Source organism: Saccopteryx leptura, chromosome 1 (assembly GCF_036850995.1).
Source record: "Saccopteryx leptura isolate mSacLep1 chromosome 1, mSacLep1_pri_phased_curated, whole genome shotgun sequence".
Lineage (NCBI taxonomy): Eukaryota > Metazoa > Chordata > Mammalia > Chiroptera > Emballonuridae > Saccopteryx > Saccopteryx leptura.
Genome location: NC_089503.1, coordinates 309,873,785 through 309,992,751, shown reverse-complemented (window position 1 = coordinate 309,992,751; position 118,967 = coordinate 309,873,785). Strand labels below are relative to the sequence as shown.

At 49.7% G+C, this 118,967-nt stretch overlaps 3 protein-coding genes and 1 pseudogene across 5 annotated transcripts; 1 reads left to right on the top strand and 3 right to left on the bottom strand.

The window, feature by feature from the left end:
• Positions 1-10,225: 10,225 nt before the first annotated feature.
• Positions 10,226-69,453, bottom strand: TRIOBP (TRIO and F-actin binding protein). 2 transcript variants are annotated; one of them, XM_066358367.1, is made up of 22 exons: positions 69,325-69,453; positions 64,539-64,678; positions 63,033-63,228; positions 61,843-62,011; positions 53,213-55,793; positions 48,950-49,064; positions 47,127-48,269; positions 42,756-42,833; positions 39,882-40,019; positions 30,132-30,188; positions 27,505-27,573; positions 27,298-27,387; positions 26,796-26,905; positions 24,590-25,115; positions 23,857-23,967; positions 17,102-17,249; positions 14,682-14,784; positions 13,936-14,095; positions 13,754-13,864; positions 12,413-12,499; positions 11,529-11,692; positions 10,226-10,985 (listed from the first exon to the last, which is right to left on the bottom strand). In XM_066358367.1, exons 1-21 carry the CDS (start codon positions 69,436-69,438, stop codon positions 11,531-11,533), a joined length of 6,408 nt encoding a protein of 2,135 aa, XP_066214464.1. In that variant the 5' UTR covers positions 69,439-69,453; the 3' UTR covers positions 10,226-10,985; positions 11,529-11,530. The 2 variants fall into 2 exon arrangements, with proteins under 2 accessions (XP_066214464.1, XP_066214465.1); XM_066358368.1 differs by lacking the exons at positions 39,882-40,019; positions 42,756-42,833; positions 47,127-48,269; ... (4 more) ...; positions 64,539-64,678; positions 69,325-69,453 and adding an exon at positions 35,045-35,218.
• Positions 69,454-78,159: 8,706 nt separating this feature from the next.
• Positions 78,160-78,248, top strand: LOC136390318 (U6 spliceosomal RNA; annotated as a pseudogene).
• A 424-nt stretch (positions 78,249-78,672) lies between these two features.
• Positions 78,673-85,366, bottom strand: NOL12 (nucleolar protein 12). Of its 2 annotated transcripts, none has more exons than XM_066358359.1 (6): positions 85,219-85,366; positions 83,835-83,940; positions 82,711-82,759; positions 82,048-82,217; positions 79,478-79,575; positions 78,673-79,046 (listed from the first exon to the last, which is right to left on the bottom strand). In XM_066358359.1, the coding sequence occupies exons 1-6, from the start codon at positions 85,299-85,301 to the stop codon at positions 78,881-78,883; spliced, it is 672 nt and encodes a 223-aa protein (XP_066214456.1). In that variant the 5' UTR covers positions 85,302-85,366; the 3' UTR covers positions 78,673-78,880. The 2 variants fall into 2 exon arrangements, with proteins under 2 accessions (XP_066214456.1, XP_066214457.1); XM_066358360.1 differs by having other exon boundaries at positions 82,048-82,190.
• Positions 85,367-91,738: 6,372 nt separating this feature from the next.
• Positions 91,739-94,810, bottom strand: LGALS1 (galectin 1). The gene is made up of 4 exons (XM_066361254.1): positions 94,674-94,810; positions 93,422-93,501; positions 92,207-92,378; positions 91,739-91,942 (listed from the first exon to the last, which is right to left on the bottom strand). Exons 1-4 carry the CDS (start codon positions 94,680-94,682, stop codon positions 91,796-91,798), a joined length of 408 nt encoding a protein of 135 aa, XP_066217351.1. The 5' UTR covers positions 94,683-94,810; the 3' UTR covers positions 91,739-91,795.
• Positions 94,811-118,967: the final 24,157 nt, after the last annotated feature.

Genomic DNA, 118,967 nt, shown 5'->3' with positions numbered 1-118,967 from the left:
TCACCAATGTTATTTCCAGGAAACTGAAGCATGGAGAGGTTAAATGATTTGCCTGGGGTCGCACAGGCAGTCAGCAGTCTATTCCCAGCCTGCGCTGCTAACCCTCAAGCTGCCTTGCCTTGCATGCTCAGCCTAGACCACAAGCATGAGTGCACATACAAGCACATAGGCTGTATGAGAGCAGGGGAGCGTGTGTAGGACACAGTGGGTGTGTGCACAGGGGCTCATGATGACGTGTGTCTACAACTCTGTTTACGTGACTTGGCTGTAGGTATGTGACGCCTGCTCCTCCTGCCTGGAGCACCCTCCTTACCTCGGTCTCCTGATTACCCCGACATATCTGTGGAGACTCAGTGGGGCGTCGCCACTTCTGCCCGCAGCCAGCCCTGGCTTCCTCGGTGGCATCATCAGTCTTCCCTGGTTGTCGTCCTGGGGGTGGGGTGGTAAGGGTGTGTCCCTTCAAGTCTGTGTCACCAGGTGTCTGGAACAGGCCTGACTAGGACATTAACAGTAATGATAACAGCTGCCACTCAGTGGGCAGGCAGGGCTGTGTGAAGGAGCGGTGCCCTCCTGACCTCACTATAAATCCACTTATTAGGCGCAGGTGAGGAGGAAATGAGGCCTCAGAGGGTAACTGGCTGGAGCAGGCACATGGCAGAGCCAGGAAGCAAACCCAAGCTTAGCTCCAGCTCTCTTGTCTCCATACCATGTTCCCTTTTGGGGCTATTTCTTTTTTTTTTTTTTTAACTTTTTTTATTCCATTTTTAGGGAGGAGAGAGAGAGAGAGAGAGAGAGAGAGAGAGAAGAAAGAGGAGGAGGAGCAGGAAGCATCAACTTCCCATATGTGCCTTGACCAGCCAAGCCCAGGGTTTCGAACCGGCAACCTCAGCATTCTAGGTTGATGCTTTATCCCATTGCGCCACCACAGGTCAGGCCCTTTTGGGGCTATTTCATTATTTTTAAAATATTTATTTCAGGATAGAGATCACATGAACCTCGGAAATAATTCAGAATGTGTGAGAATATAATGTTAAAATAAGTGTCCCTCCACCCCTGTCCCCAGCTTTCCCGTCTCCCATCGGAGGCAACTGCTGTTCCAGGTTCTCACATGTCCAGGGCCCCCTTCACACTTGATTTCCTCACTCAGGGTGTGTGCGCCTGCAAATCCTTTCAGAGAGGTTAAATCTTAAGCACATATACACACATAAGCCCATCTGTCCCCACCATAATTTCCTTCTGTTACACGAATAGTGCCACATCCCACACCCTGTTCTGTACCCTGTTGTGTTTACTTCACAATACATCTTGGCAATCTCTCCGCATCAGCATATAGAGAATGTCCTCACTGCTTTTATTTACTTTTAAAATCTGATTGATTTTAGAGGGAGAAGAAGGGAGAGAGAGAGAGAGAAACAGAAACATCAATCTGTTTCTGTATGTGCCCTGCCCAGGGATTGAACCAGCAACCTCTGCGTATAATAACGATGCTCTAACCAACAGAGCTATCCAGCCAGAGCTGTCCTCATTGCTTTTAATAAGTGCTAGGCACCACAGTGAATTTAAACACTTCCTACTTCTGGTGATTCAATGAATGCTGACATATAGACATAGATTTTCGTTGAATGAATGGGTCATGAATGAGTGAATGAAGAGGTGGGAGAGTGTATGAGGTTGGGCCCTGGGTTATGGGGGCACCCTGGGTATGGGGCTGGAAACACCTGCAAATCCTTCTTCTAAAGAAAGAGGAGACTGCCTGACCAGGTGGTGGCGCAGTGGATAGAGCATCGGACTGGGACACAGAAGACCCAGGTTCGAGACCCCGAGGTCTCCAGCTTGAACGTGGGCTCATCTGATGTGAGCAAGGCTCACCAGCTTGAGCCCAAGGTTGCTGGCTCAAGCAAGGGGTCACTTGGTCTGCTGTAGCCCACCGGTTAAGGCATATATGAAGAAGTAGTTATTGAACAACTAAGGTGCCGCAACCAAGTATTGATGCTTCTCATCTCTCTCCCTTTTCCTATCTGTCTGTCCTATCTGGCTTTCTCTCTGACTCTGTCTCTGTCACACAAAAAAAAAGAAAGAAAGAAAGAGTAGATCATGAGAATCTGCTGGAGTCCAGAGGGTCACAGCCGATGACCCCACATGCAGGTCTCTTGACAGCACCCCTTCAACTCCTCCTCCTCCATGCAGTGAGGCCACTGCTGGTGAAATGTGTCCACCATTAGTCACCTTTCAGTCTCACTGGGCCAGTGTAGCCGGCTGCCACACTCCGAGGCTGGGGCCTTGCTCTGGAGATGCCTTAGCTGAGGTCATGGGGCCAGTGGGTAGCCAAACCAGAGCTCAGGTGACAGTCTTTGGGATGCAGGCTCCTCATCTGCACTGATAGAGAAGAATCGAGGCACAGAGATGGCTGCTGGCCTCATGGAGCCATGGCCTTGTGGACCTGCAAGGGAGCTTAGAGAGTGGGGCCGACTGGATCTTGGGTGGCCAGACCTGGGGAGAGTCTGGCCAGGAAATCAAGGAAGATGGAGATCTAGACAGGGAGCAACACTGCAGGAGCTTGGGGAAGACAGTGTGGTTGGCACCTCTATGATGCATGGGTAGTCCAGAGCTTCAGGATGATGAAGGGGCAAGGGCCAGCCAATGATGCGGGTACCCCTGCCACACTCTCCCGCCTTCCTGACCCCTTAAGAGGAAACTTTTGTTCTGCTTTACTAGGGAAACTGAGGCAGGAGTGTGGAGGTGGCTCATCCAAATTAGCCCCATAGAGGTGCACCCAGATCTCTCCCCACACTGACAACCCAAGTGGAAGGCGCAAGGCACCTGGTTTCCCAGCAGTCTCTGATAAGAAGACCTGGCTCAGCTCAGGAAGCCACCTGTGCAGTGAGACCCACAATCCTGGACTCCAACTCTTTGACAGCTGCTCTGAGTACTGGCCCCTCACCTATAGTCGTTAATTTGCACCTTCCTCATTGGGCTGCTCTGGGTTAAAGGAGATAATGAATGTGAATGCTTATTGCTGGGCTTACACACAGTGAGTGCTCAACAAAAGGTGGATATTATTACTGTTAGGGCAGGTGGCCTGAATAAAGAGATTTGGATTCTGGAGCCAGATGTGCAGAGATATGAGTCACTAAATGGTTGCCCTTGATGAGTCATGTCCCCTCTTTGAGCCTCAGTTTCCTCTTCCATAAGTGGGAACAGCAATGGGAACTTGAGTAAGCATTAACAGGGATGGTGTCTATAAAGTTTGCTTGTGGCAAGAAGCTCCATCAAAGTAAGCTCCTCCTGCTTTGGGCCTGAGAGCCCACAGGGCCCTTGTAAAGTCCAGTTGGGACGCTGGGATGACAGCCTGGTCCTTTCATGTACAGGAAACTGCCTTTAGCCCCCAGCCTCCCAGGAGTAGCTGCTGGGCTTCCCAGCTGGTTTATAGGGAGACCCCGCCCTTTGACATTGGCATGTGATTGAGGCGGAAGCTGTGGCTGAGCCCTGTCCAGAGGGTGCCTGGCTGGGTAGTCATTCACTTCCTGTCACTAGATCAGTCACCTAATCAACAAACACTCATCCCACTGAGACTCCTTGTGTTCTGTGCTGGGCCCTGGGGAAACAGAAGTGAATTAGAACTCGTCCCTAGCTTCAGGGGGCTCAAAGTTTTGGGAGAGAATCATGGATGAAAAACATGGCAAGTGGAGGGGCTATGAACAAGCAGTCATCTAGCCCCATCTGGGGGATCTTGATGGCTGCCTGGAGATGGCAGATGATGAGTGATTTGAGTCCTGATGCCATCAGGAAATGGGCAGGGAGTGGGCAGGTGCATTTGGAGGAGAGCAGTGAGGACAGATGAGTTCATGGTTGGGTACCCTTGGGAGCTGCAGGTGGCTTCATGTGGAGTCCTGGAGCCCAGGGAGCCTGAAGGAGCAGGGGGTAGGGCTGGGACAGGCTGAAATTCTCATGTGCCAAGATTAAGGACAGCAAGGGGCAGGCCAGGCTTCACGAAGCAAAACAACTGCCAGCTCTTTTTAGAAAGTTCTCAGTAGTGATATGCAGATTGAATGGGAAGGGAGAAACCAGAGGCTAGGGAATGGGGAAGAGGCTGATACAGGTCATGGTTGGGGGGACCAGGGAAGAGACTGAATGAGGACATGATCAAGGGACAGGATAAACAGCTGCATCCAGGAGCAGGAAAGAGTAGCTGGCCAGGGCTTGGTGGGGAGGAGGAGTTGGGCAGCTCCCAGCGATCAGGCTGGACTCTTCCCAGACCGCCCGGTGCCCCTCCACCAGCCAGGGGTCGAGAAGGTGCAAGGGGTGAGATGTTGAGAGCTCCCTCATAGGACACTCTTTTCGAGAGAATTTTTTGTAGACCCCCTGATGGGTCTGGCTTTGTACCTGGAAACACGTCCCACCCCAAGAGAAAGGTGGGAACCTGCCAAAGTTGAAGGAAGGGGTCTGGATCCTCACAGATCACAGAATTGGGGTTTGGACCAAGTTTAACCAGATCTCCTGGGGATGGCAGAAGGCAGGGGCATCCAGCTAACTTCTAATAATGATAAAATCATAGTTCCTGTATTCCTGGCCTTGTGCCATGCATTTTACTTCCATGAGTTCATTCAATCCTCTTAACTGCCCCATAACACCCCCCACCACCACCACCACAATAATACTAGGTAACATTTGTATTGCACCTACTCAGTTCCAGGTAATCGTCTCAGCATTTTACATCTATTAGCTTTATTTATTTATTTATTTATTTATTTATTTATTTACAGAGACAGAGAGTCAGAGAGAGGGATAGATAGGGACAGACAGACAGGAACGGAGAGAGATGAGAAGCATCAATCATCAGTTTTTCATTGGGACTCCTTAGTTGTTCATCGATTGCTTTCTCATATGTGCCTTGACCGTGGGCCTTCAGCAGACCGAGTAACCCCTTGCTCGAGCCAGTGACCTTGGGTCCAAGCTGGTGAGCTTTTGCTCAAACCAGATGAGCCCGCACTCAAGCTGGCGACCTCGGGGTCTTGAACCTGGGTCCTTCTGCATCCCAGTTCGACGCTCTATCCACTGTGCCACCGCCTGGTCAGGCTATTAGCTCATTTTTGCTCTTCACAACACTTCTGTAAAGCATGCACTGCTATCCCCATTTTGCAGAAGAGGACACTGAGGCACAGAAAAGCTATAAAACCCAAATTTGCAGAGCTGGGACAAGGATACAGATGGGAGAGCTGTGTGACCCCAGCCCTGGGCTCCTATTCCTTTCTCATCCTGCCCCCCCCCACGGCGTCCGTGCCAGGTGAGGTAGGGGTGGGTGTCCAGGGCCAGAGCAGGGGCAGGGGTATAAACAAGGGCGTTTGGGAAGAAATGGAGGGGGTGTGTGTGTCTCATCATTAGTGCTTCCTAAAGGGAAGCTGCTGTGGGAGACATTTTCTCCTACCTACCTAGGGACACTAGGTCTCTGGGGCTGAGAACCGTGGGTGGTCCTGGAGTCCCTGGAGTGGTGGGGCTAGGATGACTGGATCTCTAGGCCTTAGAAAAGGAAGGTAGAGTAAAATCTGACTCACTGGTGATAAGGAAGTGACAAAGCTTCTCAGTCCTCCCCCAGCCCAAATGCCACATGGCTCCCCACTCTCTGCAGCCCAAGACAATTCAGTGGACTCTAGTGGGTCTTTCCTTCTGGCTCCTCTTGGCCATTCTCTTCTTGATACATTTACTGCCTCTGGCTACTGTTAACCCACCTTCTGCTTTTTCTTGGAGTTCTGTCCTCTTCTCCACATCCCACCCCGTCTCCCACCCCCGGACCAACTCTCAGGGCCTTCACTGATCCCCATGTGCTGATGACATCCACACTCCCATCTTCAGACCTTGTCCTGAGCCAGGGCATGCCCACCTAAAAGTCCCCAGTGGCTCACTCCCCACTGGGTTCAGAATGAAGCTAGAGCTTGGACCCATGACCCTCATCTCCCTGCAGATGTTTTTAGCTTTGGCCTGCCCCTCCAGCCTCATTTGGACCATTCTACACACTCCAAACTCTAGCCAAACCCAGCTGTTCTGTCCCTAAATGGGCTTTACTGTCCCATCACAGTGCCTTTGAATGTGATGTTCATTCAACCTGAAATAGGCTCTCCACCCTCCTCACCCAGCTAATTCCAGCTCAGCTCCAACACCTGCTCCTCCAAGAGGCCTCCCCTGACCTCCCAGGCTGGGTTTGCTGCATCCTCTGTGCGGATTGTGGCTTCCTGCAATTAACTCAAGAGGAGCAGGTTGGAGGGGAGACAGGGCCTTGATTGTGGACTTGAGACTGACTGAGATTGCCAAGATCCAGAGTTCCTGAGAAAGGTCTGCGCTGGAGAGAGGCAAATGCCAAGGATGAGATCAAGGTTATCACAGGGAGCATGTAGAAGGAGAAGACAGAACTGTTGAGGACACACTGTGGGCAACCCCAACATTAAAGGGCTGGGCAGAAGGAAAAGATTCCATGGGGGAGGCTGAGAAGGAAGGGGAGAGGGAGCCAGAGAAGCAGAAGCACAGAGAAGACGGCTCTCAGGGAACCACCCCCAGCATTCATGCCCCGCTGTTGTCCCCTCCCCTTGAATCCATTCTGGCCCTGTGACCTACTTTTGACTAATGTGATAAAAACGACGCCACAGTACTTGCAAGCTTAAGTCGTTAGAAGCTTATAATTCCAACTGCACCTCTTGAAACCCTCCTTCTCTGGGAGGTCAACTGCCATGTGAAAAGTCAGACACAGACTACTACCCTGAGACGGTCATGCTGTGAGGAAGCCCAAGCTAGCCACATGAAGTGGCCATGTAGAGAGAAATGTCCAGGAATCCTTTCACAGTCATCCCAGCTGAGGTTCTAGACATATGAGTGAAGCAGCCATCTTGAACGTCCAGCCCAACTGAGCCTTCTGATGACTCCAGCCCAGCCACCATATAAAAGCAACTGCAAAAGAGACACCAAGAAAACTGCCCATCTGAGCCCAGTCACAGGACCCTGTGTGATAATAAAAGACTTGTTCTAAGACATCACATTTGTGGTTGTTGGTTATACAGCAATAGGTAGTTGAAAGAGTTCAGAATTTAATACCTAAATGGCCCTCCGTGGTACATTATGGTCCCCACTTAATAGATGGGGAAATAAAGCCCAGAGAGGGATGTCACTCAGTGAGGTTCATGTAGCCAGTTGGTGGCGACAGCTGGAGTTTGAACCCAGGCAAGTTTGTCTGATAGCCCAGCTTATGCTTTCCATAAGACACCCTGGCTGCCAAAACGTGATTTTGGCCAAATGCCCTGTGTAACAGGTTAATGGGGCTTTCCCAGGTAGCTCACCTGGGCACCTGCTGAAACCCTATTTTTTTTTTTTTTTTGAGACAGGATTCACAGTAAAATGTGCAAATCAAGTATATTGCATGGTACATTTTTACATGTGTACACATCCCTGTGACCACTACCCAGAGATCAAGGTCTGCAACATTTCTCACACTCAACAAGTTCCCTTGTGCCCACTTCTAGTGAAGGTGCCCCTCCCCAGCCCAGAGGCACCCACTGTTCTGATGACCATCATCACAGTGACAGTTTCTCCTGGGTTTTTTTTTGTTTGTTTGTTTGTTTTTACAGAGACAGAGAGAGAGGCGGGGGGGATAGACAGGGACAGACAGACAGGAATGGAGAGATGAGAAGCATCAATCATTAGTTTTTCATTGCGCATTGCAACACCTTAATTGTTCATTGATTGCCCTCTCATATGTGCCTTGACCGCGGGCCTTCAGCAGACCGAGTAACCCCTTGCTCGAGCCAGCGACCTTGGGCTCAAGCTGGTGAGCTTGGGGTCTTGAACCTGGGTCTTCCGCGTCCCAGTCTGACGCTCTATCCACTGCACCACTGCCTGGTCAGGCAGTTTCTCCTGTTCTTGAACTTCACAATGCCCTTTGTAGCTGACTTCTTTCTCTCAACATTATGTCTGAAGATTCATCATGATGTTGTGTGTAGCAGTAATTCTTTTTCATTGCCATATTGTATGTATTCAAATGTATGAACATAACACCATTTATTCGTTCTACCACTGATGGATATACGTATTATGTTTCGACTTGAACTGCTACCAATAGGTCACTATGAATATTATTGTTCTGGTCATTTTGTGGACCTAAGCCCATAGGAGTGGAAATCTAGGTCATAGGGTAGATGTGTCTTGCTTTCTAAGAACCTGCCAGGTCACTGCCCACAGTGGTGGCACGAATACTGCCACCTCGGTGCGGGAGAACCCCAGTTCACCGCACTCTTGCAGGCTCTTGGGATTGCCAGTCCTTCTCACTGAGCTATCTAGTACATGGGAAGTGAGAATTCAAAGTGGAGCACCTTTTCATATACTGGCCTGATTTTTTAGCTTGTCGAGCTGGCCCTGTCAAGGGGTGGTAGAAAGCCAGTAAGGAGGGGGGAGCCTCAAGTTGGCTGAGGGTCATGGAGGCAGAGCATGGAACAGGGATATCCAGGAGGATTTCTGGGAGGCAACAGCACAGCGAGGGTGGATAGAGATCTGGACTCAACTCCTGATACCGAGGCTGCAAGGAGCAGACACCCCATTGTCTGAGTAGCTCTGGAATGCTCCTTATCTCATGAGACAAGTCCCAAGGCAGAGAAGCACCAAGGCTGGGTGATTTGATGGCTCAGAGGTCCCGTTCTTTCTGCCAGGTGATTGTTAGCATACTGATGAGGCAAGATGGTGGCAATGTGGGGACTTCACCCAACACTGTCCGAAGGTTGGGAAAGAGAAGCCTTCCTTCCTTGTGGCCCTTTTTAAGAGCAAGACCTCCCTGGCCGGTTGGCTCAGTGGTAGAGCGTCAGCCTGGCATGCAGAAGTTCTGGGTTCGATTCCCGGCCAGGGCACACAGGAGAAGTGCCCATTTGCTTCTCCACCCCTCCCCCTCTCCTTCCTCCACTGGAGCAAAGACAGCCTGGGCGCTGGGGATGGCTCCTCGGCCTCTGCCCCAGGTGCTAGAGTGGCTCTGGTTGCAACAGAGCAACGCCCCGGAGGGGCAGAGCGTCGCCCCCTGGTGGGCGTGCTGGGTGGATCCTGGTCAGGCGCATGCGGGAGTCTGTCTGTCTCTCCCCGTTTCTGGCTTCAGAAAAATACAGGGAAAAAAAAAAAAAAAAAAAGCAAGACCTTCCTGATGACCCCTCTGGCCCTCCACCTCCAACCAAGACTTCCCTGGCATCTCAGTGGCTGGACTGCGCCCCATGCCACTTCTAAGCCCATCACTGGCAAGGAAATCAGGCCCATTGCCCCACACCCCACAAGGCTGTTGCCCTGTGGTCTTTCCCTGAGCACACCAGGGATATTCACAGGGCATTTGCTCGTGCTTCTCCCTCACTTGGAATGCTCTTCCTCATTTTTCCAACTGGGAAAGCCCCATTTCAAAGCCACCTCCAAAAGCCCTCTTTGACCTGCAGGCTGGATCAAGGTCTCCTTGGGGTTCTCAGAGCCTTCTGAGATCCAACCCAATGTGGCCTATTTTAGTGGCCTCAGTGGGGGCAGGGCCAGTTCTTATTTACCTCTATGCACCCAATGCCTAAGGACTGATGGGAACAGCCAGGAGGGTAAAGCTGGTTCAAGTTGTCCTGCTGTCTTCATCATCTTCGCCACAACCCTGCAAATTGGACAGCCAGCCAGGGCCTGGGGCAACTCAGGAAGGGGCCCTTTTCCCAACCCCATGTGGCCATAAGCACATCCAGTCAGCCATGATGAGGCCCCCACAGCCACTGTCCCCACCCCAACCCTGCCCAGGACTGACCATGACCTCTGGGCACAACCTCAATATGGCACTGGGGCTAAAAGACACAGACCAATAGAGGCTCAGAGACGGGCTGACTTGCCCAAGGTCAGTCAGGGGCTGTTGTGGCTCCAGTTGGGCCGAGCGCCTACACCAGTGCTTCTCAGACTTTGAGGTTCATGTGAACCACTGGGGACTGTATTAAAGTGCAGGCTCAGAGTCAGAAGGTCGGGTGGGACCTGGACCTGGTGTTTCTTGCAAGTTCCTTGGGTGAGGTGGTGCTAGTCTGTAAATCCCACGCAGAGCTGCAAAGTATCACCTGGTGGAAGAACTAGATTCTCAACTCTGCCCTCAGAAGCCCACATACCACCCTCTAGGAAGGGGGGAGTATTGGAGGGCAGGGGGTTAAGAAACACCAAACTCCATGGCCCACCCTGCCCGAGCCATCCAGGACACCAGAGCTGCAAGAACATTTTATTAAGTTAAGAAGGCTGATGGATCAGGAGAGACATGCCTTCACAGGCAGCTCCAGCGGTTCCATGTCCAGCACCCCCCAGAGGAGGCAGTGGGGCCACTGAGACAGAGGCCGCTCCCTCTGTCCCTCTGTCCAGAGTCCTAGAATGTGGGACCCCCCAGGGCAGGAAGTATTAGTGGGAGGTAAGGGAGGAAGAGGGTGGTAGGCTCTTGGCTCCTTGCCTCTCCCACCAAAGTCAAACCTGCCATGGTCACTGCCAGACCCCAGGGCAGGGCCACGTGACCAGCCCAAGCAGAAGGATGGAGACAGAGGGGGAGCCAGAGCTGGGGGCACACAGCCACAAGGAATTACTTTTCAAAAAGTACAAAGTGTTTTAGAAAACAAAAAAAAGGAAAAAGTCTATATATAAAAATCTCTTCACATATAAAATCCTGAAGAAGGTGCAAGGTAAGACCCAGTGCGAGGGGTGCGCTCAGATATGCAGAGAATATGCGTGTGTGTGCCTGTGCATGTGTGTATGTGTGGTGTCTGTGTGTGCCTCCGGGTGTGTGTCTGTGCAGTGTGTGTGTCTGTGTGGTGTGTGTCTGTGAGTGCACCTGTGTGTAAGTGCATGTATGTAATTGTTGTGAGTGCACATGTGGCCCACAGAGGGTGGGGAGAAAGCTTGGCTTCTGACTTCCGTCCAGCAGAGGAGGGCCACTGGTCCCCTTGGACTGGGGGTCTGTAGCTGGGCTGGACCACAAGGACCTGGAAGATAAGAGTCAGGGAGCTGAGGGCTGGGGAAGCCTCAACCTTGGCCCTGGGACCCAGCGTGGCTTAGGCCAGGCAAGGGCGACCAGCAGGTCCTTCGAACACCCCTTGGCCCCAAAGGTTAGGTCAGATCTGCTCCTCCAGTCTCTTCCCCAAAGAGCCTGGCCCCTAGGGTAGCCTCTCCTGAGTGCCTTAAAGTCCACAAGGACCTGTCCTCCAAGTGCAGGATTGGGTGGAAGGAGTACTATTAGTGATCAATGATGTGTCCCTGTTGCCAGGTGGACACACTGGATTTGCCACCCAAGCCAGGGACACTGTCAGCCCTGAGGAGGGGTGTAGGCTTATCAGGCGGTGGCTGTGGCACAGTGTTAAGAAGTGCCACTGTGTCACGGTCCCTATTTACAGAAAGGGAAACAGAGGCCAGGAGAAGGAAGTGCCCTGTCGCAGGTGGCCCAGCAAGTCGGGCGTGAAGGAGCCTTCAGCGCCCACCTCCAGGCCAGGTGTCCTGCCAGGCCCCACTCACAGCCCTGTGGTGCCCACCTCTACTCGGCCATGCTGTTGCGCATGGCCTCCTTCTCCTGCAGGGCAGCCATGGCGAGGCGCAGGTGCTCCTTCAGCTGCTCGATCTCCCGCTCTGAGCGCGTCTTGATGTGGTTCAGCTCCACGTACACGTCCTGGTACTTTCCTGAGGTGAAGCGCTTGTCCTGGGGGCAGGCAGGGGCTATGAGGGCACAGAGCCCTCCCCACCTGGCACATGCTTTCTGTTGGCCAGCACAAAGCAGCCAGGCCCCTCCACAGTCCTCAGTGGCCCCCAGGCCTGTACTAACCCCTCCCAGCACCATCTAGTGACAGATTTCAGCATTACTTGCACCCTGCTTGGGATGAGAGCTGAGGCTTGGGGAGATGAAGCTTTTACCCAAGACCACATGGCAACCAGTGGCCAGGATGAGAACCAGGTCAGCCTAGCTCAAGGCTTGGGCCCATTCCATGAGTCTGACTTACACCCACTCCTAGAGCCACCAACACACAGTGCGTGTCAAAGACACAGGCACACGACACCAGGCAAACCACAGACTCAGACCTGGGCCCGAATCCCAGCGCTCCCCCTGCCAGCAACACGGCTTATTCCTACTGGAACATACACTCTGTAAAGGCAGGGGTTTGGGTCTTTTTCACAGATGTCTCCCCAGCACCTACCACGGTATTCAATAAATACTGGCTGAATAAATAAAAGCAAATGTGGCCTTGAGCAGGTCACTACTCTTTCTTTGCCTCAGTTTCTCTGTAGATGAGGATAATGAGATCTTCATGTGAGAGGCCCAAGAAGGGCCTGGCACACAGCAGGTGCTCACAGGATAGGGCATGCAGGTAGATCCAGAGGTTCCCCACCCACTGACACCCCATGTCAGCCAGCCAGGACCCACCTTCTGCATCATCTGCAGCTCATCCCGGAGGCAGTGCACCTCCTTCTTCAGGTACTGAAGTTCATTCTCCTTGACTCGTAGCAGCACCTGCGGTCATGGGTGTCAGGCTGACGCAGGACCAGAGGCCAGAGCTGCCCGGCCCAGAGTGTACTGCAGCCTGTATTCTTCCTGCCTCAGGCCCCTAGAATGCAGCTCACAACCTTCACAAAGAGCCACTCCACCCCAGGGACACAGTTCTCCAGCAAGCTCGCTCTTGCCCTTGTCCATACTATAGCACCAGGCCCTCAACTTGAGGGCAAAGAAGACAAAAGGAAGCCATAGTATGGCCCTACCCTGAACCAGAGAGGTTGGGACTCCGTGTGGACTACCTCATGAACCCCTCCACAAACCCGGAGAAGCAGGTATTGTTGTCTTGACTTGACCAAAGAGGAGATAGTTTCAGCCAGACTAGGGAGGTCTGAGTTTAGCCTCCGGAGCTAGACTGCTGGGTTGAAATCCCAGGTCTCATACCAACTAGCAGTGCAACCTTGGGCAGGTACTTGACCTTCCTGTGTCTCAGTTTCCTTAGCTAAAAAACGAGGACAGTAATAGCATGTACCTCACAGGACTGTTAGGGAGATTCACTGAGTTAAGAACTTTGGCTTACAGCCTGAGCAGGTGGTAGCGCAGTGGATAGTGTTGGACTGTGATGCGGGGGACCCAGGTTCAAGACCCCGAGGTCGCCAGCTTGAGCGTGGGCTCATCTGGCTTGAGCGAGGCTCATCAGCTTGAACCCCAAGGTTGCTGGCTTCAGCAAGGGGTTACTCGGTCTGCTGTAGCCCCATGGTCAAGGCACATATGAGAAAGCAATCAATGAACAACTAAGGTGTCACAACGAAAAAGTAATGATTGATGCTTCTTATCTCTCTGCGTTCCTGTCTGTTCCTATCTATCCCCCCCCCCCCTGTAAAAAATAAAGCAAAGGTCAGAAAAGAAAAAAAAAAGAACTTTGGCTTACAGAAATTCCAGGCTCAGAAAAAAGCCATATATAAATGTTTGTAAAATAAAATACCAGAGAGATCCTAAGATCATGCCTACATTTTCTCATTGCAACTTATTCCAGTAAGAAAGGTGCCAGTCCCATTTTACAGATGAGCTACTACGGCTTAGAAATGTGAGGCAAATGGCCCTGGGCACACAGCAGGTAGGTGGCAGGCCCTGATGGGAGGGCAGGACTCTGGCTGCAGTATTGCTGGGCATATAGCAGGTGTCCTTCCTAGCTGTGCTGGCATCTCCTCGCTGGGGCCCATGTCTAGGCCCTGAGGTCCCGCTGGGCTGTTTGGTATGCCGGCAGGTACTCACCTCCAGCTCACAGGAGCTCCGCTCGCTGCGTCCACAGCCACTGCCTGAGCCCTGTGTGGCGATGAAGCCGCGCAGCCGGTCAATCTCCTCAGACAGGCGGGTATGCAGCTCCTGGGGGGTAGGATGGTCAGTGGAGGGCCGCCGGGCGCCTGTGCTCCCACCCCCACTGGGGCCAGGCCCACCTGGTTGTGGCGCAGCAGATCTTGGCCCTCTTGCTGGCAGCACCTCAGCGTGTGCTCGCGCTCCTCGGCCTGCCGCGTCAGGGTGCCGATCTCCAGGCACTTCTGAGAGTACCGCTCTGACAGCACCTGCAGCTCCCGCTTCAGCGCCTCCACGTCTGACCTGCCCGGGGCGGAGGACGGAAGGATGATGTGGGCTTGCGGGCTTCTACCACACTTGGAGTCATGTCATGGCAGACTCAAACGGCTCAGGACTCCTGAGTTCCCACCCTAGTTTTGCTTTTAGCTCACCCGCAGGGCTGTGAACTGATGATGGACTCACAGCTACAGGTGCCTCCTCTGTAAGGGTTGGGTTGACAGAGCCCATCTCTCAAGCCTCTGCAGCCTCAATATTCCATAACCGTGCTCTGTGGCAGGGAGGGATAGCCACTGGTGGCAGGGGACACTGCAGCCAGCTCTAGGGGACACTAACATAGGGAAGAGGAATATAGAGGCCAAGGCCAGCTAGACAAGAAGGGGCCTGAAGAACTGTTATGTAGATGGCATGGAGGTCTGGCTAGGGCCCTGCTGCTTCTGTTCCCTGTGCCACAAGGACGACAGTGGGAATCTCAGTTAGGGGAAAACTGACATGTCCTTTGCCAATGGGTGTCAGCATAAGTCCCTGATTCGTAACTACCAGTGTAGGCCATTGGGCCCCTGGCTCAGAGGGAGCCCAGCCCACAGACCCCAGGCCCCAAGTGCCATCTTACTGGTGCTGCTTCCGGAGGCCATCTGGGCCCTGCTGGAGACTCCGTGTCTTGCTCAGCTCCCGGCTCAACTCCTCCTGGTAGGCCTTCTTCATGGCTTCAATGGCTGGAAGCAGGGCAGAAAAGCGATGGGGAGATTGGGGAGGAGGGGCAGCAACACCAAACTCCACCTCCTCTAAGACACCACACATACCGTGGAGACAGAATCAGGGAGAAGCATACGAAGAGCACTGGACCACACTGTGGCATGAACTGAGTCGCTCTGGGTAAGTTGCTCGGCCTTTCAAGCCTGTCTAGCAACAGGGGACAACAATCCCTGTCTGATGGACCTTGCTGGGGAGACGCCTCAGTTTCTGACCACGGGTACCTCTTGTTAGTGATGGCTGGGCAGGGACCCATAGTCCAATGTCCCTGCATAACCTGGAGGGTCCTTTAATAAGCCATCTTCCCCTCTTCTCTTTCTCCCTCCTCACTAAAATAAATAAAAAACAAAAACCAAGCCATCTGCCTTGCCCAGCATAGTGGCACTGTGGTGGTGCAGTGGATAAAGCATTGACGTAGAATGCTGAGGTCGCCAATTCAAAACCCCGGGCTTGCCTGGTCAAGGCACATATGGAAGTTGATGCTTCCTGCTCCTCTCTTCAACTCTTTCTCTCTCTCTCTCTTTACCCTCTCTAAAATGATTAATAACAACAACAACAACAACAACAACAAATCCTAAAACAGTACAGGTTCAGTAGTTGGTACAAATCTAGGTGACTCTGCTCAGGGGACTCAACCCCTCTGTGCCTCAGGTCCCTTATCTGGAAAGCAGGGTAGCAATAGCACCTTCTCTCATAAGTTATTGGAAGATGTATGTATAGCATTTAGAACAATGTGTAGCACGGACATTAACTTCTGGTTTATTTTTCAGACTATGAGCTCCTAATGACTGTTTGTTTTCACACTCACATGGGGTGGCTGTGAGGATTAAACAAGTTCTCATCCATCGTCTTATCCATAATTCCAAATCCAAAAGCTCTGAACACTGACAGTTTTTCATAACTCTTTTGGTGACAATTCCTGACCTGAACAAACATGAGGCTATTTGAGGTCATGATTATCCCACTTAAGGTGACCTTGAAAATTTTCATTACAAAAACCTTAGTGCTAGATTTCAGGATGAAGCCCAGATGCAGCTGGGGCATGGGGATAATTAATATATGCACCAGGTTACCTTCCTAAAATGCAAAGTGCATGGGCCCCAGGGTTCGGGATGAGGGACCATGGGCTTGAGTGTGTGAAGCACTTAGCAAGTGCCAAGTTCTAGATCATGTGATCTCTTTCTTAATTTCCATTATTCTACAATACCCTGGAGGTACATGGGATGTGCCAAGCACGTACAACAGGTATGCAGCTGACAAAGCGAAGGAGGAAGTTGCCCAACACCTTGGTTGAGCATTCCTGTTTCTGGCTTGGGAGAGCAGAGAATGGCTTTGCAGTCAGCATGCTCTGGGCTCCAACTCCAGCTTCTGCCACCTCTAAGCTGTGCCATCTGGGTCAAATCACTAACCTCTCTGAGCCCATCTCCTCATCTGTGAAATGGGTTGCAAGGACTTGGGCTGGGTAACAAGGCTTGGTAAATGCTTGCACGTTTCCCTGCTCTCCAGCCTGTATGCCCAGTGAGATGGTCTCCCTATGAGAATTGGGTCTAAGGCTGAGCAGTCTCCCCCCCAGTACATGGCACAGGCCTGGACACAGTTGGAGCTCACTGTGTACGTGGCTTAAGGTGGACCTGCCAGTAGCTACAGGTCTCGAGAGAGAGTACTCATAACCAGTGGGGGAGGCTCATTTTATTGCCTGACTTTCCCCTTTTAAGTAGGGTCCGAGGCCAGTGCTGGGGACTTTCAACTCCTGGTCTCTCTCTCTCTCTCTTTTTTAAGTGAGAGAGGGGAGATAGAGAGACAAACTCCTGCATGCACCCCTACCAGTATCTACCCAGCAACCTCCATCTGGGGCTGATGCTCTGCCCATCTGGGCCTCATGACCACAACAAAGCTATTTTTAGTGCCTGAGGCAGAGGTTCCATGGAACCATCCTTAGCACCCAGGCCAACACACTCGAGCCACTGACTGTGGAGGGGAAGACAGAGAGAGAGAGAGAGAGAGAGAGAGAGAGAGAGAGAGGGAAAGAGGAGGGAGAAGCAGATGGTTGCTTCTCCTTGTACCCTGACCAGGAATTGAACCTGAGACTTTCACAAGCTGGGTCAATGCTTTACCACTGAAAATAGCTGGCCAGGGCCACCTCCTGATCTCTTATCTCAAGTCTGGCATTGAGACCTCAGCCTTTTATTTAAAAGACTCCCAAATCCAGTGAGGAAGTTCCTCAGCTTGGAGGTTCGAGGAGCCAAGCCCTGCTGTGCCACTGCTGCCCAGGGTCCTCACCTGAGGCCGTGGCTGCCGTCTCCTCGGCCAGGAGCCACTCCTTCTCCTGCTGCAGCCTCTGCAGCTCCCGCTCATGGTGCCGCTGAAGTTCTTCCATCACCTGCTGGTGTGAGCACTCCATCTCCGCCAGACTGCGTTCCCATGCCTCCTGAGGGCGGAAGGCCTGGGGTCACAGGGCTGTCCCATTGCCTGGGATAGTGGTCCTTCTCCAGCCTGAGGTGAGAAGCCTCAGGAGCAGGCATACCCTGGTCCAGGGACCCTGGCACCACCAGCCTGCACCCATACCCCTCAGCCCTCCACTTCCCCATCTACAAACCTCACCGTCACTCTTACGCTTCAAACCCTTCTGAGGCCTGAGGCCCCCATCTTGTAGGATCAAGTCCCTACTCCCATGCCTGACCCTTGTGGCCTCATTTCTGGCCCTTCCCCACCAAGAAACCCCACAGTTATAAAAAACAACAACAACACAATTCATGGCATGTTCACACCTCTGTGCTTTAAGCTCATGTTATTTCCACTACCTGGAACATTCTCTTGCATCTTTTTCTTCCTGGGTAATTCAGAACCTGCAGCCAGCTTAAATGTCCTTTTAGCCCTGTCTCTGGAAACCTCCTGCCACCACCAAAGGCCTTGGCTTCAGCCAGACCATAAGTTTCCCAAAGACAGAAAAGATCTGGCCTGACCTGTGGTGGCGCAGTGGATAAAGTGTTTCCGGGAGTGGAATTATTTATTCCACATATATTGTCAGAAACCTATAGCTTTCATCATCTAAGTTTCCAGACTCCATTCCCCAGCAGTCCATGTGGGAAGGTCTGTCTGACAGCTGCCTGGGTCCTTTGTAAGGCTTGATCTCATAATTTATTTAAGGGTTGTTTATTTAGATTGTTTCCAGTTCTTGGAAACAATCCACCTCAGTGGTCCTGGAGGTCACAGGTTTGAAACCCTGGGCTTGCCTGATCAAGGCACATATGGGAGTTGATACTTCTTGCTCCTCCCCCCTTTCTCTCTCTCACTCTTTCTCTCCTCTCTAAAATAAATAAATAAACTTAAAAAAAAAAATCTGATCCAGCTTGGAGTCCCTGGGGTCTGGGCCAGGATCTGACCTGTGGCAGGTGCTGGGTGAGCTGAGATCAATGACTTATCAGAACAGGACCTATGGATCAGACTAGCCAGTCTTTAAAAAACTAGTAACACCCACTGCTGGGAGAGTCACTGTGATTGGGTATATGGAGGGCAGTTTGATAGCAACGACACACTTTTTTATTTTTCCTAAGTTAGAAGCAGAGAGGCAGTCAGACAGACTCTCACATGCACCCGACCGGGATCCACCCAGCATGCCCACCAGGGGGCTTTGCTCCACTGTGGCCGGAGCCATTCTAGCTGAGGTCGAGGCCATAGAGCCATCCTCAGCGCCTGGGCCAATTTTGCTCCAATGGAGCCTTGGCTGTGGGAAGGGAAGAGAAATAGAGAGAAAGGAGAGGGGGAAGGGTGGAGAAGCAGATGGGCGCTTCTCCTGTGTGCTCTGGCCAGGAATTGAACCTGGGACTTCCACATGCCGGGCTGATGCTCTACTGCTGAGCCAACCAGCCAGGGCCTCGATGCATTTTTTTTTAAATTTTATTTATTCATTTTTAGAGAGGAGAGAGAGAGAGGGAGAAAGAGGAGAGAGAGACAGAGAGAGAAGGGGGGAGGAGCTGGAAGCATCAACTCCCATATGTGCCCTGACCAGGCAAGCCCAGGGTTTCGAACCGGCGACCTCAGCATTTCCAGGTTGACGCTTTATCCACTGCGCCACCACAGGTCAGGCCCCTCGATGCATTTTTAATGATCCTATCTCTTAACCTAGCAGGTAAACTCACAGAAATGACGCCGCAGAAAGTCACATGTGTACAAAGACTCTTGGAGAAGGGCAATATTGCCAACAGCCAAGAACTGGAAACAATCTAAATAAACAACCCTTAAATAAATTATGAGATCAAGCCTTACAAAGGACCCAGGCAGCTGTCAGACAGACCTTCCCACATGGACTGCTGGGGAAAGGAGTCTGGAAACTTAGATGATGAAAGCTATAGGTTTCTGACAATATATGTGGAATAATTCCACTCCCAGAAACAAAACAGAGCCAGACATCCGGGTACAGGTGTGCAAAAACACTGAAAGGGGAGGGAAGGACCCTGCGAGGCTGAGTACTAAGCCCCAAAGATGTCCATGTTCTACTCCCTGGAATCTGTGAATGTCACCTTACACAGTGACAGAGGGGAACTGAGCTTACTAATCAGATGACCTTAAAATAGAGACCATCCTAGATTATGCACTGGTCCAGTGTAGCCATGGGGTCCGTAAATGGGGAAGAGGAGGCAGGAGAGCAGAGGGAGGGAGAAGTGACTGTAGAAGGTCAGAGTGAGGTAAAGTGAGAGGGACTTGACTTCCAAACACGCTTTGAAGATGAAGAAGCTATAAGCTATGGAAGGTGGGCAATCACGGGATGCTGGAAAAGGCAAGAAACTGGATCCTACCCAGAGCCTACAGAAGAAAACACAGCGTCTGCAGGTGCCTGGATTTTAGCCCAGCAAGACCCATGCTAACAAATAGAAAACTACACAGATGGCTCAGATGACACTTAGGTGACTCCTGGGGTCAGAGCAGGCAGGGCAACTAGAGTTTATGTTTGTTTATAATATTTTTAAAAAATATTTTAAATTACTGATTTTAGAGAGAGAAGTGGAAACATCAACTTGTTCTACCCATTCATGTATTCATTGGTTGATTCCCACATGTGCCCAACCAGGGATAAAACCCACAACCCTGGAGCTCTGGGATGATACTTTACTTGGCCAGGGCTATTTCTAACCTTTTAATTTGTTTGAATTATTTATGAAAATGTAAACTTTTTTTTTTTTAAGTAAAAGGAGGGGAGACAGACTCCTGTATGAGCCCCAACGGGATCCACCAGGCAACCCCCATCTGGGGCAGATGCGTGAATCAACTAAGCTATCCTCAGTGCCTGGGACCAATGCTCAAATGAATCGAGCCACCAGCTGCAAGAGGGGAAGGAAGAAAGAGAAAAAAGGGAGAGAAAGGGGGAAAGAAGTAGATGGTTGCTTCTCATGTGTGCGCCCTGACCGGGGATTGAATTTGGATGTCAGCATGCCGGGCTGATGCTCTATCCACTTAGCCAACTGGCCGGGGCCAACATATTTCTTATATAATTAAAAATTATTTAGCCCTGGCCAGATAGCATGGTTGGTTAGAACGTTGTCTTGAAGTGCAGAGGTTGCCGATTTGATCCTTAGTCAGGGCACATACAGGAACAGACCAATGCTCCTGTCTGTCTCTAAAATCAATAAATAAAAATTAAAAGATATATGTATTTAAGGTCATTTTAAAAACAGAAGGGGAAGAGCCAGGGAAGAAACCAAGATCCAGAGGACCAGATAAAAAATTATATTCCCCCTCATGGCATAAGGCACCTCACAGTGGTGGGGAAAACCCACAACTCTCCAGCAGCCACACCTTGAAGCCACTTTAGAGGAAGGTTAAGTGCCAGGCCACATAGGTCCAGGTATTCTAGGTAGTGAGCAAGGGTATCTGTCCTGCTGGACCCTGTGCTTGTACTCCAAGTTAGGACAATAGGACATTGCTTTTGCTGGAGTCCTAATCCTGGCTGTACTATGGAATGAACTTTGACAAGTCCCTTCCTTCTGAATTTATCAGTCTCCTCATCTCTAAAACGGGGCCCATAAAACCAACTGCCAAGGGTCCCTAAGGCAACCTAGTGCCCACCTGCAGAGATCAGAGAAACATGGGGGTGGGGTGGAGACCTGTTCTTAGAGGGTCAGATCAGGCAGGCAGAGCCAGTAGCCAATAGGGAATAAGGAGGCTGATGTCAGGAGGTGGGAACCAGCCATGGGAAGGGGCTTCTAGAAGGCCAGATTTTCTCTGATGTGCCTTCCTGTGGGCCCAAGGTGTCCATTGTCAGTTCTGACATTGATCAAAGTGGATCAAGAAATGCCCATGGGCCCAATGTAATAGGATGAAAGAGTTCCCTTTGCTAGAGGCACTGCAGCCCCAGTGAAGTCCCAGACCCCCCGCTCCTGTCCTGTGGTAGCAGCCTGATCAGCTAATTAGAAGGGTACCTGCTTGGCCTGAGATACCAGGTTGAGGGACCCCTCCCCAGCTGTCACCTCTCCAGGATCCACCGAATTTCCAGCTGCTTCCTCCAGCACTCGAGCAGGACACAGACTCCTCAGCTCCTCTTCTCTGGCGCCCTCCGCATCTTGGCCACTCCCCCTCTCCCATTTTCACTCTCCGTTTCCCCTTTTTTCTCCTCTCAATCCCCCCCCCCCCCGTTCTGCCTGCTCTCCCTACCCATCCCAACCCAGCAGACAAATGCTGGTGCCCTTGGAGTGCCCAATGGGGCCCTTGGGGATCAGGAGGCCTGGACTGCAGGCACAGGTCTGCCTACAGCTCAAAGGTCTCACCTTGTCTCTGGGTCTGTTTCCCTATCTGTAAGCTGAGAAGTCAGAGAAGTGCTTTTCAAACTTCATTTTAGTGACAAAAATCTTTTTCCAAAGTAAATCCAATGCAGGTTCTAATAGTAAAATGGACAAAGATGGAGTTGCTCTGATTACCATTGGCTGTGAATGGACCCACCCAAAAAGGCAGTCCCCTGGGAGACTGAGGGCTCCACAGTGGACAGCTTGAAGCCCTCTGGGTGGGGGTCTGAGGTGACCCCAACTGCCTCAGGCCATGGTGTTAAGCCCCACCCTGCCTGGAGATGCCCCACTCTTTCCTCTGGCCTTAACACTGGTCCCATTCCCTGTATCCGGTGACCCCCAAGCTAGCCCTCCATATCAGGCCCAACTGCCCTAGGCCCTGGTCTCCCTTCAGCTGAACCACTCAGCCAGACAGGCCCCAGGCCTTGACAGAAGCCACAGCCTTAGAGACCTCTGCCTTCCCTGGGCCCAGTCACTTCCCTCCATGTACTCCCCTACATCCTTCTTGACCGCAGTCATCATGCTAGCTCCTGACACTGGCCTTGGCCCCTCCCAAGCCCCCTCTACTCAAATACCACCTTTCTGATGTCACTGTCAGACCTCAAACCTCCTCAGGTGTGTGGGATGAGATTCCAACTCCTTGGCTCGGCAGCGGAAGTCTCCAGGACAGGCACCCCCCAGCCTTCCACCAGAGCCCATTCCCCCACCCAACCCCAGTGCTCAGCTCCATGCCGCCACCCCTCAGAAGGCTTCCCGAGAGCCCCCCACAGCAACCTCCCCCATTGAAACTTCTAGAAGGCTCCTCGGCTCAGAGCCTGGGATCTCAGCATTCTTTGTGCTTCGGGCAATGGTGTGCTGACTAGAGGCAGCCGATTATCAAATTTCTAGGAATTTTGTGATGCAGTTGTTAAACATGGCCATTATTAAAAATCATATAAACTTATAATTTACATTAAAAACAAAGCTGATACTCAAAATTCATCACTTCTTAATTATTTCACTGCATTTTATTATTAGCTATGCTGTCGAGGTTTTTGTCTTCTGTATCTGTATGGTAGACATGCTCTATAATGGTGTGCACATATCTTCCCAACTCCGAGGTTCAGGTCCTTCAGCCACAGTAGGGGTGCTTATATCATGGACATTGGTAAGCATTACAAATCAGAACTCAATTTACTGGTTTGTTGGTAGTCTAGACTTAAGTGATGAGAAAATGCTAATATAGATTAAACTTAAAAGTGCACTGTATCTGTGCCCATCACATTGTAAACAGAACAAAAATACTGAGGAAATACTCTTCAAGAAAATATTCACAATAGAAAACTATTCTCTGATTCAACCAAAAGATTGTTCATGACATTGACCAAGTAAAGTTTCAACATGTTTCTAGTCTTACTCATTACCACTAATAAAAATGGCAATCAACATTCATGTTAGAATGTCAGTTAAGCATTTGAAAAAACCAACAAAAGTATTCTGAGAAAAGTCAAGTTGCTATATGGAAGTTACAATAAATAGTTATAGTATTTTTTTATTTGTAAGTTGTGTACTAAATATCCTTTTTATCAGTATAACTTATAATCAATATATATTTATTATACATGTATATGTATATATCTATAGCATAGAGAAGTGTGTATGTGTGTACAAATGCATGTATTTTTTCTGGAGAGCTAGTTGTCCCCATGGTGACAATCAAAAGTGTCTCCAGACATGGCCAAATGTCCCCAGGGGAACAAAGTCAGTCTCAGTTGAGAACTGCTGTCCTAGTCATACCGTATGTCCCCAAGGACCATTGGAAGCTCCGAAGTCCCGAAGACCACCTTGTGAGGGCCTGGGCCTGGCAACGCATGGGCAGGATTTCCCTGTTTAGGGAGCACCTTCCAGGGGCCTGCCCATTTGGGCTCCCACCCCCTACTGGCTCTGCACTTCCCCAGGGTGGTGTGGGCAATGAGGTCCAAGTACAGGGTGTTACATGGGGGCAGTCAGCCGGACCAGAGTTCAAATCTCACCTCTGACATCCATAGGTCAGTTGACCTTGGGCAAGTCACATAACCTCTTATAGCTCAGTAGCCTTGTCTATAAAATCGGCACAGTGCCCATGTCCATCCGCCAGGGAGATTAAATGAGACAATGCATGTCAAATGCCTCCCATGGTTCTGGTACACAGGAAGGGCTTCTAAAATATTAGCTGTTTTCTGAAAACATGGCAACCAGAAACTTGCCCCCATCCCCCAAGTAACAGCTCTTCAGCCTCACCTGTGAGATGTAGCCTGGGGGGATGTGACCATCCTCCTGGGATCTGGGTGCACCCTGTGGAGCCTCCCTTTGGAGACGCCATGCCTCCAACTGGGCACGAAGAGACTGGACCTGTGAAGGGAGGAGATGAGGTCAGTGGGGGTCTAGAGCAAGAACAGAGCTGGTGAGAGGCAGTGAGCCGCTTTGGATTTGAGAAGTGGCCCTCATGGGGATGTGCAGGCAAGGAGGACATTCCAGCTGTTTTCTGGATGGCAAGGTCAATGAGCCAGAAAAGCTTTGACTCAGAGAAGATTGGACAGGGTTGAGAACAGAAAACTATGGTACAGATATTTACATTATGTAGGTGGCAGGGGAAACGTTTCAGAGCCTCAGTTTCCCATCAGTAAAACTGTGATGAGATCTACCCTATGGGATCGTGAGGCTGCTGTGAACATATAGGAGAATCTGTAGGTAAAGAATGCCCAGGACAAGACACAATAAATGGTCTCTCCTTTCTCTTCCTCTTCCCTTCTCTGTGGTTGCTGAGGACAGAACTAAGAAAAATAAAATAACAAAAAAAATATCCCAGGGTCCATGAAAGATTTCAGTTTATAAGGAGTCTGGTCGGACTATGCGGACAGGGGTGAGCTCCCTATCAATGTAGGTATGCATGCTAAATGCCATATCATGACTGTAGCAATAGAAGGGGCGTTAACGGGGTGAGGGAGCTCCCAGAGGCCAGCATGATGTCTACCTCCTTCTCCAGGGCCTCATGGCTGTCACTCGGGGCGCCCCGGCGCTCCCCACGGCTTTGGTTGAGCAGGGCAGTGAGAGGCACCCGCTTGTTCTCCCGCAGGGGCAGCTTCTCTAGCTCCTGCCACTTCTTCTCGATCTCCTCGCTGAGCCGATTCTGCTGGTCCTCTGTCAGGGGTGCGCCCAGGCCCCGGCGTGGGCCCTCACCAGCTGATGTCTCAGTGGTCCTGCTGTCCACGGCCTCAAACCACCTGCGTCTTTCCTCAGAGCGCTGGGCCAGGTCCCGTTCCAGCTCCTCCTGCTTGGCTGGGCGGTCCAGAGTGCGAGCTGGGGTGCGAGCCCGCTGTGGGGAGCCCTGAGTCAGTGGGGAGAGCTCCACGTAGTCTAGAGATGGCCGCTGTCCATCTGCCTTCCGAGGGCTGGCCCGACTGATGACCTCCGAGCCCACACGCTGCTCCCCTGCCTTCAGGGAGCCCTTCTGGGTGCTGTAGCTGTGCAGCGTGTTCTCCTTATTGGAGTCCGAGAGCCTAGGGTGCCAGCAGAGTCACGTCAGGCAGGATCTCCCACTCAGTCCTAACTGCAAGCACCTCTGGAGTGTCACCAGGTGCCAGGGCCTAGGGATGAGCCCCAGGAGAGGAAGCAGCCCAACCTGAAGGTTAGAACTAGAGCTTCCATCGTTAACACACCTGGAAGCCATCCCAACTCCACCACTTACCAGAGAGGGAGCAGGACATCTGGCTTTCCTCTGAGCCTCAGTCACTCATTTATAATACTGGACAGCACTGCCTCACAGGATAAATATGAAAACTAGGTGGGTGAACGTGTATAAAGCAACCAGGAAACCCGTTACAAACGGTGAGCAAAGCATTATTATTAAAAGTATGGTTTGCCTGGCCTGTGGTGGTGCAGTAGATAGACTGTCAGCCTGGAATGCTGGGGTCGCCAGTTTGAAACCCTGGGCTTGCCCAGTTGAGGCACATATGACAAACAACCAATGAATAACCAAAGTGAAGCAAGTATAAGTTCATACTTTTCTCCCCCATCCTTTAATCTCTGTAACAATAAATAAAATCTTTAAAAAATAGAGAGATAATGTCTTGGGTTCAAAAGGCTCATAGTGTAATAAGAGAAATGCCCATGATCACTAATGAGAAGGGAAACAGTGACCACCTGGTGGACAGGGCACAAATTGTGGAGACATAACAACTCTGGTGGTGCTCCTCTTCTTCTACAATAGCAGCTGGGTATGTGGCCACCCAGCCCAAAACTATACTTCCTAGGATTCCTTGCAGCTATGTGTGGCCATGTGCCCACATTCTGCCCAGTGAAAGTGAGAGGTGGCAGCCCTAAAAGGACTGGGTATACCCTGGCCTGGCTCCTGTCTAGGACTACAGGAAAACCTCAACAGTTTACCAAGCCAGAGGCAAAGCTGTGAGTCGAGGGCTACCCTGTTCAGAACTACAGCGGAGAGAGAAATAAACTCAGGGTTTAAGCTACTATGTTTGGGGCTTCTTTGCTACAGCAGCAGAGCCTATATACTAAGTAACAGTCCAGATGCACCTACCTCAGCTCACAAAGGGCTTCTGTGCACATTCTCATGACCCTCAGTCTGACAGATGAAGAATCTGACTCAGGCAAGAAAGCAACCAGCCTGGTTGTGGTCCACAAGACCTGCGCTTGATGCCCCTCAATACCACATTTCCATTCCTGATGCCCAACAGCCACAAGTCCCAGCCCCCATGGGTGTCTGGGGTTTATACTGTATGCAGGTTCTTCCCCCCCAGTAACTGAGTCCTCCTACCACTCTACTCACAGTGACCTCCAGGGGGAAGTGAGCTCCCCACCCAGTCTGCCTAGCCATCCCCACTCCCTAACAATGGATGAGACATAGCCCCTACAGCAAAGACAATCAGCCACCTAGCAGGGTCCTTTGACTCACTGGCATCTTCTGCAAAGAGCTGAGACCTTATCACACCCTTTTGGATGTGGAGGACATAGAGGGATGGTAGTCAAACCCTAAATCCTCAATATATTTCTGGAGGACTGCCAAGAATGATCAAGAATGATCACTGCCTTCTCCCCATTCTGCTGCTTGAGAAACTGAGGCCCAGAAGGCACAGCCAGAGGGCCCCCAGGTGATGGCCAGAACAGTACTCAGGTATGCAAGTGAGTGCCTCCCCAGAACCCCAGTCCAACCCAGCACGTACTTAGTGACATCTGGGGCTGAAGTGGGACGCACGGTCTTCCTCAGAGCCTCGATCCAGTTCCTTCGGATCCCCGAGGTCATGGCCGACAAGGTATAGACAGCATCCTTGGTCTGAAAGTTCCCCACACAGATAGTTTGCCACATGGCCAGCCTCACTGCTCCCTTCCCACTATGGACCCCAGAGTAGTCTTTCCATCCTAAGAAGGTGTCCAACGTCTTGAGCCTGGAGGTGAGCAGAGGATGCAATACCTCCCCTCCACTAGCCTATCCTTGAAAGAGCCCCACTGGCTCCAACATCTCTCTAATATCTGAACCACCCCTACCAATCATACCCGGGGTCTCCCCAGATATGCTGTATTGGCAACAGAGCTTCTGACTGGCTCTGATTACAGGGTATCTGGGTAAATGTGTGACAGGAGCCAGTCTCTGATAGAGAGCCATGCTTCACACCTCCTCTGGGGGGCCCTCTAATTATGCCACCCGCCAGCCTCACGCAGCCTCACGTGGATCTGGAAGCCGTAGTTGCGCTGTACTGCATACTCAGTGACATCAGTGCAGGAGCGCAGGTCAATCTCGCCATCTAGCTCATCTGCCTGCAGCAAGAAGGCCACAATGGTCCACATACTCCAGTGACCCCACCCAAGCCCCCAAGCCCCTTTCAGGGGTCCCCCAGCACTTGATGGGGAAAAGGAGCCCTCCACCTGTCTCACCTCCTCAGCGGTGGAGTCTCTGTAGTACTTGAGGCTTGAATCTGTCAGCACAAACCAATGCTTCTTCCACTGTGAGGGAGAGGTGGTGGTGAGTGTGGTGGGGTGGGGGGGATGGAAGATTATGAGTGTGCCCCCTTGTGGGCTCCCTGAGTGCTACCAGATAACCATTCTGCTCACAGTAGAGGCCTGGCACCCTTATCTACCTTACATAAGGGTGGGAGCAGGGGACAGAGCAGAGTCAGAAAATTCACATTTGAAGCCTGGCCCTCCGTTTCCTCTCTGAGCTACAGGAGCAACATCTGTGAAATGGGTCACCTTCTTCTCAGTAACCACAACCTCCCTTTCCTTTTAGGAGCCCTTCTCTGATTTGTAAACACTTCCATACCTGTCCTGATCCTTTCCACCTTCATCGCTAAGGCTCCTACAACCAAATCCCCACAGTGCAGACCAGGAAGGGGTCATGACCTGTGTGAGGTCATCTGCCTACCAAGCCAGGGACCAGAACTTCCCAAGTCTTTTTGCATATGGCCCTCTGCATCTCCTCAGTTGCCAAGGACAGGTCTCTCAGAGGACAGGACTGAAAAGTGCCCCAGGGGCAGGTGTCCAAAAGCTGGTCATACTCTGTTTCTCCATCTAGGTGCTGGTTACATGCGTGCTCACCTTGTGAAATGCATTACCTGAACATGTATGATTTGGGTACCTTTTTGTAGTGCCTTTCTCTGCTCCAGCCAGAGTTAAGTTGGTGGAACACATTGGAAAGGAAAGGGGTAGGGACACCAGAACAGCCTGATATTAAATGCCAAGCTCAGCCCTCCTCTGGCTGCTGGCCATTCATTGAATGCTACTCAAAGCCCGGCCACTGCCAGGGTCAGTGCATGTCACCCCGTCCCTGGCATTTCCCGGGGCTCCCACACATCACCAAGCTCTATCAACATTGTTTGTTATTTCAAGTATTTAGTCTTCTTTTCCTCAAGAAGATGGTAAGTTTTCAAGGATGTGCCAGGATGACATTTTCTACTTCTTTCCACAGTGCCTCACCTTAGCATTCAACAGACCTAGGGTAACATTATTTTATCCCTTGCCAGCTGTGTGTTTTTAGTTAAGTGTCTTGACCTCTCTGAGCTTCAGCTGTCTGACTTGTAGAATTAATAAAGAGTCCCTAAGCCTTTCTATGAGGTTAAAAGTTCCTAACCATCTTGTATGTCCCTCATAGCACTTGGCATAGGATTGGGCACCACATTGTTGGCAGCTGCTCTAAAAGGCTGGCCCCACTTAGAACCACCCTCCTCTTACTGATTGGCCTGAGTTGCTTCAGGACCTCAACTGTCCCTCTGTAAGTGGGGCAGAGGTTCTGTACCAAATGATGTCCTTGGCCCATCCAGACCTAGTCTATGACTATCTGAGATGGGAGCTCTGTGGGTCTCACGTGCCCCAAGTTCCAGGCCTGGGTCTGCCCAAGGTACTGCTAGGCTTGAAAGAGATCGAAGCCCTGTGGGCCTGTCTCTGTCTGTGCATCAAGGGGCTGGGCTGGCTGAACTCCCAGGGCCCTTCCAACTTGGACATTCCAAAACCTCGTGAAAGAGAATGAGTAACGGCCAGTTCTGGGTGGGGCCCATAATCTCTGCCGTCCAGAGACCCTGGGTGGAGAGGCCAAGATGGGTCACTGGCAAGGTGCCAGGCCTTGTGTGAGGCTGGAGTGCAGCCACCAGAGAACCGGCAAGCAGTCAGCGACTACAGAAGGCAGTGAGCTGGAGGGAACATAAAGCATGTGGGTCAGAAACACAATGCGATTCCCTTTGGCTCCAAGCCCTCCTGGCATGCGGGCTGCACACAGACCCAAGCCACGAGCACATGCAGGATAGGGGCAGGGAGACGTCCCCGCCTAAGGTGGATAGGCAGAAAGCCAGCTCCAGCTCCTGCTTCAGCCTGGCAGCTGAAAGGGCAAAGCCAGTAAGAGACCACTGTCCCTCCTGGTTCTAAGGATAGACACATTAAAGGGAAGGGTTACTACTGAGGCCCTAGCAGGCACTGGGGGCTATGCAGGACCCTTTACATGCTCAACATTCATGACTGTTATCCACTCTGGAAGAAATCACCATTATCCATTATGCGCATTTCACAGATGTGACCACCGAGACCAGAGGAAGCTGTGAATTGACCAATGGGGCCCCAGACTGGTGAGACTTTAAGAAATGTGCTGAGCCCCACCCCCAGGAGTAGGGGGAGTCTGCTGCATGACTGAGTTTTTGGAAATTTGTGCATGTTTTAGGCCAGATGATCTCTGTGAGCCTTTCCATCCCAGACCCTTGGATACCCAGCAGGGTCATCAAGAGGTGGGAGGAGCAAGGGGCTCTTGGTGAGATGAGGGGATGGGGTACAGAGGTTGAGGAGCCAGGAGGTCCCCCTCCCTGGTGACTCTTAACTCACTGCCCAAACACTCCCACAGTCCAAGGCTGGACACCAAACACCCTGCCCTCAGAGGTCCCACTTCTGGCCCCCACCCTGGACCCCCTCCACCCAGAGACCAGGGTCTCAAAAAGGCTGGACAGGCAAGTGAAAGCAGCTCAGCTCCCTGGGCTGCCCCCTGCAGCAAGCCACCTTCCTCCTCTCCACTTCAGCCCTCCTACCTCTCCAGGCTCGTCCAAGATCGACATCCATCCCTTCTTGAAGTTGAGCAGATCGGGCTATGGAGAGATGAGGAGGCAGATGAGTCAGGCCTAGTGGAGAACCCGAAGGGGCTGGAAAGGAGAGGGTGTAGTACCTGTCCTGGCCCTGAGTCCCGTAAGACTAAGGACCTGGGAAGCCAGGAGGCGGGCTGAGGGTCCAGGTAACCCCCCAAAATCCAGGCAGGCTCCCCAGCCACTAATGCAGCTTTGGCACTTTTCCCCAGCATCCGGCAATCTCTGATTGCCAAGAAGGTGCACCAGGCAACTGGGGCATCCACCAGATGTGCAAGCTCCCCTCCCACCAGCCTATTTTCTCACCTAAGGGAGGGAGAGAAGGGGGCCAAGAGAATGCTGCCTCTGGAGAGATCCTTAGAGAGCTCTGAGAACAGGCCAGACCAGCAGGGTGAGTGAACCGTCCAGTTCCTCTCACTGAGAAGGCCCAGGCGGCCCTCCAGGAAAATGCCTTAATGATGTCACCTTCCCCAAACCCAATGATCCTCCTGTGGTCCGACCAGTCCTGCCCTTCCCTTGTCTCCTAAAGACCCTGAAAGATGGAACCGAGCACAGGTTGGGGTCAGAAATCCTCTGGCCCCGCTAAATCTCTGGATGGGCTAGTCCTAGCAAGCCCTACCTGCCTGGTGCTACCCAGGGGGGCACGGCCCTGGGGTCTGGGAGCTCCCAGCTGCAGCATGGTCCAAAGGGGCCTATGAGCTATGTACTCCCACCGAGGTCTAGATAAAGAAGCTGCTCATTCTCGCATTTTCTCTGGCCGTGTCCACCTGGTGGGTGCCAAATACCATACTTTTCCTGCCTGCTGGGGAGACTTCTCGCATCAAAGTCTTTCTCAGTCCCTCTGCAGAGTCTCAGCTCCTGCCCACTGGGAGGAGAGCAGGGCTGGCAGACAAGGAAGAGGCGTCCACCTGTTGCCATGGCTCTGAGCCCACCTATCAGTGGCTGCATCACAGCCTCACCAGGCTAAGGTGTCTGGTTGCGTGAAGGGAGCGGGTGGCACGGCTCAGTGGGGTGGGCCACAAGAACGGCAGCTGGAAACCTGGAAACCAGAGCCACCTGACCTGGCCACCTCCCCTGACCTGCCTTCCTTCTAGGCAGTCCACTCTCCTGTTCCTCAGCTGGATGAAGTGGCCTCAGAGGAGCTTGGGACAGGAACCTGGCCATTCAGAGTCACCCATAGCCATGGCCGTCAGACCAGGGACCCTGGATCTCAGCAGCCTGGCAGCCCCACCCCTGCATACCTGTCTGAGGGAAGGAACACAGGCTCTGCTCAGACCTGAGAAACTCTGGGTGGTGTTCACCTTATCTGCTTTTTTCCCCGCCCTGCTTCCCAACAGGAGTCCCAAACTAAGATTGAGTGAAGACTAGTAGCCCTGCTCAAGGCCACCAAGTTCCTTGGGCTCATGGGTTCACCTACATTCAGTGTGGGATATCCCATGGCCCCAGGACTAGGCATGCTATGGCCAGACCCCAGGGAAAAACCTGCTGAATAAATATCCACCCTCCTCTACCCAGTCTAAATTTCTGTGCTTTGGAGACAGTCCCCACCACCACCCCTCGGCCCTGGGGAGCTAGGCTTTCTGGGATGGCTCATAGTAAATCAGCCATTAACTTCTGCTGAGGAAGGACTCCCCAGCAAGAATGACAGACTGGGACCCCAATGGCTGCCTGGAAAGTAGGGTAATAGTGACCTTCCTAAGTCATATCCCCTCCCTGAGCCCATCTGCTTAATGTTGTAAATGGTGGGGGATCCTGCCCTCCCTCAAGTTTTACAAAGACTGAATGTGCTACCTGTGGAAAGCCCAGTGACCCCGTAGAAGCCAGTACAAACATGTCACACACCACATCAGGCATGGGATAACACAATGACCTTATGGAGAAGAGGTCCTGTGGTCACCTGGGAACCCACACCCCCATGGTCACAAGGTCTGATAAGCTAAATCTCTCACACTGCACACTCAGTTTCCCAGGCCCCAGCCAACCTCCCTCCACCTTCAGGAAGTTCACTTTTCTCCTTCATCCTTAAAGACTACCAACAGGCTCGCACAGTCCACCCGCCTTCCTTTGGCTACAGGTGTGCACTGCCTGCCACCCACCTGGACCTTTGACATGGCCTCTTCTAAGCACTCTCTGGCACAGGGACCCATTCAAAAAGGCCTAGTGTTATACATCTACTTAAAACCTCCGGGATGGCTCCAGGTGGCTTCAAAGCAAAATCAATCCAGCTCCCTTAGGATGGTGCAAAAGCCTCAGCCCCACCCTTTTAGCCTAGCCTCTCCCATGCTTTGAGGACCCCGTGTTCATGTCTCCACAACCTCACTGATTCCCAACACATCAGGACTTTAGGCCCTCCACACATGCCTACTTCCTCTGCTTGAACACCAGGTAAACTCGTACGCATGGTTTATGACCCAGCTTAACTGCCTCCTCTGTGGCCCATGTCCCAGTACACACCACATACCACCCTAGCTGCCCTCCCCTGATCCCCCGGAGAAGCCTCTGTTATACCCATGATTATCTTGAAGACATTTACTTGTCCCTCACAGGCTTGACTAGAAGCACCTCACAGGCAGCAACATGTGCCATTTACCCCCTAGGACCTGAGAATATTTGTGGAATCTCCCCCCTACCGCCCTTCTTTTTTCTTTTTCAGTATCATGCACTGTTCTAGACCAGGTAGTCTGCTGTGAACGAAAGGCGTGCCCCTGGCATGGTGGGAGTCAGGAGAGAGACAGACAAGTGAACAGGTATATAATTTGATGCCAGGCAGTGGCTAGGGAATGAAGCTCCAGGACAAGGCTGGACGGGGCTCAGGCAAAAGGAGGTGGAGCAAATCCTAACTCCAGGCCTGCTTCCAGAAGCCTCTAAGCATTTAGCTACTTACAGCACCTTTACCATTTGATCTGTACAGACCCCTGAGGTTAGGAAGATTGGGCCAGAAGAGGACAGGGTATGAGGAAGGTATAAGAAAGACATCAGCCTGGAGCAGGCGCAGGTCTGCAGGTAGCTAGGATGAAACCAGTAAACTGTCAGTAGTGATTGTCAGCCTTTTCTCTGCTTCAAAATCTTTCATGATTCTCCAGTAACTTTGACCAAAGCCTAAGCCACTCTTCCTGGCCCTTTTCTCCCAGGCCCTTTTTCCATGTTTCACCATTCCCCAAAAGTGACCACCAGCCTTTGTACACACTGTTCCCTTCCCAGCCCATCTCCACCTGACAGAGTCCTATAATTACAGGAAGGCTTCTCCCACCAGCAGGGATGTGCTGTCCCTCCTCCCAATGCCCCACATGCTGCTTTCCAGCAGCCTCACCCTTGTTGAGCATGTGCTTCCCCAGGAGAGGCAACTGTGTACATTTCTTATCTCTCCTAGAGAGAACACTGGGATAGCCTTTGGATACCAGCTCTGGCTCAGTCAGGGCTCAGCTATGTCACCTTTCTACACCTCACTGTCTTCATCTGTTAGATGGGGAGTTGCCGTCAACCTTAGAAGATCAACTGGTAATGTGAAAACACCCAGTTCAGGGCCTGGTAGGTACCCAGTGGGCAATGTGACCACCCTTCCCCTGGCCTGGGGGGATGGGGGCAGGGCACTGACTCAGCTCCTCCCTCACATCCCTCTTTGCTCTCTGACAGGGCAGGGGAGGCTGCTGACGACAGGAAGGGCCAGCAGGGAGGTGGCAGGATGTGCGGAGGCCGAGGAAGTCCAGGCAGCCGCCAGGTCATCATACTCACAGGGGCAGAGGACTCTCTCCCCACCCACCTTCGCGCCCCCCAGCAGCCTAGCCCACTTCACTTGCTTGTGGGAAAAGGACAGATGCATGCACATACACACCGTGCTTAACACCCCTCTCCTCACAAGCTTTCAAAGCCTCCCTAAGGCACCATTCAGAAACCAAAAGCAGCCCTTCCCTTCCCTTCCCTTCCCTTCCCTTCCAGAACACCACAGGGTCAGACTGACCTGGAAAGGTTACCCCTTCCCTTACAAACAGGATAACCTGGGAACACTCACCAAAGCCTCTCCCCAAGCCTCAGTTTATCTGACTGTGAAATGGGAATAATAGTGAACTCAGCTGTGAGGCATAATATGATAATTAAGGCCCAGGTATTGATAGAATCAGGGTAGGGCTCAACTCCAAGAGAAAGATAAATCTCGGCCACCGTGTACCCCACCCCCAATCGCGGGCTTGCCCCACCCAAGGCCCAGCGTTGCCGCAAAGGGGCAAGCCCAGGAGAACAAGGTATCTTGCTATTTCAGAAATCCCAGGATGGGGTCCCAGGCATGGTGGGGCGCTGCGACCCCTTCTCACCTACCCAACTTCCCTTCACACGAGTGAACAGTCTTCTCAGGTTCGGGTCAACGAGACCCATCTGAACCAGGAGGCACCTCTCTTCAGCCCCGGGAGAGACCCACCTCCCCCCACCCCCTCCCCGCCAGACTCAAGCCAAGCCTATCTCCGCCCCTTCCAAGGTCCGGAGCCCGGGGAGACCCTGCGGATCTCGTAACTTGGAGAATCAGGTCAGGTTTTCACTAAGGGAGCTGGATGGGAGGTAGGAAAGGGGCACCCCGAGTCAGTCCGTGACTGGTCCCGCAAAAGTGAGGAAGGGGGGGGTGCCCATGACGGGGCGTTCCCATATCGTTGGGGTCGCCTGGGCTCCTGGCCCGAAGAGGTGAGGAGGCTGGGGAAAGGTGAGGCAGACCGGCCGGCCAGCCCTGCAGCTGGGGTCTCCTAGTCTTCGGTGGAGACCTCCTCTCGCCTCCGGGAAGTGAGCAAGGGGGCTGCCCAGGAGGGGAGTGGCTAGGCTCGGGCGGTGGTTCTCATCCTGGCCTGGAGCGCGGAGTGGCTGCCCCGGGGGGCACTCACCGTCATGGCGGCGCCCTGGCGAGGCGGGAGCAGGAGGTAGGAAAGTGGAAAGGGTTCTCGGACGGGGCTCAACGGCGCGGGAATCCCGCCACCGCCGCCCCTCTCGGCCGCCCGCCGCCGCTCCTCCGGCCCTTCCCTTCCCCGGCACTGCTCTGGCCCCTTCCATCCGCCCATAAAACTTTTTTTTTTTTTTTCAAACTTCCTGGGAGGACCCGGGTGGGCCAATGAGCGGCGGGAAAGCTGGGACAAACAGCGACTGGGGCCGCGGACTGGCCAATGGGGCCGCGGGACAGGCGCGCGAGCCTAGTGAGCGGATGGGGGCGGGGAGAAAGGAGGGCGGGCCGCACTTCGGTCGCGGGTGCGTGGGGCGGAAGGAAAGGTCCACCTTGCAGGTGACTTCGTCCTGCCACCTCGCAGGAGTCGTCCCCACGTGCCCTCCGCTACAGCTCCCCTCCCCAGCCGTGAGCCGCTGGACACCCGCGTTTGATGGCAATGTGGGCAAAACACCCGTTACTAACAATTCAGCGGGTTTCACTCCCGGAGCCCCCCTTGTTATCTGCTTGGTCGTCACTAAATACTTGACAGGAAGGTGTCCTTGTCCCAATTTTACTAATGAGAAAACAAGCCCAGAGAAGTGAGCCAACTTGCTCAGAGTCACACAGTAAGAGGAGACCGCACTCCTAGCATGTATATAGTTTTTATACAAAATGGGCCTTCCCTACGTGCCCCCTCCTGTAAACGTGCCTTTCTGGGCTTAAGAACCTCATTTTCAGTTCTCGGGGATGGGTGTACACCTGTTTGTCATGTTTCCAGAGCACTTGGCAGTTAAGAGGTCTTTTGCTGGCAAGAGCTCATCTAAGTCCTCAGAGGAGAGAACTTTGGTGGAATTTGTTGCTAAATGCATGTAATAGCTTGTGTGGCATTGTGTTACAAACCTTGTGTTACCATAAGCAACGTACTTAACATCTCTGTGCCTCAACTTCACCCTCTGTTAAATGGGGTAATGCTCTTGTCTTATGGAGTTCCTATAAGACAGTGATTTTCAACCTTTCTCATCTCATAGTACATATAAACTAATTACTAAAATTCTGCGGTTCACCAAAAAATCATTTTTGCTAATAAAAAAAAATTGGTGCAATTTTGATTCATTCAAAGCTGACAGTTATTGTTGTGTTGGCTGTTGTCATTTTTTTCTTTTTAAGTTAAAGGAGGGGAAATAGTGAGACAGACTCTCACATGTGCCTCGACGGGAATCCACCTAGCAACCCTGTCATGGGCCAATGCTCAAGTACCAATCTATTTTTAGCACCTAAGGCTGACGCTGGGACCAGCTGAGCTATCTTCAGCACCCAGGCCAACGCTCAAACCAATTGAGCCACTGGCTGTGAGAGTGGAAGAGGAAGAGAAGCAGATGGTCACTTCTCATGTGTGCCCTGACCAGAGATCGAACCCAGGATGCCTGCACACTGGGCCAACACTCTACCAATAAGCCAACCAGCCAGGGCCAAGAATTTTTAAAACACTGCAGTACCTGACTATTTAGTGAGAGGCACTGACCTCTCCTCCCTTAGATTGTCAACAACAACAACAAAAATGACAACATGCCCTGGCCATCTGGCTCAGTAGACAGAGTGTTGGCCCAACATGTGGACACCCCGGTTCGATCTCCGGTCAGGTCACATAATAGAATCAACCATCTGCTTCTCCCCTGGCCCACTCCCCCTTCTCTCCCTCTTCTCCTCTTGTAGCTAGTGGCTCAATTGGTTCATGCATTGGCCCCAAGGATAGCTAGGCTGGTCCAAGCATTGGCCCCAGACATGGCTTGCTGAGTGGATCTTGGTTGAGGTGCGTGCAAGAATCTGTCTCTCTATCTCCCTCCTCTCACTTAAAAAAAAAAAAATTATTGCAGCATACCAGTATGCCATGGCACACTGGTTGAAAATTGCTGCTATAAGGATTGTGTTCATTTAAGTAAAGTACTCAGAACACCCTCTTTATCCCTACTTAGCTATCCTTTAGTAGAAGGGCAGGGGAGCTTGGAATAATTGCCATTTCAATTATTCTGCCATCTCATTTTGGGGATAAAAAATTATAGCTATTATAATTACTATCATCATTTCACAGATAAAGAAAAGGAGGCCCAGGGAGTTCAAGTTCTTTCCCAGTATTTCCCACTGAGAGTTTCTCCTCCACCCTAAGAAATGAGGCCAAGGGTAAGCCCATCTTCCTCTAGACACTAGCGTTTTGGCACCCCAATGCTGAGTTTTCCTACCCTACCCCTGCACCTCAGTCAGGCATTTCAATGTTGGGAGAATGAGTGAGCAAACAGAAGAACTCATCTATCACCAGTGCCTTGCCCAGGGGTCTGGGCATCTGACAGCCTCCTTACAGATTTCCTGGCCTCTGGGACTCCACTTCTAATATCATCAACCCAGTGATCAGACCACTCCCCTTCTCAAAGTTCTTCAACATTTCCCCCCTGCTAATAGATAAACTACATTCTTGTTCCAAGCAGTCTGTGCCCATCATAGTCTGGCCCCTGCCTGATGCCCTCCAACATTATACATGTACATTTTACAGGTGAAGGTACATAACTGGACTGCTGAGAATTCCCAAAAGAAGCCAGGTCCTTTGTACCTTGGATGGGACTGCACATGTTCTCTGGCATGTCTGGAACACTTCCTTTTCTGTCCTCTGTGTGCCTACCCCAGCCCAAACACACACACATATGCCCCTCTCTCTCCCTCCCCTTCCTCCAAATGTTTGTTTGCCTGGAAAATTCCTCCTCACTCTTCAAGCCCTAGTCCAAAGGAAACCAAAGTGCCCCCAGGACAGAGCTACTATCACCTTGCCTAATGCTCCCCACATTGGCTTCCCGCCCAGTGCTCCCTGCATCTCTATGTTCCCCAACTAACGTGATAACTACACTGTGTCTAACCAGTCACACGTCAGTATTCTCACCAAATTGTGAGCTCCTTGTGGGCATGGATGGAGTGTTTTTTTTATCTCCATCTCAGAGCCTCAACCCACAGTAGGTCCTTAGCAAACACTGGTCAAATGAACGAATGCACAAATGAAGGAATGACTACCTAACAACAACTTGCCCTGGTAGGACAGAGATGGCACAGGCTCAGAGACCCAGGAGTGAGTTATTAAACAGGGCCACCAAATTTTGGGATTAGTCACTCTTAAACTCTTACTCTATTGAGGATAATGTAAGGTTCAGAAAAGGGAGATAATGGCCCAAAGTCACACAAGTTAGTGCAGAGACACAGCTCAAGACCAGGTGTCCTGGCTCTTGATCTTAGACTAATCTGACTGTCCAGCCAAGAGACGTTTGAAGCTGCTCTAAGTAACTGTCTGGGGGGCTCCACTGACAGTTCTATACCTCAGCTCCTGATTCTCCTCCTTCCCAGATGAGAGAACCGCTGCAAGCTCACCAAACCTCAGTCGCCACATCTGTTTAACGGGAAAAATCTGTGGAGACTCTTCGACCTGCTGGAAGGGCTCAGGGAGATCCAAATGCAAGAGGTGGGGGTGGGGCACAAGGCCAGCCAGAACAGCATTTAAATCTCTGCTCTGAAGGCTTGTTGATCTAGAACAGTGATTTTTCTTCTCTGAGCTTCATTTCCTTGTCTGTTAAGTGGACAATGCGAACCATCCCTGGTATGCTGGTGGTAAGGCTTAAAGCAATCAGGCATGCCATGCACTGAACACAGCCGAACACATAGTAGGTACCCAATAAATGCTGGTTATCATCAGCATCATCTTTATCCCAGAGTCCTTTCCTCATTTCTCTCCACTTGGGACTTAACCTGCCTCTTCCTGCCAGACCTGCTTTGAGTTGATAAGATAGTCTGATAAGGTAATTCCTGCTGTGGCTTGTACCACCCTGCCCAGATAACCATGCCTTTCTCAATACCCTCTTGCCTTAATTTCCAAAAGGCAGCAGAAAGGAAATTATGAAGTGGATTGGAAAGTTAGTATTTGGACATGCCTGCCCCCCATCACATCTCTGTGCATCCTGATCTCACTGAGCCCTTCCTGCAGCCCTGACTGTCTCCATAGATTTTCCCCATTAGACAGATGTGGCAAATGAGGCTCAGTGAGCTCCGCAGCAGTCTTCCTCTCATCTAGGCATGAGGATAATCAATAGGCTGGCTTCTCTAAAGCCCAGTTTTCTTAACACAGGCAAGTCAACTCACCTCCCTGAGCCTTAGTCCCTTCATTTGTAAAAAGGGTATACTGCCTCTAATGTGCCCAGACTAGTGCTGGACCCAGAGCCAGCAAGAGGATGAGAGTCAGCCTGTCGCTGAGAAAAGAGAACTCACGAGCTAGCCCCTTCTCTCTGGCTGCAAAGAGGGCAGGAGGGAGCAAGTCAAAGCTGCCTCGCCTCCCTGCCCTTGAGGAAACCCTGAACCAGAGGCCTGTTTACAGCCTCTCTGGGTAGGGGATGGGTTACGTAATGCCAGATGTTTGTGAAACTGGCGCGGGCCCAGGACTGAGACACACTTTGCAATACCAGAGCCCCTCATAGGGCCCTCCTTCCTCTCCCCTCCCCCCAACCTGGCTCTCCCTGGCTTGGTTGCTGACTGGGAGCTTTCAGCGGTGTAGATTGTTCCCGTTCCATCACCCCTCACCCTGGAAGTGGGCAGTCCCACTCATTTGCAGAGACCATGGGAAGCTCAGGACCCTGCTTTTGTCTCCTTTCCCATGTGGGGGCTGCAAATACCCCCCCCCCCCAGCCTGTACTCTCTTCTTTGACTAACGCCAACCTCCTCCCTTTCCTCCCCCGCTCACCACCCTCACCCGTCCCATGCCACTGGAGCCAGCCTACCCTTCGCCACCTGAGGACCCCCAGGGACAGCAGGAACGGATTGAACAGCGTGGGACGGTCCCCGGGCATCCGCCATGAGGTCACCAGTCGGCCCTTGACGGGGCTCCCAGCCTTGCCCTCCGCTGGCCTCTTGTCTTCCTGTCAAACAGGTCCAGTGTTGGCCCCCAGGTCCCTTTGGTGGGACGGGGAAGTGCCTGACTATAGCCTCCCCTGCCCATTCGGCCCTGCCCACCTCAAAGGCCCAGTGTTCCCATGTATCTCCTCTCCCAGAGCTGCAGAGAACAGAGCTTGTTACCTTGTTCACACATTACAAGGTGTTTGCTTGACAGGGCTCCTGAGGCCTAGCACCCCGGGGGGCATACACCTGGCCAACCTTAAGTTGAGCCCCAGGTGGCCAGCAGGGGGATCACAGGCCACAGCTGTGTGCTCAGCCTGAGCAGGGTTTTCAAGGTTACTTTGCATTAGGTTCCATATTAAGAGATTTTAACATATAATTACCTACACTGCTCACAAAAATTAGGGGACCAGGGAACATGCAGATACTCCCATTACTTTTAGCCTTTTGTATAGTGCATTTTCACCAATGAAATAAAAGTTGGTTTTGCATCTCATTTGCATAATCAAACAACCTTCTTTGACTTATTGTTTGCTTTTCTGATGTTTAATAAAAAAATCCAAATGCTTCTTTTTTTTTTTTTTTTTTGGTATTTATCTGAAGCTGGAAACGGGGAGGCAGTCAGACTCCCGCATGCACCCAACCGGAATCCACCCGGCATGCCCACCAGGGGGCGATGCTCTGCCCATCTGGGGCATTGCTCTGTTGCGACCAGAGCCATTCTAGCGCCTGAGGCAGAGGCCATGGAGCCATCCCCAGCGCCCGGCCATCTTTGCTCCAATGGAGCCTTGGCTGTGGGAGAGGAAGAGAGAGACAGAGAGGAAGGAGAGGGGGAGGGGTGGAGAAGCAGATGGGTGCTTCTCCTGTGTGCCCTGGCCGGGAATCGAACCTGGGACTTCCACACGCCAGGCCGATGCTCTACCATTGAGCCAAACTTCTTTTTTTTTATCATTTCATATTCATTTTAAAATGTCCCTTAATTTTTGTAAGCAGTATATTTCTTACTTCTCTTTCTATATCTATAGATGTGGGAACTCTGGACCATCTTCTCCATGGCAACAGCCACCTGGAGCCACAGGTCACACAGGCCTCCCCCAATCCTAAGTCCCCCATTTTCCTATTCTCCTCACCCTTGTGAAAAGAATGAATAACAGGCTCCTACAGTCACCTGTCTTCCTATCCCTGGCAGAACCCCCACATGCGACCCCCTTGGAGGAAAAAGGTCCCAGCGAAGCAAAAGCATTTGCCCAGAGTCACAGAGCAGGTGAAGTAGGACAGAGAGCACAGGTGTCCCAACTCGCTGGAACCCAGAGACCCACTGGAGGCAGGGAGAGCGTGAAGCATCAAAGCACAGGTCCAGGAGGTCTTTGGGGAAGGGCTGCCCCAAAAGCCACCACGTCCTCCACCACAGCCCTGACCATTATTAGACTGTGATCTCTTTGCTGGCACACTGATTCACCTCTGCCCACACCCAATCATGCATAAGGTGCTGACTAAATGTATGTGAATGAATGGATGAATGAATGAATGAGGCTGTTACCAATTCTGTCCAATCCAGGCTACTCGGGGATGGATTGAGAGATTTTCGGTGTTGCTAGGATGAGCCCATTTTGTGGAGACTAGAGTGGGACCCTGTATTGCTATTTCCTCTTTGTTCACAAAACTCTGGCCCCAGGAAGTATGAAGAAATAACCCAAAAAGAGGAAGTGCAAAGTTACCAGAGCCCCTATGAAAGCTGGAAGTGCCTTTAATGAGCAATCTTCACCCCGTCCCATTTCACAGATGGAAAGACTGACCCACCAAGCACTTGGAACGCTGCTGCTACTGCTGTGCAAGGCCATGGAGGGAATCAAGGCAGGGCCAGGAAGCAGCACAGGGGAGCAGAAAGTGCTGGGTTAGGGTCCTGGTTCTAGTTTGAGTTCAGCCTCCAACTGTGTGATCTGGGACAACATCCTAGTCCCTTGTTTCATCTTCACAGTGAGGGGTTAGGTAGAATCCCCCCAGCTCTGGCTAGCAGCAGGGCCAGAGTCAAGGCTCCAGGCTGCCAGACAGACACCCTGGGCATACCTGGCTTCTCAGGAAGCGTCATGTGGGGCAGCAGAACAGCAAGATGAGGAAAGCATAGCCCCAAGGAGCCTTCTTCTCCCCCCTCCCACTGCCCTAGTCTCTGAGCTCTGACCTCACCTCTCTGGAGGCTGAGGGTGAGGCGAACAGTCTGTTTGGCAGGTCAGGGGAAGGGATGGGACAAAGCAATGCACTCCAGCTGCAGCCAGGCCTCAGAGCAGCCTCAGTAGTCCCACCCCCTGCACACATCTCTCCTGCCTAAGATCCTGGAGATGCTGGTTGGCACTGCCTCAGCTCCCATCAGTGCTTCTCTGGCTCCATCTCTTTGAAGCTTTATCCTTTCTTCCAGCCTGGCCAGCCCTCTAAAACCAGAAGGACCTTGCCTACAGAGACCACTGGGGCCAAACTGCTATTTTCCCAGAGGAGGCATTCTAGCAAGTTAAAAGCAGATCCCTGGGCCCTAAGCCCAGGATTGTCCAACCACTCAGGTCCCCAAGCCAGAAGGTAGCTCTACTACCCAGCTCCACCAGAACCCCTCTTCTCAAGGCTCCACCATACTCACAGATGACCCCACTGCAGAGCCCACCTTGGTCTGGATGACCCCAGAGCTCATCTGAGGACCTCAGCCCACCTCCAGTCTGATTTCCTACCCCAGCCCCTCCCTTCCCATGTGCCCACACCGAAGACCCAACTACCGAGTCTGCCTGATTCTGGTCAGTCGGTGAGTCTTGGCCTCCTCTTGATTCTGACTCCGCAGGCTCCTCTGATTGGAACTGGAAATAATAAAGGACATAACTTAGTCCAGGTTATTTCTCAGTTTCCATCCATCTGTCCATCTAATTATCCATCTATCCATCCAACATCCATCTAGCTCTGACATCAATAGGCCCATATATCCATCCAACCATCCAACATCCATCCTACATTATCCACTCACTCGTCTAGCCAATATCCATAATTCCATTTATACATCCATCCTCTAGTCATCTACCCATCCATCCTACATCCATTCATCCATCTTCCTGTCCTTCCAACATTCATTCACCATCTATCATCCATATTCCACAATATTTACCCATCCATGCAACATCCACCTATCCATCCATCCATATTCTACCCAACATTCACCCATCTATCCATCCATTCATCACCCCTTCTGTCATCTAAGCAACATCCATCTACCCAACATCCATAATCCATTCATCACCTATCTATCTATCCACCCCATCCATCATCCAGCCAGCATTTACTTACTTATCCAGCATATATCCCCTATCCACCACCCATTCACACATCCATCATCAATCATTTATCTATAATATACCCACTGACACCCATCTTTCATCTGTTTTTTGCATGCACTTAACATCCATGTATTCACTGATCAACCATCCACTGAGCTGAGCTCCTCCACAGTGTCAGGCCCTGTGACAGGGGCCAGAGGTACAGAGATAAAGTAGGCACAGCTCCTGCCCCCATAGAACTCATGTTTCTTAGGGGAAACAATAACTGAGTATGACCAGATGGAGGGTAGCAGTACCACCAAGCCCAGAAGGGAGACATCGCCAACCTGGGGAAAGTGTCTCAGAACAGGGCACCTGATCTAAGACTTAAACAATGAACAGGCATTTAGTGAGTGAAGAGGGAAAGGGAGAGCATCCTGGGCCATGGGAACAGCATGCAAAGGCAGGGAGATGTGCTCATAAAGCTCTGCAGCTAACTCAGCACAACTAGAGGGAAAATCTGAGGTGGAAAGAAGGCCAGGAGGCCTTGAATGCCATGCCAAAGGTTTTTATAGAGAGCGAGCAGCTGGAGCCCCAGCAGGTGAATGCTTCTGTTATCATCTGTGGAAATGCTTTTAAGCATGTGGTGCTTAACCTTCCAGGGATCCCTGAACCTCGCTGTGGAGTAACTAGCTGAAGAATCTCTCTGCCATCCCTCTCCCCTTAGACCTGGCATTCCAGGGTCCACTGAGACACAGCATCAAGCCCTCCCTGAGCCGCCTGTGGCCCACTGCCTCCCCAACAAGCCTGATAGCAATTTCTTATGTGGGAATCCCAAATCCCCCCTTTGGCCTGAGGGCAGAACCAAGCTGGCTTATCTGTGCATCTCTGATATCTGTGCATTGAGTTGATAAGAAGAAAAATGGAGGCCCTGGCCGATTGGCTCAGTGGTAGAGCATAGATCCAGTGTGTGGAAGTCCTGGGTTTCATTCCTGGTCAGGACACATAAGAAAAGTGACCATCTGCTTCTCCCCACCCCCCTTTTCTTTCTCTTCCCCTTCTGCAACCATAGCTTCATTGATTCAAGAGCATTAACTTGGGACACTGAGGATAGCTCCATGGAGCCTCTGCCTCAGGCACTAAAAAAATAGCTAAGTCGTAAGCATTGGCCCCAGATGGGGGTTGCCAGGTGGATCTCGGTCAGGGTGCACAGGGAGTCTGTCTCAAAATACAGCCGGACCGTTGGTGGTACAGTGAATAGAGCATCAACCTGGGACACTGAGGTTCCCAATTGTTGGGCGGATAAAATGTATTATGCTCACTTTGTTAAAGATAACACGAGGAGGCCGTCGCCCAGGTGATATTAATGTGTGTTGGGGTGGGCTAAAGGCAGGCAGAATCCTTGTAGCTTGGGGCTTGGTTTTGGGATTAAGCCTTTCCTACCCTTTTTGCTGTGGGGTACAATCCAATCATGCCTCAGAAAGTGACTTTGTATTAGAGACTTCCCTATTTTGTATATTGGATTAAGAGTTTGGATTTCTACACTATAAAATGGGGACGAAGCGGGAACTTGCGCTCTTGGTTCCTGAGATTATCATTAGAAGAGAGAGCAGAGGAGAGCAGAGAAAGGCCACGTGGAGGAGGCCAGGAGAAGCAGCCAAGATGGCAGAGTGCTGAATGAGATGCCAGTTTGTGTAGAGTTTGTTTCTGGGATAAGGAAGGAGATGGGGAACAGAGGTGAATAAGTCTGGTGAGCTAGAAACCTTTGATTCTAGGAAACTCGGATAAGTCAGTGGCTTTGTGAGCACTGAATGTGACTGGGTTTTGGAGCCCAGTGTGTATTTTTACTTGCCCGCCGGGTGCAAGCTAGAATTAAAGACTATGGCCCCTCAGATTTTGGCTCCGCTGTTTCTTTACCAACTGTCCGAATCCAATGCGAACCTGCATGTGAATGGCCACGATGCTGACTACTGGCTTTACACCAATTCAAAACCCCAAGGTCACTCGCTTGAGTGTGGACTTCTCAGCTTGAGCATGAGCTTGCCAGCTTGAGAGCAAGATTCATCGACATGACCCTAGGTCGCTTGCTGGAAGCCCAAGGTCACTGGCTTGAGCCCAAGGTCACTAGCTTCAGCAAGGGGTCATTGGCTCAGCTTGAGCCCCTTGGTCAAGGCATGTATGAGAAGCAATCAATGAATAACTAAAGTGAAACAACTATGAGTTGATGACCTTAATCTCTCTCTCTCCCTTCCTGTCTCTTTTTCTCTCAAAAGAAATCAATTTTTAAAAAGTCACAAATACAGGGAAAGGGTCTCCCTAGTCCTGCTGTGGGATCTGAGGCCTCACAACATGGTGGTTAAAAGCTCAGTTTTTAGAGCCTATACTGTGATCTCTTTTCTCATGACTTTTACAGGTGTTACTGCTGGCAAATGGCTAACTGGTCTGAGCCTCATACATGGCAGAGCATGTAAGGTGCACAGCCCACCACAAACCCTCCTGTCATCCTTGGGGGAGGAAGCACTGAACTGTACATCAAGGAGAGGAGGAGGGTCAGATGAAGGATAAGGAGCCTCTCATCACCACAGTGGTACCTGTATTAGGGCATTGGTCCTATTTTACAAGGGAAGACTGGGGCCAGGAGAGGCTAGTTATCCAAAACCACGTGCTGTGTTCCAGGGAGCTGAGGGAGGCTGCAGGGCTCTGGCCTCCAGGACCCTCCCCACCCATCACCTTCAGATAAATGCTCTAGGCAGCAACCGAGTACCACTGACCCTGTGACCCTACCCCAGGCCAAGAAGGCAGGGAAGGGACTTGGTGAGCACCTGCTATGTGCCAGGAATTGAGCCTACTTTGTACCCGGGTCTTCGTTTAAGCAGCCTGTCTCAGCAGCCAGCTCAACCCAATGAGCATATGCAAGCTCTTCACTGTGCCTGAAAGGGGTTGTAAAGACCAGAGGGGGTAGACTGACCAGGTGCAGTGGATAAAGCGTTGGACTGGGATGTGGAGGACCCAGGATCGAGACCCTGAGGTCACCAGCTTGAGCGCAGGCTCATCTGGTTTGAGCAAAGCTCACCAGCTTGAGCCCAAGGTTGCTGGCTCGAGCAAGGGGTCACTCAGTCTGCTGTAGCCCCCCGGTCAAGGCACATATTAGAAATCAATCAATGAACAACTAAGGAACCGCAATGAAGAATTGATGTTTCTCATCTTCCTTTCTGTCTGTCTGTCCCTCTCTCTGACTCTGTCTCTGCCACAAAAAAACAAAAACAAACAAAAACACACACACACACACACACACAAAACCAGAGGAGATAAGCAAGGCTGTCCTGGACTGTGAGGAACCTGGAATACAGCAGGGGAAGGGGACCCGACCACACTGGCTGCAGTCTCAGCCGAAGTCAGGTAGGAGTCACCACAGAAACACAAACCAGGTGTTGTGGGCCTGGGAGAGGAGAAGGCCCTGGCCAGAGCATCTTGTATGAGGCCTCAGGGTGATCTGCACTGAGCATACCTGGGGTCCACCCCTGCCCCAGGCCTTACTAGCTATGTAATCTTGACAAGTGGTTTAACCTCTCTGTCTCAGTTTCCTTATTTGTAAATTAACGGTGCCTTTCTCATAAGGTTGCTGTGGAAATTAAATGAGGATGACCCATAAGACATTCAGACCACGGCTTAACACAATAAATTCTCACATTATTGCTGATGTCCATTTTGGCGATTGGGAAAGGTTTTGGTCAGGATGGAGAATTAGGGCTGAGCTTTGGAGGGTGTGGAGGCGGCCTTTCTCTGGCTAATTGTCAGGGTGATTTTCAGGCTGCCGCTCAGAAGCTCAGAAGTGAGACTTACCTCCCACTGTGGTGAGCCGGGGCCCTCTGCAGGACTCCTACTCCCCCGCTGGCCCTTCTCCAGACCAGCTATGGCTGAGGTCTCTGGTCCACTTGTCACTTTGGTCTTTGGCCACTGGGTGGAGATGCAGGCAGGGCTGGGTGGCTGGGCCAAAGTCTGGGGCCACTGCCCGGAGCTGTGTCCATTGACTAGGGTGGCTTCTGCCCAGCCTTCAGGCTGGCTGTGTCGCTCTCGATCAAGAGCATCCTTTGTGCCTGGAGAACCAAGATCTGGCCCTGGAGCTGTGACTGGGCCACCCCAGTGTACAGCTGGATCCTTTCGGAGCAGCTGAGCCTGCAGGAGCTCCAGGAGGCCTTCCCAATTTATCCTTGGAAGATGGCAAGAGAGCGTTGGCTCCTCTGTGCGGGTCCAGGTCCCCTCTCTGGGTACCCCAAGAAGGCTCAGCAGATCCCTCCAGTCAAGCTCGAGTTGCCTCTCAGGGCCGTGCAGGTGTGGGCATGCTCCCTCAGTTCCCCGGCCCATAACAGTGGGTGTCTCAGGCCTCCAGGAATTTGAGAACTCTGCTGGGCCTTCCCTGGCGTTCTCCGGGAGGTTCATAGGCTGGTGAGGACCGAACAGCTCCTGTAGGCTGCCCCAGCCCTTCTGAGCTGGCCTGTCAGGGGGCTTCTGCAACCCATTACTGGGGGGCTCCTCCCAGGCCTCTGACTGCCCCCTGTGGCATGGAGGGCCACCCAGCTTCCCCCAGCTCTCCTCAGACTCCCTGAGAGGACCACTCCATGTTCCCTCTAGGGTTCTGGCAGCCCCCCGGCAGGGATCCCCAAGTCCTTGCCGGCCTCCTAGGCCTGGGCCATCCTCCTGACTGCTCCAGCCTCTTTCTGGGTGTCTGTGAGGGCCCCGGGACCCTGGCAGCTCCTCAGGACTCTGCCACCCACCCAGAGGCTGTCTTGGGCCCACCCAGCCACTCTCCAGAGGTTTCTCTTTTCGCTGCTCTCTCTCAGAGGTCCTGGCTGATGTCCTTGGGGGTGGTGAGGACCCCCGGGGCCGCCGGTCCCCCTCAGGCCGCCTCTCGGGGGTCCTGGGATGAGGGAGCTCTGCTCGGCTCCTCCGGGCCGGTTCTGCCTGCTTCGCAAGGGGTGTAGTTACCTGAGGATGAGGTGAGATGGGTGAGGCTCCAGGACCCTGACTGGTTGGACTCTGTCGAGGAACACAGGACACTGGGGTCTGAGCCAGGCCTCAGGGAGAGGCAAGCTGTGTCCTCACAGCAGCCTGGATTAAAGCAGGTCAGAAAGTACCTAGAGTCTCTGCATTCCCTCCCTGGGGTGTCTGCTCTTTCTTCTCACCCACTTTCCTCAGTTCCAGAAAGAGATCTGCAAAGAGCTGCTCACCTTCCTGGCTTCCCCCTCCCCCAAGATATTGATTCCAACTGGGCTATCAGGTGCACGAATTTCCACACCAATACTCCATTCCGCTGGCTCAGGCCTTGTCTTCTAAGAGTCTCTTTAAAAATATAAATCCCCACCCCTGAAGAGAGCCCTTCAAGCTGGACTGCCGAATCCGAGGCTTTCCCTGAAAATTCAAGATAGCAGCTACCTAATGAAGAAAGGAAACAGAGGGAAGGGCCATCTTTTTTCAGGGTACTTCTCAATTTTGCCAAGAGCTGCTGGCTGTTTTGGAGAGGGGGAAGCTGAACACCCATGCTCGGGACTCTGACCCTTTCATAAAGGACCTCCCTTCCCAGGACCCCTGCCTGGTACCTGGGGGAGGAGAAAGCAGTGGCTTGCCCCTTGGGGTACAGGGGCCCGCGGCAGGCTGGCAGTGCTCACCTCCCTGCTGAGGGCAGGGCTGGACTGTCTTCGGAGAAGCTGGCTCTGACCTTGGCCGGGCCGCTGCGACCGCCCCTCGTCCCGGGCCTGGAAGGCCCCCGGTGCCTCGGACTTCCTATGAGCAAATGCAGCCGCCCCTCTGAGGGCCCTTGGGACTGTCCCACTCCCAGCACCCACCTCCTCAACTCCCACCCACAATGGGAAGAGATATGGGAGATTCAGGGACCCACAGCTGAAGGCCTCTAAGTGAGGAATGAGCCTCACAGGGCCTCAGTATCCCCATCTAAAAATGACCATGGTCAACATTGCTCTACCTGCCTTATGGGGCTATTGTGGAGATTAACTGAGAAAAGAAATGAGCAAAGGTGGGGGCTCAGCCTTGGCCTTGACTGCCTCCTGTCTCACCAGTATTTCCTGCTTCTGACTGCAACCCAGCCAGCAGCCCATCGCTCAACCCCAGACAAAGTTTAGACTGGTCTTTGTGGGAGTTAAGATTTATTGAGCACCTACTGGTCACCAGGCATTGTATACACATGATTATAACAGCAAACATTTATTGAGCACTTCTGTGTTCCAGGTGCCCAGCACCTGTACCATCTCATGTCATCTCACACAACACGGTAGAGACGGGAGATACGGGTTGTTACGTGCACCCAAATTCCATTCTGTCTGCCATCTTTCTGTTCACGTGATAAGTTTCAGACTTCCAGGCCTACCTTTTCCCCTTAGTACTAACAGGATTCCTGCACTTGGCCTGGAACACTCTGGGTCGTCCTAGCTGTTGGTAACAGAGCTCTCAGCAAGATCAGAAAGAAAAAAATGTCCCCTCTTCCTACACAACTCCAGGAAGGCCAACATAAACTGTCCATGCAAATGTCATTTCTAAGGCACCTGGATTTGAGGCATTGTTGCCACATCCGAAAAAGATAACCTCTAAGCTGTAAAGAATCCCTATTTTCACTTAGTTGTCTTAATCTTTGGTAGCCATGGTTATTAATATTTAACATGACATATCTGTTGCATGTAGGAACACCAAACGGATTCTGAGCCCACCTTTCCCCTCCCATATATCTAAAGCAAAAGACCTAACCACTCCACTAGATAACTAGTCTCAAAACAGGTTTTGAGAGTCTGGCTCCATCTAAATTGACAAATGGAGCTGTATCTCTGGTGGCTGAACTAGGCCGGGAGAAGTCTGACAAAGACTTCTCGTGGTGCTAAGCCTTGACCGAGCCAGCGAAGAGAGTAGTAAGAGGAACCTGTACTCGAATCTTGGAGAAGACTGTGCTTGGCAGCCTGCCTCCAGCTCAAGAACCATACTGGAATGCAACAGCAACTTTGGAGAGTAAACAAATTATGGGCTGGGGTCTGTTATTGTCTTATGGCTTTCAGCAATGTCATTAGAATCAGATCCATAAAGTACCAGGACTTTTTAGCAGTTCCTAGCAGTTGACTCACAGGGAACCAAAGCTTTCCCACTGGAGTACATGTTTCTAAATTTGAAGGCTGCAACATCAGGCTCAATTCTTAATCTAATTTGAAACAAGAGATTATTTCAAATTTAATTTGCTCTGTGAGATCTGAGGCCTTAGAGGGCATTTCCTCTAGAACCAGGGTATAGAAGCCTCTGCGAAACAAATCTCCAAATGTGACTAGGTGGGGAGGACACCGTGACAATGGTGGAGAATACTCCAGGTTGGGTAGTGAGGCCCAGATGTATTCTCTCACAAGTGAGTGCATTTTCAATATAGACCCCATGTGGAATTGAGAGATAGGAGTGAAGGACTCAGGTAGAACCTAAGACACCAACAGGGATCCAGTCTTTCTGATATTGAAACAATGGTGTCCTCAGGCCACCTGTTTCTGAGGGCTGCTGTGACTGCACCCAGGTGACAAAGGAAATGCATTTCCTTTAGAAGCTCTGATGGGCTCTTCCACCTCCACAAACTATTAAAGGGCAAAGCTGTCAAGTCTAGCAAATTCCACGAAGGTTCTATTTTGAATTCAAGAGACTACAAAATGCTTATAGGACTCTAAGCTAAGAGATTCAAAGGCATCCAGAGGATGGAGGGGAGAAGATATCAAGACAAAATTCCTAATGCTTTAATGTGATAGCCCTTTAAGAAATATTTCCAGGCTCAATTAGTACAATGATTGGATTGAGTAGATGCTCAATAAATATATGTTGAATGAAAAAGGAGAAAATGAAAGTACGGCTCTATAGCCATCTCATTCAGAAATTTCAGTCTTCCAGATAAATAGGCTTTAAAATTTCACTTTCAGAGGACAAATAGTTGTCTACTTGGAAAAAAAATTAATTACTCAGTAGAGATATAAAACCTTGGTTAAAAGGTAAATAATCTATTTCACCAATATATACATTAAATATAAGCAATTTTTACATATCAGTTCTACTTCAATAAAGCTGAAAAAGGTAAATTTATTTCAAAGAGAGTAAACTAAAGTGAATAAAACTATCTGTGTAAAAACAATAAAATGACTGATAAAGGTATAAACATATTCTGGACTTCTATTATAAACCTTTATCTGTCTAAAAGTTACCCCAGTAAGAAAAAAGAAAGAAAGAATGAAAATTTAACTTTGGTTTAAAGACCTTAGTGATGAGTTATCAGATAAAATCAAAGTATGCAAATTGATGTCTTACTAAAAATAGTAATCACAAAAAGGCAAAGACAAAAGGTTTTTTTTAAAGACCTTAGTGATGAGTTATCAGATAAAATCAAAGTATGCAAATTGATGTCTTACTAAAAATAGTAATCACAAAAAGGCAAAGACAAAAGGTTTTTTACGGCATTGAAACTATTCTGTATGATACCACAATGGTGGATATGTGTTGTCATACATTTGTCCAAACGCACGGAATGTACAACACCAGGAGTGAACCCTAATGTACACTGTGGACTTTGGATGATAATGATGTGTCAATGTAGGTTCATGGTTTGTAACAAATGTACACTCTGGTGGAGAATGTTGATAGTGAGAGGAGGCTCTGCATGTGAGGGGTACAGGGTGTGTATGAGAATTCACTGTACTTTCCACTCAATTTTGCTATGAACCTAAAACTGCTCTAGAAATGAGAGAGAGAGTGTGTGTGTGTGTTTTAATTTTAAAAAGTCCAAAGAAAGAATTACATTAATATAAATACTAGAGACTTGGATAGTAAATGAATCGAACTTACTGGAAAAGGAAATTTGAAGAATAAAAGATAAGGTTTCTCACGCATATTCTAATCTCAGAGAAAATGTTGCTTAAGGGGCAATAGAGAGGAATTCTGGATGCAAAATATTACTTTAGGGTGATTGAAATATTCTAAAATTAGGCTGGTGGTGATGGTTGTACAATTCGGTCTCGGTAAACACACTATATAGTTCATTGTGCACTGAAAGTTTTGAGACTTCCAAACCGACCTTTTTGTTGTGCTCTTGACCCTAACTAATGGATTTCCAGCCCTGATCCTGAAAACTCCTGAGGCTAAAACGGCTGGAGAAAGCAATCTCAGGCAGATCAGAGGGAAACGCTTCCCCTCCCCTCAGCTGTGGGAAGTGGACACTCTGTTGGGTCTTACACCACCTGTGAGAAGACCCACTGACCAAGGGGACTTGTAGGATACCTGGACTTCAAGAGTTGTCACCATGTCCTAGTAAAGTAACCTTTAATCTCTAAAAAATATGTGATTCTGAGTTCTCTTAATTAAAATAATGGCTCTGGCCATATGTTTTAAGTTGACATCTCTGTTTTCTGAAAAGCACGGGTAATGGGTACCTGTGAATTTTCTTTGTTAAGGCAGAAAAGAATTACAGGCACTTTCTTCTCCCTCATGTAAGAAGGAAAAACAAACAAACAAACCTGTGACTCTGGATCAAATTAAGGGTTTGAGAGTTTAGCCTTATTTCAATTAATATACTAATGTTCCAACTTTATAGATGAGGAAACTGAGGCTCAGGTAGGTTAAATCACTTTACCTAGGTCACAAAGATGGGGAGTGGCTTTGATCTAGGATTTGAACCTAGCCTGCCTGACCCTAGTCTTTGCTCTTAACTACTAGGCTATGCACAGTATCTCTTCATCATCAATAAAGACTCAACAGAGATGAAGTGACTTGCCCAAGGTCACACAGCCATTGAGTAGCAGGGCAGGGGTCTGAACCCTTTCCATCTTGCAACCTAAGCCTTTGAAACTTCCACCTGTCCTGCTGCCGAGCCTCCTCCCCAGCCCACCTGGCTGACCCCACCCTGGGCTCACCTGCGCTCTTGCCCGAAAAGGCGCTCCACCTCTGCACGGCCAGGGCTGCGGGTTCGGCCCCCGTTGCTGCACTGGGGCCCTGGCTCCCTCTGCGCCAGCCTCCTGGGTGGAGGCAGGTCGGCCAGCATGGTGTACTCCTCCCTCTCCAAGTTGTGCCTGGTCTCCCCAGGGGGTGCTGAGCCCCGGGAACCCCCTGAGCTGCCTGGTGGAGGTGAGGGTGCCAGAAGCACTAGGTCACAGGGTGGGTGGCGGGGTGGGGAGGAGGCTCGCGGTGCATCCCTGTGCCCGATGCACACTTGGGGGGGCAGCATTGGGGAGCCATGCAGAGAGTCAGTGGAGGGGGCCAGGCTCTCCATGCTAGTCCCAGGGGGGTCCTGAAAGAAGAGGGAGGGCTCGGGGGCCTGGCGTGGTGGTGATGAGAAGGAGGGTGCATCTCGGTGCCCAATGCACACAGGGGTAGGGATGTGGGGAGGCTCATGCAGAGAGTCTGTGGAGGGGACAAGGCTCTCCGTGCTGGCCCTGGGAAAATCCTGGAACAAGAGGGGCGGCTCAGGGGCCTGGCGCGGTGGGGAGGATGCCCGGGGTGCATCGCGGTACCCGATGCACACAAATGGGGGGAACTGAGGAGGTTCATGCTGGGGAGACTGGTCCTCTGCATCTGATGTATCTGGGAGGAAGGGGAAGGGGTCAAACTGGGTGTGGCGAGGGGGTGAGGAGGCTCGGGGGGCATCCCGGTATCCAATGCACACGGCTGGGGGTATGTAAGGGGGTTCATGGTGAGTTGATTCACTCTCAGAGGCATGGGGATCTGGGAAGAAGGGGAATGGGTCATGTTGCAAATAGCGAGGAGGCGAAGAGGCTCGGGGGGCATCCCGGTGCCCAATGCACACAGCACACGGAGGCTGGGAGGACTCAAAAGAGGTCTGGGATGCCCCGCGAGTAGTGAGGTATAGAGGTGAGAAAGTCCGGGGGGCACTGTGGTGGCCTGGGCTGTGAGAGGAAGAAGTGGCCCGGGATGGTGAGTTGTGCTGAGTAGGACCGGAGGAGGACTGGGAGGAGTCACGCTGAACTGGTCTAGTGGGAGATGCGGTCTGAGGCCTGTCACCTTGGGTTGGCCGAAGGGCGATGGATGCCCAGGGAACCTCACTTTGCTTGGAGCGAGATGGGGAGGAGGTTCGTGGGCCATCACTCTGGGTTGGCCGGAGGGGGAAGGAAGCCCAGGGAATGTCTTTGTTAGTACGATGGGGAGAAGAATTCCTGGGATTGTTTCGTTGAGTGGAACGCTGGGGAGATGGTGGTCCAGGATTGTTCTGTTGGGTGCAGCACTGAGGGGAGGAGCTTCCAGGGTTGTCCCGCCTAAAGGAAGAGGATTGTGGGTTGTCCCGTTGGGTAGATGTTTTGGGGGTGTTTTGCTGAATACAAGAAGTTCTAGAGTTTTCCCGCTGGGTGGTTCGGTTGGGAGAGGAACTTCTGGGGTTGCCCCGCTGGGCACAGGATGTTCTGGAGTTTTCCCGCTGGGTGGTTCGGTTGGGAGAGGAACTTCTGGGGTTGCCCCGCTGGGCACAGGACGTTCTAGAGTTTTCCCGCTGGGTGGTTCGGTTGGGAGAGGAGGCTCTGGGGTTGTCCCGCTGGGCACAGGACGTTCTGGAGTTTTCCCGCTGGGTGGTTCGGTTGGGAGAGGAGGCTCTGGGATTGTCCCGCTGGGCACAGGACGTTCTGGAGTTTTCCCGCTGGGTGGTTCGGTTGGGAGAGGAACTCCTGGGGTTGTCCCGCTGGGCACAGGACGTTCTGGAGTTTTCCCGCTGGGTGGTTCGGTTGGGAGAGGAGGCTCTGGGGTTGTCCCGCTGGGCACAGGACGTTCTGGAGTTTTCCCGCTGGGTGGTTCGGTTGGGAGAGGAGGCTCTGGGGTTGTCCCGCTGGGCACAGGACGTTCTGGAGTTTTCCTGCTGGGTGGTTCGGTTGGGAGAGGAGGTTCTGGGATTGTCCCGCTGGGCACAGGACGTTCTAGAGTTTTCCCGCTGGGTGGTTCGGTTGGGAGAGGAACCTCTGGGATTGTCCCGTTGGGCACTAGATGTTCTAGAGTTTTCTTGTTGGGGAGTACACGTAGTAAAAGAAGACTGAGGGTTGTCCTGTTGGGTAGAAGAGGTCCTGGAGTTGTCATGTTGGGTGGCTCTGGGGGAAGAGGAAACTCGAGGATTGCTTCGTTGGGTGGACGAGGTTCTGGGGTTATCCTGTTGGGCGATTCTTGAGGGAGAGGACACTCTGGGGGCATTCCGCTGTGTGGAAGAGGTCCTGGGAGTGTCCTGTTGGGTGGATGAGGTTCTGGGGCTGTCCCGTTGGGCTATTTGGGAGGGAGAGGAAGCTTGGGGGTTATCAAGTGGTATGGAAGCAGCCTGGTTAACCTCCTTTTGGGCAGAGCGATGGAGAGAGGAAGCCTGGGGGGTGGTACTTCGAGGTCCGCTGTGTGGTGCCGCAGAGGAAGCCGGGGTTAGCGCAGACCGGTGCCGCTCCACGAAATGCCCACTCTCTCCCCGCAGCTTTGCCCAGTGTTGTCCGGCGCTTCGGCTCCCACCACTAGTATCTAAAGAGAGGAGAGGCAGGTTCAAGGTAAAGGGAGAGTATGCTTTGCAAACTGGGAAGTGCCCCAAGAGGGATGTCAAGGAGTTTCTAGCATCTTAAATTTGGCTAATTTATCCTGGGCCTTGGCCTCCTGCCTGCAATTTGGTACCCTGCCACCAGGTGGACAGTGGTGACAGCCTTTGATCAAGCAGGTCACAAAGTGAGGCTCATCCCACCCCACTGCCCATGTATTTAAGAGCAAGAAAGCAGGTATTTAGTACAAAATCCCACCTGCCGATTACGACCTTCACCCCAGGGAGGAATTTGGTCCTCTTGTGTTACTACTTCTGAGGATGCCCTCCCCAGGGCCTAAGGCAGTGGTTCTCAAAGGGTGCGCCCTAGCAGATTTCCAGGTGCGCCCTATGGAATTCCAGAGAAACACGTGCCTGTTGGGGACCAAAAAAACAACAGGGATTTTGGAGTTTAGATTTTTGGGGGACAGAGGTGTGGGGAATTGGCTGTGAGCTGACAGTCTGCCCAGCCTCCCACCTCACTTGCCTGATTAGGTTGCAAAAGGCTGTTAAGCTGTGGTGCTGGATTGTTTACACTACCCCCCTCCCTTCCCCAGAAAGACTGGAGGCAAGTTTCTTCTATCCTTTGTTTGGTGTAAAGTTAAGATGACATGTATGGTGGGGGTTTTCTGCACTCAACACAATTAAGAGTAAAAAGAGAGGAATTCTTCAATGTATTGACGAGGAAATGAGAGTTTGCCTTCCAAATATATGCCCAAACATTGAAGAAATCGCTAGGACACATCAGGCTCATGTTTCTCATAAACACAAGAATGAAAAAACTTAACACATTCACCCTGGGACCTGCCAAATTTATTAAATCTTACTAAGAATGTATCTATATATATAAAAAGATAACTTTTTTGTCATTTTTTTTAAGAAACAAGCTTTTATTCCTCCCTTTTTGTATTAACTGTATTGCAAGGTAATCAAAGAGTAAGTGAAAGTTTCTTTTTTTTTTTTTACAGAGACAGAGAGAGAGTCAGAGAGATGAGAAGCATCAATTATCAGTTTTTCGTTGAGACACCTTAGTTGTTCATTGATTGCCTTCTCATATGTGCCTTGACCGCGGGCCCCCAGCAGACCGAGTAACCCCTTCCTCAAGCCAGCAACCTTGGGTCCAAACTGGTGAACCTTACTCAAACCAGATGAGCCCGCGCTCAAGGTGGTGACCTCAGGGTCTTGAACCTGGGTCCTCCGCATCCCAGTCCAATGCTCTATCCACTGTGTCACTGCCTGGTCAGGCTTTTTTGTCATTTAAAAAATTTTTTTAACCCCTCTTTTTTACGAATTCTAAAAAGCATAACTCAAAAAATGTAACATAAAAGTGTTTTTTAATGTCAGAATAAATTTAATTTTATTGTATTTATTTTGTTTATTTATTTATTTTTTTTTACAGGGACAGAGAGAGAGTCAGAGAGAGGGACAGACAGACAGGAACGGAGAGAGACGAGAAGCATCAATCATCAGTTTTTCGTTGCGACACCCCAGTTGTTCATTGATTGCTCTCTCACATGTGCCTTGACCGCGGGCCTTCAGCAGACCGAGTAACCCCTTGCTCGAGCCAGCGACCCTGGGTCCAAGCTGGTGAGCCCCGCTCAAGCCAGACGAGCCCGTGCTCAAACTGGTGACCTTGGCGTCTCGAACCTGGGTCCTCGGCATCCCAGTCCGACGCTCTATCCACTGCGCCACCGCCGGGTCAGGCTGTATTTATTTTGTTTAATTACCATAAAAGTATGCTAGGACTATTTTTTTCTTTAATATTTGACTTAATTATTATAACATATTTCTCAGAAATTTGTATATAGTGTGCCTACAATTATTTGTAGGATTTTAAATTTGCCCCGACTTCAAACAGTTTGAGAACCACTGGCGTAAGGGGTAGGGCAGTGGGATGGGAGAGGAGGTGATAAGATCTGATTAATGTTTTAAAAGATGGCTCCTAGAGCATGGGCCCAAAACAACAACGTTGTGGGTTCGATCCCCAGTCAGGGTACACATGGGAAGCAACCAATGAATGTACAAATGAATGCTTCCTTTCTCCCCCCCCCCAAAAAAAAAAGAAAGAAAGAAAGAAAGAAAAGAATATAATAAGCCCTGGCCAGAGAGCTCAATTGGTTGGAACATCATCCTGGAACATGAAGGTTGCTGGTTCAATTCCCCAGTCAGGGCACATACAGGAGCAGCTTGATGTTCCTGTCTCTCTCCCTGCCTCACCAATAATAATAATAATAATAATAATAATAATAAAGATGGCTCCAGCTGCTGTGGGGGAAATGGACTGAAGGAAGCCAGGCAGAACCAGGAGAGCCTGAGGGGGGTCTGGCATAATGCCAGCCAGCAGCAGCAGTGCCTTGGCCAGGGAGTAATGGTAGCGATGGCAAGAAGGGAACAGCTCTGGCCGGTTGGCTCAGCAGTAGAGCGTCGGCCTGGCGTGCGGGGGACCCGGGTTCGATTCCCGGCCAGGGCACATAGGCGAAGCGCCCATCTGCTTCTCCACCCCTCCCCCTCTCCTTCCTCTCTGTCTCTCTCTTCCCCTCCTGCAGCCAAGGCTCCATTGGAGCAGAGATGGCCCGGGCGCTGGGGATGGCTCCTTGGCCTCTGCCCCAGGCGCTAGAGTGGCTCTGGTCGCAGCAGAGCGACGCCCCGGAGGGGCAGAGCATCGCCCCCTGGTGGGCAGAGCATCGCCCCTGGTGGGCGTGCCGGGTGGATCCCGGTCGGGTGCATGCGGGAGTCTGTCTGACTGTCTCTCCCCGTTTCCAGCTTCAGAAAAAAAAAAAAAAAAAGAAGGGAACAGATTGGAGGTGCATGTGAAGGCAGTGCTGAATGGAGTTGCTGGTAATTGGATGTGAAAAGTGAAGAAAGAAAGAAATTGGGGTAACACGAGATCTGGGGCCTGAGCCACTGGACTAGTGGTGACATAGGACAGACTGCAGAAGAAGCAGGTTTGGAGAGAGGGTCAGGTTGCTGCTAGCCCCCACACCAGCCTCAGCCTCTTCTCCACCCCTCTCCCCTGTTCCACATGCTCCCATGATCCCATTTTCCTCTGTTCCTCAAACCCAGCACCTCTGTCCACTCCTTCAGGCGTCTGCATCGGCTGTTCCTTCTGCTTCTGAACTCAGATCTCAGCTACAATGTCGCTTCCCCAGGCCCTCCCTGTCCCCCCCCCCCCTGGCCACTCGATCTCACAGTTTCCTGTCTTAATTCTCCAAAAATCAGTTCATGCTCTCTGATCTGGCTTTTCATTTATTTTCCATCAGCTCTCTTCCCCTGGAGTGCCAGCTCCACACAGTAGGTCTTATCTGTCTTCTTCACTCTGGGTCTAAGAACTAGTATAGGACCTGGCACACTGTAGGTGCTTAAAAATACTGAGCCTGACCGGGTAGTGATGCAGTGGATAGTGTCGGACTGGGATGCGGAGAACCCAGGTTCGAGACCTCGAGGTCGCCAGTTTGAGCGCGGGCTCATCTGGTTTGAGCAAAGCTCACCAGCTCGGACCCAAGGTCGCTGGCTCGAGCAAGGGGTTACTCGGTCTGCTGAAGGCCCACAGTCAAGGCACATATGAGAAAGCAGTCAATGAACAACTAAGGTGTCGCAACAAAAAACTGATGATTGATGCTTCTCATCTCTCTTTGTTCCTGCCTGTCTGTCCCTATCTGTCCCTCTCTCTGACTCTCTCTCTGTCTCTGTAAAAAACAAAACAAAACAAAACAAAAAAATTACTGAATGAGTAAAATGAAGCTGTGGTGAGTTTGAGGTGCTATCATACACGCTAGTAAAGAGTTCACTTGTACAGACCTATGGTGACGCAGTGGATAAAGCATCAACCTGGAACGCTGAGGTCACTGGTTCAAATCCCTGGGCTTGCTTGGTCAAGGCACATACAGGAAGCAACTACTATGAGTAGATACTTCCTGCTTCTCCTCCCTCTTTCTCACTTTCCCTCTTTTTCTCTCCCTATCTCTCCCCTCTCTCCAAAAATCAATAAATAAAATCTAAAAAAAAAAAAAAGAAGAAGAAGAGGTCAGTTGTACAATGAACTAGATAAAAGTTCAGGGGAGAAATCAAGGCCAGATGTGTGAACTCAGGAGATGTCAATTTTTCCAGATAGCATTGAAAGCCAAGTGGCTAAGTTGTCTGGAAGAGAACAGAAGGGAGCCCAGGACTGGGCCCTGGAGCATTCTTATTTGAAGGTTGAGCAGAGGAAGGGGCATCAGCAAAGGAGAGTTAGAGAGAGTGGCCAATGAAAAAGACCCTACTCCTTCACTGAGCACCCTGGCTCTATACCTCTTCCCCAGGGCTCAAGATCCACCTTGGCCAACACTGCTTGCAACCCCCCCCCCCAGTTCTCTACTGTTGGCAAAAGGCATCGCCATCTACACAGACCCCCAGACCAGGCACTAGGACCGTGTATTCTCCTGTCCCCAATTTTTATCAAATCCATCTCCTAAATCTCTCTCCTCTGTCCCCTCCTCACCCACAACCACAGCACTAATCCAGTTTCTCCATCTCTCACCCTGACAACTGCAATGGGCTACCAAAGTGTTACAGGAATGGCGTATCTATCACCCACATAGTGGTTCTCCACCCAGAGTTATCAGCTGTTAACAGTCTATCTACTTGTCTATCTCTCTCTACCTGCCCACCATCTATCTGTCTCGTAGAACCATGTGAGAGTTGAAGACCTCGTGACACTTCACCTTAATGCTCTCCTAATGCATCTCCTAGGAGCAAGGACAATCTCCTTCCATGATCACACTTTGAAAATACAGCATGAATACAAAACTGTTACCTAATGTACACTTCATATTCCAATTTCCCCAGCTGTCCCGATAATGTCTTCCATAACTGAAACTTTTCCTATCTTTGATCCAACCCAAGATCCCACATGGCATTTTGCTTCCCTTGTCCTGTAGCCTCTCTATTTTATAATAGCTCCCTAGGCCTTTTTTGTCTTCCATGGAGTCCTGTCGGTCACTTTGTAGAATGTCCTTTAATTTGAGTTTGTCTGATACTTTGCTGGGATTACATGCAGGCAGCACATTTTTAGCCAGATTTGGAAAGGATGTTGTGTCCTTCGCGTGTATTACATGGGGGCACCTGATGCCGGATTTGCCCCACGCTGGGATGCTGAGCAGCCACTTCGTTAAGGAAGATTCGTCAGATTTTCCCATCCTAAGGGTGACTTTTCCCTCTGTAATCGATGTGTAATCTGAGGGGTGATACTTTGAGATCGTGTGAATATCCTGTTCCCTGACAACCTTTCATCCAGGAAGTTAACATCAGCTGGTGATTTGTGCCTGAATCAGTTATTACTACAGTGGCTGCAACAGTCCCTTTGCTGGTTTCTCATCCCTCAGCCTTGCCCTGCTCCAGTTCATCCTTCACACCTTTGCCCTGGTGAACTCCTTTAAGCACAGGTCCAATCATATCACTCTCCTCCTCAAAAACCTCCTGTGGCTCCCTACTACTTAGAGATGTAAGTCCATTCTCCTTGGCCCACTGTGGTCTGACTCAGTTGTACGCCCCCATCTATGCTCAAGCTGTATGTCCCAGATTATTTCTTATTTACACCTCCAAGCCTTTGCCCAGGCTGTTTCTTCAACTAGAGCACCATGTCCTCCAGGAGGCACTATTCTGTGAGTCCCTTCCTGGCTAGAAGGCAGCCCTTTGTCCTTGGCCCCAAAACACCACAGTTACAGGTTTGATCCCCAGTCAGGGCACATATGAGAATCAACCAATGAATGCATAAATAAGTGAAACAACAAATCAATGTTTCTCTCTCTCTTTCCCCCTTCCTTTCTCTCTAAAATGAATGAATCAATCAATAAATAAAATTTTGACCTTAAAAACAAACAAACAAAAAAAGACTTGAGCCACCAAAGTGTAACATGCCCAGGGACCCACATGGCCAGTGAGATGGCTCTCTGGGCCCCAGGCCCTTGGCCATCACCACATCCATGGTCACAGGGACCAACCTGGTCTGGCAGAAGGATTTACCCTGTTTTCTCTGGCTCGCATTGTCTCCTCCCACAGGGGACCGGGTGAGAACAGATGGAGCCCTTTGGGCACTGTCAGCTCTTGACCCCTCCTGCAGCTTCCGAGGGATCATCACGGTGACTTCGTCCCAGCTGGGAGCCTCCTCCTGCTTTTCAACAATATCCCAGTCCTGCCAGGGAAGGAAAGGAGAAAGTGTGCTTGGAGATTAAAAGAGACCCCAGGGCTGGCACTCCCAGCATAAGACAGGTAGAGCAAAAGGACCTGGCATTGAGAGGGAAAGGACCTGCTGTATACCCATCACTGTGCCTGGCTCTTCACAGGTGTAAACTCAGTTAATCCTAATCAACCCCATGATGTAGGCAGTCTGCAGAGCTAGGAACTTGCACAAAATCACACAGCTAGGAAATGGGTTACAATGGGAGGGGATTTGAACCCAGGGCAGTTGAACACTAGGTAGTAGGAGGGCCGTGGCATAGCAGTCCCCCACCCCAGAGACCTCCCAGGGTCCAGAGAGAAGTAGATTTAAAGTCTTCCCCAAATGTATGTATTTCCCAAATGTATGGCTTCAACTAAGTTCCTTTCCTTCTCTGAGTCTCAGTTTTCTTGTCCCAAAACAGGGCCATGAAGGGGGGCGGTGAGCCTTCCTGAGCCCATGCTCGCCAACTCATCACTTTCCTGTCATTCGCCCCCCAGAGGTCTCATGGATAGTCTGCCTCTTCTACCCTGTGACAGTCCTTTGAGAGGCAAATGCCCACAGAGTTCCCCTGAGTCTCTTCTTCTCCCAGCTAAAAGGCCCCCAGCCCTGGCCAGGCCCCCCAAGCCTGCTCTCTTCCCTGTCCACTGCCAGGGCCAGTCACAGGGCTTAGTGTGTGTAATCAAGGCAGAGGGTCCGGAATAAATCCCATCCTTGCTCTGGACAGCTCACCCAACATCCTGAGCCTATTGGTAATTCACATGGAGCTCTGCATCAATGAAATCCCCGCCCTCCATCTTTCCATAGGAAGACCCCCAGCCCTCCCGGGCCAACCCTGCTGAGACTCATATCCCTCCAAGGTGGGTAGGCTCAGTGGCCTGAGGAGCCCACTAAGTCTGGAGGCCCTTATCCCAGTTCCTTAGTGTGAGAGGCTCAGCCCTCCTCTGGAAGTTTGGGGTGATCTGTTCTTGCCCTCAGCCTCCTGCCTACAGCTCACCACAGAGGCCGAGTTGCTGGTATCATCAGGGGTGTCACAGGTAGGGCTGGAGCTGGTGCCAGAATCAGAGCTCTCGTCGAAGCTACTACACAGGGAGGAGTCCAGGCACTCGAGATAGGGTGCTTCCTCAGGGTCCTGGCTCCTGTTCCCAGGGGTGGCTATGAGGCCCTCTGCATAGAGCCCCGCTGATGGACCCCTGAGAGAGGAGACAGATTCATGACTTGTTTCCCCAAAAGAAATGGGAATTAAGGAGGAACACCATCACTCAGATAAACACACACCTCACGTTACAGGGGAAGAGGGAGTTGACACTGAGGGCTCTTTGTGCTGGGCTTCATACGTGGGTTGCCCTGTTCCGCTACAACAGCCTCCCTTTGAAGTGAGTGTAATGATTCCCATTTTACAGATGAAGAAACTAAGGCTCAGAGAGGCCAAGCGACTGGCCAAGGACACAGAGCTAGGAAAGGGCAGAGATGCATTGTGAGCAAGGGTTGTGGCCCCAGCCCCAACCCCAACCCTTTGTCACTGAAGCAGAAGTGGGGACTCAAACTCAGTTATACTAAGACATAATTGTGCTGAGTTAATGGGGGTACTCTGAGAGGTAGCAGAGCTCCAGGGGCAGTGACAGTGTCACCTGTCTGGATGTCAAGGGAGGGAACTGCAGAGAAAGCCCTCCTTTGGAGAAGCCAGTCAGGGTGGCCATGGGCCCACATAGGCTTAGAGCTGGCAATATCCCCAAACAGTGACCCACAGATTGACCTAAAAGATGAAAATAGGTACTGACCCCTGAAAAAGACATCTGTAGCCAAATAAGTTTGGGACATAGTACACACATCTACCCTCCCCACGCAAAGCACAAGGCATGTCTGCAAACTAAAGGCTTTGACAAGTCTTGCAAGAAAGATACCCAACTTTGTTTTTCCCAGACTTTCTGAAACATATTTGATGGCAGAGCTTTTGCTTTTTTAAAAAAATAATGTCTGCCTATGAGGACACATCTCCCAAGCAATGCTGATTTGATTCAATTCTTATATTTTAAAGAGGGAATAACTTTCCCAAGCTCTTACAGCGCAACAGGGTGAAGCTGAAGCTGGACCCCAGGTTTCTAGACCCTCAGCCATGCCCTCCCAAAGCACCTCACCCCCAAAGGGGACTACAGTTCAGCTCAGGACTGCGGTGGAGGGAATCCCAGAGCCTGGAGCAGTAGAGTCAGGTGGGTGGGTGATAAACCTGTTTAATTTTTTAAAGCTGTGCAAAGGGAACAAGGAAATGTGAGCGGGCTGTGAGCCATGCCCACGGCAGGGTGGGTGCATGGGTGCTCTGTTCCCTGGAGTGAAGCAGAGCTAAGGCCCAAGGAATGTGCCCACGGTGCCCAGCTATATGCACTGACCATGTGACTCACACCACAGCCATCAGACAGACACTACCATTATGCGGAGAAGTTCAGGTGGGGTAGGTGAGGGCTGCCCCGGAGAGTCCCTCCCCAGGCCCTGGAACTTTACCCACCTGTCGGACCCTGGACCAAAGCCCAAGCCCACCACAGGCTGGCACCCAGAGGTTGAGGCAGTCTGCAGGTCCTCAGAGGCAGGTAAGTGGCAGGGCAGGTCGCAGTATGGTGCCTCAGCACCTGAAGGGCTCCTAGGCTCCTGGGACAAAGTCGGAGAGAGGAGGCACCTCATGGCCCACGTGGGGGCTCCCCTCCCCCTGCAGGGCCCCTCCCCCCACAGGGCAGTGTGGACGTCTCCAGGCATCTCCTCCTGGGATCTCAGACTTCTCAAGGAGAGCTGTCTTTCAGGTTGGAAGCACCCCTGGGGAACCAAGCTGAGGGCTGGCCGAGGTAGAGGGTGTGTGCATGCACACATGTGTACAGGTATGTGTGGGTGTGCAACTGTGCCCACGTGCATGCATGTGTAGGCTAGTCCAGAGGTACACTAGTGCGTATGTTTGCACAAGTGCATGTAAGTTTGTTTCCATGTGTGTTGGCGCATACGTAGGTGGGTATGCTTGAGTATATGGAGTGCACAAAAGGACCCCAAAGGGTTTTGTGTAGCTAGAGGGCAAGGATGCGGAAGGAGGGTGGGGAAGAACTAGCCAGCCTGGAGAGTTGGAAGAGGTAGTATGAGGCAGGAGGAAATGAGGAAAAAAGGCCTTGGAGGAAAGGAGAGATTTGCCCCACTAAAGGAAGGCCAGGGGGCTCCTGGGCTGGAGGGTCAAGGCCCTGAGGTGGAGAAGGAGGCTCTGAGCCGCCGGCTTGCTCTGTCTCCCTCCGCCCCCAGCAAGGCCACACCTGTGAAGGCTGGTGCTGGGCTCACCCAGGGGGAACGGCTGCTCACCTCTGGGAAGGCCCCCCCACCCTCCCCACCTCCTGGGGTGGCAGGGCCCTCCCCTGGTGGTGGGAGACAGCGGCCACAGCACCCTGCACCCCGCCTCCTCTCGGGTTACCTGGGCGGAGGGCTCCAGCGGTGGTGGCGGCTGGCGGCTGTCAGCACCCTCATCCCCGGGGGGCTCCGGCTCAGGCCCCCACGCTGCCGCCCTCCCAGGCCTCGACTCTGGGCCGTGGTGGCGGCGGCCGAGGCAGCAGAAACCTTAGAGGGGCCGGCTGCAGGAGCAGGGGCCCCTCATTACTGTTTCATAAGCCGGGACCCAGCCAAGAACAATGCAGGACATGAAACCACAGGAACCTGATCCCCACAGCTCACCTGAGAGCCGGCAGGGCGGGGGCCTGCGCATGGGCTCCCTGGGGACCCTGGAGCCCCAGAGCTCAGGCTGAGCCCACAGCCTGGCCACAGCCCCAGGGTGGGCACAGACTCTCTGGGTTCTAAGAAGGCGGCCACTAGCAGGACCTAGGCAAGGCCAAGGAATGGGGCTGGGGTGTCTGCCTTGCCATCCAAGCCAGAGGAGCCTGTCTGGGTTCAGTTTCGCCCCCTGCCCTGGAGCCAGATTCTGATCAGAGCCCGGCAGCGGGAGGTGTCAGATCCACAACCCGGCCTGGCGCCTTGGCCGCCCTAGGGACCTTGCCGCATGAATGAAGAGGGAGTAGCTTGCTGGGGTACTGCTTAGGGGTCCCAGCCTGGCTTGGCCCATCAGGACCCCCAGCTGGTCATGGCACCTCGTTTCTGCTCTTATGCCCAGCCTCCATCATTACCCACGGCCCACAGGAGCGGGCCCAGAGGCTAGTCCCTGGCTCTGATTTCCTGTTTGGCGGGTCAGCACGGGCCCTGGCCTCAGACAGACATCAGGCCCAATCCTGGCGCCTCTACTTCCCAGCTGAGTGACCTCAGCCATTTGGCTTCCTCTCTCTGAGCCTGGTTTTCTCATTTACAAAACTGGGATGAGAAGAGGACCCCACCTCCTAGGTGAGTTATAGGAATTAAATGAGTTAATATTTGTAAAGGTCTTATCTTAGGACAGTGCCTGGTCTGGACATCTTAAATATAAGAGAATATAAAAATATTAAATAGAAATTTTATTAGTGTTAAATCGATGGGATGTTAAATACACTTAAGAATAAATACATTAAAAAGGGATGTGTGGTGCCTGGCAAACAGCTTGACCCTCCCATTTAGGATCACTCCCTCCATCCAGATCCTGGCAGGGACCGGATCAGGCAGAGTGATTTCCAGGGCAAGCCACCCGCCACACCCACCCATGAGAGACTCAGCTGAGAGCAGAGCAGAGACATATCCAGAGCTGGGATCTTAGGGGAGCCGGAGCAAGCTTCTGGGAGAGACCCAGGCTATTCCTGCATATTCCCAGATAGGTGAAGATGTCAGAACTCCCCCAAGAGTTAACTTTACCAGGCCCCCAGGGAAGAGTTTGGGCCCAGGTGTAATGAGGGATCCAGCTGAGAACTGCACAGCGCCTCCCAGGTTGGGGGATGCTTCTTTAACACACAAATTTTGTGATTCTACAAGTTTGAAACTGTTCATCCATGAGCAAGACCAATCAGCGTCAGATCCTGAGCTTTCGTATCTCACTGAGGTATGGCTTCTTAGCTCTGTAATTCAGTAACTTCCCTCATCTCCAGTGTGGCCCACAGGAACCTCTCACTCACCACTCCAGACAACTCTAGATGGATTTCCTATCTCAAGTACCTGCCTCAGGAAGTAACTTACAAGTCAGCCATGTTCCACCCCCTCCATATTCCTCAGGTACCAAATCTTTTACATTCTCCTGTCCAGTTAGTTTTGAAATGCAGTCATTCTCTCTGCTAAGTCTCCAGCATCTCTTACAAGAGTAATTGTACCTTTTCCTTGCTGGTCACTCTGATTTACTCTCACTCCCTGCACTCCATTCTCTGCCCTGCAGTCAAAGTGACTTTGGAAAATGCAAATCTGATCATTCCCATTTAAAATCTTCATTGGCTCCTATGTCCCTCAGGAAAAAGTTCAAAGTCAGCATGTCTATAAGGCCCCACAAGGCCTGGTGAGATCAGCTCTCACCTTATTCTTCATCCTTGTTCTGGAGTTCCTGTGCCCCTCCCTCTCGATGGCCTTTCCATCCTCCAATATACCTCCTCCTTTCTGCCTCAGGGCCTTTGCACTTACTGTTCCCTTCCTTTCCTCTTCTCCCAACTTCACCGCCAATGTCCTGACAGCCTTTACCAAGCAACTGAAACATTATTTCCTTGGAGAAACCTACCATTTATCCTCATGCTACTTGCTATTCTTTACAAGTTTTATCACAACCATAATTATTTACATATTTAATTTCTTAGTCTCCATTTCTCTTGCTAGACTACATACCCTATGAGCCAATGGCTATGTCTGTGTTACTTATCACTGTTTTCCCAATATTGAGTATAATGCCTGGCATATGTTAAGTACCTATTAATATGTGTGAATGTATGAGCTGGCCCGAGGTCTCAGCTGGGAAGTAGTGGGACTGAGACTGTTGAATCCTCAAACCTGTTGAATCCAAATTTCTTCTCTTGTTCCTCATTTGCCACTCCCTACCCATTGGGAAAAGGCTATTTCCATGGGAGATGGACTCACTGAGCTCTCAGGCATCTGTTCTCAGAATTGGGGATGGGGGGCTGCTACAATAGAAAGGAATCTCAGATTTGTTTTCCTGATTGAGAAGGAGGGAGAGGAAACTAATGAGTACTGAATTAGTCACATGTGACTTAAGCAGTGCCAGACGCCCTGAGTGAGAAGCCCACTTTACTCTTTAGGAGAGTGAAGCCAGAGATGGTAAATGACCCAAGGTCACACAGCAGGAAATGTCAAACCTAGTACTGGAGCTCTGGCCTATGTGGCTTCAAAGCTAAATGGTGACTCCCTTATATTGGTCACCTCTTGGAGCCAAACTCCCCTACATGGTTCTGACTGCCAGGCTTAAACGGAGCCTCAGGACCTCTGGGAATGACAGAGCCATAATGGATCAAGGCTGGCAGGGCCATGGAGATTCACAGGTCCCATTCCTCTCATAGCATGTGTACTAGGAGCTCTGGGTTTATGAGTATGGGGACTTTGGCCTAAGACCACATTGATCCCAAAGTAAGAAAATGCTTCACTCCTTCAACATCTTCAAGGAGAAGGTTTCTGGTGGGTGCTGGGGTATCTCTAACACCTCTCTAACATCTGCCAATCTCTCTTTTTAATAGAGGCAGCAGGACTCAGGCTCAGAGCCTTCAGGCAACAATAATCTCCAGTTAGAACTTAATGACACTTCTGGTTTTTGTCTTTTTTTCCCCCCCTTTCTTTTTAACCTTCTAAATAAAGGATATGATCCTACTTTTCAATTTGTGGTGATAATGTAAAGTTCTGTTTTAGTATAAGTATAAAAAGGGTTTTGATTTAAAGAATAAGGTAAATAGTAGATTATATGAAACTATGGCTAAAAAAATAATCATAAAATCAGGAGAATAATGCATTTGGGAAACATTAACATGGTCCCACTACTTCATTGTGTAGATGAGAAAGTTGAGGCTATGCCGACCTGTGGAGGCGCAGTGGATAAAGCGTCGGCCTGGAACACTGAGGTCGCTGGTTCGAAACCCTGGGCTTGCCCAGTCAAGGCATATATGGGAGTTGATGCTTCCTGCTCCTCCCACCTTCTCTCTCTTTCTCTCTCTCTCCCCCCTTCTCTAAAATGAATAAGTAAAATCTTAAAAACAAAACAAAACAAAAAACCCCCAAAAAACTTAGCATTAAAAAAAGAAAGTTGAGGCTCTGCCCAGGAGGAAGGCCAGTGTCTGAGTTCAACTGCAAGTGAATGTCCCAGCCAGGCCTTAGCCTAACATGGACTCCCCATCCCAAACCACCCCAACCACTCAGGAAAGCCAGCCCACCTGGTGCCTTGCTCTGTGAGCCTCCTCAGGGTGAAAGCAGTTTTGACAGCATCTCTGGGCAAGCACATTGGCCTCAAAGTGTTCACAGGGGACATTCCCAGACTCCCCCTCCATATTGGGTGAGTCAGGCCAGGGCAGCTCCTGCCTTACAATTACCCTGCATTGTGGATAAAATTAATGTCAGTTTCAGATGAGACAAGGAAGGTTCACAGAAGTTCCATAACTTGCAAGGTCCTAGTGGCTGAACTGGGTTCAAACCCAGGTCTGTGTGCCTCCTCTACACACACACACACACACACACACACACTAGGAGGTGGATGTGCGGGGCACTGGATCACACTGCCAACTCGCACAGGTCCTTTGGCAAATTCTGGGAGTCAGGCAAAAGGTCAGTCATGTATTTTCAGAGTTAAGGACAAAGTCATAAACAAACGTAAACAACCTAAAGTCACGCAGCAAGTCTGTAGCAAAGCTACCCTGGCGTTCTGACTTGGCTGTCTCTTCTGTGACACTGAGAGCTCCAATGCCATGCCCTGGAGGGTGGGCTGGAGGCCTCAACAGTGACTTGAAAATGCCCTCCTAACCCACAGAGCCCTAGGAAGGAATGGGGGTGAGAGGAATCCATATTCTCAAACACACATGCCCCTTATGGTGCCCTGAGATCACTGCCCATACCTGTCCTCCTCTGGAGAATTTCCTCCACCTTGTCCCAGGGGATCAGGCCTTTCTTGCCAATCTAACCTGAGAGCTGGGGAATTTCAAGTTCTCCTCTGGGACAACCTGGGCAAAGGTTCCTGGCTCCTCCACCATCAGACCCTGGGGAGGTGGCAGGGCACTGTTGGGGTGGGGGGAGATCCACTGGCCCCTCGGTGGCTCTGATCCTCTCAGGGCTCTTCTCCTGGCATTGCTCCCTGCTTCCAGTGGTAGAGGGGGAATGAATCCGTCCCACCCAGCTTGGGCGGTTCTTTCCCAGTCCAGCCACATAAAGGAGTATCTCCTCAGATGGAAACCTCCACTCATTTTTCTGGGGGCAATGTGGAAGGCTTTGCTTTACTCCATGTTCACCTCAACGCTCCCACTTCCTCCTTCCCACCCCTAACCAATTGTCAGAATCCTTCTCTGTCAGAATCCTTCTCTGAAATGCACTTTAGCTGTGGATATAACAATGAAAAATCTGCAGAGGACACAGATACCCCACCAGAGAATGGACCCCTGGACCTCTCTCCATCCAGCCAGTCAGGCAGCCCCTCCCTGTATCCCTCACCTCTCTACTTTTTCCCCCTTATTCTCCTCCCCTCCACCCTTTCCACTACGCAGTACTAACCTCGGCTCGAATTTCCACGCACAGGGGTACCGCGGTGGGTTGGGCGCCGAGGTCACAGCCTCTTTATTTTAACAATGAATCAGAACGTTGCCCGGGAGGTGGCCAAAGACCACGCCCCTGCCGCTCTTTCATAGGCTTCCTCTAGGTTCTTATTAACATAAAGGCTGTGAGATTGGACAATCGAGAACCAGGGGCAGGGCAGAGGCGGGCGGTGCCCAGATGCCTCGCGCGGGACCCGTCGCACGTTTAGCCTGAGCAGCGGAGTCCGTATCCTCAGTGGGCCCGTGAGACGGGTAGCATTGGTGAGTCTGGCTCCTTCTGACCTCTTATTCCGCTGGATAATTCCCGCTACAGACTCCTAAAGTGGCTTTCGCCTAGACCTTGGTCTAGAAACTTAACCTCTCTGTGACTCAGTTTTCTAATTTTTTTTTTTTTTTTTTTGTATTTTCCTGAAGTTGGAAACGGGGAGGCAGTCAGACAAACTCCCGCATGTGCCGACGGGATCCACCCGGCATGCCCACCAGGGGGCGATGCTCTGCCCATCTGGGGCGTTGCTCTGTGGCAACCAGAGCCATTCTAGTGCCTGAGGCGGAGACCATGGAGCCTTGGCTGCGGGAGGGGAAGAGAGAGACAGAGAGGAAGGAGAGGGGGAGGGGTGGAGAAGCAGATGGGCGCTTCTCCTGTGTGCCCTGGCTGGGAATCGAACCCAGGACTCCTGCACGCCAGGCTGATGCTCTACCACTGAGCCAACTGGCCAGGGCCTCAGTTTTCTAATTTTTATGAGGGTAATAATATTATCTGTGAGGATGAAATTAAATGCCTAGGGGTTTTTGACCTCTATTTGCACACTTTCATTGATGTGACGCTCACTCATATATATGCACAGTTCCATCTTTTAAAAAGCCTAACTTTTCTAAGAACTGTATGATTCCATATATAGGTAGGACACAAAATTGAGACTCATGGACATGGATAACAGTGCAATGGTTACCAGGGGGAGGAGAAGGGAGTAGCGGAGAGGGTGGGGGAGGGGGACAAAGAGAAACAAATATTAATAGAAGGTGAGGGAGGATGATTTGACTTTGGGTGATGGGTATACAACATAATTGACTGTCCAAATGATGTGGAAATGTTTTCTCTAAATCTATGTACTCTAGTTGACCAATGTCACCCTGTTAAATTTAATTGTCTAAATAAAAATAAATTATTTTAAAAGTCTTTTTTGTGACAGAGAGGGACAGACAGGAATGGAGAGAGATGAGAAGCATCAAGTCTTCGTTGCGGCACCTTAGTTGTTCATCAGTTGCCTTCTCATGTGCTTTGATGGGTGTGTGGGGGGCGCTACAGCAGATTGAGTGACCCCTTGCTCAAGCAAGCGACCATGGGGGTCATGTTTATGATGCCACGCTCAAGTTGGTGAGCCCACGCTCAAGCTGGATGAGCCGCGCTCAAGCCGGTGACTTCTGGATTTTTTTGTTTTTTGGGGTTTTTTTGTATTTTTCTGAAGCTGGAAACGGGGAGAGACAATCAGACAGACTCCCGCATGCGCCCGACCGGGATCCACCTGGCACGCCCACCAGGGGCGAAGCTCTGCCCACCAGGGGGCGTCGCTCTGCCACGACCAGAGCCACTCTAGCGCCTGGGGCAGAGGCCAAGGAGCCATCCCCAGCGCCCGGGCTATCTTTGCTCCAATGGAGCCTTGGCTGCAGGAGGGGAAGAGAGAGACAGAGAGGAAGGAGGGGGGGCGGTGGAGAAGCAAATGGGCGCTTCTCCTATGTGCCCTGGCCGGGAATCGAACCCGGGTCCCCCGCACGCCAGGCCGACACTCTACCGCTGAGCCAACCGGCCAGGGCCGACCTCTGGGTTTTGAATCTTGGTCCTCTGCGTCCCAGTCCAATGCTTTATCCACTGCATCACCACCTGGTCAGGCAAGTCTAACATTTTTTTTCTTTAATTGATTTTAATTTATTGTGTTTACATAGATTCTAGTGTCCAAGTCTAACATTTTTAAGCTAACGTTTATTCTGCATTATCTATGTGGCAGCTGCTAGTCCAAAATCTTTACATTCATGAAGACATAGTAATGTGAAAGATTAAATACCAAGCTCTTCATTTCACAGCAAGTGAGGATCATAGAAATTCACTTGCCAGTGTCACACAGCTAGTAAGTGGCAGAGGCAAGACTAAAACCCTGTTTGTCTGCCTCCACCGGCGATTACACAGTGTTTGCACTAATTCAGTCAGACATTCACATGTACCTGGTATAGCCATGCCCGAGCTGGGTACTGGGGAGATGATAACATAAATAAAATGTGGCTCCTTCTGAGTTGAGGAGCCCACTGACCAGTAGGAGAGACGGCCTCTGAAGAGGTCAGCCTGGCCCAGGATAGAACAGGCAAAGATACAGCTTCATAAAAAGAATAATGTTGCCTGACTAGGTGGTGGCACAGTGGGTAGAGCGTCGGACTAGGATGCGAAAGGACCCAGATTTGAGACCCCGAGGTTGCCAGCTTGAGCGCGGGCTTATCTGGCTTGAGCAAAAAAAAAAAGCTTACCAGCTTCACTGGCTCAAGCAAGGGGTTACTGAGTCTGCTGAAGGCCCACGGTCAAGGCACATATGAGAAAGCAATCAATGAACAACTAAGAAGTCGCAACGCGCAACGAAAAACTAGTGATTGATGCTTCTCATCTCTCTCCATTCCTGTCTGTCTGTATCTATCCCTCTCTCTAACTCTCTCTCTCTCTGTCCTTGTAAAAATAATAATAATAAAATAATGAGCCTGACCAGGCGGTGGCGCAGTGGATAGAGTGTAGGACTGGGATGTGGAGGACCCAGGTTCGAGACCCCGAGGTCGCCAGCTTGAGCGTGTGTTCATCTTGTTTGAGCAAAAGCTCACCAGCTTAGACCCAAGGTCACTGGCTTGAGCAAGGGGTCACTCGGTCTGCTGAAGACCCGCAGTCAAGGCACATATGAGAAAGCAATCAATAAACAACTAAGGTGTCACAAGGAAAAACTGATGATTGATGCTTCTCATCTCTCTCCATCCCTGTCTATCCCTCTCTCTGACTCTCTGTCCCTGTAAAAAAACAAACAAACAAAATAAAAGAATAATGAGCCTGACCAGGTGGTGGCGCAGTGAATAGAGCATCGGACTGGGATGCAGAGGACCCAGGTTCCAGACCCCGAGGTCGCCAGTTGAGCGTGGGCTCATCTGGTTTGAGCAAGGCTCACCAGCTTGAGCCCAATGTCGCTGGCTTGAGCAAGGGGTCATTCGGTCTGCTGTAGCCCCCCAGTCAAGGCACATATGAGAAAGCAATCAATGAACAACTGAGGTGTCGCAACGTAAAACTAATGATTGATGCTTCTCTTCTCTCTCCGTTCCTATCTGTCTGTCCCTATCTTTCCCTCTCTCTGACTCTCTCTGTAAAAAAAATAAAAATAAAAAAAAAATAAAAAAATAAAAAATGAGCTTTCTGCTTGGCCCCAATTACTGTCAGCAAAACAGGGAGTAGGTGAGACTCATGTTCAGTATCTGACTCTAGCACTTCCTGGCTGTGTAATTTTGACTAAGTTCCTTGACCTCTCTGAGTTTAGGGTGGGTAGGCACCCAGTTTGAGTTTGATGCTCAAGGTATGGCCCCTGCCCTCTTGCTCCCACCCATTAGTAAAACCTGAAGCCAACTCAGAATGGCCCTCCCAACAATTCATTAAATACTTATGGAGCCCCTACTTTTGTCAGTTGTGTATGCTAAGGATACATCAGTGAACAAGACCAAATCTGCTTTTGTAACACTCATATTTCACTGGAGACAAAAAGACCACAAACTAGATAAATATGCAGTATGTGGGATATGTTGGCTGGTGATGGGTGCTAAGGAGAAAAATGAAACATGTAGGGAGTTAAAAGTATCTGGTGTGGTCATGGAAGGCTGCATTGAGAGGTGACATTTGAGCAAAGACCTGGAGAAGATGGAGCAGTGAGTGTGCAGATCCTGGGGAAGAGCGTTTACAGTTGAGGGGACAGGTATGGAGAGGCTGGAGTGGACAGAATGAGTGAGACAAGGGAAGACCAGGAGCAGGGTGATGGTGGTCCTCTTCACTGTCCCTAGCTCTGGAGCTCCCTGGTTGCATCCTTCTGAGGGATAGCTCAGAGCTAAGGGGGAATGGTGGCAGCCAAGGCAGCATCACCACTTGTCATCATTTAGTTCCAGCCTCACATCCCCTTTATTACTTCCTGAAGCCTGCGCCTGCTCATCTCCACGTTTGCTCATGCCATTTCCTATGGCTGGGACACTCCTCTTCAGACGTCTGGGGAAGCAGAAAGGCCAATGACAGTTCTGTTCCCTCTCTATCCCACTGAGCCTCAGCTTCCTCTCTGTCAAGTGGAAATGCTCATTCCAGCCTTCCCTGCTCACAGGCCTGATGGAGAATCACTTGCTCTGGGAAGGCAAGATAGACATGCAGCATGCAGGGAGCCATGGCCCAATGGAGCAGGAGCAGGAAGGCACAGTCTCTAAAAGGGTCACCAGGGCTGGCTCCAGCCCATGGTGGCTGCATAGTGGTGATCCAGAGTGGCCATGCTTGCTTTTACTGACCCCTTTAGAGACCCAAGCCTTGATATAGCTCCTAGAGGCCTGAACCCACAGATGCGAGCAGCAGGAGTAAAGAATTCAGATGTGGAACAAAGCGAGAGGAGCCCCTGGGAGAAGACAAGTTCTCCATTGGTTCTGATTTCACCACTCCTGATCCTAGGCCTGGCAAAACTATCGGGACTCAATTTCCTTGGTCTGCTGGAAGGATTAGAGACATACACAGGAGAATAACAAGAATGATATAGTAATAAACATTACACATTGTAGGTATAAGTTGTAAATAAACCATGTCACTGGGGATGGGGAGATGTCTCAGCAGTCAGCAGCAGCCACATACACAATGGAGGCACACTGGAGAATGCCAGGTACCATGGAAACTGGTTCATATGCATGTTCTCATTTTAGCCTCTTAGGGGCAGCCCTAAGAGGTAGGTTGTCTTTTGTCATCCTACACTTGGGGAACAGACCCAGAGGTTAGCAAAACAAGGAGCTCAGACTGTGGCCAAGTGGCAGAGCCAACATTCAAACCTAAACCCTGCTGCCTGACCAGGCAGTGGCGCAGTGGATAGAGCATCAGACTGGGATGCGGAGGACCCAGGTTCGAGGCCCTGAGGTCATCAGCTTGAGTGCGGGCTCATCTGGTTTGAGCAAGACTCACCAGCTGGAACCCCAGGTCGCTGGCTTGAGCAGGGGGTCGCTAGGTCTGCTGTAGCCCCCCAGCCAGGACACATGTGAGAAAGCAATCAATGAACAACTGGGGTGCTGCTACAAAGAATTGATGTTTCTCATCTCTCTCCTTTCCTGTCTGTCCCTATCTGTCTCTCTCTCTCTCTCTCTGTCACAAAAACAAAACAAACCCAAACCCTGCTATGTGCACAGATTCCCCAAGCCTAAATGTGTTCCTGCTCTCAGGAGCCTGTGAGGGCAAAGGTCACACTCAGCTCCCCTGGGTTGAGTACCAGAACCAGCTGGAGAGCCTGGTAATGGGCTCTGTCCTGGATGGAGCCAACCAAGCAGGGTGAGTCACTCAACCCAAGCACAAGGAAGGACAACCGAAAGGCAGCAGGAAGAGCAGGTAAAAAGAGCTGAGAAGCCAGGTTATGAGGCCTAAGCCCTGAGCTTTGCATTCCATGCCCAGGTGTGGCCTTCAGCCCTTCATCAGCCATGATCAGATATCACCAGATACGCAGTAGGTGTTGATGATGACATGGGAAAGCACCTGCCCTCTCCACCCCCCAGGTGCAGCCTAACAAGAACCACTGTTCCTGAGCCACCCAATGGTGAGGAAGGGCTGCTCCTGGAAGGCTCTCCATGGGGTGAGTGGCAGGAAGGCTGCCACACAGACTTCGGCTCCCTCTCCTCCAGAATCCCAAGTCCAAAGGCCATGGACCTTGTAGCTGTGCTTCCATGACAGCACTTTCCTGTCACCTGGACCATCTTCCACACTAGTCAAGAACTTTCAGTCCTTGCATTAGGGCCCAGCATGGGTCCCCTAATCAGGGTACAACATGAAATCTGAGCGCTCCAGCTCAGAATCACGGGAACCAGTAAGTGGTATGGGGGGAATCCGACAATGCCCCAGAACAATGCTCTGGTGTCCTTGATGGTACCACTCCTACCTTTTGCAGGCAGATTCTGCCCAGGGCACCTCCTGATCAGGAGAACAGCAGAGTGTGTGAGGTGGGTCACTAGTAAGCTGAGACAAAGAAGGGACAAGGCTGGTTTTCAATAACTGAGGCCAAGCTTGAAGATCTGGAAGGAGTATGAAGAAATGGCAGCATTGCAGAACACCAGCTGGGTGCCTGGCGGGGGGGGTCTGCTTGGAGAGGGCCACACTTTCAGGTGAGACGCTTTTTAATTTTTTTCTTTTCTTTTTTGTATTTTTCTGAACTTAGAAGTGGGGAGGAGTCAGACAGACTCCTGCATGCGCTCGACTGGGGTCCACCTGGCATGCCCACCAGGGGGTGTTGCTCCAGTGCAGCCAGAGCCATTCTAACGCCTGAGGCAGAGGCCATAAAGCCATCCTCAGCGCCCGGGCCAACTTTGCTCCAGTGCAGCCTTGGCTGCGGGAGGGGAAGAGAGAGACAGAGAGGAAGGAGAGGGGGAGGGGTGGAGAAGCAGATGGGTGCTTCTCCTGTGTGCCCAGACCAGGAATTTTTTTTTTTTTTTACAGAGACAGAGAGAGAGTCAGAGGGATAGACAGGGACAGACAGACAGGAATGGAGACAGATGAGAAGCATCAATCATTAGTTTTTCGTTGCGCGTTGTGACTTCTTAGCTGTTCATTGATTGCTTTCTCATATGTGCCTTGACTGTGAGCCTTCAGCAGACTGAGTAACCCCTTGCTGGAGCCAGCGACCCTGGGTCCAAGCTGGTGAGCTTTTTGCTCAAGCCAGATGAGCCTGTGCTCAAGCTGGCGACCTCGGGGTCTCGAACCTGGGTCCTTCCTCATCCCAGTCCAACGCTCTATCCACTGCGCCACCACCCGTTCAAGCCAGACCAGGAATTGAACCCAGGACTTCCACACACCAGGCTGACACTCTACTGCTGGGCCAACCAGCCAGGATCGAGATGCTTTTCTTTAAAAAGGATTAATCAGCCTGACCAAGTGGTGGCGCAGTGGATAGAGCATCAGACTGGGATGCTGAGGACCCAGGTGCAAAACCTTGAGGTCACCAGCTTGAGTGTGGGCTCATCTGGTTTGAGCAAGGCTCACCAGCTTGAGCCCAAGGTTGCTGGCTTGAGCAAGGGGTCACTGGGTCTGCTGTAGCCTCCCAGTCAAGGCATATATGGGAAAACAATCAATGAATAACTAAGGGGCTGCAACGAAGAATTAATGCTTCTCATCTCTCTCCCTTCCTGTCTGCCTCTCCCTATCTGTCCTTCTGTCTCTCTCTGTCACAAAAACAACAAAAAAAACCCCTAATAAAATGGGAACAATACAGAGGAGATTAGCATAGCTCTTGTGCAAGGATGACACACAAACTCATGAAGCATTAAAAAAAAAAGAAAGATGAATCTCTCCTTGCACCTGGGAGCTGCGGAAGCCTGGGAAACTGGCCCAGTTTCAGGGTGGAGAGCACAAGACTCATCCGCTTCTAACACCTCAATGTCAACTGAGGAAACAAAAGAGACCAAAGCAAGGGACATGCCATCTCAGCCAGTAAAGGGTAGAACTAGGCACTTCTCACCTCCCCACCCCAGTTGCTTGCATTTCAGCAGGCAGACTCTGGATTCTACCAGTGATTATGCTGGTCTGCACCCATTAGGGGGCCTGGACCCAACACTGTCTTTTCACACTCATAGGCAAAAGTGCTGGAAGGGGAGGATGGACCCAACTTCCTGACCATGCCCACCACCCCAGAAACCTACCCTTGGTGTTTAGCATCAAGAACAAGGACAAACAATCCACACTGCACTTAGTTTCGCAAATCTGATGAAGGCCCAGTGGGGTATATATTTGGGAAGATGCTCCCGATTTGACCCTAAAGGTTCCTCCTGATGGAGGCCAATTCTCAGGTGCCTGCTCTGTCTGGGGTAAAAGTCCCAGGCTTTGGTGCAGGCTGGGTTACGGGGATAGCCGAGGAGAGACAGGACAGATCCTTGCAGCCTAGGATGGGGCCTGGCCCGGTTCTCGGGCTCATTCTCCACTGTGCCGGGCTTTGCCAGTCATCCGGCGGCGCTGGGTCTTGCTAGTACGAGTGGCACTCGGGGGCTTCTTTGTGGAGTCCTGGGTCTGTCGGGAGTGTTTCCTCTTAACTTTTTTGCGGTTGTGTGCATGCAGCGATGCCGTGAGAGAGGAGATCCTGTCGGAGGGTGAAAGGCTAGTGAGATTAGGGCCTCAGTTAATTCAGGGGAACAGGGCAAAAGTGTTGGGTTGGAGGTGACTGATGGCCCTGCTCATGCAGAAGTCAGGACAAGCCCTGAATACTGGAAGTACCAAGTCCATTCCAAAGGCAGCCTATTCTGACCCCAGAGGGCCTGCCAGCTCCTTAGCTCAGAGAGAAAGACCCTGACCCCAAGGTGAAGGGCACTAGGGTCAGCCATTCTTGGGGGATGGGGGTGAGGGACACTGAGGAGGAACTGAGGACCACCAGACAGGCAGAGCAGAGGGCCACTCTGGGTCCCACACCTGCCCTACACCACTCCCGACAAGCCAGTAGGAAGTGGCTCTACAGACCGGGTCAATGCCAACCATGCAGAGCAGATTCACAGGAAAGGACAGGCCTTGGCTCACCGCTGGGATAACAAGGGGTCTCTGGATTTCCTGGGTAAGGCTTTGGTTGGCTTCTCCATGGATGACACCTCCTCCTCAGTCCCAAGCCTGTCCACCTGCTAAAGAAACATAGGACAAAGACCGTCACAGACAACAATGGATTGGGAGGCCTGGGCAATCATGGCTCTGTTGAGTCAGGGAGCAATCTGCTGCCTCCCAGGCCTGGGCCGAGGCTCAGGGAAGGAAGGCTGTGTATGCCCTGGAGCAGGTATTACCCAGGGGAGAGCTGTGCTTCAGAGTCCTCCATTGCCTCAGCTTCCAGTAGACACTTAACACTCAAAGATGGGAGAACCCTAAAATGGGGACAAGACTTGTCTTTGTATCAGAACTTTCAGAAGACTGAACACACAAAAAAGTAGTGGCTCTGGACTTAAGCACACTACAACCCATGATAGGAAATGTGCTTTACTTTGTAATGGTGTTTATATATAAATTTCTATACAACTCAGACAGACACAACTTTAACTGAAATAAACTTACTGTGATGCTTTCTGATATTTTCAATAATTCTCTTCTATTTATTTTTTACTTTTGAAAAATGTTGGTCACAACTTGCTAATAACTTACAACCCATAGGTTGAAAACTCACTGTCAGTGCACACAGATATACTGTGTTATTTCTGCTTATCATGCAATGTGATTACTGTAAACAACTGTTTTGTTTTGTTTTTTTGTATTTTTCTGAAGCTGGAAATGGGGAGAGACAGTCAGACAGACTCTCGCATGCGACCGACCGGGATCCACCCGGCACGCCCACCAGGGGGTGATGCTCTGCCCCTCCGGGGCGTTGCTCTGTTGCGACCAGAGCCTGGGGCAGAGGCTCCCATCCCCAGCGCCCGGGCCATCTTTGCTCCAATGAAGCCTCGCCATGGGAGGGGAAGAGAGACAGAGAAGAAGGAGAGGGGGAGGGGTGGAGAAGCAGATGGGCGCTTCTCCTGTGTGCCCTGGCCGGGAATCGAACCTGGGACCTCTGCACGCCAGGCCGACGCTCTACCACTGAGCCAACCGGCCAGGGCTTGTAAACAACTGGTTTTTTTTGTTTGTTTGTTTGTTTTTTCATTTTTCTGAAGCTGGTAACAGGGAGAGACAGTCAGACAGACTCCCGCATGCACCCGACCGGGATCCACCCGGCACGCCCACCAGGGGCGAGCTCTGCCCACCAGGGGGCGATGCTCTGCCCATCCTGGGCGTCGCCATGTTGCGACCAGAGCCACTCTAGCGCCTGAGGCAGAGGCCACAGAGCCATCCCCAGTGCCCGGGCCATCTTTGCTCCAATGGAGCCTTGGCTGCGGGAGGGGAAGAGAGAGACAGAGAGGAAAGCGCGGCGGAGGGGTGGAGAAGCAAATGGGCGCTTCTCCTGTGTGCCCTGGCCGGGAATCGAACCCGGGTCCTCCGCACGCTAGGCCGACGCTCTACCGCTGAGCCAACCGGCCAGGGCACAACTGTTTTTTTAAAAAAATTTATTTACAAAAAAAAATTATTCACTGATTTGAGAGAAATATTGATCTGTTGTTCCACTTGGTTGTGCATTCATTGGTTGTTTGTTGTGTGTGCTCTAACTAGGGATCAAACCCACAACCTTAGCATATTGAGGTGATGTTCTAAGCAACTGAGCTACCCTACCAGGGCCCATAAACAGCTATCTTTTTTTTTTTTTGTATTTTTCGGAAGCTGGAAACGGGGAGGCAGTCAGATTCCCGCATGCGCCCGACTGGCATGGGATCCACCGGCATGCCCACCAGGGGGCGATGCTCTGCTCATCTGGGGCCTTGCTCTGTTGTAACCAGAGCCATTCTAGCGCCTGAGGCAGAGGCCATGGAGCCATCCTCAACGCCCGGGCCAACTTTGCTCCAATGGAGCCTTGGCTGCGGGAGGGGAAGAGAGAGACAGAGAGGAAGGAGAGGGGGAGGGGTGGAGAAGCAGATGGGCGCTTCTCCTGTGTGCCTTGGCTGGGAATTGAACCCGGGACTCCTGCACGCCAGGCCGACGCTCTACCACTGAGCCAACCAGCCAGGGCCTAAACAGCTATCTTAATGCTTCTCACGAGTTCACAACTTTTTTTTTTTTTCATTTTAGAGAGGAGAGGGAGAGACAGAGAGAGAGAGAGAGAGGAGAGACAGAGAGAGAGAAGGTGGGGAGGAGCTGGAAGCATCAACTCCCATATGTGCCTTGACCAGGCAAGCCCAGGGTTTTGAACCAGCGACCTCAGCACTTCCAGGTCGACGCTTTATCCCACTGTGCCACCACAGGTCAGGCCGAGTTCACAACTTTTAACCTCACGGCAATCCCACAAGGCTGGTGCTACTATCAGTAAACTCCAGTAAAAGTAGAGGCAAGAGAAGCCCAGCTCCACAGCTGCTCAGCAGTGGAGCTGCCTCTGAAGCCCCAGGGCTCAAGGATTTTGTCCAGGCCCAGAAGGGAAAGAGCTCCTTGCATTGGAGTCTCCATGACATGGACCAGCACTTAGCAACCCCTGACAAGCCAGGCTGCCCCCATGTCCCTTCTTTTTCAGGGCTGGGAGTGACACTCACTTCAGGTGGGGGCAGTCCGAGCAGACGGGCCCCTGAGAGGTCCAGGTTGCTGATGGTGGTCACAGTGACTGTGTGGTTGGGGTGGTCGTACTGAACTGACTCTGTCTTTGCTGTCACCAACTGGTCCAGTTCGTCTGCCTCCTCTGTGCAGGGTGGGCACAGAACCAGGCCTTAGATGCAGGGTATAATTAACCAAGCTCCAGCCCCTCCTAATCCTGGAGTGCAATGGCCCCCTCTACTCTGGAGAGTATCCAGGAAGTCACCAGCTCCAGAGCCTGGCCTGCCAATAAATGTTGTCATCAATACAACTCCTCCTTTTGTGTTCTGGGAAAACCTCAGATCACCTGGCCCCCATCTAGGACAGGCCCAGTGTGACACCAGGAGCTGCTGCTGCCCCTTCCTCTCTACCCTCCATCCCTCCAGGCCTCAGAAACTGGGCTGTCTGCTCAGGATTGATTTACCAAGAGGTTTGGGTCTCCTCCCCATCTCTGACCCACTCACATTTAGAGATACCCAATGACCACCTCTGGCCCCCCGGGACAATATCAAGACCCTACAGCTAAGGAAGTGCAACTCCTACATCCCTACCCTCCCACTCACCAAGGGATAAATAAACCCAGGCCTATTGGCTATTCTTCAGATCAGGCCAACTATAGGACTTACCCAGTGCCTCCTCTCTTTCTGCTAGCATCTTCAAGTATTCCTGGTGGCGCTGAAACCAGAGGGAAGGGAACACAGTAAGTATGATAGCCTTACTTTTTTTTTTTTTTTTTGTATTTTTCTGAAGTGAGAAGCAGGGAGGCAGAGAGACAGACTCCCGCATGCACCCAACTGGGATCCACCCAGCATGTCCACCAGGGGGCAATGCGCTCATCTGGGTCATTGCTCCATTCCAACCGGAGCTGTTCTAGTGCCTGAGGTGGAGGCCATGGAGCCATCCTCAGCGCCCAGGCCAACTTTGCTCCAATGGAGCCTTGGCTGCAGGAGGAGAAGAGAGAGATAAAGGAGAGGGGGAAGAATGGAGAAGTAGATGGGTGCTTTTCCTGTGTGCCCTGGCTGGTAAGCGAACCTGGGATGTCTACATGCCAGACTGATGCTCACCACTGAGCCAACTGGCCAGGGCTTTTTTTTTTTAAGTGAAAGGAGGGGAGACAGTGAGACAGACTCCCACATGTGCCCTGACCTAATCCACTCAGCAACCCCTGTCTGGGGCTGATGCTTGAATCAACTGAGCTATTTTTAGCACCTGAAGGTGACACACTTGGATCAACCAAGCTATCCTCAGAACCTGGGCCAATGCTTGAAATGATTGGGCCACTGGCTGCAGGAGGGGAAGAGGGGGAAGAGGGAAAGGGAGGAGAAGGGGGAGAAGAGGTAGAGGAAGGCGAGGAGGGGAAGAAGAGGGAGAAGGGGGAGAAGAGGGAGATGGAAAGAAACAGATGGTCGCTTCTCTTGTGTGCCCTGACTGAGAATTGAACCTGGAATATCTATACACCAGGCCGATGCTCTATGCACTGGGCCAACCAGCCAGGGCCATATGATAGCCTTTCCTCTCCACTTCAGGCAGGGGCACTGCTTGGCTCCAGGTTGAGTGAGTGAAAGACCAGGAGATTCCTTCCTAAACCTTCCCCAGACATAGGCCCACAGTGTCTCAACCAGTACACACTGCTTCCCAGGCCTGCTCATACCTCCCCTCATCCCTGCAGATACCCATTCAGGCCATCCAAGGTTTCAAGTCAGTACCCTGGGAGTCAGTCTCTGACTCTTCTGCCCTCCCCCCTCTGCACCTCTTCCCGGAGCTTCTTCTGTTCCTGCTTGAGCCGCTGCTTGATTTCCTCTATGGCTGCCTTCTTCCGCTCCACCTTCCGCTTGTGGAAGCCTGTCAGGTACTCCCTACAGGAAAGAGGCAAGGGATAGTCAGGAGATACAAGGAAAGAAAGGCTTGCTCCCAAAGCAGCTAAATTGCACTCACTATGCCAAGCACCATTCCAAAAATTAACATGTGTTAACTCATGTAATCCTCTCTAATCTGTTTTATAGAAGGGGTCACTGAGGCACGGAAAGGCGAGGTTATCTGCCCAAGATCACAGAGTGTGAGGTTATGAAAAAGGGTGATGCTGCCTCTTTCTACTCACTACCCTCAAGGCTCTCAACTTCAAGCAACAGGGCCAGGTGATGGGCATAGGTTGTGGGCCTTTGAACTCAGAACAGGCGGGGCTTAGAGCAGGTGGGGCTTCTTCTATACTGCCAAATTTCATTCCCCAGTGAATTCAGCCCTGTCTCACGGGACTTTCAAGGCAATCCTGACCCAGACCTCTACACTTTCTGCTGGACCAACACTGCATTTCCCCAGGACACACGCCCCCTGGGACCAGCTGTGTCGAGCCTGTGGATGCCCCAGCATTTCGTTCCCTCCGTCCATCTATCTGATCCCCACCACTTCTCAGCTCTGTAGCGTGGACTGCAATGTTTCCATCTATTACCCTCCCCAACACTAGGTTTTTCGTTGACTCACTACCATATGCCAAGGGGGCACACAAACTGTAAGAGTAAATGTCTGATGAGTGAGTAAATGAACTTAAGTTAGGCCACTCATTTCATTCCCTCATCATTTATCAACAACAGCTGAGACCTGACTGGGTAGATCAGTTGGTTAGAGCCTCAGCAATATGCCAAGGTTGCGGGTTCCATCCTGGTCAGGACACATATAAGAATCAATCAATAAGCGCATAAGTGGAAGAACGAATTAGTGTTCCATCGCTTTTCGGCCTTTTGGCTAAAACCAAGTGTAACAAATTGATGTTTCCGTCTCTCTCAAATCAGTAAACAAATTAAAAAAAAAAAGCTGAGAATACAACGTGCAGGGCTACTGGTCTGGGCTAGGGAGGTCGAAGCCATTGCTCCGAGAACCGAACTCCCGGCTCTTCCGTTGCAAACAGAAATTATGTGCGTTGATGCTCCCACAAGAGCCAAGGGAGGGCGGACCGGCGGGAGATTCCATTCCACAGGCTAGGGGCCGAGAGCGGCCGCTCCCATTCTGCGGGAGGGCGTACAGGGGGAGCCCCGGACTACAAGGGGGCGGGGCCGGAAGAATCCTCTGCGTGAGCGACTCGGCCCTGACATAGGCCTTGTCCGCAACACTAGAGCATATGGTCCAGCGTTAGCACTCACCGCCGCTTCTCCTCGTCGAAGCTGAGAACGAGTCGCAGCCGCGGGTTATAGCTATCTCGCTTCTTCTTCTTGTTGCGGGCCATAACTGTGGGCCTGAGCTGTTCGGTTCACGTTCGCCTAAGACACTTCCGGATGTACAGTTTTCGGCCTTCCGGGGCGTCTCACAAAGTTGCTCCTCAGTTCCGCTCACCAGGTCCGGTCTTTTAAAGGGACCGCTCCAGACTCTCCTCACCGCTCCCTGGTCGGTGTTAACAGGTCTTTGCTCGGAGACTCCCAGCCCCATTTCTTGGACAAGTGAGAGCGAGTTCCCAGGTCCCAACACTCAGCACGGTACCTGGCGCACAGTAGCCGTTCAATACGAAGTTATTAACGAATGACCAAAGATTGCTGATCCTACTTGAGATCCTGATCTTAACTTGGTGGTGCTCTCCAACACCACGTTTCTGGAACCAAACTACCTACCTGGATTAGAATCCTGGTATCTAAAAGGAAAAAAAAAAAAAAAAGAGGCTGGACCAATTGTCTTTGCTGTGCCTGAATTGCACTGTTTGTAAAATGGTAATAATTATAGTGATTTTGTAGTGTTATTGTAAGACAGAGGTTTTCAAACATTGGCGTGCACCAGAATCTCCTGGAGGGCTTGTTGGAACCCGGATCGCTTGGCCCCACTCCAGAGTTTCTAGTGAGCAGGCCCACTTTCGAGTCCTAGAATTTGCATTTTTAAAATGTTCTCAGGCCTGACCAGGCGGTAGCGCAGTGGTTAGAGCGTCGGACTGGGATGCGGAAGACCCAGGTTCGAGACCCCGAGGTCACCAGCTTGAGGGCGGACTCTTCTGGCTTGAGCAAAAATAAATAAGTAAATAAATAAATAAAATAATAATAATAAAAAAAAAAGCTCACCAGCTTGAACCCAAGGTCCCTGGCTCAGGGAAGGGGTTACTCGGTCTGCTGAAGGCCCGTGGTCAAGGCACATATGAGAAAGCAATCAATGAACAACTAAGGTGTCGCAACGAAAAACTGATGATTGATGCTTCTCATCTCTCTCCGTTCCTGTCTGTCCCTCTCTATCCCTCTCTCTGACTCTCTGTCCCTGTAAAATAATAATAATAAAAAATTAAAATTAGAACCTAAATATCAAATAAATAAATAAAATGTTCTCAGGTGATGCTGATGCTGCTGGTCCATGGAACAAACTGTAAGAACATGACTGTGGGAAATAAGTGAATTATGAAACATGCAACATATTACATGCCACACGTGTTTGCTACACAAGCTATCTATGCCTCAGTTTCCCCCAAGTATGGAATGGGGGTATAATAATTTATTCTGTACAGAAAATGAGGACCCGAATGTGAAAGCATTTAGTAAAACACCTTTAGGGGAATTTTAGTAACAGATTGCATGCTTGAATCTCCCTGTAAACAGTAATATAAATGAAGCCACTTTAAAATGGAGCCAGAGCGGCCATCATCCAAGAGGAACTGCCTGCCTTATGGGTCAAATCTTTAGAATGTTAAAATGGCAAAATAACCTCTGGACAGGGCTTCAGCAACCTTGTTCCCCCAAAGAACTGTTTGCAAAGACAGCAAGAAATTTTGACTAAAGGGATGATGACTACTGGACTGAAAATTAAAAACACTATTTAGAATTAACATCACTATGTTATGTTATCTGTACCAATAGAAATGCCTTCCTTCTGTTGATGTAATTGTTCCCCTCCCATTCTCATAAATACTACTTGTCTTTGTCTTCTAATCAGAATATTATTTGGGCTTTTGCCTGAAATAATGATCCCTGAATAGTTCTTCTTATTGGTCTCAAATAAATGTTTATTTGTCTCTCACTTTGAAGGTTGGCACAGTGGTAGAGCGTCAGCCTACCACTGAAGGGCTATTTCATTTTTAGGTTAGCACTCCATTCTGAACTCATCTGTGCTGGGTGGTCCTGCAGGGTCAGTGAGTACCTCTGCAGGAAAAGCACAGGAGCCTGCAGGACTCAGGGTTGGCTCCTCCAGTGTGGAGCACTTCCCAGAGGAGGTGACCCCAGTACTGGCTGAGAGTGGGGATACCAGAGGAATAAGAGGCTCTTAGGATGCAACCCTTTCCTTTAATAAGTTACTGGAACCCAGAGCACAAGTAAGCACAGAATTGAGTGCTTGCTGAGTGCTAGGCACATGGAGTAGGGAATGGAACTACAGTATTATTTCAGAGAGGGGAAGTGATTTGTTCAGGGTTACACTGCTACTCTATGGCAAAGCTGAGGCTTGATTCTGGTTCACTGGTCTCATGGCCCAGCATCCTGGGCCACTGGCCAGAGGGATCACTCCCCCAGAATGTAGCAAGGCCCCTTTGAAGGGCAATATGGAGACCCTGAGTTTTGGAAGGAGCCAGGCACACAGTAAATGCATCTCTCCATGAAAGTTGAACCCATTCCATGAGGGTCCTCTCCCAGGGGATTCCATGTTGGTTTTGAGAGCAAGTTATCCTCAAACCCAGGGCACAGTATGGTGCTGCCTGAATGGTGGGGCTTCAGGATAATGAACAACTATCCCTTTGACCCTCCATCCCCTGGGGGTTGTGCCCTGATGTCCACCTTAACATCCTCCCTCTGGGTAGAAGCATTGCCCTGGCTGCAGTGATGTCCTCAAAGATGCCCAACAAGCCTTTTGCAGCTGGGCTGCTTCCTGTGAGTCCCAGGCACTGGGTCTCAGGGCTCCTGCCTGCTGCTTCTCAGGTTCTATCCCCCACCCAGACTCATGATAGATTGGTGCTGCTTCATCCCTACTATACGGGTAAAGAAACAGGCTCAGAGAGGGGAAGTGACTTGACCAAAGACACCAGTTAGGTAAGTGATATACAGAACATGCCCCAACTGTTGTCCTGGATGTGGAGTGGTTCTCCCCTCGGAGCTTCCAGTCTGGTGCAGAGGTGGACTCCATAAGGAGACAGCTGCTTATGCGTAACCTCATGAGGGGAATTGTGCAGTTGGCCTTTGCAGCCCACCCAGCCTGAGCAGCTGGCCCACATGAGGCTCAAAGAGACCTCATCTGCCAAAGCTCCCAATGCAGAGAGAAGCCAACCACCTCCGGCAGGTGCTTTTGCTTCAAATTCTTCCTGGGGAGTTTCAGGTCCCTTTACCTCAGGAAAGGAGATGAGGGACTAGCAATCTCACCAAGATTCCAAAAGCTTGAGGCCCTGGCCGGTTGGCACAGTGGTAGAGCGCCAGCCTGGCATGTGGAAGTCCTAGGTTCGATTCTGGGCCAGGGCACACAGGAGAAGCGCCCATCTGCTTCTCCACCCCTCCCCCTCTCTTTCCTCTCTATCTCTTTCTTCCCCTCCTGCAGCCAAGGCTCCATTGGAGCAAAGTTGACCTGGGCGCTGAGGATGGCTCCATGGCCTCTGCCTCAGGCGCTAGAATGGCTCTGGCGGCAATGGAGTAATGCCCCTCGCTGTCTTCTCCCCAGATGGGCAGAGCATCGCCCCCTGGTGGGCATGCCAGGTGGATCCTAGTTGGGCACATGTGGGAGTCTGTCTGGCTGCCTCCCCACTTCTAACTTTGTGGGGGGGGGGATGGGGGGAGCTTGAGAGCCCTTTACTGCAGCTCATGATCTAAAACACCTACCACTTGTCTTGGCCAGATAGCTTGGTTGGTTGAAGCATCATCCCAATACAATGTGCAAAGGTTGTGGGTTCGATCCTTGGTTTCTGTCTTTCACTCTATCTCCCCTCCTCTCTCTCTAAAATCAACAAATAAAATTTAAAAATAAAATACCCACCACTCTTTTTGGCATTATTTTGGAAATTTTTATGTTTCTTTTTTTTTTTTTTTTTTTTTTTAGAAATGCAGGCAGGCAGATAGGTGATGTTATGATTTTTTTTAAAGTTTATTTTATTGATTTTGGAGAGGAGAGAGAGAGAGAGACAGGAACATTGATCTGTTCCTGTATGTGCCCTGACCAGGGATCAAACCGACAACCTCTGTGCTTCAGCATTGATGCTCCAACCAACCGAGCTATCCAGTCAGGGCAATTTTTATGTTTCTTGCCAGGCACAGCAAGAGATAGCACATTCTCTAAATAGAAAAGGTGATGAAGATGAAGAGCAACAGGAATTTTGCTATTTACTTAGCTCCTTACACAATTATTTCTTTTGAGGTATGAGTCCCATTTTACTGAGGCTCAGAAAGGTGCAGTCACTTGCCCAAGGTCATATGGGCAAGAAGAGCGAGTGCTGAGGGTGGAGCCCAGATGGTCTAAGGGCGTAGCACCATTTAATTTTTCCAAGCCCAATTTCATAGGCTCTTGATACACAGCGAGTCTTAAAAGGGGTGAAAGAAACCAACATTTACAGAGCCCTTATTATGTGCCACGTACCATGCATTCCTCTACTTTGTCTTAGCTAACCCTTATAACAATTCTACAGGGTAAGTATCAATTTAGTATTAATGCAATTTGATAAATGAGGAAACTGAGGTTCAGAGACATTCAGTAACTGGTCTGAGAGCAACACTGAAGGAGCTGAGGTTTGAACACAAATCTGATTCCAAGCCCAGTTTCCTTCCTCCAAACACAGTGGTCTCTCTTATCTTTCCCGGGGCTTTCATCTGGCTCCCAGTAGTCCTAGTTCTGGTGTATTATGGGTGTTCAGCCAGTTTAGGGAGAATCAATGTGGATGAACCCAGAGGACCAGAGAAAAGCAGTTGAAGCGACTTTTTCCAATGTCCGGCAGAGGGCGCCCATCCACAGCCAGATTTCCAAAGCTGTTTCTGGGTGGCCATGTGGGAGACTCAGGAGAGCCTGGAGACTAGGTGTGGCTCATAGGCACCCCAGCACGTGCACTCCATCCTCCTTGGCCCACTTATATAAATGTGCTCCTAGGGGACCCACTGAAGTGATAATCTTCCACCTGAAAGGGCCCAGGTGTGAATAACTCCCATTTTATAGATGAGGAAATGAAGGCTGAGGACAGAAGAGAGCTAGCTGCCCAGGGCCTCCTGGCTGCCACTGGCTGTCCTGGAGAGTGAGATTTGCCAAGCTTCTATCCCAAGGCCCAGCTGGGCCTGGTTCAGACCAGAGCATCATGTAGTTCTAGCTCATGAAAACAAATGAGGAGCTCCATTTACTCCTCTCGCTGTGCTACCCCAGGTATCGTGGCATGAATCAGTCTGTCTTCACCAATCTCCCTCTGGTTTCATTTCTTCAACATCTTCTGAACACCTACTGTGTGCTGGGGCCCAGTAGGTTGAGAGCTGTTTGAGGGCAGTGACTAGATCTTATTTCTTTTTTTTTTTTTTTTAAAGTAATTTTTTTTATTTATTCATTTTAGAGAGGAGAGAGAGAGAGAGAGAGAGAGAGAGAGAGAGAGAGAAGGGGGGGAGGAGCTGGAAGCATCAACTCCCATATGTGCCTTGACCAGGCAAGCCCAGGGTTTTGAACCGGCGACCTCAGCATTTCCAGGTCAACGCTTAATCCACTGCGCCACCACAGGTCAGGCCTAGATCTTATTTCTAGTCACCAAGTCCCCTGCTGTATACTGAGCTCTCTTCTTGGCCCAGGGGACTCAGAAAGATGTCACTGGCACTCAGCAAGTATGCATTAAGGAAGTGAATAGAAGTGAAGGAAGGGGCAGAGCCTGAGGGAGTTGGTGGAACCCACCCTCAAAAAACCCACACACAGCCCTGGCCGGTTGGCTCAGCGGTAGAGCGTCGGCCTGGCAGGCGGGGGACCCGGGTTCGATTCCCGGCCAGGGCACATAGGAGAAGCGCCCATTTGCTTCTCCCTCCCCCACCCCCTCATTCCTCTCTGTCTCTCTCTTCCCCTCCCGCAGCCAAGGCTCCATTGGAGCAAAGATGGCCGGGGCGCTGGGGATGGCTCCTTGGCCTCTGCCCCAGGCGCTAGAGTGGCTCTGGTCACGGCAGAGCGACCCCCCTGGTGGGCAGAGCGTCGCCCCCTGGTGGGCGTGCTGGGTGGATCCCGGTCGGGCGCATGCGGGAGTCTGTCTGACTGTCTCTCCCCGTTTCCAGCTTCAGAAAAATACAAAAAAAACCCACAAAAACCCACACACATATACATATAGTAAATGTTCAATAAATGTGTTTATGGATACTAAAAAAAACAAAAAACAAAAAAAAACCCCACACAGCCTGACCAGGCAGTGGCGCAGTGGATGGAGCGTCGGACTGAGATGCGGAAGGACCCAGGTTCGAGACCCCAAGGTCACCAGCTTGAGCGTGGGTTCATCTGGTTTGAGCAAAAGCTCACCAGCTTGGACCCAAGGTTGCTGGCTCCAGCAAGGGTTACTTGGTCTGCTGATACTTGGTCTGCTGAAGGCCCGCGGTCAAGGCACATATGAGAAAGCAATCAATGAACAACTAAGGTGTAGCAATGCGCAATGAAAAACTAATGATTGATGCTTCTCATCTCTCCGTTCCTGTCTGTCTGTCCCTGTCTGTCCTTCTCTCTGACTCTCTGTCGCTGTAAAAAACAAACAAACAAACAAAAAAACCCACACACACAAATGAGGCTGGTGCAGGGGAACAGAGGCAGCTGCCTTTATTAGGGGCTATGCGCTGGCTGGCTTCACTCAAAGGTCATACCCTTGATCTTGAAGTCACCTTCTACCGCCAGGTAATCGACGGCCTCCAGGTTGAGACGGTTGGGGAACTTGAATGTGTAGTCATCTGGCAGCTTGATGGTCAAGTCTGCCTGGTCGAGGGAAATGCACACCTTGGGAGCAGAGAAGGCCAGTGAGCAGTGTTCCCCCAAGTGAGTCCCACCCAGCCACAGGCCAAGGACCCTCCAGAGCCCTTTCCTCCTAATAGCCTTGACAGCCCTACTACATGGGTAAGGCCCCTGAGCTTGGGAGAGGGGGATGGCACGGCAGGTGAGGGAGAGGGAGGGGAGAAGGGCAATGTGGGACCACTGTCTCTAGCCCAGAAACTCGGCTTCACCCCAGCCTGCCCCAGCCCCCTGCCTCACTCCCCAACCCACCTCCGTGACAGTTCCAGGTTGGAAGGGGAAGTCAGACTCCCGCTGCTCAGTCCCCCAGGTCCCATCATTCTTGCTGTTACACACAATGGTGTTGATGTCCCCATATACATTGAAGCGAGGATTGAAGTGCAGGCCCACATTGTTCCCATCTTTGCCCAGGTTCAGCACAAAGCTAGGGGGTAACAGGTGGGAGAGATTGAGGCCTCCATGGCCATAACCAGTTTCTATTATTCAGTGCACCATGAATGCATCTAGCTCGGAGAATTTATTGAGCGAGGAGGCAAGAAACATAATTCTAGCTCTTGGCCTTGCCACTTCCTTGCTGTGTGTCCTTGAACAAGCCCCTGCCCCTCTCTGGGTCTCGGTGTCCTCATCTGTACAATGGGGGCTGCATAAGAAGGATCTCTCTGGGTCTTGCCGTGCTGACAACCAAGACTCTCACAGACAATAGTTTGTATTCCTGCCCCTTTGGTCAAGGTTGGAGACTCCCTCCAGGTGGTCTCTGGGAGTGCAAGTGTCCTATCTGCCTTGTTTATCTTTGTTCCCCTGGTGCCTACCAGGATGCATGACATGCAATAGGTACTCAATAAGTGGAAGTAACAGCAATCCTTGCCCCTGAATTCATTTTGGTAGGAATGAAATGAATAATGCATGGGAGGTGTGCAGCTCTTTGGTAATGTCAACTGATCATCTCCTCCTCAGTGAGAGATCCAACATCACACTCTCCACACAACCACCATTCCCCTTGTTTTGGTTTATGAGTAACAAACTGGGGTTTAATGTGGGTTGGTTGACTAGTTGAAGGTCACATAGCTGCTGAGAAGATAGAGCAACTAATTAAATGATGAGTGGAGGAAGGACTGAAGGAATGAAAGGTTGAGTGAAGAACGCAGGAAAGGGGAAGCTCAGGGGAAAAAAGAGCATTGCTGTGACACTCCTCTCATTACTTCTCCCCACCCCTTCTTGCAGCCTCAGGTCCCGCCCAGAGCCAGGAGGTGGGAGCAAGCCTTGGAGGCGATGGGGCTGCAGCTGGTTTAGATTAAATAGACTCTAGCAGGAGAGGAGGGGGCGACAATGGTAGGGGCATCCAGATTCCGCAGGGGAAGTGACTCATCCGGAAAACAGCAGCTGGGGCCGCGGGAGGGGGAGGGAGAAGTGGGGGCTTCCCGTCCATGCCCCTACCTGACCTCAGTCACTGAGGCTAGCCAGGCTCACCTCTTGGCGTCAGGTGCCACCTCACCCCGCACTCGGAGGCAATCCCCAGGTTTGAGATTCAGGTTGTTGGCGACCAGACCCTGTGTAGACAAGACCTCACCCAGGTTAGTGGATCTAGTGCTGTGGGGATGGGGGTGGGCTCACACTGGCCAACTGGAAGCCGGAGGAGGAAGAGCACTGGTGCAAATTCCAGCCTTTCTTTCTCAGTGTGGTCCTAGGCAAGTCCCTACACCCAACCGCGTCAGTTTACTATCTGCATCACGACTGAGGTTCTAGAAGCCAAGATCTAGAAGTTTTTGTGGTTCAGCTTGGAGATTTCTGTTTCAGGGTGCCCAACTGCCTAAAGTAATAGATGGAGACAGACTCCTTGTGAGTGAGGGAGTTGGTGGCAAAGAAAGGTGAATGGAAGGGTCTGCCCCTCTGCTGGAGAGGAAGGCGCCTGGGGCTGAGAGATCTTCCACTTTCCCCTTCAAATCTCTCTGCAGAGATGGGCAGGGGCTGGAGGAGAGCCCACAGAGCAGGGCCAGGCCCTTCTACAAAACGGAGAGGGGCCTTGGCCAGAGTCTGCAGCCTGGCTGGCTGGGGGTTAATAAGATTGAAAGCACAGCTTAACTGCTAGTGAGTGATTCCTTCTGCCAGAAACTTGAACCCTTTCCCTTGGGGCCTGAGGAAAATCCTGCCTTCTCTCTCTCTCTTAGCACCATCCCCTCCAGCTTTGGGGAGGGAATGGTGAGGAATTCTCCCAGCCCCCACCTCCACTCACTAACCCAGGCAGGCCCCCTCCTAGGCAGCCTGTCTCAGATCCTGGCAACTTTTCAGAGCTCTCTAGAGCAGAGGGTGACTGCCTTGGCCCTGTGACTGGGGACAGCTGCAGGGGGGAGGGGACAGGAGGCTCTTTAGGGTGGACGAGGGGGAGGGGACAGTGGCCTAGATGTCATCAAAGCGCGCCCCCCCCCGTGGCCACACCCTTTCCACTACTGCTCAGAGAGCTGCAGATCCTCAGACCTTCGAAGAAATAACTGTGCTGTCAGACGATAGAGGAATCCAGAAAATTCTCAAGCCTGAGAAAGCCTTGCAGACGATGGTGCCCACCCTTATCTTAGAGATGTGGCTACTAAGACCCAGAAAAGAGAAGATATTTGCTCAAAGCCACGCTGTCGGGACCAGAACCCAGATGCGCATTTGCCCCCACGCCTCCCAGCTGTCTGCCCCCATGCCATCCTGAGCCTTGGGTCAGGGCCCCCACACTCACAGAAGCCATGACTGAGGACAGGAGGATGGTCCTGGGGATTGTGGCAGCAGTTGTCTGAAGACTCCACCCGAGAGATGGGCCCTCCACCTCTCCCACCCTTTTATCTGGACCAGACCTCGGTGAGTCCCGCCCCCTGGAAGCTCAGCCAATTGTAAGTCAGGACAATGATAGGGGCCTCTGGAGGAGGAGTCAATGGAATTTTGAAGCCAGTTCTGGAGCAGAGCTAACCAATCAGAGTGGTGACCACCCTCCATTTCTTCTCAGCCACACCCTCAGGACCCAGGCTCCACTTCTCATTCTCCATCCCTTCCCACACCCCTCAAAGGAAAAAAAAAAAAAAAACAACCAAAAAACTGCTGTGGCAGGGATTGGGGGAAGCCAATGGAAAATAGTTTGAGGATGAGTTAGGTCCAGGAGTTGGCGGGAAGGAGCTCAGGGCCAGCAGGCCGAGAGCTCAGGGGCTACCTAGGGAAGACCTAGGGCGGGGTGGGGGGCGGGGGGTGCAGGGTCCTTCAGGGAATTAGAGCTAAGTTTCCGGAGGCTGCACCATGGCAGTGCCAGGGTGTGACTCCCTTTGTGGGCCCCGTGCAGAGGTCCCGGGACACATCAACCACAGGCCCTGGCCCCACCCTGGCCTCTCCCGGAAGCAGAGATTGTGGCTGCTGCAGTGCGTGCTTCTCACTAACGCTAAAGAAAGGCTGGGCCAGGTGCCAAGTCTGAGGCTACAGCCAGAGATCAGGGCTTAGGCCTCTGCTGTCCTGGGGCCTGCTGGGGATCCTCCAAGAGCCCCTGCTTGACAGTCTTTGATCTGTCTGAGAGGGTGAGATCTGGGAGGCAGCCCAGGATTAGCCAGGCCATGATGGGTTAAGGTTCCTGCTCTGTGCACCCCTGTCCACTCTCCTCAGTCTCTTCCTCTGAGGTCAGGGACAGCCTTATCCTTCCCATCTGTTTAGCAGATATTTTACTGAACACCTATTATGTGCCTGGCCCTGAGCTGGTCTGAGAGAATTCAAGGATGGAACTCTCCCAGTGTAATAAGGTACCAAAGAACTGTAAAACTTAGTATTGGCAACGCCATTTTTAAGAGGAAAAGTCAGGCTTCTTGCCCCATCCTTTCTTTAGAGAATGGAGAGAGAAGGATGTGGGAGTTTCCTGGCTTACAAGGACGACTGGGTCATTTAGTTTAACTATAGTTCTCTGAAAGAATAAAGGTTATCTGAAGAACTTCCTTTCCCTTTCAATAAGAGACAATATTTACATATCCTACACTGATTTTAACTCATCCTCCCTTCCTGGAATCCTGAAAGTAACATATACCTCTAGACAAAGGAGGGGAGATAGCCACTAAAAGATTTGTGAATGTCTTTGATATGTAGAGCAACATCACTATTATGTTACCTTGTAAGTATTAATGTTTTTTATAGAGTCAAATGTTATAAGCTTGTTAATGATTGATTATTGTGTCATGTTCCCCTTCATTTTCCCCCCAACCTGTATGTGATCAAGTGTATATAACTAGCCTCAGTGCTATATTTGAGGCTACATGATTTGGGTCAGCTATACCCTGTGTGAGTCATATGCAGCTGGCTTATTAATAAATCTCCTCCTAAAAATTCTTCTGTATTCTGCCTTAGTGTCTCTACATGACCCGTGGAATTAAGGTATGCTACTTTACAACACCAGTCCCTGCTCTCAAGTAGCCTACTGTTAGGGTGGAATCTGGCCATGAACCTATGAAGGAATAGCATAATGTTGGCTCTAGGGGAAGCCATGACCAAGTGCCATGGTGGGGTGGAGACTGTCCGAATGTGAAGGTGGGTCTTGAAGGATAGGTGAAGTAGGAAGGCTGGCATTCCAGCCTGGGCAGAGGCTCTGAAATGAGAAAGCACAGATCTGGGGCTCAGTGAGCTTCTGGCCATGGCTGGAGGTTAGGGGTATGTTGAGACATGAGGCTGGGAGAACAACAGTACTCGGATCATGAAAGGCCTCACTGAGGGACTTGGTCATTGTTTTATCTGAGGGTTCTGGGGAGCCACTGAGGTTATAGAAAAGGTGAGTACTGAGGCCAGATTTGGGTTTCGGTACACTGTTACTGGAAAGAGGACCTGGCCGTTTGGGTCTGTTCAGAGCCAGCTGGTAGTGTGTGGGTTCTTGACTTCGTGCATGAAAAATTTCATGACACGAGTCCAGGATATTTTGAGAGTAAGTTTATTAAAGATGGGGACAGTGACACAAGGAAGGGCCTGGAATAGAAGAAACAATGGGAGAGAGTTTAGGTAGGGCTGCTTTGGCTGTCTAGAAACCTTATGGGAAAAAAGTGAGCCTACACTGGGAAGTCAGAGAAAAGGAGGACTCTGAGACAGGTTCAAGGGGTTATCCCTGCATGAGCTGCCGCTGCCCACTGCTCCCCTGGTTAAATGTCTCGTGAGGCCCCTTATTTATTTCTCTGAAGTTGGAAACGGGGAGGCAGTCAGACAGACTCCTGCATGCGCCTGACAGGGATCTACCCAGCATGCCCACCAGGGGGCAATGCTCTGCCCATCTGGGGCTTCGCTCTGTTGCAACCAGAGCCATTCAAGCGCCTGAGGCAGAGGCCATAGAGCCATCCTCAGCGCCCGGGCCAACTCTGCTCCAATGGAGCCTTGGCTGTGGGAGGGGAAGAGAGAGACAGAGAGGAAGGAGAGGGGGAGGGGTGGAGAAGCAGATGGGCACTTCTCCTGTGTGCCCTGGCCGGGAATCGAATCCAGGACTCCTGCACGCCAGGCCGACGCTCTACCACTGAGCCAACCGGCCAAGGCCGGGGCCCCTTTAAGTTTAGGAGATACATACCTGTGGGGTAAGAAGAGGAGGAAGGGAGAAGGGAAAGGCATGAGTGTTCTGGGTCCTTTGTTTTGAGGGTTTTCAAAGACTGGGAATTTAGGGGAAGAGTCTTCATCAGCTTTTCTAGTGTGCCCTTTCAGGATTGTGGTCTCTACTGATTGGTCAGTTGAGGCTAGATGTTATGTCTAGGGAAGTGACCTTTAGTATCTGGCTGCAAATTTCTTGGTCAGTTTGTTCAGCTGTTTCAGTTTCTCCGTTCTATTTGTCAGGTGATTTTCCTAGTTTCTTACTATCCTGCCTCAAGGTCACTGAAGCAACAGAGTTGGAGGGGTAGGTTGGAGGGGTGCTCGCCTCACACCCAAGGTGGAGGGAGAGGTGTGGCACTGAGCATGGTGGGAGGCTCACTAGAGAAGTTATCAATGGGACCTCCATCTCTGCATCACTATTCTCCTTCTGAAATTGCCAGCATCAAAGAGGAAAGATGATGTGGACCAGCTAACGTAATCCCAATACATTCAATTTAAAAAAGGAAAGAAAAGAAAAAAATTGTAGACCAGGAGTGACTCACATCAGGAGGTCAGGCCAGCAGCCACCCTGCCCTCCACTGCTCCCCCAGTCCAACTCCCACTGGCCAGCACCCCATAGGCGACCTTCCTCCAGAGGACTGATGCCCCTTCCGGCACAAGAGGACCACAAGGGGACCAGGGAGAATATGGCATGGCAAGGCAGGCCCAGAGAAGAGCCTGGGCCACAGCCATTGTGAGCCCCTCCCACCTCCTCCCAGACCCAGCCCCCTGCTCAGAAATCAACCACAGCAGCTTCATTTTTTCCTCTAAGGCCTTCCCCAAACCTCAGCCTAGGGAGGGGAGGGTGGGGCCTGGCTCCACTGCCTTTCCTCTGTGCTTCCCCTCCATGGGCCACAGGCACCCTCTCTGCCTGATCAAGGAATTGGGCACTTCAGGAGGAGTCCTAGACCAAGGACAGAGATGCTTCGGGCACAGTTCTTGCCCAACTGCCATCAGGCGAGCCTGGCCTGCTGTTCCAGTCCAGTAATTAGGCCCTCAGGGCCCTGAGAGCTGCTTCTTCTTTCTTCCCCCAACCTGGAAGATGTGCCCAGCACCAGGAAGAGTTTGTTGTTGGACAAAAGGCTGCTTTACTCCTCAGCAACTGGCCAGTGAGGGCTGGTAGAGAGATGTTGAGGCGTGGGAAGGAGACCCCCTGGAAAGGCCCCTTTGGGAGTCTGGAGACTTGGATGTTGGTCCTAACCTTGCCATACCCTCTCCAAGGCATTCTCGCAAGTCCCTTCTCCCTGCTTGCCTTAGTCTCCCCATCTGTATATTGGGGAGGTGAGCCCCTGCTCTCCTGTACAAGGTTAGTACAGGGGGGAGTTCTGGTCTAAATAGATGATTGTTTTTTCATAGTCTCAGCCTCTTCCCAGGCTGTTTACCTTCCAGGAGCCAATACCTCTGGAAGGTCCCTCAACCCCCACCTTACCCCCACCAGTCCCCTCCTGCCTAGGCTGCAGTGTCAAGTCTCTCTAGATTCCAGTGTCCCTTATAACAGGGACTGTGGTTTTTCTGGAGGGAAGGACAGGGACAGGGTGCATTGCGTGGTGGCGCCCACTTATCTGCCAGGCCCTGTGCCCGGCGCCTTGCTTTCAGACATTATCTCATTTCATCTTCTCCTCACCTTTTCTTGTCTGCCAACTGCACTGAACCACACTGAGGAGCAGCTTGGGGCCCTGGAACGCAGCTGAAGTTAAAATCAGGAGATGAAAGGCAAGTCCTGGTTTGGGGACTGTCTGGTTGTGACTGTAGCCAAGCCCTTGACCTCTGTGAACCTGGTTCCAGGCCTAGAAAGTGGGAACATTAGCCAGTCACCAGCTGGTTGGAGGATTACAGGAGTAATGTGTGAGGGGCTCAACATTAGTTCTCTCTCCATCACCTCCCCAGGTAAAAGCCCTTCCCCCAGGGCCTCTCCTGCTCCTCACCATTCTGCAGTGGAGGCAGCCATCTGTCTGGAATTCCTCCATCCTACAGACCTGTCCTGTAGGCTGGACCTTGGCTGCTGCATGCGAGATGAGCTCAGCTTGCTCTGACAGGGACCCAGAGCAGGGCAGACCTCCCCAGCCTGCCCTGCCCCTGTGAAAGCTGGGCCTCCTCTGGCTTGGCTCACAGTGGTGGAGAGGGCTGCTGGGATCACTGAAACACCGTCCACACCCTCTACCAACCTGGTGGGCCCAGTGGGGAGTGTTTCGGACCGAATGCGAGTAATTATTGATCGGAGCTCAAATTGATTATAAATTTAAAGAGCCCTTATTAGCTGGGCGGCAACTGCTAGCTGAGAATCCACACAGAAAAACAGCTAACAGCCCCAAACCTAAGGGGAGAGGATATTTAAGGGGATAAACCACGAAGTCATAGCTATTGCAACCTGTTTGCACAACATTCTTGACATTTTGGCAGAAAGCATTCTTTGTCTTAAAGCTGATTACAGTTCTCCCTGTAATTTCTGCAAGGCTAAAGCATAAAATCACATCCTGCTTCTGTAGGCAAGATTTAAGTCAAGATATCTAACTAGTTGGGCTTGTAAAAATTTTTCACTCTAAGCTAATGCCACAGGCAAGCTCCGTTTAATGCTTAACTTCCTTGTACAGACTATTGGGGACTTTCTAATCTAAGCAGCTACCAAAAGCAAGTTTAAAGTTCCTCTTTATGTCCAACTCTCTATACACAATACTGAGGTCCCATACACAACACTAGGCCCCTATCACATTCCCCACTGGTTTTATGTCATGGGTCAAATCCTTGACTCATTTTAATGAGGTGCATGAGGCAGTTGAGTAGGCAGGGGCCTAAAATTAAAGCTAGGATTAGTGATCTGCAGATCCTGTAAGTAGGAACATCAGCCTATAACATGCAACAGAAAGGGTGATGCCTTCTGTTCATATTTAACAGGTAGATTTGATGTTTTCATTAACAGTAATACAGTCTACTGAAGAAACAAATGCTACTGATTAATTTCTTACAACCTGTACAAACCTTCTGCAACTTGCACAAACACTTAATTTTTATAAACTTTCTTTTTTTAAAAATAAAGTCATTTTATTTATTTATTTTTTTGAGACAGAGACAGAGAGAGAGTCAGAGAGAGGGATAGATAGGGACAGACAGACAGGAACGGAGAGAGATGAGAAGCATCAATCATCAGTTTTTCGTTGCGACACCTTAGTTATTCATTGATTGCTTTCTCATATGTGCCTTGACCATGTGTCTTTAGCAGATCGAGTAACCCCTTGCTCGAGCCAGCAACCTTGGGTCCAAGCTGGTGAGCCTTTTTTTTTTTTTGCTCAAGCCAGATGAGCCTGCGCTCAAGCTGGCGACCTCAGGGTCTCAAACCTGGGTCCTTCCACATCCCAGTCCGACACTCTATCCACTGCGCCACTGCCTGGTCAGGCTTCCTTTTTCTTTCAAAAGTATTTCTATACCTTATACCTTTTATTATCAAAACTGTATAATTAAGCCCTGGTCGGTTGGCTCAGTGGTAGAGCGTCGGCCTGGCGTGCAGAAGTCCTGGGTTCGATTCCCGGCCAGGGCACACAGGAGAAGCACCCATCTGCTTCTCCATCCCTCCCCCTCTCCTTCTTCTCTGTCTCTCTCTTCCCCTACCGCAGCCAAGGCTCCATTGGAGCAAAGATGACCCGGGCACTGGGGATGGCTCCGTGGCCTCTGTCTCAGGCGCTAGAATGGCTCTGGTCGCAACAGAGCAACGCCCCAGCTGGGCAGAGCATCGCCCCCTGGTGGGTGTGCTGGGTGAATCCCGGTCGGGCACATGCGGGAGTCTGTCTGACTGCCTCCCCGTTTCCAGCTTCCAAAAAATGCAAAAAAACCCAAAAAACCAAAAAACAAAAAAACCTGTACAATTATTTTCTAGTCAGAACTCCTTTTTTTTTTTTTTTTTTTTTTTTTAGAGACAGAGGTAGAGTCAGAGAGAGGGATAGTTAGGGACAGACAGACAGGAATGGAGAGAGATGAGAAGCATCAATCATTAGTTTTTTGTTGCGACACCTCAGTTGTTTATTGATTGCTTTCTCATATGTGCCTTGACCATGGGGCTACAGCAGACTGAGTAACCCCTTGCTCGAGCCAGCGACCTTGGGTCCAAGCTGGTGAACTTTGCTCAAACCAGATGAGCCCGTGCTCAAGCTGGCGACCTCGGGGTCTCGAACCTGGGTCCTCCGCATCCCAGTCCAACACTCTATCCACTGCGCCACTGCCTGGTCAGGCTCTAGTCAGAACTCTTAATTTAAAAAATCTTAACCTTAAGTGACAACCAAGCTGGCAATAAGTAATTTTCCTTTAAAGTACAGCGTGTCTTAGAATGGCCTGGATGCAACAGAGCGACACCCCAGAGGGGCAAAACATCGCCCCCTGGTGGGCATGCCGGGTGGATCCTGGTCAGGTGCATGCGGGAGTCTGTCTGACCGCCTCCCCGTTTCCAGCTTCAGAAAAATGAAAACAAAAACAAATAAACAAACTAAAGTACAGCGTGTCTGTAAAGTTATGGTGCACTTTTGACTGGTCACAGGAAAGCAACAAAAGACGATAGAAATGTGAAATCTGCACCAAATAAAAGGAAAACCCTCCCAGTTTCTGTAGGATGATGTGGCAGCATATGCACATGCGCAGATGATAACGTAACACCGTGTATACAGTGAAGCAGCCCATGGCCATGCCAGTCGATATGTGGATGGTACAGAGGAAAGTTCAGTGTGTTCTGTGGCTCGCTAAATTCGAATTTGTGACCAAAGTGCAACATGAATATCGGCGCATTTATAACGGAGCACCACCACAGAGGAATAACATTACTCGGTGGGATAAGCAGTTGAAGGAAACCAGCAGTTTGGTTGAGAAACCCTGTTCTGGTAGGCCATCAGTCAGTGACGAGTCTGTAGGCTATATGGGATAGCTACCTAAGGAGCCCTAAAAAATCTGTGCATGAGCCCACATAGAACTGCACTGAGTAGGTATGAAACTGAGAGAGTTTTCCTTTTATTTGGTGTAGATTTCACATTTCTATCATCTTTTGTTGCTTTCCTGTGACCGGTCAAAAGTGCACCATGACTTTACGGACACACTGTATACTTCCTTTTGGAGGTGTCCTCCCTCTAAATATAGCTAGTATTTATAGGTTAAGTATAAGCACATATATATTTTTCATTTACTTTGTAGCTTCCCTTCTATCGAAGGGACTTACATCTCCCTTCTGTATGACTCAGTGCATCAACCCTTAAGACAACTTGTTCTGGCTTTCCTTTGACCTCAGTTTCCCTGTCTCCCCAAAGTCTAATTAAAAGGAGATCCTCACTGAGTTTCCTCAGGCATCAGTCGTATGTAGCTTTACCAGCCAGCTTCCAGTTTATGGCTGGAGCAGGGCATGCTGTCCTTCTCAGGGTCAACTTACAAGGGTTGGTGGGGTCAGTCTCCACTGTCCATGAGGGTGTCTCTTCTGGGACTGCAGGCCTCAACCGACTGTGGTGGACCCAGGCAGGTATGCCTTCTACTTTGGCAGCAGTGAGAGTGGTCAGGATCATGGTGTGTGGACCCATCTACGTGGGAGTCAGTCATTGGGTGGTGTACTTCTTTACCCAGACTGAGTCCCCGGGCTGGAAGGGATGTACCAGATCTCCTGGCAGTGCTGGAATCACCTTTTGGGTAGTCTTTTGGACAGCCTGCTGAGTAATCTGTAGACCCTGCAAAGTATTTAAGGAAGGAGTGATTACTTAACTCAGCTTTCATTTCTTCTCTGAGTTTTGGTAGTAAGGGAGAGGGTCTCCTAAACTTTATTTCAAAAGGAGTGAATCCTTCCCTGTAGGGGGTGTACCTCGCCCTAAGGAGGGCTAAGGGGAGTAAGTTGGGCCACTTTTCACCAGTTTCAAAAACAAATTTGGTTAAAATTTCCTTTAAGATTTGATTCATGCATTCTACCTGTCCTGAACTTTGGGGCCTGTAGACACAGTGTAATTTCCAATTAATATTGAATACCTTTCCTACTAGCTGTGAGATCTTGGATACAAATGTTGGCCCATCATTAAACCCAATATTAATGGGCAAGCTAAATCTGGAAAGAATTTCATATAGCAATTTCTTAACAGCGTTACTGTGGTCTCATTTCTAGTAGGAAAAGCTTCTATCTATTCTAGAAAGGTGTCAATTACTTTAGTAAAATCTTTTTCTAAATGTTCACCTGGGAAAGTTCCTCTCTCCCTGTTTCTCTTTATAATTTCTTTACTTTGCTTAGTATTTATTTGGGCACAGACTAAACACTCGAACATTATACCTTCTGCAATAGATTCTAAGTTTGGCTTTTCTAATTATTTCTTCTTATTCTTAGTCATCCCTTTCCTGCTGGTAAAATCTTTTTCTAATTGGTTGCTAAAAAACCTTTGGCAACAAAAGTTCTAGTAAAGTTACTAAAATTTCCTAAAAACCCCACTGGTTTTAGGGCTACCTCATTGGCAGTATCATCAGCTGCTTGGTTTTTCTTGAGATTTTAGGGAGTCCCCCTCTTTTGGTGCTCTGGATAGTGGACAGTGGCCACTATTTCCAGGGAGCAGGCTCCTGCATTGTTGGGGTGAGGGTTTGAGCCTCACCTTTGTTAGTTCTTAAGCCTTCTCCTGATGGCCCCTCTTCGACTGTGCCTGTCTTAGGTTGTTCCTGCCTTCAGGATTCTTACCCATCTGGATGGAGGAAAGCCATCTTAGGGGTTAAACAGAGTTATGTGAGTGAGGAAGGAGCAATGTCCCTTCTGAAACATTTAGTTTTTGGGGGTTTTTTTTTGGTGTTTTGTTTTTTTTTTAGCAGCTGATGTTTCTACTTTTTTAAAAATTTATAATACATTTCCTTTCTAATTTCTAGAGCTTAATGCTATGTAAAGGCTAAGTTGACTGCTTTAGTATCTTCTGGTGCCTCTAGGTCTAGAGTTGCATAGACTCTGTAAGTTTTCCATAGTCTAAGAAAGCTGCGGGGTCTTCTGAGGATCCTGAATAACTTCTGCCACCTTAGACAACTTTATGGTTCTTTTTCTTAGTATCATCCCTGATCCTGGCTAACAGAAACTGGTGGAAAGTGTCCAAAATTTCCTCACTTGCTTGGGTGTTAGGGTTTCTCTTAGGCCAGCCAACCAGAAACATTTTCTTTTCTTTTCTTTTTTTTTTACAGAGACACAGAGAGAATCAGAGAGAGGGATAGACAGACAGGAACAAAGAGATGAGAAGCATCAATCATTAGTTTTTCGTTGCGCATTGCAATGCCTTAGTTGTTCATTGATTGCTTTCTCATATGTGCCTTGACTGCGGGCCTTCAGCAGACCGAGTAACCCCTTGCTCGAGCCACAACCTTGGGTCCAAGCTGGTGAGCTTTGCTCAAACCAGATGAGCCCGCGCTCAAGCTGGCGACCTCAGGGTCTCGAACCTGGGTCCTCGGCATCCCAGTCCAATGCTCTATCCACTGTGCCACCGCCTGCTCAGGCTTTTTTTTTTTTTCAGAAACATTTTCTCAAGGTGGTCTCGGTTGTCCTAAGGGGGGCAGCATATGTACAGTACAGATTCTAACAGTCCTGTTTGGGCTTGAGGCTTCCCCGAGAAAGGGGATTCTGAGCTTTCTAATTCTATAAGTCACTTGGGAAAAAAGGATTTAAACTATTTCCTATTACATCTATGCCTCAAATTCTAAAGATCTAGTTAAAAGCACCAACTAAAATGACCAATATTTCATAAAATAAATCTTATACTGTCACAGTAAAGCCCAAGCTCTATGTCGATTAGGAGTCCCTGATTCGACTTCCCCGTGCAGTGGGACACTCCTGCTTGTCAGCAGGGCTGGCAGCCCCTTCGAGACTACTCTTGAGGCGGCTATGAGGATGCTACTGATAAGTGCCACCGGAGGAAAGACACGACCGACGCACAAATTAGTTGCAATAATCACACAGGCAATTTATTACTCACAAGTCCTTTTGGCATGCCTGGGTACAGCTTAAGGGGGCCCATCAGCGTACTCCTCTTGGTTGGCTTTGGTCAGAGCTCAGAGCAACGTGGAGACAGTCCATGTTCAGATTGGAGTCTGGGCAACTATTGCAGCAGGGGGCCCCTCAGCTTTAGTACCTTTTCTGGCCAATGCCTTCTAACAGGTGTCAATCTACAAGATTATCACCTCAAACCACCTTTTTGGGAGTTCCTTGAAGGGAATCCCCTCTATGTTAATCTACTGAAATGTTTACATCATACCACTTTTTAAGATGTTCTTTTTTTTTTTTTTTTTTTTTACAGAGACAGAGAGAGAGTCAGAGTGAGGGATAGACAGGGACAGACAGGAACGGAGAGATGAGAAGCATCAATCATTAGTTTTTCATTGCGCATTGCGACACCTTAATTGTTCATTGATTGCTTTCTCATATGTGCCTTGACCATGGGCCTTCAGCAGACCGAGTAACCCCTTGCTGGAACCAGTGACCTTGGGTCCAAGTTGGTGAGCTTTGCTCAAACCAGATGAGCCTGCGCTCAAGCTGGCGACCTCGGGGTCTCGAACCTGGGTCTTCCGCATCCCAGTCCGATGCTCCATCCACTGCGCCACCGCCTGGTCAGGCTAAGATGTTCTTATTTACATTAATTTACAAAGTTATGATGCCAAGCCACTTCCTATCTTTGTATAACTTCACACACACACTAACTGTGCCCTGCTCAAAAGTCAGAGTCTGTTTATCACATTACAGAGTTATGACACCAAGCCACTTCTTATCTATGTATAACGTCACACACATACTAACTGGGCCCTTCTTGAAAGTCAGAGTCTGTTTATCAAATCTGCACCCACTAAATTAATTCCTGTCCAACTGGCATAACTTTATTTAATTTTAATAATTATTTTTAATATTATTTAATTACTTTTATATATCTTTCATATTTTTGTTTTTTATATTTCTATTACTGTTAATTACTATAACATTATATTACTACAACATTCCACCCCATGATCCCAGCAAACTATATGCTTGCAGGGATCATTACAAAACTAATTTTTATTCCTTTTTAAACATATATTGCAAATGGGATTACGCACCTTCAATCCAAATACAATCACAACAAACAGGCATATAAGTATTATTATTTCTTTTTTTAATTTATTTTATTTTTTTATTTTATTTATTTATTTTTTACAGAGACAGAGAGTGAATCAGCGAGAGGGATAGACAGGGACGGAGAGAGATGAGAAGCATCAATCATTAGTTTTTCATTGCGCGTTGCAACACCTTAGTTGTTCATTGATTGCTTTCTCATATGTGCCTTGACCACGGGCCTTAAGCAGAACGAGTAACCCCTTGCTGGAGCCAGCGACCTTGGGTTCAAGCTGGTGAGCTTTGCTCAAACCAGATGAGCCCGCGCTCAAGCTGGCGACCTCGGGGTCTCGAACCTGAGTCCTCTGCATCCCAGTCCGACGCTCTATCCACTGCGCCACCGACTGGTCAGGCAAGTATTATGATTTCTTTAATTCCAGTTTATATTGATGTAAAGGTATGAATACCTTGTTCAATATAATATACTGGATTTAATAATTCCATGTTGGTTTACAACTCATTGTTAAAAATATAGATCCTATAGTCTAAAAATTTACATGGTTTTTCCGTTGATTGTCACGTTCAAGGTGTTGGTGATTAGTTCGCAGGTGTCCAATGAGTCATCGGCGATGTTATCCATTGTCCAATTCCCTGAGTTCGCAGTGTGGTCCCAGTAGGTCAGGTTGCTGTTGCAGTGTACGAAGGCGAAGTTTCCTAAATTATAAAATGCTTCCCTTGGGATGGTTTCCACCACAGGTAGGTCAAAAAAGTTTATGTCTAGCTGCTGTGTGGTTAGTACATTAGGAAATTTAAAGGTAGTCACAATAGCAGTAGCAGTAACAGCATTGTTATTATTGTTAGCATTATTAGCATTACATCCTAATATTACATTGACAACCAGGATGAACAAACTAATGATCATATTGGATGATTTCATTCTGGTTTGGCCAGTTTCTAGGTTGTCTCCTAAGCACTCTATACAGGTGTTCTACTATTTCACTTTCCTACTGTTTTCTCCAAAATGTCCTATGGTCTAAAATGCAGAGAGTATTATTATTAATTTGAGAACAGCAGAATATCTGTGTTCCATTGCTCAGGCAATTTCTATTGACACACCAGGTTATATGTAGAATTATAATTGTATAAGGTACGATTATAAGGAGTACCAGGATCCAGATTAACAATTTTACTAAATTAAACATTCTCAGTCATTTGATGTAAGGTTATCTACTTTGATCTGTTGTATTTGTCCCTGTTTATTTACTGTCCACACGGTGTTGTATCCTGCGTTGCAGATTATTTCCTGTTCGGAGAGAGATGCATCCTTAGGGGATTTTACTATTATTTTATAGGGTGGATTTTTCTTAATTTTAGGTATGCTTCCCATTTTAATTTCTTCTTGTTCTAAATGGGGTTTAATCAGTTCTACCAGGGGAGAACTTTCATTTACTCTTGGTCTACTATTTAGGGCAAAGCATGCTTCGTTAAGAAGTGCTTGTAAATTGTTAAATTTTCTATTAATAGTGTATGACATTTGGCTTTTAATAGTCCATTATGTCTCTCTATTATTCCTGATGCTGTTGGGTTATATGGCATATGAAAATTCCAATCTATATTATTTATAGCAGCAAAAGATTGTACGTGGCTGACTGTAAAATGGGTTCCTTGATCTGAATCTATGATTTTAGGAGTTCCAAAGAATGTTTTCCAAATATTTAATGTCTTAATTGTAATGGCTGCTGATGGGTGTTTTGCTGCCAAGACAAACATTATTCCTGTATGTACATCAACCATCGTACATGCATACTTTTGTTGGAAAGGCCATGACAAGGGTCCAATAAAATCAATTTGGGCTTGAAAATTTGGTATTTGGGGTCTATCTAACCCTGGTGGCTCTGTTGTCTGGAATGTATATACATTTTTACAGGCTATACATCTATTAATGCCTCTCTTTATGTCTTCTATTTTTGCCTTAAAATTTCTGGTTCTAAACCATTCTATCATTGCTGATTGTCCTGGATATCCTAATTGGATATGAATTTCCTTTATAAACTCTGATGAGAAATCTAAGTATTCCTCTTGTATTTTATATTTATCCTCTTCCATTTTTAACTTGATTGTAGGTATTGGGGGTATTTTATATTCTCCTGTATCTTCATCGTTTTGTAACCTTAACTGTATCCCATATGTTTTTGTTGTATCCCTAATATTAATTTCTTCACCTACCTTAATTCTTCTTGCTAGCTTATCTGCTATTTGATTTCCTAGTGTGGTTGGAGAATTATCTATGGCAGAAGCTGATATATGGATAGAGCTTTATGTGTGATGTCAATTCATCTAGTTTTTCCCACTGTTCTCTAGACTAGAGGTCCCTTCCATTAATTTGCCAATTATTTCGTTTTCATTTTCCTGACCTTTCTGTTATTCCCTTATATACTGCCATTGAATCAGTAAAAACACACACTTTGGGTAGGCCCTTCTCCATAGCATATTCCACTGCCAGAAGGACTCCTATTAGCTCTGCATGTTGAGCCGAGTCAGTCTTACCTTCCCTCGTGAGCACTGTATTGTCGCTGGATTGAAAGCTGCTGCTCTCCATTTGGTCGAGTCACCGGCTACGGAGGCTGATCTGTCTGTAAACCAGGCATTTTTCAGTGAGGGTCTATATCAGTGGTAGTCAACCTGGTCCCTTCCGCCCACTAGTGGGCATTCCAGCTTTCATGGTGGGCGGTAGCGGAGCAACCAAAGTATAAATAAAAAGATTTAACTACAGTAAGTTGTTTTATAAAGATTTATTCTGCCAAACTTAGCAAAAATTCGACATAAAGTACTTGGTAAGTAATTATTATTATTATATGCTTTAACTTGCTGTAACTCTGCTTTATAAATTTTATAAAGTAAAGTTACTTCCCTACTTTATAAATCACCATTACTGTGGAACTGGTGGGTGGTTAGAAAATTTTACTACTAACAGAGATACAAAAGTGGGTGGTAGATATAAAAATGTTAACTACCTTTGGTCTATATTTAGGCCCTACCACCTCTAGATTCTCGGGCACCCTTCGGTTCTCAATAATCTGTCTTGGGTTCTATCTCCAGTTTGGAGACCTCCTCTGTGAGAAGGGCTGGTTCGCCAGTGCCCGTTATTTCTCTGGAATTTATGTACCATTTCCATGCCAGTACTTTCTTCTCCTCAATTTGGGTACCTGCTAATTCCTCGGCCGACATTTTAAGCCATGCTTTGAGGGGTAGTAAGGATCTGACTATTATTGGGTTCTGTCCTGTTAGTGGCTCTGGATGGAGGAGAGCTGCATATAGTACCCATATATGTTTCTCATAGGGTAAATATTCATTGTGGCAGTATCTTTGGGACCAGAAACCTACTGGTATCACTTGGTCCTTTTTATATAGCCCCAACATCCATGAGTTGCAGTGAATATTATGTCTAATGTGATTGTGTCTCCTGGTTTTGGTGCCACTAATTTTTTTTTTTTTACAGAGACAGAGAGAGGGATAGATAGGGGCAAACAGACAGGAACGGAGAGAGATGAGAAGCATCAATCATCAGTTTTTCGTTGCGACACCTTAGTTATTCATTGATTGCTTTCTCATATGTGCCTTGACTGTGGGCCTTCAGCAGACCGAGTGACCCCTTGCTCGAGCCATGACCTTGGGTCCAAGCTGGTGAACTTTGCTCAAACCAGTTGAGCTCGCTCTCAAGCTGGTGAGGTCGGGGTCTCGAACCTGGTTCCTTCCGCATCCCAGTTCGATGCTCTATCCACTGAGCCACCGCCGCTAGTTTTTGATGGTGCTCTAAATATTCTTTTAATTGTTCTAAGGCTTCTTGTTGCTCTTTCCTCCATGTAAAATCTATTGCTTTCCTAGTTACTTTATATATTGGCTCTGCTAATACTGATAAGTATGGGATGTGATTTCTCCAGTATGCAAATAATCCCATTAACTGTTGGGCTTCCTTTTTATTACTGGGTGCCTTAGCGCTAAGTATTTCGTTTACTACTTTTCTGGTATTTTCCTACCACCTGAGCTCCATTGAATTCCTAAAAATTTTACTTCTGTCTCTGGGGGTTGTATTTTTTCTGGGTTTATTGTCCATCCTACTCCTTTCAATTGTTCTACTAGTTTGTTTAAGTCTTTCTGGAGGTTTTCTTTGTTTTCACCATATATTATTATATCATCAATGTATGTAATAATTTTGGATTAGTAATCCTTTGGATTTATGCTAGATGCTAATAAATTATGTGCAATTGCTGGTGAATTTTTGTATTCCTGTGGCAGCCTTTTACATCAATACTGCTTTCCTTGCCGTGTGAAAGTTGTAATTGGTCTGGAATCCTCATGAATGGGTATTGCAAAGAACACATCTGAGAGATCAATTGCTGCCATAAATTTCGGATTGTCCTTTTATAAAATGTTAATTACTTCTTGCGCATCAGGTAAGGTTCCATCTGTACTAGGAGAATTTTTGTTGATATTTCTATAGTCTATGGTAATTCTATAGGTTCCATTTGGCTTTTTTACTGGCCACACTGGGCCATTATATATATACATATATATATGTATATATATATATACACACACATATATGATCTTCCTACCTCAATTATGTCTTCATCTATTAATTTATTTATGACCTCTGTCACCTCTTGATGTCCACCTTTTAATGGATGTTGTGGGGTAAAAGAGGCTTTTAAAGGTTCTGGTTAAAAATATGGGTTTTATTTGCAACTGTGTTAAATTTGTTTGAAATTTATGTAATCTTGGTGTATATATTTTTAATTCTAATAAATATGGTAATATATCCATTCCTATAATATTTTGAAAATTTGGGTTTACATAAAAGGTTACTTCCTTTGTTAATCCTTTATAATATATAATTCCATCTCTTGCTGCTGCTATTAATGAATTTCCTATTATTCCTTCAACTCCAATTAATCTTTTTGAATATATATTCCCCTTAATAATTAGACTTGGGAACTTGTATCTATGAGCAATTGTGTTTGAAATTCTGTACCACTATCTGGAAATTTTGCTTCAAGGGTAATATGAGGTCTGTTATCTCTTGGTTTATGTATAATTGTTGTGCATAATTTCTTTGCCATTGCTTGTATTTGCCCCCTTGTTGTTCCTTGGGGGGCCATTCTAGTTTTTTTACTGTTTTTGTTGGAATGGGTTATTTATATTTTCATTTTGATCAGAGAAAGAATTATTCTTATTGTTTTTCCAATTTTGGTTTTGATTTCCCTGATGTTCCCTAAATTTGAAAGGGTTATTTTGATTTTGTTGATTAAATGGATTATTTTTTTTCCAATAAGGGGCTTGGTTTTTTAAATAGTTAGGGCTTCCCTGTTTAATAGGGCCCCTGTATGATGATTTTTTTTTTATTCATTTTAGAGAGGAGAGGGAAAGACAGAGAGAGAGAGAGAGAGAGAGAGAGAGAGAAAGAGAGAGAGAGAGGAGAGACAGAGAGAGAGAAGGGGGGAGGAGCTGGAAGTATCAACTCCCTTATGTGCCTTGACTAGGCAAGCCCAGGGTTTCGAACCGGCGACCTCAGCATTTCCAGGTTGACGCTTTATCCACTGCGCCACCACAGCTCAGGCCCTGTATGATGATTTAAAGTTATTATTTTTATTATTTATTCTCTTATATTGGAACCTATTTGTGGTTCTTCTCCCTAGGTTTGGCATGGTTGTGAAATATGTAAATTGATTTTTTCCATTTAAGTCCTCATGTAATTGTATCCTTTCTCTAATGTCCTCTGCTGTGGATACCCCTTGTTTGTTTGTTTGTTTGTTTTTTGTTTTAGAGAGGAGAGAGAGAGTGAGAGAGAGAGAGAGAGAGAGAGAGAGAGAGAGAGAGACAGGGGGGAGGAGCAGGAAGCATCAACTCCCACATGTGCCTTGACCAGACAAGTGCATGGTTTCGAACTGGCGACCTCAGCGTTCCAGGTCGATACTTTATCCACTGCGCCACCACAGGTCAGGCTGTGGATGCCCCTTGTAACAAGTTTTGTAAAGGTATTTTATTTTATAATTTTTGAGGGCTCCATGTATGAATGCTTTGATAATCCCTGATGTATTTTTATTTTCCCATGGGTTTTCTAAGTCATCCTCATATATACTTAGTAAATGTACTAGCTTTCTTAACTGTATCTTTAAATCTCCTATTTCTGTCCATCTAGCTGTTATTGCTCTGATGTTAGGTCTGTTGTATGGTATGATGTTTTCCATGCTTCCCTAATCCAGTTCCATAATGATGCTATTCTGTCCTTACTTTTGTCTATTAGTAATTTAAGTTGGTGTTCAATTTTTGGGTTTTCAATTGCATCTATAACTGCTTTTAATTCATCTGTAGATAGGAGGGTTGTATGTCCTCCCTGTTCATAAATTTTCATTAGCCAGTGCACATCTGTATTATTTCCTTGAATTAATATTTTTCTTAAATCTGCTAGCTCTGTTCGAGTGTATGGATTAAATTCAATAGTTTCCTCATTATTAGCATCTTCTTGTTTAATATATAGTTTTCTTTCTTATTACTACTGGGTCTGCTTTGGCTCTTGCTAATACTTTCCCTGCTAATTCCTTGCCTTTGTCTCTAAGTGCATTTATTTTTTCGATGATTTGGAGAATTCCTGTAATTTCCTTTCCTTCTGCCCTCTCTATAATAGGGTTTAAGTTGTTGGGGTTTTTAAGGTCGCATGAGATATTTTCTGCAACTGAAACCTTAAACCTTTTCCTTAGGGAGTCCTTTGTCATCCTCCAAGGGCTTTCTTTCTTTTTTTTTTTTTTTAAGACTTTATTTATTTATTCATTTTAGAGAGAGAAAGAGAGAAGGGAGGAGCAGAAATCTGTTTCTCTCGAGCTTTTTAGACATTATCTGTTAGAGTGTATAAAATTACAGAATAAATAATGTATGTTTTCTTAGAATGTAAAAGGGATTGACCCTGGCCAGTTGGCTCAGTGGTAGAGCGTCAGCCCCTAATACTATTCTTACCCCGTATCTTCTAAATGGGTAAAACTTCTTTGGGTCAGTAGGTGGATATCTGAAACTAGTTTGTACTCTATACTTCTTCCAGCACTCTCTTAGGTTTTTAGTTAGTTTTCAGCTTTAAGCAATATAATATTTCTATAAATTTTGCTAGTTTTATTTATTTATTTTGTATTTTTCTGAAGTTGGAAATGGGGAGGCAGTCAGACAGACTCCCACATGCACCCAACCGGGATCCACCTGGCATGCCCACTAGGGGGCGATGCTCTGCCCATCTGGGGCGTTGCTCTGTTCAACCAGATCCATTCTAGCCCCTGAGGCAGAGGCCATAGAGCCATTCTCAGCACCTGGGCCAACTTTGCTCCAATGGAGCCTTGGCTGCGGGAGGGGAAGAGAGAGACAGAGAGGAAGGAGAGAGGGAGGGGTGGAGAAGCAGATGGGCGCTTCTCCTGTGTGCCCTGGCCAGGAATCGAACCTGGGACTCCTGCACGCCAGGCCGCTGCTCTACCACTGAGCCAACTGGCCAGGGTTGAATTTTGCTAGTTTTATAATTTGTGGGCTTGTTTACGAATTTCCCTTCACTTTTGTCCTCTGGTTTTAAGCTAGAAATTTCCAATTGAAATCGCCTCTTTAAGACTAAGTGCCTCACACAAGAGGAGAGATAGGAGCTAACAGAAAAAGCAATTTCCTTTGGGGAAAAGTTGGACAGAGAACCCTGAAACTAGAGATTTTGGATTCAAGAAAAGAGATCTAGCAAGTCCAAGAAAGGTGGCTTGGACCAGAAAATGTCATGAGAAATTACTCTGATGAACAGAGAGAAGCTTCAGAACAGACAGAAAGCTAGAGTTCAGCAAAACAAAACATTGGCCTGACGTACCTCTGGAGGTCAGAATTTGAATTCCCAATTTCTCTGCTGAATCATGAGATTTTTAGGGATCAGGGGTGTCTGCTGAGAAGCTTTTTGAGACCCACAGGAAAACTGGAGCCCTGGAACGTCTCAGGGTCACCTCTCCTAGAGATCCAATGGGGTCAGCAAGTCTCCAGAGAGGCAACCAAGTCCGGGTGTTTCAACCTGGTGCCTAAAATTTAAAATACTCTAGTGAAGCACAAGACGAACATGATGACTGACGTGTTTCTGGATGATTAAACACGAACAAAATGACAAACATACAAAAGATGACTCTGGAACACAAAACAACTAAAAACTAAACCAGGGATCACCAGCTACCATAGTGGTCTGGGATCGAGTCTTGGAAGTAATGCTGCATCCAGCCTTCCAAAGACTCCCATTGGGTTGCCCCAGAAACCGAAACAAATCTTAGTGGTAACTACAGATTCAAATGGCTCCAAGAGTCGAATTGCAGAACTTTGAGATGGAAACCTTCTGCTACTTTGTCTCCTGGGGCTGAGGAATGTCTTCTCAGAGACATCCCCCTAGGAGTGGGGTAGCGGGGGTCCTGCTGGGCTCTGACCCAAATGCCAGGAAGGCCTGGCTTATCTCGCTGGGGCCTCCAAATGTTTTGGACTGAACACGAGTAATTATTGATTGGAGCCCAAATTGATTATAAATTTAAAGAGCCTTTATTAGCCACCAGTAACTGCTAGCTGAGAATCCACACAGGGAAACAGCTAACAGCCTGAAACCTAAGGGGAGAGCAGTATTTAAGGGAATAAACCACAAAATCATAGCTATTGCAACCTGTTTGCACAACATTCTTGACATTTTGGCAGAAAGCATTCTTTGTTTTAAAGCTGATTACAGTTCTCCCTGTAATTTCTGCAAGGCTAAAGCATAAAATCACATCCTGCTTCTGTAGGCAAGATTTAAGTCAAGATATCTAACTAGTTGGGCTTGTAAAAATTTTTCACTCTAAGCTAATGCCACAGGCAAGCTCTGTTTAATGCTTAACTTCCTTTTAGACTATTGGGAACTTTCTACTCTAAACAGCTACCAAAAGCAAGTTTAAAGTTCCTCTTTATGTCCAACTCTCTATACACAATACTGAGGTCCCATACACAACACTAGGCCCCTATCACAGGGAGGGTGGGTGATCAGAACCAGGAGCCATAGAAGTCAGAAAAAGGAGGGATCCCAGATACTTCTCCCTCCTTTGGTGATGTAGCAACCACCCAGTGAGGGCGGCTGCTTGACTGAGCTCATGCAGAAAGCTGGGTTGAAGCCCTTCCATGTGCTGACTCAAGGAAAGACCACTATGGGCCTGGCATACCTGGACCTCAGATGATGACCTTTTTTGGATCCTGTTCCAAGAAAGGTAGAAAGGCGTAGTGTGGGGGTGAAGAATGCCACACCTCCACACAAACTTCAGGCACTTTTCCCATTGATTTGTGCAGGCGCTGCCCCCTGCCCACCCCTTGCATCCAATCTCACAGCCTTGTGTTTGCTTGTGTTGTTCCCTCCATCCAGACAGCCATTTCACCAAACACAGTGGACACCTGTCACTCTCGCCTTCTCACCTTGTATCTGTTCCCACCTCTGATCACAGGCCCTGACTCACATTTAGTAACCTCCCCTCTTCTCACATGAGGTCTGCCTGGGGCCCAGGCCCTGTCATTCGTTAGCCCTCCAGGGCTCAAGCATGAGTCTTTTTTTAGTTTTTTTTTTAACGTTTTTCTTTTGTCATAATTATAGACTTTCAGGAAGCTAAGAGCTTTTTAAGAGCTTAGAAATATTTGTGACCTGAAGAAAAAAAAGTATTGGCTCCTAAATCCTAAAATGGCAAAGCTGGAATTAATAAATGTTTTCCGTGCTCAAACTTAAAAGGTGGTAGTTATAAAAATTGTATTACAGTTGTCTAAACAAAAGCATAAAAATGCTTTGGAAAATGTATAGCAAAACACCCCCCCACACACACACCTATATATTAAGCAACTGTGAATTGATACTTCTTGCTCCCCCTTACCCCTCTCATCTCTCTGTAAAATTTATAAATAAAATTTTACTTATCAATTGCTTCACTTTAGGTGTTCATTGCTTGCTTGTTGTTTGTTGTATGTACCGTGACCGGGCAAGCCCAGGTTTTTGAACTGGTGACCTCAGGCTGATGCTTTATCAACTGCGCCACCACAGGCCAGGCTGGGTAATTTTTTTTTTTTTTTTTTTTTAACAGAGACAGAGAAAGTCAGAGAGAGGGATAGACAGACAGAAACGGAGAGGGATAAGAAGCATCAATCATCAGTGTTTCATTGTGACACCTTAGTTGTTCATCGATTGCTTTCTCATGTGTCCCTTGACTGTGGGGCTACAGCAGACGGAGTAACTCCTTGCTCAAGCCAGCTACCTTGGGTCCAAGCTGGTGAGCTTTGCTCAAACCAGATGAGCCTGCGCTCAAGCTGGCGACCTCAGGGTCTCGAACCTGGGTCCTCCGATTCCCAGTCCGACGCTCTATCTCTATCCACTACGCCACCACCTGGTCAGGCTGGGCTGGGTGACTTTTAAATGTTTTCTATGCTGTGCCTGGAGCCTGTGTATCAGGAGAGTTTTTGGCTGCAAATAAAACAGCAGAAACTGTTTTAAAGTGAAGGAAAAAAAACGTTCATATAACAAGATGCCTGGAGCTAGGAGAGTTTCATGGCAAGTTAATTCAGTGGCTAATGAAATAATCAAAGATCTGGGTTCTTGTCTGATCTTGGATTATGGCTGTGTAGACGGTCCTTGCTCTTAGGAGAGGCAAACTAAAAGATTTGGGGTGAACTGTCTCAACACCTGCAATGTACTTGCAAATGAATCAGTTAAAAAGATATTTACCTGGCCGGTTGGCTCAGCGGTAGAGCGTCGGCCTGTCGTGCGGGGGACCCGGGTTCGATTCTAGGCCAGGGCACATAGGAGAAACGCCCATTTGCTTCTCCACCCCCCTCCCCTCCTTCCTCTCTGTCTCTCTCTTCCCCTCCCGCAGCCAAGGCTCCATTGGAGCAAAGATGGCCCGGGCGCTGGGGATGGCTCCTTGGCCACTGCCCCAGGCGTTAGAGTGGCTCTGGTCCCGGCAGAGCGACGCCCTGGAGGGGCAGAGCATCGCCCCCTGGTGGGCAGAGCATCGCCCCTGGTGGGCGTGCCGGGTGGATCCTGGTTGGGTGCATGCGGGAGTCTGTCTGACTGTCTCTCCCTGTTTCCAGCTTCAGAAAAATACACACACACACACACACACACAAAAGATATTTAAAATATATATAAAGAACAATTAAGCAAATTGGGCAATAACTGGGAATCTAGGTAAAGGACATATGAATATTGATTTGCTGTTCTTATACTTTTTCTGTTGGTTTGAAACTTTTCTAAACTTAAAGTTGGAGAGTGTGAGGTAATAAGAAATATATATTTGGTCTCTGACCCCAGTTAGTGACAGAGTTCCTAAAACACTAGTAATTTCATAAGCAGTAGAGATGCTAAAAGCAACTTTTGCTCTAATATTTGGTCTATGACCCCAGTTCCTGCCACAGAACTCCTAGATCCCTTGAAATTTTCTGCGTGATAGGAGTGTCTTGTTCTAATGAAGTGACTTTTAGTTTCTCCTGGATGGCTTCAGGATGGTGCCAGTCACCAGAAATTCCAAGCCATGATTAGAAGCTTTGGACTTTCAGCCCCACCCCTTATCCTCTGGGTCGGGAGAAAGGGGTTGGTGCTTGAGTTAACAATCAATTATGGGCCTGACCTGTGGTGGCGCAGTGGATAAAGTGTCGACCTGGAATACTGAGGTCGCTGGTTCAAAACCCTGGGCTTGCCTGGTCAAGGCACATATGGGAGTTGATGCTTCCTGCTCCTCCCTCCCCCTTCTCTCTCTCTCTCTTTCTCATTCTCTCTCCTCTCTAAAAATTAATTTAAAACCCCCCCCAAAAAATCAATTATGGCCAGGCGGTGGCACAGTGGATGGAGCGTCGGACTGGGATGCGGAGGACCCAGGTTCGAAACTCTGAGGTTGCTGGCTTGAGCGCGGGCTCATCTGGTTTGAGCAAAAGCTCACCAGCTTGAGCCCAAGGCCACTGGCTCGAGCAAGGGGTTACTCGGTCTGCTGAAGGCCCGCAGTCAAGGCACATATGAGAAAGCAATCAATGAACAACTAAGGTGTCGCAACAAAAAACTGATGATTAATGCTTCTCATCTCTCTCCGTTCCTGTCTGTATATTTCTCTCTCTGATTCTCTGTCTCTGTAAAAATAATAATAATAATAATAATAATAAAAATAAATAAATAATCAATTTTGACTGTATTATGAAGCTTCCATAAAAATTACAAAAGTACAGGGTTTGGAGAGCTTCTTGGCTGGTGAACACAGCTACATGCTTAGAGGGTGGCAGAAAAATTTGCATTTGGGACACTCCTGGACCTCTCCCTATGTATCTCTT

Excerpts from the sequence above, each read along its gene's own strand:
- TRIOBP (XM_066358367.1), bottom strand. The coding sequence starts at position 69,438 with ATGGAGGGGGAGTCTGGGAATGTCCCCTGTGAACACTTTGAGGCCAAT. Across the intron at positions 64,679-69,324 it reads CTCACAGAGCAAGGCACCAG|GAGCCTAGGAGCCCTTCAGG; the intron begins GTGGGCTGGCTT and ends ACTTTGTCCCAG. Across the intron at positions 49,065-53,212 it reads CTTTTCGGGCAAGAGCGCAG|GAAGTCCGAGGCACCGGGGG; the intron begins GTGAGCCCAGGG and ends ATTTGCTCATAG.
- NOL12 (XM_066358359.1), bottom strand. The coding sequence starts at position 85,301 with ATGGCCCGCAACAAGAAGAAGAAGCGAGATAGCTATAACCCGCGGCTG. Across the intron at positions 83,941-85,218 it reads TTCGACGAGGAGAAGCGGCG|GGAGTACCTGACAGGCTTCC; the intron begins GTGAGTGCTAAC and ends TCTTTCCTGTAG. Across the intron at positions 82,218-82,710 it reads AGAAAGAGAGGAGGCACTGG|GCCTGGTTCTGTGCCCACCC; the intron begins GTAAGTCCTATA and ends CCTGCATCTAAG.
- LGALS1 (XM_066361254.1), bottom strand. Across the intron at positions 92,379-93,421 it reads GTGGCACCTGACGCCAAGAG|CTTTGTGCTGAACCTGGGCA; the intron begins GTGAGCCTGGCT and ends GTTACCCCCTAG. Across the intron at positions 91,943-92,206 it reads AACCTGGAACTGTCACGGAG|GTGTGCATTTCCCTCGACCA; the intron begins GTGGGTTGGGGA and ends TCTGCTCCCAAG.